Source organism: Frieseomelitta varia, unplaced genomic scaffold (assembly GCF_011392965.1).
Source record: "Frieseomelitta varia isolate USP_RPSP 00005682 unplaced genomic scaffold, Fvar_1.2 scaffold_220, whole genome shotgun sequence".
In the NCBI taxonomy this organism is placed as follows: Eukaryota; Metazoa; Arthropoda; class Insecta; order Hymenoptera; family Apidae; genus Frieseomelitta; species Frieseomelitta varia.
Window position 1 is genome coordinate 37357 of NW_025109947.1, and position 133345 is coordinate 170701.

Here is a 133345-nt window from a genome sequence, read left to right on the forward strand (position 1 = left end):
ATATAACATTCAATAGAATGAGATATATTCTAAAAATTTCAAGACAAATAGAAATTTTATTACACGGTTCAATAACAGAATTAGTCTTTTACGAATTCTATCCAATTCACTCAATGCGAATTAGTCTACAACACACTTGCGTACAACCACGTAACAACCACGAGCTCCGATTAATCCAACACACGACAATTTGCTACATCATCGTAGAAATAAGAAACCGAACGAACGAAACAATCCTCCATCGTCTTCAATCCCAGAGCGACAAAGTCACGCGCAAACTGTGCGTCCGACGAACCTTTCTCGATTCCCGGCGGAATCTTTTCGAGGACAGAAGGGATTAGAGTCAAACCAGTTCGTAACTTTCGTTTTATCGGTGGAACGGTGTAATCTGGAACGTTAAGAAGTCGCTGGCAAGAAAGATTGCGTTACGGCTAGTCCGGGACAATTCGCTTTACCCCCCTGTCCGATGAAAACGACGACGCGAGTCCCTCCTCCGCGTGGAGAGGACTCGCGAAAAACTTTCCGCTGTGGATAGCGTTTCCACGCCGAAGTTCCGGGAGTCGTAAGATTAGTCGTTCGACACTCTTCGAAACGCTTCGCGGATCGTTCGCCAAGCACTGCCACGGTCATAACGCGAAACTTCTCCAACTTGTTGCCCGCCGCGGGAACTTTTTCCCCGGGCACGGTACACACGCTGTAAAATTGCCGCCGTGTCCTTACACGGCGATAGTTTATTTTCAGCGGCGTTCGCCAACCGGTTCCAAGGCGTTCTAAACAACTTTCGCAACTTGTTGCCCCTGACTCTCTATCCTCGTGGCATTGGCTCCTAAAAATCGCTCGATCTCCCCGCTCTCTCGTCGTGTTTCCTTTTTTTTTTTTTTTTTTTTCTTCACAGCGGAAACGTCTCGCTAATTGACGTGATTGATCGAGTCATATGTCAGTCGATCTTTACTTTTCTTTGTGGGACGCGTTTTTTACATTGTAAAAGAACAATTGGATACAGGCTGGATATAACGGAATGTGGCGAGATTTTGACGATGTTTAATTTAATAGGAACAAGTGTAAGTTGCAGCTCTCTTGGGATTTGATGAAAATATCGAAAGCGGCGTAAACAAGTTTTCTTAGGCCACGTTTCCTTAATTCTGTTTGTAAAAATTTGAAATTGCACGAAAATCCGCATCTGTCATTTCTCCTCGGAACTTTGGTGTTCCCGCGCTAAATTTTAGATTTCTTCTCTTTTTTCTTTTTTTTTTTTTTTAATTTCTGCGTATGATCGATCGCTGTTTACTTGTCAAAATTTGACAAAAGAGGAAAGTTGCTTCGCCATCACTGGTACCTCGAAAATTTCCAAATATTCACCAAAATTCAAACGCCACGAACAAAGGACATCCGCCTACCGAAACTATATCGCGCATCTCGACTCAAAGACTCAAAATGGCGCGAATCACCGTGGCAGATTGAACGCATCGGTCCGGCTGAAAGTTAGAACGGGGGACGACGTGACTGCATAGCCGCGGGGACGCCATCCATCCTTCGGGGAGAAGAAGAAGAAGCTGCTGCTATCGACCTCGAACAAGCTCAAGGCTCTTTCCGTACGCCAGCCTGGAACACAACGACGGAGTGCACGGGTCTCCTTAAACTTTAAACTCAGGGCCCTCGGGAGAGACAGCAGGCGAGAAAGAGGGAAGAGAGTTGGCCGGAGACCTCGCCAGCGGGCTGAGGTGAATATTTCAGGTGACTCGAGTGTCCCCTAAAATACGCCGATGAATCCGTTGGTGGCTGTACGCGACAAGATACCGAGAATTTATCGCGCGGCTTAGCCCACTACCGTTCTGCAAGAAGCTGATAGAACACGCGGTAATGTCGGCTGTCTCGCTTGTTTTGCCAGGAATTTAAAAAAAAACTTATGCGCATAGAGCGCAGGTACCTGGCTTGAGAATATTCGTCGGCCGATCCTTCGGAATGATAATGTTCGACGATGATCTTCAATTATGTACATGTTTATTTCAACATAGAATTTTCGTCCACTTGTCGTTGAAATTTATGTTTGTAGGAAAGTTGGAAATTTGAGAACTATCACTAAGGATATTGGTATATCGTCACTGCGATTTATTCAAAATAATTACCATGACAAATCATTGTAATTCTTTCATTACTTTCAAGAATTTCCTAATTTAAAAAAAAAAAGGAAATTAAGGAACGAATAGAACAAAGTAACCAGAGTTCGTAGCATACTTGTGTTCGCATGAATTTGCAAGTTCCATCGATAAGAAACAATTAATCTTTCGACCGACAATTCCCATACCCTCTGTTTACTCATAAAGCCTAAGCTCAAATAAGAAAAACTCAGACGAAGAGCAAATTCCCCAGCGCTTAATATTTAAAATCCACTCGAGCGAGTATCAAATTAATTATCTCGAAACTCCAAACAGTTGGAGAAAGAGAGTCGAATCTTCCGTCTTGGAGAAAGGGGGGAAAAAATGGAAGAGAGCGGGAAACGTTCTCCTGGAATGGTTATGATTCGCGTTGGGGGTTCGTCGCTACAGACGGATCAAATAATTGCTGTAGCGATCGGCAGTGTAAACACTGGAGCGTTCGCGGCTCCAGAAGAAGAAAAAAGGAGAGAGGAACAGTTCGCGCGGAATCATCTTCGTGAGACTTTCAGATTCTTATCCGTACCAGATTTGCCCTCCGCTCTTTCTTTCTTTCTTTCTGTCTTCTCTTCTCCTATTTTTATTCCTCTCCATTTTATCCGGTCCCTTCTCTCGTCCCGACAAGGGCGGTAGAGTCTGCAAATTCAATCTTGCCAGCGACCTCTACCCACCTACACAGTTTGTTCCGCCTATTGATTCCGAGTTCGTAGTCGGGCTTACCTTGGCCGGACCCGAAGCCGGCTCGCCTTCGTGGAAACCGACTCCGCCGACCTCCCGAAATCCCCCACAAAAGCTCTGATTCTGGAAGCAACCCAATTTTTCACGGGAAGGAAACTTGTTCTGAATATAATCCTCTCTTTTTATCAATTTCTCTCGGACTGACCTGGCTCACCCCAACCGCCGTCGTTCCCAACGAATTTCCCCGTGATTTACGACAAACAATTAATCTGTTCGCCAGTGTACCGATGACGCGAGGTTCCCGTAAATACGCCACGATTCTTTCCGCCTCGAAAGAGCATTGTGCGACGAATGCGTGTATCGACGTTTTAACGGTTGGTTTTGAAAATTGGTAACAGAGCACAACTTGTTGATCGATGAGAATAAAAAATTGTCGATAATTTAGACTGATATAGTTTCACAAAAGAAATGATCACAGAACGATCCATTTGGTCTCATTTGGTGGCCTGTACTTTGTACAGTCGTGAATTTGTTCTTTTTTAGGATGATTTTTATGTCACGTGGCGGATGAGAAATTGGGGAGACATTTTTCTCGAAAATTGCAAAAATTCAAATGCGTGTAAGAACATTGAAAAGTTTTTCTTATGACTGTAATCTAGCATGGTCTTGAAGATTGGAATATTTTCTTTACAACTTCTTTAAACTCGCTGTACGATTTCTTTTTTTTTTTTTTTTTTACCATTCTATTGAATTTGGAACATTAGATAGAATGTTGGGATTTTCGAACTTTTGTCGTTTAACTCTAATGTTCAACATTCAATGAAACTGTGAAGAAAAAATTGTAAAACGAGTTTTAGGGAAACGTTGTAAGGTAGAAACTTCAATCTTCGAAATGATAGTGGATCTAGAAAAGATATTTTTACTATTTTTATACACGTTTGAATTTTTATAATTTTCGAAGAAAATATGTCCACGGTTTTCCACCCCCTCTAAATTCAGATCAAGTGAATTACTATATGATCTTTTTTTTTTACAAAGTTATAATTTTAAATTACTCACAATTTATGTTTTTACTTTTATTATTTATTATTAAGTTTAATTATCGATGCCTTTTCGTGGTAAACAGCAAAATACTTTGGGGAAACATGTAAAAGGTTCTTTCTTTATTTTACTATTCTTTGGATTTTAATTTTAATAGTAAATTGACTCTGTAAAGACTTCGTCTAGAGAAAAGAACGAAATTAAAAGTTCGTAGACGGAAAAGCGATGGAAGGAGTTTTCTGAAATTTCAATTTTCGTTACAGATGAAAGTATAAAGTTGGCTATCCATTTTTATACTTATTACATCGGGTCTGTTTTTTTCGGAGGAAATTAGTTTTAAAGCTTTATTGACGCGCGAAACAATAGTACGAAGCTTTTGAAATTGAAATTTTGTTTCGCGTACGGTTTTTTGCTTGTCAAATGCAATATGTGAAATTAGTTTGAACGTTGATTAAAAATTACACGTTGCACACGAGCTTCACTCTCGATAGAAACGTGTTTTCTGATGAATATCGAAACTAAAATTACAACAACGAAAGATTTTCCAATCGCACGGTCACGAATGTCACGTGTAAATAAAGCATTGGGATAATTAACGACGTTGCATGTTTTTCTCTGTAGAGAAAATACATTTTCCATATTAACAAAATACTTTCAGTCCCAAAGTGAAATAAGCATCGAGAATTCTGATTTACTTCACTGATCTACTACACTATATTTCTAGTTTAGTTTTAATTTTTTTCACCAAAATTTAACTAAACCACGTTACTACACTTTACTTGAATTGCCAACAAGTCGTTTATCACGTATGATGTGACAGTAAAGCACGAGTATCTTGCAGAACGCAACGATTACTCATCGATATCGTAAATTATCGTTATCAACGTTCAACACGATCGTCACGCGTCGCGACGATGCTGGCGAAAGCTCGAAATCCGGCATTAACGGCAAACAATGCTGACGTAATTCGGACACGACGCGAGAGGATGGTGGGCGGCTGTTATCAGCGTTTCCGCATCTTCGAGTTGAGGAACGTCTGAGAAGTAACCTAGCGGAAGTGCTTTTAGCATTTCACGAGGATCCAGCTCTACTGGAGCGTGAGTAACCACGAGATCAAAGACCGATTTGGAAATTCATGCTAGCAGGCTGGCATGGACGCGCGACGTGGCCCAGAGTGCAAATGCCATCGCTATGGATGCACATAAACGGTAATCCACGTGCAATGTGATTAATAATAATTTGCCGGTCGGCATAAGCGGAACCGATTAGTCGGCTTAGCCAAGCGTTATGGTAATTGGGAGCTATTACCTGCCGAGTGCTTCCTCTCTCTCTCTCTCTCTCTCGTCCTCTTCCCCTTTCTCTCTCGCATCTCTCACACCTTCCGTCTTTCTCCCTCGTTTATCATTACAACCTACTCTCTTCCTTTAGCCTCAGAACACTCTTTCGCACTCTTAGTCGTCTTTCTCCTCTCACGCTCTGAATTTCCTTCTATCCTGGCCATCCCTTGTTACCGCGTTTCTTTCTTTTTTCTCAATTAACTTCCCTTTCCCTTTCTCTGTCCACGTGTCTTTTTTTTTTTTTTTCTATGCCTTGCCCCTTTTATCCTTTAATACTGTATTTTCCTTTTTGCTCTCTTGGTTCTCTCTCTTTCTCTTTATTATATTTGTTCTTCACTTGTGTTCCTTTCATTGCTATTTGCTTTCCCGTCCCTTCCGATTCTCTTTCTCTTTGTATATTTGTTCTTGCCTTTCGGTTTCTCCATTTCATCTCTCCGCTAATGCTCTATCTTTCTCTTGCTCTTTTCTCCCTCTGTTTTCCTCGTGTCATTTTTCTTTCTCTTCTGTATTTATTCTTCTCTGTATTCTTCCTCTCTCTCTCTCTCTCTCTGTCTTTCTATCTTCCTCATTTCTCGCTATTCCTCGCATATTTTTCTTCCACAATCGTCACCATCTTTCTTTCGCATTTATACGAAATCTTGACTTTATCTTGGACCCCTTTTTTAATTGTCTCGGACTGCTATTTAACGTTCCGGATCTCTGCTGAGTCTAAGCGGCTCTCTCTCTCTCTCTCTCTCTCTCTCTCTCGGTCGTTCCATGCAATCCGCGCGATTCCCAACGTTGTCGGGAATTCCTGTCATCCATCCAACTCTCGTTCGATTTTCCGGCTCGTCGAGCAAATGCCTGAGACGACTCTGCGCGAAGACGGATCGTCTGGTCGGATCCGATCCCCGGGGCTCCGCGGCGTTTTTTAGATTTCCTCGAGAGGAATCTAACGAACGCGGCCTGCAACCCCACCGTCGTCTCTCGGTATCGATACGAATCGGCGGGGATAATAGCGGCACGAGGGAAGAAGGAGGGAGGGCGGGAGGGGGAGGAAATAAAAAAAATTGGAGCACTCACTCTGTTCGAATCCGAGTTCAGACATTCTTCCCGCTGATATCCAGCATTTTTAATTCTCTCGTTCCACTGTCTATCATCGTCGGAACGTCGCTCGAATCCTCCACTCTTTCAGAGATTGCTCCGAGATGCTTCCTCGCGATAAATTCCAGACGGTGATTTGCAGATTCGCAGATTTCTGCCAGTTGAAGATTTTTCGAGATTTCTTTCAGAATTGGAGATGAATTGATTCTATTGCAAGAAAGAAAACGCAGTTTGTCACTGCGTTGACGCGTCGATGAAGAAACAAAAATATGAAACGCACGAGGAGCATTATTTGAAATGATTTGTCAAGTTAGAAGATAAAGAAATTACAATTTGTAGAATTAACAAGGATTTAGAGTGATCTGCGCGCACATTTCATTTCGTCGCAGATGATAAAACTTTTTAACTCACGTGCGCTTCAATTTTTCGAACGTGAAAAATCGTAGAAGTGAAAAATTTGTTAATTCGCATTGATAAGAAGAGAAAACGCAGAAGCGTTGTTTGTCAGCGCGGTAAGTAGGAAAGAATGGAAGGCAAGTTAACAGGAGTGAACGTTACAGTCTGCTGGTGATAGCTTGGGATAATTTTCTTCGTGCTTCGTAAGGTCAAATGGCAAAAAGGGTTCGCGTTCTCCGCTCCCGGTTTACCAAGTGCTTCTGGTCTATTCGTAGCTCCTCGCGACCATGTAAACTGGCAGAAAAAGAACAACAGAACGCCGTTCCTCTCGATTTAAAGCGTCTTGCACGCGGCTGTTTCACAGCCGTTTCTCCTCAATTAAACGCAAACGTATCTCGCAACTCTCTCGTTAATTCGCATTTTAATCTCTCTCTCTCTCTCTCTACCGCGTGCGATAAAAATTCGCAAATAACTCCGTAATTACCCTACGCTGCAATTGGAAAATTTAGTCCTATATACAGGCTGGACTGTTGCGTTCTTAATTTGACGATAAAAAGAATGCTGGCCGTTATTATCGAACGATAATCATAAAACAGTAATTACGGCACGGTAATTAGGATTTTTAATAAATGTCCGGCGCGATATCGACGCTTCCTGCTCGAAGGCAAAAATCTGTTAAATCAGAATCATTGATTTTGAATAGCGAAAATTAATTGGAAGGCAATATATGTGTAACAGGTAGAACGGCAAGGATAATACAACTCTAGAATTTTAATTATTTGACATAGAATCGGAGCAATTTAATTAAAACGATTCTTAAAAGAAATTTAATTTTACTAAAATTCAATATTCAGACGATAATGATAAAACGATGACACGCTGGATAATTTCTTTCCTCCAATTTCAATTATACAATTTCAAATAACTGCAAATGTTGTAATTCTAGAGCAATGATCGTAATACATCGATTCTTTTTTTTTTTTTTATTACTTCCCCTAGCGAGAAGAACGAATCAAAGACTAATTCGTTTCGATTCAAAGCTAAAAAGCTTGGAATCTCGTTTAATATATGAGAATGAAATATTAATCGTTTCTGTTTCTAATGGTGGCTTTGTATTAATGTCGCAAAATGGTCTTTGAATATTGGTTATAATTATCATTTAAATTAAATCGTTGCACATCCGGCATATATATGCATATGTTCTATACCAATACGCGTGATATTTATTTCCTTTTCATACCTATTATTATAAAAATAGCTACATGCATATTATGGTAATGTGGGAATAGTTGTATAATATTGTCAGTCAGTGTAATTCATTTGCGTATTTAATTAATGTTTGTGAAAAGTAATGAAATTCAGCTTACGTCGATACCGCGATCAACTGATGAATGCAAATTGGCGAATTGCTGCGAATTACGAGAGTGCAATGATTAAAAATCGAAAACGGTCCGAGAGCGAATGTCAATCAAAGTGTTTTAAATATTTTACCATTTATTTACGAGTGAACGAGTATGAGTAAAAATCACCGGCAATTATTGTCCACAGGTTTTTCTTCAAAATAAAAGCATTCTACTGTAGTACTACTATTCTCACACGTTGCTCTTCTGTCTAACAATCAATTTTAAAATATCAAACTTTGCTGCAACGTAGGTAAAAGACGAGTGGAGCTCGAAAAGGAGCAAAACGTAAAAATACGAATGTTCTCGCAAAATTCTTATAGTAAAACGTTCCTCCTTGAGATCTCGTAAATTCGCCTATAATAAAATAAATGGTCATCATAGGAAAAGCGAGCTAACAATCGTTCCTTTTGAAATTTGTCTGTCGCCAAAATTGGTACGACATCGTATCCCCAGCGTTGACAACGAAATCTCGTAGAGAAGGACAACAGCAGTGAAAAACAAAAGGAAAGGAAGAAAGAAAAAGGAAAGGAAGGAAAACGCAGCACGTAATTTCGAGAAATTTCGCCACGGGGAATGGAACAATTTCGCCCGACGTTCACGTCCATCAAAGTCGAGATGTCCACGTTAATCGCGACGCTCGCGCGTGTATATATGTACGCGGGGAAAACGAACGAACCCCGTACGGGGGAAGGGTAAGGTGGCATGCGTGTAATTCAACGCGAAGCTGCCGGCCAACGAAATACTTGGCTGGAATTAGTAATTAAGTGCTCGAGACAATTCCGGAAGCGAGTCACCGTGACGGTCTGTAATTGCCGGACACTACGGGGATTTCAATTCGGCCGCGCGGCACCCGGGATTTGCATACTTTGTGTTTTGTACGCGACGCGCGTACCATCCTGCAACCGGTATTACGAAATTCGGTCGCGACTCGACTTTCCCTCCCTCCTCACCTCCTCTCTTTCTCTCTTTTTATGCCGTAATTTCCTATCTTTCTCGCCGTTATTGTCTGTATCGCTCGTTCTCCTCTCGAACGACTCGTTATAAACGAGTTACGGCCCCGCGTTTCCCTCGGACGTCGTTATGAGTTCCACGTTTCGCCCAACCGGGCGGCTCTTCACTCTTCACGGACACGACGCCAGAGAGATATGCAATATCGTTCCATCTCTCCTGGTTTTCGTGTACGAACAGCCGGCAGCGGTGCTCCTTTTTCAACAGCGGGGCATGCTCTTTCGCTTCGAAAATTACACCTTTATTAGACGAATTAATTCTGCATTATCCTTAGCGTTCCCCTTTCTGTTTTGTTTGTTGCTCCTGTTGCTCGTTCCTTCCGCTCCTCTTTCCTCCGCTCGCACGCTGCGCGTAGTTATAAATTTTTTAGACGTTTCCCTTTCTTTCTTTTTTCTTTTTTTTTTTTTTCAGACGATGCGCGTACTCTGTGTATGTGTGTGTGTGTGTGTGTGAGAGAGAGCGCAAGCACGACTGGCTCGTAGTCAGAGGAAATTGAATTTAAGATAAATGAATTTTTAATTAACACACGACCACACGGCCAGCGTGCCAGCGATCGATACGCAAATTTTAGAACGTGCGCGCTTTCTACGTGGCCGCGATGAAATCGTGATCTTCGTTAAACTCGTGCCAACGGGAAAATTCCGCTCCGGATATGGCACGAGGTTCCTTTTGATCGTCGTTATCGTCGTATCCTCGTCCATCAGCGCGCCCCATCGTGAACCGGGGAAATCGGTTCTTGGATAAACGTAACCTGCCTCTCTGCGCAGATTTTTGCGAAGTCTCGCGTAAAGTAATTCCCTCCCTTTCTGTGCGCGCGTGTGTGTATGACTGTGTGTGTATGTGTGTGACTATGCAATTTATCTTCGTTTTCGAATAACAACGGTTCGACGTGTCGATCCTTCGAGCCTTTGATTGCCATCCTGAAAATTCAGTCAATTTGAATCACATCCAAAGGTTAAAAGACTGTTTAAAAATGATCAAAATATATACAATAATTCAACGATATAATTATTAAACTTTTAATTCTTTGAATAGTAGATACACTGAGTAATTCGTTTCTCACAAACATGCGTCTCGTTAAGCCATTTTAAACTTCCAATGAAAATATTTGTCCGATTTAAACGGTTCTAAATTTCAAGAGCTTATTAAACTTTCGTTTCCAAACTGTTTATCAAATCAAATCATTTTAATCAAACTCACAGTTTAGATCGTTTTTTCAAGTTATTTTTAAAACACATATATCGCCCGTTTCAGATGAGTTTCGATCGTGCTAGATTGGTTTTCGCTGTGTTTGAAAAATTTCCCTCAAAAAGAAATACGCGCGAGAGTGTACGTGTACGACTTGCTTCAAATTGTTTCACATACACGGTGCTTCGAAAGCCGCCGAAACAAGTCTTTCTCTCGGTCATTGCTAAAACGAGATTGAATCGTGAATCGTTAAATAGTCAGAGTTAATTGTCAGTGTGTACAGAAACGGAAAATGCTCCGCTATCTTTACCGAAGGTAAACCTAGATCGATCCAGCCAGACACGCCGTGACGTCCGAATGCTCTCCGTTATCGGTGGAGCGTGGTTGCTCGCAACTTTCGGATCGTTTCGAACACACGACGGAGTAGGAGAAATGAAGATATTAGCTATCCCGGCCTCGGTGAAATTGAACTGCACTCGTAGTTTCTTTCAGCAGCGTACGAATACCGTCGACAATTAAACTGCACTCTCGAGTTGCGGGAACGGCCTGGCCAGAGTTATTAGCCTCAAGTGGCTTCTAACGATGCAAGAGCCCCGAGTACTTGCTGACTCGTGTTTTCGCGCCCCCGATCAAAGCATTATGTCGAAGCACCGCGCGTCTGATACACTTCGAGTAGGATAACTTACCCGGATAACCTGCTGGCCATCGTTCGTTCGACGATCGCGATAACCAGAGCGTTTAATCAATTCTGAACCGTGAGAGTAACCTGCAGACAACGCACGCCTGTTCCTCCGGTTCCTCCCTCTTTCCCCTTTCCCGCGAAAAGTTCTTTTCTCCGTGAAAAATTAAGGGGATATTCTGGCAATCCGGCTTCTCTGGGATTTTTTTCTAAGGAAACCATGATTGATTTTGGCATACAGTTTTCGCACATAGATTTATTCGTACTTGAAGAGTATTTACAATTTTTTTTTTTAACGAAATTAGTGGAAGTTGTGGAAATTGTATAGCCTTGGGTAAAGCATGTGTTTAAAAACGGATGGTCGAATGGATTCCTGACACGATTCTGGTCCATCTGGCTATTTGAAACGAAAAAACCAGAAAGCATCTTAATTAGCATAAATGTGGCTATAGCATGAACCACTGAAACAACGAAGTTTCGAAAATTAAAGAAATGGCAGCATTTTGAAGTTCAAATATCGATTTTCCTTGTGCTTTTCGTCCTTTGGGTGGTAAACAAAAATAGAAAAAGACGTCAGATTTTGAAATCCGTGGTTCATGCGATAAAGGTATATCCGGTGAAGATGTCCTCCAAATTTCAAGCTAATCGGTCAAGTAAAACGTGAGATATTCCGTCAGCCAGTTCAAAAAGTATGGATTTCAGAGAAACACGTTTAAAGTTTCTATTAGTCGTTGTACAAAAATATTCATACTTACAATCAATCGAGCAGTGCGAAAAATGAAATATTATAAAATAATAATAATACAAACATAAATAATACTATTATAAAACAAAATATTTTTTGAGAAAAACACAGTTCTTGAAGTTTTTGTTACTCGTTGTACAAAAATATTCGTACTTACGTTGCGAGCAGTACACCGTTTCCTTTAAACATCTATCACTTTGCTAATTTTACGAATTCAAACAAATCCTTTTACAGGGGCATTCTCGAAAGCATGTATTTTGGAAAAATGTAAAGAAAAATCGATTTTTTTCAGCCGGATTACCAGAATAGCCCTTTAACGAACGCTTGTAATATCCAAACGTTCCGCGAATAATGTCGTTCACGATTATTCCTCGCTTTGAATTTCTAAAAAAAAAATAGTGACCACTGGAATTCATGGTTAATTGATGGAAGAATTTGTAACGTTTGAAAGTCGTTTTCACTCTGAATTTCTTGTATAAAATTAGGCAGCAGCTAATCGAAAATTTCAAGTGACAAGAGATTCTCGTATATGAAATTCCTTTATATGATGTAATTTTCTTTATCGATAAAGAAATATGGAAGAAATCGTTCTTATCCTTTTAATACTTTCAATTTTGAAAATTCGAAGATCTCTTATAAAAATCAGTCGTGAAATTTTAACGCTTCTGCTGTTTCATCCAGAACCTGTTTCGAAATCAATACAAATAATTCGAATACTACATCGAGAAAAATTAATAAATATGTGCTTCAATATTGCAACTGGAACGAACGAAATGTTCATTTGTAGAGCTATTATATTCCAGTTTCGATATAACACACATGCAACGATCCTCGCGCGGCAAGAGAAAAACTTGTACGAAAACCTTCATAAACCATCGAGCCGTACGTCACGGTTTGTAATTACAGTTTATAACTACAGTTTTTAACTGTATAGTGAACCTGGAATTCCACGTGGAACAATATTTCGATTTAAAAGCTTCACTTGCAATTCTTTCGTCGTTTTCAATATTGAACTTAAGAACGTTTACAACAACAGCAAAAGTAACGATCATTTACTTGACTTGCCTTGCCTTCGATCGGATCGCGATTAACTTTCTATTACAGAAAATATCTATTACTAAAATTATTACTATCTCTTTTTATTATTAAAATTATGTCGCGAACATGATTCAAACGTGATAAATTGCATGCACGCGCTAATAGATTTACGCAATAGATGTTTTTAAACGCAATTCCACCAACACGAACACGAGCTTTCAATTGTTTCGCACATCTCTGCGCGTTCTGCCGTTAAAATTTTCCGCGCGAACATCCGCAGCCAGCTCTCGCTGAAAAACAAACTCACGTCGAAGCGAAGATTTACAATCGATTTACGGCGTGGACGGGAGTCTACCACCTCCCCCCTCTCCAAAAAAAAGAAAAAAAAAGAAAAATAAAAATATCAGCGCGAAGAAAGGGACTGGCCTGTAGACCAAACGAGCGAACAAGCGCGGCGCGCGAAGCGTTTTATTAGCAGCGTGGTTGGGGGCGGAGGGTGCGAGGCGGGAAATATGCAAAAATGGTGGAACGATGGGATTTACGCGGCAATTAAACTGTCGCGTGTCGGGTACGCGCGGTCAACGATTCGGCGGGAGCGGCGCCGCTTTTTCCACAATCAGCCCCGGCAGATTTATGCGAATTTTCGGATGCGTTGAACGGTTTTCCGTTTCGTTTTGTTTCGCAGGTGCAGCGGCGGCGGTGAGGTCCGCGGGTGGCCACGGTTTCGACGCGCATTTGCGCGGTCCAAGCTTCGTGATGGAGCCGCCGTCGAGGGTGGAATTTTCGAATTCGAGCGGCGCCTGGCTGGACTGCACCGCGACAGGAAGCCCTCCGCCCAACATCGATTGGTCGACCGCGGACGGACATCCGGTGAACGACGTACCGGGGGTGCGGAGGGTGCTGAGGAACGGCACGTTGGTCCTTTTACCATTTCCGGCGGCCGCGTTCCGGCAGGATGTGCACAGCGCGGCCTATAGATGCGTGGCCAGCAATTCCGTCGGCAGGGTGCTCAGCCGCGACGTCCAAGTCAGGGCAGGTAAGACAATTACTGGCAATCATGCAGCGAGAGGGGCAATTCGATCTGTTGCGGTTCTCTTCCGCAAAGTCGCCGATCAGAGAGATTAGAACCGATCAGGGAGATTAGATTTCTCCGACAATAGTTTTAGCCGACGACAGTATTAACCGACAATGATACTGACATTATTATGATATTTGTTCATCACTTTTCTAATGATAACGCAAAGTTTAGGTTAGATTTAGTTATATTTTATCTCTTTTTTAGTTCATTTTCTGGATATGGTCGAGATTACGATTTTTAATTAATTATTTTCACTAGCAGTAAGAATGGTTATAACTCTATTCGATATACTAGAAGCAACAAAGACCATAGTCGAACACAAACTGAGGCAATACGTCTGTGGCGATACGTAATTGTCTAATGCTGCTGTCGGTCAATGTCATTGTCGATGAAAACTATTGTCGGGCAAAGTCGCTGTCGGACAAATCTGCAGTCGATGAAATATTGTCGGTGAGAACAGTGTCGGAGAAATCTGTGTCGATGATTTCAATGAGACTTATTAGAACTGTAGAACTGTATTCCAGGTTTATTGCACTCTGATACTCTATTTATATATTTTTGTATTACGTGTTGTCGCAAAGTAAAGAGAACGCGTAGATCATTACGTCAGTATTCTTGTAATATTCATGGATGTGTGGTACATTGAATGTTATTACCGAGAAGCAAAATATCTCAGAGCTGCAAGAACGAAAATGTAAATAAACAAGTCGAATATTTACGCTCCACAGTCGTACGAGAGCTGTCGAGAGCGTAACATTCGTGTGAAATACAATCATTTAAGTGCGTGTTAAACATTTGTAAAAATCGATTGCGACAAAAAGTTGAATCCAGCTGAAATGCACACGAACGTTGAAGTTAAACGAGGAATATTATTCTGCCACAAAAATGGCCGAGACAGTTGATAAAAATCGTAAAATAATTATAAATTTACTGAAAGACTCCTTAAGATGATTATGAAAAAAGAAAAAGTTACGGACGACCGCAGTGTGTCTAGCAGCACACGTGCGTCAAATTCAAGCATGGCTGCGAGACAAATTGCAGAAGAAATTGGACTTGCGACAAATGTTTGGAACGTTCGACGTTTTTTTAAAGAATCGTGAACATGTGAAACGACGAAAATTGCAAGAGAAACGTTGATCAAAGCAAAAGTATAAGCTGTGCCGTTTGCAGTTTGCAAAGAAACGCGTTTGTTATACGAATACGAAATGGCGAGGAATTATACTTTCACCGAAAAGAGGTTCAATTTGGACGAACTTGGCAACCTCCACTGCTACTGTCACGATTTATGAAAGGAGCAACAATTTCCGAGTCGTCGACCCATGGGAGGCAGCAGTGTAATGATTTGGGGAAGTATTAATTACGGTAAGATGGAAATAAAATTTATTTATTACAGGAAAATTAAACGTAGAAAGTATATTGGAATGATTTACGAACAAACAAGTATATTTCTCAGTAAAACAATACTACGAATAAATATCGCGCGTTCTTACGCATTTTAAGTATTGAAAGTAGAGTCTAAACTCTGTGAAATATTACAATAAATGCTCCGTTATATCCAACTAATTCAATACTATTCGATAAATATTCATTTATCAAATGTGAGATACATTCAAAAGCAATTCGTTGATTATATTTTTATTTTAGTTACAGCGTAAATGTTTCTGTACGTTTACGAGAAATTTAAAAATGCGAGAACGTAGAGAATGTCGAAACAAAGTTCTATCTCGATCCTGTTTTTTTAAATTACAAACACAAACATCAACAGAGCGGACGAAATTTAATTTAGTGGAAATACATTAAGGAGAAGACGCAGCTTTTTACAAAAAACACCGGAAATAGCAAATCGCGGACAGACTTTAGAAATTAGCTCGTTAAATGTGAGCCAGTTGAATCGTAAACAAGTATAGCGTGTCAAATGTTACTTGAATTATCCTCAGTATGCGGCTAACGTCAGATTCTTGGAAGCGCAATTTTATAAAAAGATTTTTGTTTCTCCCCTTCAACTTTCCAACTTCCAACTTCTTTAGACATCTTTGACATTACTTTTCTCTCTTTTGTCCTGCTTGCTTCTTCTTGGAAAAGTCTTTCTTTCTCCTTTGCACAGCCTTTGCCGGAAGTACACATGTACCAGCTTGCGCAAGTACGAAGAGATCTTCTCTCTTTTGCTTTTTCTATACTTTCTACACTATTTCCTTCTTTTTTTTTTTAAACTTTTCTTCCTTTTTAAAACCCTACTTAAAGACGTTGACGGTCTCTTCTTACGAAACATTTTCTTCCTACCTTATATATTCTCCGAACCGAGATATTTTACTTCGCCGAGATAAAAAAATCTGCGCAAATTTTATAAAATGCGTCGATTGTAAATCTGAACAAGCAACTACAATTTACACCATAGACTAAGCAATTACAAAACACCTTCTATTGTACATTTCTATCGTAATCTATTGTCATTCTTTTTCAAAATCTTTTTCAAATACGCATCCTCAAATCCCAAATATTTTTTTTTCTAAAAAAATAAACACCGGCTAAGTTATTGGAAATACGGCGTTCAACATTAGCAGGAAAAAAAATCTAAAGAAACGGCGACAATTTATGCGGAGCGAAAGAGCAAAACGAAAGCAAACGAGCCACGAATCGTGTCCGGGGACGTTCGAAGGAATAGGAGAGGCAATTAAAAAATCATTAGGAGATGTGTCGGCGGTGTTTCTCGAAGGAAGGAAGAAGCGAAATCCAAGGGAAGACGAAGGATGTTTTAAACCCGGCCGGATGCAGATGAGACGCGGCCAGGCTTTCTCCGTGTGGAACTCGCTGTAATTACCTCTTTAAAAAAAAGAGAGAGAGAGATACACACACACACACACACACACAGAAAAAGAGAGAAAGAGAAGAAAAGAGAGAAGGAAAGGAAAAAGAGAGAAAGAGGGGGAAAAAAATGCAATCTGAATGCAAATCCGTGGCAGCTGCGAGGTCGACCCGACGCTTTCAGGATTGCCAACTACTCCCTCGCGGCTATAAAGTTCTGGCCGGGACGTGTGGCCGTTAATTAAAACTTTACTTCCTGCTTTCGGTTTAACGAAAGAAATTTCTATCCCGAACTGGCTCGACTGGTCCGAACCGGAAGTTTTCCCGGCCGGTCGTGGCGCGTCGTTCCGAAGTCGAAGGAAATCTGGAAACGGCCAGAGAGAACGCTGTGTCGATACTGTTTCACTTCCACTTTGGGTGGATAGCGTTTCTCGGGATGTGAAAAGAATTCCTCTCGGATTGAAAACCGGCGGTGGTAACGTGATGAAAAAAAGGCTTCTACGTTTTCTGCCGATGCGTGTTTTCATTGACCAATTGGACAAGTTCTCATTGCGTAATTAAGGAGAAGAAAAAGACAAGTGCGAAGGAAGAAAGACGTGCGTTTCGTTCTGGATTTACCGGTAGACTTGTTACTAAAGCTGCTTAGGCTTTCAGATGTCCGGATAGTGAGGGAAAAGTCAGGGTGGAATTTCGAGAATGGAGGTTTTTTGACGTTTATCCTCGCGAGGCAGTCATTAATGTGAGATTTGGTCTTTAAAATCGATAGCTTGTCAATTCTATGATTTTCAAATATAAAAAAACGATTCTGATATCACGCGACGGAAAATATCTTGATCACAGAAACGTTAAACACGCGGAGTCGTGAATTTTATGGTTCAATAGTAATCCAAACCCTCGAGAGTCTAACTCCAAAATCATAATGTTAGTCAAGAGTAACATTAAACGTGTAGCAATTTCCAATTTTAATTCCAAAAATCAGTTCAAAATCAAGAATTTGAAGTTCGCACATTTTAAACCAGCAACAATCACGATACAGTGATCTGAAGCATCAAAAGAGCAAAATATATCGATATCGATCATGAACACGAGAAGCCACAATTCTCAGCATCCGAGACCCGGGGAGAGAATCAAGATACGAAATCTCAGATTCGAGAAGTCAAGGTCTAAGCTCACGTACGCAGGAATCAGTGTTCGATATCAAGTTCTAACATTCGAAGCACATTCTACCACACGGTGATCAACGATCGTGATTTTACGATCACGGAGTTTGCTTCAACGAGTTTCGTGACTATCAGATTCGACTATCAAGTTCGAGAAGTTCTGAGATCTTTATTGCGAACAAAAAGTTCATAAGTCTTCCGTTCATGAAGTTTGAAATTCTATAACTTTGACAGAGAATTGATTCTGTGACTCATAAATTTCTATTTTTCGATGATATCCAACGAACAGATTTCTCGTTTTTCTATAAATTGTTTACACGCGAAACTTTATGTTCTCTTCTTTCTCTTTGGTATGAGTTAGAATGAAAAATGTTAACATCGTGTTAAAGAGATCTTGATATTTGTATCACACATTAGGCAAAATGCTACGTCTTGAACAAACGAGTGTAACGCAAAGACTGTTTGCTCAATTTGAATATGCAAATGGCCGGCAGAAAGACCAATATAAACAACAATGGTGCAATCTGTTTGACTATGGCTAGGCTATTAAGTGAACTAATCGTTCAATCTATCGTATTTCTCGCCGGAGAAATTCCACCACTGTTGCTGTACCGGATTACCATTTCCATTATCTCCAATTAAGAGCACATTTTAAAATTAACGCAAGGAACAATTCAAGAATCAAGAAACGAAGGGGAACTAACACATTAGATATTCCTTTTTTTGTCTTAATGTATTGTATTTTACTATTAATATAGAGTATTCAAAATTATCTTCAATCTTTGAAGATAATTATATAATTTAATTTTATAATTAATTTATTATTTATTTATTTATTTATAATTATAATTGATTTATAAGTTTAATTTATAATTATACAATTTATTCAAAATAATCTTCTAATCTTTGTCATTATATTATACGGATAATTTGTCAATCTATAAAGTAGACTCATTAATTACTTACACTTTTATCAATAAAATTATCACAATATAACGAGTGGACAAATTTTTCATCTATCTTACGATCACGAAATTACCTATACATTTATTTCGATTTCTTTCTGAATAGCAAAAATTACTTTTGTCAATAAAATTATCATAGCATAACGAATGGGCAAATTTTTCATCTATCTTACGATCACGAAATTACCTATACATTTATTTCGATTTCTTTCTCGAATAGCAAAAATTATGAACGATTCATAAATCACTTTACGATCCGCATCGTCGAAAGAGAATTCCAAATATAAGCAACATATTTTAAAATCGAACGTTAAAGCATAATTTAAACGAATAATTTTATTCAAAAATAAAAAAAAAAACCAATCGAAACTATTCAGTTTCCCTCGATAGAAAATTCAATCGGCTCGAACTTGCTATTTATTCACGCGAACCCGAATGTTCGCTCGTATTTCCTTCCACCGTTCCACGGAAACAACCGGGGAACAACGGATCGAGCCGGGAAAAAAGAATTCCGCTCTTCAATCGCGCGACAACCGCACACCGGGTTTTCTCTGTTGGAAATCCAGCGTATCTTTCGAATCGTTACAGCGAGATTCCAATTTCAACGATCGCGTTCGACGCCCGTCGCGTTTAAGTGTTTTCATTTCCAGAAGAATTTCCATCGGCGCGTGTTGGTTTGACGTGTGCGCTGCTCGATCAACGTGTTATTAACTTTCGTCCGAGCCGCGTGAAACATTCGAGGCGGTGACACGAAGACACCGGAGGGTGGGGAAAAAAAGAAATAAAGAAGAGAGGAGAAAGAGTTACGAGGGAATTGGAATTCTCGGAAAAATTAACCGAGATATCATTGCCACGGTACAACGTGACGGATGTTCTTGGGAACGGAATACCGAACAAGAATACGCCATAAGGGATGAAGACGGGACAAAAATTAGAGATGGGATCGAGTATCTCGCGAATAATTAACTGCATTGTAATCTGATGTTTATTTATTTTCCGTTTGTACAATTTTGCGATTGCAGTGAGACATTAGAAATTTTTCTTCTTCTACTTGTTGTTTGCAAAAGTATATTTAACCTCTTGCGCTGGAATGACGTGCCACGCACGTCGAGAATTTTTTGTCCCAAAATTGCAATAATTTTCTCAGTTTTCAATATGTTTAAGTATAACCCAGGCAAAACAAATAATAAATTTGTTAAATTACTTCTGAATAATTTCTATCCAGTGATATCATACCGACGAGTTCAAACAGAAAGCGACGAATTATTGTATACGGGTTTGGTCACTCGTTATGGTCCGCAATCAGTTGCCAGCGCAAGTGATTAACTTCTTGCGCTGGAATGACGTGCCACGCACGTCGAGAATTTTTTGCCCCAAAATTGCAACGTTTCCTCAGTTTTAAATATATTTAAGTAAAACAAAATAGGCAAAACAAATGATAAGTTTATTATTTCTTAATAATTTCTATTTAGTGATATCATGCCGAGTTCAAAAGAAAAAGGAAGCGACGAATTATTGTATACGGGTTTGGTCACTCGTTATGGTCCGCAATCAGTTGCCAGCGCAAGCGGTTAAACTTGGCCAAATGAAATAATTAATAACACTGAACGTCATCTTATTGGGGAGTATCTGAATGTAACGAGTGGTCGACGTTCAATGTGGTATTATTTTATTTTGACGAAGGATATCCATTTTTATTCTTCTACGCGCGATTTTCAAATATTGCAATAACAACATTTCAACTGAATCAAACGAATTTCAAATATTGTAACAACAGCGGCATATTTCATTGATCGGTACAAATGCCTCTGACAGATCAGACGTGTGAGAACCGAAAAGAAGCAACTCTCGTATTCATTGCATGCGTAAATAACCACGTTCGTTTAATTGCATTCGTCTGCTGCTTGCATAAATACATACAGGCACGCGTGAAACGTGGATATAATCATTGCAATATTTTCACTTGCGATTGAACTTGGCTCGAACTCGTCCCACGCGTGACAAAAAGTGAAAGAGTTGACGAAGACAGAGGGCGAGTGTGCAGCGACAAGAAACAGCGACGAGAAGAAGAAATTCAGGAACGTGTTACATACAGGAACGAAAGATAAGAAAGAAAGAAAGAAAGGGGGCGAGCGGCGTGTTCGTCGGCGTCGCGACGTCGGCGTGTCAGAGCCGGTTGCAGCGTCGCTGGCCGCCGCCCTTGGAATTTCCACGTAAATAAAATCTCCGGAAGAGTATAGTGCCTCTCGAGCGGCTGGGCGACGGTAGGAACAAAAAAGGAAAGGAGAAAAACGACCGGCAGACGTCGAGGACGAGGCGTTCGTTACGCTCGCGTCGCCTCACGCCTCGCCGCTTCCCTGACGTCGACGTCGACGTCGACGTCGAGATTCACCCGGTTGTCGACGACGAGTAACGACGTGACACCCTGTATCTAAGCCTATACGCGTGTGTACATCTACTCACGTGGCCGTGCACGGACACGCAAGTACATGGAAGGGTTACGCAAGTGAACGAGGGTAAAGGGTGGCGTGACGCGCCCTCGAATCGCGTGTAATGCGTTTTAATTACCATCCACGCGAACTATCTCTCTCTCTGACCGTTTCAGCGTGGACGTTGCACCGGATCGAATGTTTTCGAATGAATAAATATTTATACTAGCGATACGACAGTTTTAATTTAACCCCTTGGCTACTGAGCGGACTTTGAATCGGCTAAGAACGGCGAAATTTTTCGTCAGCGTGCATTTCTCGGAAAGTATATCGAAATATTATTTACTTATTCGTATCCCGAATTGTTAGTGCAAATACTAAAAATTTAACAGTAACTGTGAACTTTGTTTCAGAATATATCTAGTAAGGTACGAATACGAAACACGGGTCAACACATAATCCTACGTTTCACATTTCTTTTTACACTCGTAGTCTGTCTCCCTTGTCACGCTACATGTTTGTGTCCTTTCGTGATTAATTTATCACCACACTATTTTATTTCAAGAGTATATTAAAAGAAATAACCACGTAAAATAATCACGTTTGTGACTATAAGAAGATGTAATTGTTGAATTAGAATTCACCTATGTCCGATCCAGTATTGTTATTATATTATTGTTAATAAGCCAAGCGATAAGATAGTTTCATAGTTTCGTTGGAAATTGTAAAAATTAGAAGGAAACGTCGGTATAGATAATGCGAGTTTGCGTTATGATAATGGTTGGACCGCGTTTATGGGAATTTCGAAAATCTGCGAAACAAACGTAAAACGAGGTCTAGTAATGGTAATGCGAGCAACTTTGTGCTTATTTGTTCACAGTGGTAGCCCAGGCGTACAAAGTCGACGTGGAGGTGATCGGAGGTGCATCGAGGGGCTGCACGGCAGTGTTGCGATGCGTGGTTCCCAGCTTTGTGAAAGATCTGGTGCGCGTAGTGTCCTGGCTGCAGGAGCCATCGTTCTACATTTATCCTTCGCTGCAAGGAGGTAAGAGGCTCACGTTGTAATCGAAAGTTTCACTCTCGGTGTTAACGTTAATTCACCTCTGTCTGATCGATCGAATCGACAATTGAGCTAAATCCTTCTTTAACAACCGAGGAAGAATATGTGGGTAGAGCCAATATCCGAGTGGCTGCCACGCCGTTATTCTATACGAAAAGCGACGCGCTATCCTATAATCGATAATTTCGCCTATCTGGCAAAATGTAATATTCCGCAAAGCGAGCGGGCGACTGTGTGTGCGCGGGAGATGGCAATAAAAGCCCAAAGGGACATTCCACGGGCGCAGATGCAGCAACACAGGGCCAATAGGTGGGCGAAAGGCACGAGGCAAGAAGAATTATACGGCCGCCACGTTCGTGTGGTGGTACCGGCGTGGAAACAACCACGTAGAGGAGGATAGATGCAGAGATGGCTGAGGTTCCGGGGGTAGATTTTCACGTGGGTAGAGGTTAGCACGAAGTATTATGCTCGGGTGGTGGCATTGCTTACTGGGACTAAAATTTAATATCCGGCCACGGGCGTACAGCCGGCCGGTACAGTGAAATTTAATATCCACAATAATCTTGCATCACCTTCCCGCGTCGTTGCCGTAGGTCGTGGAGAGATCGTGGATCGAGGACATCGACCCCGTAACGGTCGAGCGGCCCGCTCATTAATAGTCGTAGAAATTAATTGGATTTAAGAACGTCGTCGGTCGGTCTTGCTTTTTTTCTTTGAACCTCTTTCCCTCTCTCTCTCTCTCTTTCTCTCTGTCTATCTCTCTCATTCTGTTACCCTCGTGCGACCGCGACGACACGGATTGAAAAAGATGATACCCGGTAATTAAAACGTAATATCACGTCGGTTCGCGCGCTATTAATTAGTAAGCTTAATTAGTAATCCTTTTAATTGGACGCGGCACGGCGTTGTTAATGCCGTTTGACGACCGATTTCGCGATCTTTTCGCGATTTACCTTACTCTCCTCGCCGATAATTATTTCCCTTCCCTTACTCGCTTCTGTTTCTGTCTCGTTTGTTCTTTGTCACTTCTATTTAGGATATCGTCGGATCCATATTTTGACAAACTGTCGTTCTGACATATAAAGCGAGTTTAACACACGTTACATGAAATTTAATAATCACTATATTCTTCGAGAACATGTTTTACGAAATAGATTTCTGTGTTTCTTATCGGACAGATTAACTTTCAGACTTATGTACATTAGAATTAGACAATTTGAATAATCTCCTTTTATTCCGAGTAATTTACAAAGTCTTACGTTCATCTTTCTTAAATAAATAAAAAACTGAATTATAATAAATTTAATATATTAAATTATAATAAATTTAATATATTAAATTATAATAAATTTAATATATTAAATTATAATAAATTTAATATATTAAATTATAATAAATTTATTATAACAAATTAATTAAAAAAGTAAATAAATAAATAGTAAATTCTTGCGAAAGTGATTACATCGCATTTTGGTCATCGGATGTTTTATTCATCAGTTTATTGGAACACCGATATCATCAACTCCATCAACAACTATTTCAAATTACATTACATTTCAAACTAAATTAATCGATTCGATTCGTCTAATTTCAACCTTCATGTTATTTTCCTGCGGTTTCTTTGAAAGAAGATCATCTTGAAATTGAACTTCTAAAATCCGCAACGACACAACGGTGGAACTGAGATTTCGTTCGTGATCGCGTTGCTCTTTCGATGCTTCGGCGAAATTTTATAATTGCACGGCGAAACAGCGGAGGGGAGGGGAAGCATATTCATCGGCGATAACAGAGTCGAAGAAAAAAAATACGGGGGCTGGCAGGTATCCAAGCAGCCATTGTCGTTCGGTTTTCGAGGGACAGCGTAACTTTTGTGCGACCGTGCAAGAAAAAAGAAAAAAAGAAAAAGCGGCCGTAAAAACACACGCCACCCTCAACAAGAAGATATTGGCGCGCCGTGAACCGTTCCTGTTATCGCGCGATACATAAAATTTCCCTGCATGTCGCTTTGTTTTTAACGAACCTCCTGATCTTTCTGCTCCGCTTTCCAACAGAAATTCCCCGCTCCCTATGGGAACTCTTCCTCCCTGTTGGAACTTCTTTCTACAATGCCGCGTGTGCTTTCAAAGTGCCATCTCTTTCAAATTTCAGTCTTCGTTAGAAACGAGACGTCGCTGTGCTACTTTTAACAGCAGCAACGACAATAACCATTCGCGATAATAGAGTAGAATGACTGAAATTTATCTTCAAATGGTGTTCATTTCGCAGTAAAAGAGAAAAATACCATCGTCTCTCCTGATAATCAGAACTTGTAGAACAGAAAAGAAGAGTGAAAAGAACTTGAATTTATTCGAAAATGAATATTCGTTTCTCTCTAGTAAGTTTACAGTGAACTGGCGATATTGAAACTAAGGAATATACAGATGTTCGGACGAAACTTATTGTTGGCGCAGCGCAGTTAAGTGAAGTTACTGAACGAAAGATTCTACTTGTAACTTATTCAAAAACACTCACGCAAGAGCAAGTAAAATAAACTCAAAGTGGACTGAAGATATTACGTAGAAGCCCGAATTAAACAAACAATTAATTGGGAAGATTGAAGACAATAAGCGATACCCGAGAAGTTGCGAAATTCCCGGCGCAGAACGTCGTAACACGCTTCGAGCATACCAATTTCCCACTCGTGATCCTTGGCACGTTTTGTCTATTATCCGTTAGCGAACTTGTCAGCGTAGCTATTTAGAAACCCATATCTTCGACGTGCAAGCATTTGGAGCGAATCGTTCATTTCACGGAATCGGAGACCATACAGCGGAGACCTTATGGGAATTGGGGGACTGATGGAAAGCACTCTGGGGTAAATGCACGAGGCACCGCCACAGATCAAGCCACTGTCAAGGATACTGTCTTCGTTCCCGTTGATCTACAACGTGCTTTAGCTATTAGATCGACCGTAGGGATTCGCCATCGCCTAGAAAGTCGTCTCAACCGCGAATGAAATTGGTTTAGTAACGTAGAAATTAATGGAAAAGTCGATATTTCGTTCATCGGATGAGCATGTTCCATAATAAGCATGTAGCCAGTCATTGAACTATCAGAGAAATGTTCGTTTGTCCGTATTTATAGGCAACGAAAGATCTAACTAGAGATGGAGAGATATTTTAAGATAGTTTACTGGTTCAAATATTGGTAATATTTGAAAAGAACTGGCTTTTGATAAAACTTTTTTTTTTAATGAATTCTTGATGTAATTTGTACTAAAATGTACTCAATTTGAAATAACGAGATGAAGATTTTGTTGGAAACATTACCGTGACCTCAAATTTGTGATATTTAACTAGCTACTTATTTTAGACACAGAAGTAAATGATGGAATATTTTTGAGAAAACCGAAAACTAGATAGTCGCAAGAATTCTGACGAAAAGCACCCTAAAAAAAAAAAAGAAAAAAAGGAAACCGATACAGATCAAAAAGTGTCGTTGTTTTCTACGCAAATTCGCCAATGGGGTGTCTATGAATCAGAGATAAAACATCTGACGTTAAAAATAGAATTTAATTGGATATCGACACTTCGAACTCACGAAAGTTATTTCTCATGAATTACAGTCGGACGTCATTCGTTTTTGGCATTACATTCGTATTTTTACTTTCTTGTCGTGAATATTTCACACGTCCAGTTAAATTTTCATTCATCTTCTTTTCTTAGTTCTTTCGTTCCCCTGTCCTGGACTTCCATAATATATAGCGCGAATATTGAGCACGGTGGACTGATCATTAATGTACGTGATAAAATGTGACGTGATAGTCGTCAACGACTTTCGTACAACGATCGATAGCGTAATCTCGAGAAAGCGGTCGCAAAATGTTTAGGTTCTCATCGGTTTGAAAAAGAAATTAAAGATTTTCTATTTGTGTTGATCAATTCGAGTCGCGAATACCAGCCACGTTTGGTCTCAGTAAACAGCGTGAAACGAAGAATGTAACAAATCCAGTACTAAGTCTACGATATCATTCGAACCGTGTACGTGTTCAGGGTTCCGGATGTTCTCGAGAAATTAAATTTCACCGAGCTCTTTTTTTGGTCTTTTTCTGTTCCGCTTTCGTCGCGTCGTTTGTCTAACCTCGCTAGAAGGAAATCCTCCCTTCTGACCAGAATCCCAATGCTCTCGATACAAATCGGAACAATATCGACAAATAAAAAATTAACTTCCATGATTAAGTTCGCTGAAAATTAATTTTCAACGCAGGTGTGCGTCAGTTTAGGATCAGTTTTAGTTGTTATATTTGCTCCAAGTTTAACGAAACTTGAGTCACATTAGGTTCTTTTTTCTTTTTTTTTCTTTAAAATAATCACGTTTCGTAATTCATAATTTATGAAATGTTCAAAGATCTTGATGGAACGTGCACATCCGATTCTATTTATTTTCAAACAGTGACACATTTCGATTAACGTTTTGCACCATGAATTGTCAACTTTCGTACGAAAAGATTTCTCGAATCGAACGTCGGTGAAATACGAGAAGCTTTATTTTGAAAGCGAAAACGTGACACAATGCACACGACATACAAAAATTTAAATCTAGAATCAATATCAGAATAGACGAAATCAATACCTGATCCAAAATCTCACCGTAAACGCGATTCCGCACAAATACACGCGTTACGAACTAAAAATCTTCGGATTCGAAGAATTCACGGAGACTCTAAGAACGCACCCGCCAAGGTGTTTTCCATCACGTCTTCTCCTTTAATTCTGAATAAGCCTATACACGTTCCTGCACACTCCCCCTCCCCCATCCCCATTAAATCTATCCCCCGTGCATCTATCAGGATCAGCCTGCAATTAATTCCACGTGCATATTTCACCCGCCTACACACGTGCGTGCGCAAATTACAACCACTGTCTACTGTCACGAGTTCCTTTGACAAGTCGACGATTCTTCCAAAGAGGATTGTCCAACGTTTACTCGGCCCAGGTACGGACGAAATTGTCGCGCGAAACGAGCGAGAAGTTTTAATTGCTTCGCGTGCGAGCGAACCCAATTCAATCGTCTTTGTGCCACGATATTGTTTAAAACACGCGGCTCTCTCGAAAAGAAGAAAAAAAAGAAAAAAATGGAAAAAAGGTTGCAAACGGCTCTCGCCAAGTTGACGCTCGCGACTCGTTAAAGGTGCGCGCGTTGCCTAGACAAAACGCGGTGTATCGGTACAATGCGGTTCTCCGTCCTCATTGTTTCCAACTCGCGGTTTCAAACTCGTTGTTAATTTCTTTTATTTGTCCCTGTCGATTTTTTTTTTTTGCATTTTCTTTTTTTTTTTTATCTTCTCCCCTTCTTTTATTTTTTTCCTGTTTCTCTTCTCTCTCTCTCTCTCTCTCTTTTTTTTTGTTTCTGTTTGCAATTTAATTCGTACGTTCGAGCAGAAAGCTCGCGCTCAGGTGAACAGGTCGGCGAGAAGTTTATAAATAGAGCGCGCAAATTTAACATCCGTCGATTAAACGAAAGCGTTCGTTCCGCTGGTTTTTTTTTCAGAGAAATCGACGGGAAATCGTGCAAATTAATTGCTTGCGTTCGAACGGCAGGTAATGTAAAAAAAAAAAAAAAAAAAAGATCAACGCGGTATATTAAAAGAGAGCGAGGAGGGGGGATTTCGATGTAATTCGTCGACGGAATGAATCGTCCGAGCTTCAATACCGGATATTTTGTCGTTTGTACGCTGGTATTGTTGTTTGCGTAATTCTTTTCAGTGTGGAAAATCATCATTTTTCGGATGACACGGTCGATTTGCTTGAAAAGTTTTGTTCTTGCTACCGAGCCGTTCGTATTGCAGATCACGAAAAAAAAAAAAAGAGAACTGAACATTGGTACACGTTACCGTATTACGAAAGTATCATTTTATACGCGATATTTAATAAATATCACGTCGTTCTACAAGTATCCTTTTACACGTCAAATAAACATCAAAATCATCTCTCCCGTTGCTCCATAATATTTCGTTTCATTATACAAAAGCTCCCTGTCAATTTAATTAATATCTAAGTTCCATCGTACGGTCGAAATCGATTCCAAACGAACAAATATTACACAAACGTGGCCTTGGTCTTTACACCTATCGAACATTGCAATTCCCCAAATCTGCAACGCGTTTGCCTCTCCTCTGAAGTTCGACGTCGAGCATCAGTGGAAGTTTCAACGGGGCGCCTCGTATTTCTTGCGGCCTGTACATAATATCACAAGGCTTTTGTTGCCCGTCTGTGGACGCTATATTTCTGCAAGCGTAACATATCCATCTTACTAATAGCGCCATGGTCAGACTGCGCGTAATTCGAGGTAGTGATCCCCTACTGTTGCGTACATAGTGCGCGTATGTACGGGCGGCGTACATGGCCGCGTATGTACGCGGCCTATCTACGTTGAATAGATCGGAGCGGGCAAGGCGCACAGGCAGTAGCATCGAGTGTGATACCGAAACTAACATAACCCATCCAAGCCGGCTGACTTGGCCGACAATCGCTATTTAGGAGGGCCGCTTATCTCAGCCGGTCTTAGCTGTGCTAATGTCTCGTGGCCGAATCTGTGCTCGTGCACGCACGCGCAATAATAACATACACAGAGTCTTGGATATCAAAACAGGAATGTCAAAACAGCGAGTGCTGTGCGTGGTTTGAAAAAATGTTAGGTGTTAATAAGATCATGCGGGGTAGTTACAGATTATATAAGTTACAGAGGTAGTTGTAAGATGAAAAGCGGAGTTTTATTTAAATGACATGTCAGAAGATTAGGTTTGCAAAGGTAGATTCCTGAAGTGTTCGATTTGTGGAAATACTGGGTCTTGAATATGGGATGTCAAACAACGTGTTCTGTGCGTGGATAAAGAATTTATTAGTAAGATCACACAGAAATGGAAAAGTAGCTGTAAGATGGGAATAGTTGTAGGTTATAAATTACAGGAGTAGTTATATGATGAAAAAAGGAGATTTATTTAAATAACATATCAAAAGATTAGATTTGCGCAGATATGGAAAATATTAGATTTCTGAAGTGTTCGATTTGTGGAAATGTTGGTGTTGAATATGGGATGTCAAACAGCGAGTACGTTTTCGTGGGTAAAAAGTTTATTAGTAAGATCACACAGAGATGGAAAAGTAGTAATTTTATTTAAATATATATATATATATATATATATATATAAAATAAAGTTTATAATATTAAAATAAATATATATAACAGTATAAAATATATATAAATATATATAACAATAAAAATATATATCATTATATATATAAAGATATCAAAAAAATGAGAGATGTTAGATTCGCGAAGTATTAGACACGAGAAGTGTTAGATTTTGTAAAAATGCCGGATTCGTAGAATAACGGATGAGATAGTTTAGAGATGAAGTGAGATAACCATGATTTAGCATTTAACTCACTTAGGCCACGATTGGTTGCCTTTCTTAGAATAATGTTTATTAGGTAAAGATAGAGGAAGAGGGAGAATATTGAAGAGAAAGTTAGCCGTTGAAGAGGATAGAGTCAGTCGAATAGAAAATAGCATAGAGTGGAATAGGACAGCGTAGATTACACGGTTTAGTATTGTTAATGTAAGTGTAATATTGTTTCACACTGATTTCGAACATGAAAACACACAGCTTTCCTTAACTAATCTTCTCATGAAACAATTATTTGAATTTATAAATATTCTCTTATTTACTCGCATTCTGTTGTAGACATGTCTGACACGATTCAGTGCTTATTCTACTTGGAGATGTACTGTTCCTCTTTTCATTTGCCTGTTCTACTGCAATTCTATTGACATTTGTAATTTTATCTAGAGATAATAAACCTCTTTCTTTCTTCGTCTGTGGCGAACGTGTAAACAACAAGTTTAATTTAATTTAATTTAATTTATTAATCATAATTGTGTCATGAAAAAAATGATTCGTATTATAATATAAATCCATCGGGATTGCATACATCCTCTTGATATCGTTTCCAGTCACTGAACGATAGTGGAAAAGATATAAGAAAGAAAGAAAAAGATATGGAGGAGTAGTGAGAGGCGAACGTGATAAGAATGAGTTAGAAAGTTATGGGGGATGTTGGAAGAAGTTTGTGGTTAGGGAGGGTGACAACGAGAAAAGAGAAAAGTGGCCAATAGAACAGGATGAGGATAAGGAAGTGTAGATTTAGAGGGGTTAGAATGAAAAACGGAGAATAAAGGGAAACTGTTGAAAGGTTAGAGTTTACAGTAAAAGTAAACGACAAAAAATGGAGAAGCAAACAGTGAACAGTAAACTGAGAATGAAAGACGGTAGAAACGAGTTAATGATAGAAATAAAGATTTGACAATAATTGACAAGATGATAGAATAATTGGGGATGAAATTGCAACAGATAAAAATTCACGTCGAGTGAAAACGACGAGAGAGATAAAAATCCATAAAAAAAAGTGAGCTGGAGGCAAAAGGATTCCATAAAAGGAGCGGTACGAAGGAAACACGGAAGAAACTCGATGCTACAAGTAGCTGAAATTTAAACTCACGTAGGAAAAGAAGCAGGAAGAAGTTAGCGAAACTGCAGACGAAAAAGAGAGAATTAAGACTGTTGAAACCAGCGAGAGTAAGAAACCAACAAGCAGCATGCTACGATAAAAAAAAGGGGGAGGGGGGAAAAGAAGTAACTACGTATAAAGAACAAACTTAAAAAGAAAAACGCGTACGATCGCGAGGAAGAAATCAAGCGAAGCGACAGGAAACGAAACAACGGACAGGGGAATGGAATAAATAAAGAATAAAGAAAGGAAGGAAACTAGCAGGAGGACGATCTCCTCCGCGAGAGATAATCACGTATTCGCGAGATTCGTGTTAAAGATTTTCCGCGCGTGGATCGAGGGATCCACGTTTTCGCGAAACGGCTGCGAATGTTTAGGATAACTACGGTCATTAACGTTGCTCGGGCTTATCTAAGGAACGAGCACGAGCTTAAGCCGTGCTGGGCAAGAACGGCGAGATGATATCTCCTCGCCAGTCATCCAGAACAGGCCGCTGAAAATCCCGGAATTAGCATAATTATCGTTACGGTAAAACCGTTCGCCTACTCGCCAACGGAAATATCACGAAACCCTGGGCCGTTAGCTCGTTCATCGATGGTGCGCGGTAGTTGTTGAACGTAATTCCGAATTCCCGTTCGTTTGAACATTTTGCATATTTTTTCGCCAGAGTGTGCGACGTAACCATTTTTTTTTTCTTTTTTTTTTTTTTTTAATAATTTAAACTTCGTTTATTCTGTTATTCGAAAAGCTAACGATTGGTTGAAACTAGGTAGATAAAACGATCATATTCTTAAAATAAGTTTCAACGTCCAGAATTTTCTTGAAAATAATATTAATCAAATTTAGAAAAGAATTCATTCTACTAGTCCTCGTGTTTCGAATCAGTTTCTCAATTTCTAGAATGTGTGAGAAAATTAAATACGGAAACATCGATTCTTATTGAAGAACGAATACATAATAATTACGAAAGGGAAATTAAACAGCAAAAGTTTAAAATTCCGGATTTCGCACATAATTTAGCCGACGAATATCATTGGCGCAGTTATTAAAGATAATCCCGAGTCCGCGTGCCATGTTTATTGAAAAACGTCGAGGCCAATTATCGTGGCGTCAGATATAAATCATAAGAATGAGAGAGAAAAAAAAAAGAAATTTCTCGTTATATTTCTGCTATGTATAAAAGCAGATACTTTTCTCTGCAGAGGATCTCTGCAATCCATTATCTATATCTCACTTTGAATAATTCACCGAACGTGCTATTTATCTTGGAGACGATATAATTAATTTAACGCCACGCGAGATAGTTTTCACAATTGAAAAACTTCGTGATGAAAGCTTTTGGATGCCGTCCACAGGGATCGTGACTTAGCCTCATCCTTCGTATCAGTAGTAGTAATTTGCAAACGATTGCGACAAAAATTACCACTGAAGTTAATCATTCGCGAAAACAAACTCGCCCGGTAAGCTAACAAAGAGATATAAATTACTCTTACGTCCCCGTTATTTAAATGTTTTGTATAAAATATCAACAGTCGGATTATCAAACATGTAGGACAGATGTGGAACGGCATGAGTTTCCAAGTTTTATTAATCGTGAAAATCAAATTCGTTCATCAGTAGAATTAAAATGACTGAGCAAATATGAGCATTCCAATATAAAAAACCAATAACTGTCAAACACTTAATAATTGAGTGTAAAAATCACGACAGTATTGAGAAAATTATTAAATTACCTACAAACAGTTTCGACGACTATTCATCCAATTTTGTTCAATTTTTAAGGATTACAAAATTGTATAAAATGTTTTATATAAGTTGCGTGTATAGTTGTATCAAACATTTTGGCACAGTAGTACAATTGTATTATGTATGTAATTGTATTATGTATGTAATTGTACGTTATTTAATTACATATTTAATAATATGTTAACATGTTATTAATTATGTATGTAATTGTCAGGCTAACAAACTGTGTTGTTGAAGCAAACGAATGGCAAACGGGTGAAAGATACGAAAGCATAAATCTGGTTTCTATTCTCATTCGCAGACGGGAAGTTCCACCTCCTGCCAACCGGTGAACTTCTGGTCCACAGTCTGGAATTCAGCGATCAAATACACGGTTACAGATGTCGAACGATGCATCGCCTCACTAGACAGGTGGTTGTGAGCTCAGTGGCCAACGTAAGGATAGCAGGTAGTAATTTTCACTCCGGCGGACATGTCGATTTTTCTTATCGCTCGGGAAATTGCTCGAGGTTTTTCTCAATTACCCGCCGCATTAATCGACCCTCCATCGACCGACATTTTTCTTCTCTTCTTTTTTTGCACAGATCACAGAGGGGTGATGCCACCGGTGATTCTTGAAAACTCCGGCGTTGTTCACGTCGCTCAAGATGAATCAACGTCGTTAGTCTGCGTGGCACAGGCTTGCCCTACTCCCGAGTATCGGTGAGTTTCTCTCTTATCTCGATGGATTAAATCCATCGTTGATGCGAAGAATTGCAACAGCGATTGTGAATTTTATTTTAAAAGAGTGTTTTCAATTACGTTGACCTCGCTGTGGACTTTGGAATTTTATTATTTCAACTTTGCTCTCGCGTTGACGAAATGACAAATTATTCGCAACAATAATAATTGTTTCGTGTTTGCCTGGAATGCTTTTTTAATTTGTAGATTTAGACAGAATAGGCCCTTTGTTTCAAACTGTCAGTAGCAGTAACCAGTCATTAACTTCTGGTTATTGAAAACTATTTTTATTTCAAAGTACTTTGTTTGCATAATAACAGAGATTTATATAATTGTCGATCTATATTTGTGCGTATGTACTTTAGCAGAAAATATTTTTAAAATTTAGAAAATACCTTTACTAAAGATCAGTTAATCAGTACCGTGTCTGACGCAAATGACCTATTCTACTAGCATGACACGTCGCTGAAGGAATGTTCTTTTTCTTTTGAAAAATACCACACAATTTTTTTACTTTTTCTACCATTAATTAAAAGATAATTCTCTTGAAAGACATTTTCTACTAGCTGGCGGATGAGTATCGATAAATATATCAGTTTTCGATACCTAACGTCCGTCTGAGGTAAATTAAATATTAAAAATTGTCGTTGGTAATAATATAACAATGGTGGCAATCAGTGGCATTTTAGAATGCTAAAAATTCTCAGACAATTGTTTGTCGGCTGTCTGTCATATCACGAAAGACGCGACTCAATTGATTAAGGTTATCAGTATTTTTTGCTTGCGGATGATTAACTGGTTGGCAAGTATAAATTAAACCGATCATAATACGTCCAAATAATCATGGGAATAATTACACGTAATCGAAAACCGATACCGTGCTTGTTGGTAAATTTAATGTTATTATTATTGCAAACGATGTAAACGAATTTAACGCTGTAATTACGGGGCACCGGTCGTTTGCGAGTTCAAAGCGGCGGAAACGAAGCGACCATGGAAACGGAAACGCGAATTCTCGCGTAAATTGAGTGTCCACGTAGCAATATGATTTCAGTTCCGATGCAAGATGTGGAAATTTATCGACCGTTTTGTTCGCTAAGACTTTTTAATTTCTATCTGGCACGTTCAATCTCTGTGTCTGTGGATTTCAAAGAGGAGGAAGAAGGGGAAAGAGGAAACAGGAAGAGAGGGACACAAAGGAAAGGAAAAGAAAGGAACAATAAAATGGACGAAGAGAAAGACAAATTTCCAATTAAATAATATTCTAATAAAATATAACCTAACTAATAAATAAAATAATAAATAAAATATTTTGATATTGAATTAATAATTACAAGGTATTTTCGATGTCGATGGAATTAAACATCTTTCGTGTGTTTCTTACGTACTTTCTATGCAAAAATTGGCACTGCAGTATAATTCAACCCTTTGAGAGCCACGTTCTGAGAGATGTGAAGAGAAGAGGATAAAAACCGTTGTTGGTAACTTTTACAAAATATATATTCGTCACGTCAAAAATATGAAAGTCTCCATATGCACCATACCGTCATATGATAAAACTTCCATGCGGTTGAAATCCTATTAATGATCTCAAAGAAACAATAAACCAACGTACGACGATACGAAACGCTGCGATTATTTGTACATTTGCCTTTCTCAAAGACAAGCGCAGAAACCTTAAAACTTTTGAAGCTCTCAACAAGCAAGGATTCTCCCACGCCGACACTCGTACGAGTCACGTCGACAAGACGACGAAAGCGAAACGCAAAGAGAAAAAAGGGCGAAGAGACAGCACACGCTGCTCTTTAGCCTAAAAGGAAATTACGAATGTCGTTTGTTGGCCTCGAACCTTCGGGGATCGAAACAAGAATGGACGAACAGACAGCGAGGAGGCAGGGAAAGAAGGATCGAAGTCAGGAATATTCGAGGGGGTAAGTAAAGGAATAAGGACTAGGCAGGACTTTGATCGAGGAAAAGTGGGAGCACTCGAACGTGAAGCCTCGCGAACGAAGCACAATCGGAAACTCTCCATGTCGCTCGCCGAGTCTTCGAGGAGTCTTTTGCTCTACAAGCTTTCCCTCCCCCCCTCCCTCTCTCTCTCTCTCTCTCGCTCTCTTTTTTTCTCCTGGATTTTCCTCGAACCCGAGCCCGTAGACAGATGCATGCACTGGACAAGAAACATCTGGAGAGATGAAAATTTATCGACGATATCGCTGGCCAGCACGGTGTGCCAAGATGTTTTGCGAAGGACGTGCTTGAACAGTACTCGCCGATACTAATCCATTCGACCGAAATAAGGAGCTTGTCCTGCCGCGTGATTTAGGCTCGAGTGGAATTAGCGTAAAGGGTTACGTTTTACATTATTGAGTTCCAATTTTATTTTATTTCGGTCATTTGTTTTATTAAGAATCACAGATACTGTTTGATTGAAATAACTTAGCTGGAGTCGTCCTGTCACGTGATTTAGATTTACGACTCTGTGTCAAGAATTATATTTTATCTTCTAACATAATGCGATTGTCACAATTGCAATTTTACTGCTGGTAATTTATTTAATTAACGATATTGACGACAATGCGTAACAGCAACGTGCTCGTAGATAGAAATAATGGACCAAATTTATTCTGCCGTCGTAATTTTCATTTAAGATTTATGAATATAATTACTTTTATTTGGGTAACATTGAGGCTAATGCTACGCGTAGTTAAATTAAGAATGAGACAATATGATCAAGATGAAAGAGAGAGTATGGGTATAAGAAATTTTGGAAATTTAAGTAATTTCATGTTTATTTCATTCCGTAAAATAATGTAATATGTAGTAAACTATATAAACTTGAACACGTGACCGACCATCACCTTATCTCTTAGATATCCACGAATGGGAAACGTGACTTAAGTAGGGGGCAATCGATCGAAACTAGAGACGCTCAGTTCCTAACAACAAACTTGCTCCAATTTACCAGCAGTCGCATACTATGTGCAAACGGAATTAGCACGTACGTACATACCATGAAACTGATACCACGTCGCATTACAACGTGATTCCCCTTTGCCTGAAGAAAGACACTTTGCACAAGAATCATCGCGTGCAAATAAACAAAGAACACCGTTTGATCTTAAGGAGGTATTTTGATAATTCGGCTTGAAAAAATCGACTTTTTGGGGATTTTTTTTCTAAGGAAACCATGATACATTTTGGTGTGCAATTTTCGCACACAGATTTATTCATACTTAAGGTGTATTTACGTATTAGAGTATTAATTTTATTTTGTAATATTATTATTTATTTTTATATTATTTTATATAAATTATATAGAATATATAAAATATATTATATATTATTTTATTATTTTATATATTATTTTATATTATTTTATTTATTTTTATATTATTACTATTATTATATAGAGTATTAATTTTTTTTAACAAAATTAATGAAAATTGTGAAAATTATATAGCCTTAGGTAAAGCTAAAAATAAAATATTATAAAATAATAATAATATAAAAATAAATAATAATATTACAAAATAAAATATTTTTTGAGAAAAACAAATTTTTGTTACCCGTTGTACAAAAATATTCATACTTACGTTGCGAGCAGTAAACCGTTTCCTTTAAACACTATCACTTTGATAATTTTCCGAATTCAAACAAATCCTTTTACATTTAGGCATTTTCGAAAGCATATACTTTGAGAAAATGTAAAAAAAATTGATTTTTTAAGCCGGATTGTCAGAATACCCCCTTAAACTCTCTCTCTCTCTCTCTCTCTCTCTCTCTCTCTCTCTCTCTCTCTCTCTCTCTCTCTCTCTCTCTCTCGGCTACCTTGTCGCTTTCGGAAGAAAGCGCAAAACCAATCTACTTCACGAGTCGAAACTCGTAACTTCGTATCTCCTCCTCTCCCGGATGACTTTTCCCAGGGACTGTCAACTAAAATTCTCGAGGAGAACCCAGCTCTGTTACTATTTTACTCGGAAATTCTAGAACCGACAAAGATACGAGACACCAAGTGTTCCATGATGATCTACAAAAAGAGGGGAGGTGGGGAGTGGAGAAACGAAGAAGAAAGAGAGGATGGAAGGGATCTGCCAGAGCGGTTCGATTCGACGAACGTGCCTCGATCGAAAACTGTCAAGAAGTTGGCGAGGAGGATGAAAGAAAGAGGAATCTCTGGGATAAATGCTCGCCGTGGATGCGACTGGTTGTCGTTTCTAGGTCGTCGTGCCCGAAAGCCAGCGAAATTGAAGCGCCCCGGTTCCCACCAGCCACCCTTTTGCTCCACGCGCGGCCCGCCTCGCCTTTCGATGAAAAATTATTCCTAGCTCTTGGGGAAAGAGGAAGTTCCGAAGGGAATCGAGGCGAGGACTGTTGCATTAACTGCGTTTGGTTTGGCGTCCGCCACCGTCTCTTCTCGGTCCCAAGATTGCTACGACTGATTATAAACTTTACGACTCCGCGAGCGAAAAGTATTTGGTGCTTTAAGTTGAGGGTCGGAGGCATGCCACGCAATATTCGTGGAGAATTTTATAAGAGTGGAGCTATCGGTTATTATAATAAGTATAATAACTATTGGATTGTTTCGCGTCCCTTTTTGTAACTAAAAGTGCTGAATATTTATTTGTCAATTGTTTTGTTACAAGAGGCAGATTATGCGTCAAATTATGCCGAGGTAAGGTCACGTCAAATTCAAGCGTACATTTTGTCTCAAACTCAAAATTTTCATCAAACGAACTAAAAGTTAATGCAAGTTACATCAAGAGAGCAGACAACCTGCCGTATGAAAAATACAGACGTGAAAAATGACCACAAAATTATCAACGATCCTCAGACATCAATGTGCAATAATTATGCAAAATTATTTTACCAGCAATCGAATTATGCACCGAATCGAAATTTGATTTCATATAATTTTCATCGTCACGCGGCGATAAGAGGTTGAAACTTTTACCATCAGTTTCGCAATTTCATCCGAAAATTCAGCCCTTGTGTTATTATTAAGAGAGGCAGTGAATGTCATATTCGAAAAAAAATGCCGGACAATCGATCGAGGGTTAATTCGCGTTAGTTTCGCGACGTTTGGAAACTTTTTTTTTTTTTTTTTGCTGGAATCCGCGAGACCGACGACGGGAACCGGGATCGGGAATGGAACGCTGCCAGGACCTATTTTCGTGCGGCTGTTACAAACGATTTTTCCGCGGCGAATTTTCAACGGAATGTACGAAGTTTCGCGGATTGTACGCCGGCCGAGAGATTTCAATGGATTCGGATAATGTAATTGGATGACATATTACGTCGCTGAGTGAGTGAAATGACGTTCGAATTAATTGAGATTACGTGCGGATTTATCGCTGGTGGAATTTTCGGTTGTTTACCGATCGGCAACAATCGACCCGACGGAAATTTTTAATTGGTGCTTTGAGGTAATTTCATGGGAAATATAAATTAGGGAATATATTATTACATTAATGATATTCCGGTATTGCCATCGATGGAGAAAATGATACGTGATAATGAAAGGAATGTGTCTAATAAACCGTGTGTGTGTGTGTTTGTTTCATTTCGTTGGTATTCGAATTTGTTTACCGTTGTAATGTCTGAAATTGTCTTTTGGGGATTCAAGTAATTTTCTGAGTAACAAATTTAGTAGTAGAAACACTGCATTTATTAAACTTTGTACAACGAAATGATCTGTAATAATCACAACTAAGATTATAATAATAATATAATTATTACAAGAAATTTTAAGATTATAAGAAGAAAGATTTATTGAGTATTAAGAGTACAACAGTAAAATTCATTCTATTATACGTACGAAGAACAAACGTTTGTACCAAATTCTATAATTTCACAATTTCAGTATTTAGCCAGAAATAGTGAATGAATAAAAGTACAATGTCAAGAACAATCTTAACGAGTCATAATTACAAGTAGAAACGGTTCTCAAGCTTTATAACCTGTAAATTTGGTTTAAATTTTACAGCTTTGTTCACAAGAATAAAATATCCTTTACACAAATAATAGTTTAAATGTAATTGAGATTTAACGTGCTAAGCTGTGACCTAATTTTCAGGTGGTATGCACAAACCGGTTCGGAGCCAATGCTGGTACTCTCTGGACCAAGAACCAGGTTGCTCGGGTCCGTTCTGGCCCTCGAAGCGGTAACGTTAGAAGATAGCGGTATTTATCGGTGTTCCGCGTCTAATCCTGGTGGTGAAGCCAGCGCAGAAGTTCGGTAATTAATAAATAATAAATTACATACAGATAGTAACAATTTAATGTAAAAATAGTAGTGATTAATTATGAAAATTTATGCTAGTTTAAAAGAGAGATTTTATTTTGAAACGTTTTGAGAGTCTGAGCGACATACATTTCGAGTATGTTTTTTTTACTAGTAATAAAATAAAATTAATTTTTACTACTAATAAAATAAAATAAAATTTGAACAATTAAAATTGGGTTGAAAATATCTAGAGACGGTTTTAATTATAAAAAGCGCGATGTGATATTCATAATACTTTTCGTTTCCTACATGTTTACATTAAATCGACGAATTTCTTTGTTCAACTAATTAAAGCTCCGCTTCTGCTAATTATGACCCAAAGCAAGCGTTAAACGTTCATGACTCGCTTCGGCAAAACTTCGAAATACTTGGTAATCTTTTTGTAAAGACTAAAAAACTTTCCAGAACCAGGTAATTAACAAAATCGTTAATTATACCCCTTTTCCAATAAATTTCTCAAACGCTTTTAGTCAGAAAAAAAAAAAATTCGCCTCGCAGAATTCCAGGTTTCCAAACCGCTGCGCCAATCAAATTTTCACGTGAAATTAAATTCACATCTCTTGCATCTTCGCACAAAGAAAATACTCAATGAGAAGATTAATAATTTTACTTAAGAAAAATGGGGTATAATTCCGAATTTATTATCCTCGATAAAATACTCAAAAATATCATTAGAAGTAAAGACGTTCCACGACTTTTCCTACGATTTATATTATTTATGTACGCGCAATGTTATTTGCATTTAACGTTAAATTCTTAATGAGAGGTTCAAAGAACCGACAGAGTTCAAAGAAAATTGTTCTTCAAGGCTCATCGTGACGGCCCCATTACACGTGGAAGTGACGCCACCCTTGTTGAGCGTCCATTTAGGAGGTAATGCCGAATTTAGATGCGAGGTCAGCACGCATCCACAAGCTGGACCACACTTTGTTACCTGGTACAAGGATGGTCGACAGTTGCCAGGCACCGGCAGACAATCAGAATTATTGAGGCTGAACGGTATCAGCAGGGAAGATCGTGGAATGTATCAGTGTATCGTCAGACGGGCGGAAGGCGACACTGCACAGGCCTCTGCAGAATTACAATTAGGCGGTAAGTAAGAAGCATTTATTTATTTGTGCCTCCGATGAAAGTCAATGCAATGGAAATGGCGGTTTCAAATAGAGTTATTTATACATTTCAAGGAAAGTTTAACAAATTAGAGTTAATTGAGTTAAGGAGATAAAATTGTGAAATTTAAAGTTTTTTTCACCGAAAACAATTTAATTCAGAAAAAAAAACTTCGATAATTAATTTCGCATAATCTTCCACTAACGAACAAAGTTATTAAGTCGTCGTGTATTAACAGCTAGCAATTATATTTTACTTGTCGAATTTAATTTTCTAAGAAATACAATCTTTCTATTCGGTTTTCCATTACTATATATATATATAAAATATGAAATACATATTATTTTTAAATATTTAAATATATAAATATATATATAAATATATATATATATTTTTTCAAAAATATATATATATATTTTTGAAAAACCGAATAGAAAGATTGTATTTCTTAGAAAATTAAATTCGACAAGTAAAATATAAAATACATATTATTTTTAAATATATATATATATATTTTTTAAAAATAATATGTATTTTATATTTTAGAATTGATTTGCATACTTTCAAAATCTCCTCGAAAATTACCTTCTTCCAATTACGCGCGTATGAATTTCGATTCTTATCGAATTTCGGTTTTTGAAATCTACCGAACAACACTCGAGGGAAGAAAAAGTTCCATCAAACGGCTGGTTAATGGGCAATTCGTGATTTTCGTACGCAGAAACGCATAAATGCTCAAGTATGCGCACATACGCGTATATGCGATATTCCATTCGATACGATTCGATTCGCTCGATCTCAATTACTGAATTCCACATACCCGGCGTCGTTTACAACTTGGCCCATACAAAGGAAAATTACATGGAAAGTTGCGGTGCAGTTTCGTTCGGAATTGCAAATGAGGGAGGCTTTCAATGGGTCTACACATACGTATAAATTCACTTTTCGACTACCCTCCGTCTCGGGCACAAAGCAAATTAGGTCATTCTCGAAGATTCATCTTCTGCATCTCGAAACTTTATCGCTTCCGTGAAAATTCACGGTGGTCCAATTAGCATAGAAATGCATCACGCCTGCCACCATACGGAACGGAGGAAGAAAGATGACACGAGATGATTTAGAATCCGCGGTCATCACACAAGTGCACGGAACGAGTATCAACTCCACTTCTTTCCGCGAGGAGTTACTCAATTAAAATATCAATTTCCGATCGGTTTGTGTTAATTTCAATTGTCGTATTTTTACGAAATTAATAAATCTAATTGTTTCCTGTCCGATTGCAGACACGATCGACATGATCGGTATGAAATTGAAGTTTACTAATTGTTTTTTTATTTCGGCAAGTATATTAATCAATTCAAATGCTATGTCAAACGATTGTTAATTGACAAAATCTAATTGGTAATAATTGGCAAGCGAACCTCTTGAACAATCTCTTTACTTCTCTAAGAAACTAGTTAAAAAGTAATCGATTCGCTTAATATATTTAATCGTTTACTTCTCTCGCAATCGCCAATTTAGTAATACGTATTTTACATTCAATGGCCAAAGTTTCAAGAGCCTGGAACTTTCTCCAACTTCCAGCCGAGCCACTTGAACCCCTCCCTCGATACCGTTACGACCGGTTACCTGATACAGTTTGCCCAATTTCTCAGTGCACGTCTCGCATTCCGTACTCTTCCACAAAATTGTCAAACGAATTTGCCAAACGACGTTATCAAGACTAAGCATTTGACAGGGCGGTAACATCGATGAATCCATCTCTTCGCACTTCGTTGAACGCCACATCGGTTGTAACATCCGCACAGATTGTCAGAGTCAAACCACGACACTGCACGATTGCGAGTCACCTTCGGGAGTTTCTGTTCATCGATCGCCGGAAATCGAGTCCCATTGCCCTCGAAATACTTTGGCCCGATCGATGATGGCCAGTGCGAATCGATGCGCCCCCCCCCCCCTTCGTTTCGAGGTTGGCGCTCCACCTTTTCGAGAAGGCGGGCCAGAAGTGACGCAAGTATAACACGACGCGGAAAGTAGGTTCTCGCGATCGGTAGTGAACGTCACCGATCGTATTACCGGCGTTATTCGATTAACGTGGAAGGAGCATGTAGACCACGTGGCCCGTTAGAACCCGGTAGAACAGAGAACCTCCGCTTTGAAGTGGAGAAGGCTTCTTTTACGCCGCTTTAAACTCCCCTCATCCCCTTCGTTAATTCCTTCATGCTCGCCACTGCTACCACTATCAACCCTCCTTTCCCCCGTTACTCTTTGGTAACCATCACGAAGCATTTCTCTGTCTCTTTCTCTTTCCTTTCTTCGACCCTTCTCTCTCTCTCTCTCTCTCTCTCTCTGTCTCTCTCTTTCTCTCTGAACCGTTTGCCCTATATCTGGACCGCCCACCTATGGATGAGGACTGGTGCATGAAAGAGGAACATCCCGTTGGCGAGGGACGCGGAGGAAACCAGCCAGAGGAGGGCCTTTGAAACAACAATGAAGTTAGCGTCTCTCGCTCGTCAGCGTCGGTAATGCACGGAATTTACGTCAAAGGGAATTCGAGCAAGCGGTACACCCGTGGTAAGGACGTACCGTGGCCTGGACACAGAGACAGCCACATATACATGCATATACATATTACGTACATATACATATGTACATAAACATGCATGCACACATGCAAAGGGGAGCTTTGGAAAGAGAGAGGATTACCGAGTTCGTTGCAATTTCACGACTAGGAAAAATGTGGGAATAAAAGGGAGAGAGAGAGAGAGAGAGAGAGAGGCTGATTTGCCAGTAGTGCCACGAGCCAAGGGGCTAGCGGAAAAAAAGTCGTTTCGTTGACGAGCTGAAACCAAATGGAGACGAATTGCGTTTCGATCGAATCGCCTCTGGTAATCCAGCGAGCCGATTTTCTCGACTTCGTCGTTCTCCTCTTCGCGGTGTCTCTAATTTGCCCCTCCTTTTGGCCCCACGTGAGAGAAAGCAAATGGAAACTAAAAAGCAAATCGAATTTGCGTTTATTAAAGGCACGATTGCCTTTAAAGGAGCGGCTGAACGTTGCGTTCCTCTGAACGAAATTACGTGCCACGATGCATTATGAAAGTTCGTCTCCTCTCCTTGTGTGGACGCCGGGCTGCCTCGTACTCTGTCGGATGCTGCGTGAATGAGGATTCACGGCCCCGTGAATACGCTCGGTATAACCTCGGTGGCTGGAACGTATCCATCCTCTAGGCTGAAATTTGTTCCTCGAGATTCTTTCGTACCAATTTCATGCGCGAAACTCTCGCGTACAGAGAGTATCCTGTTATTCAGCTGCGCGCCCGACGCTCGTAATTGAAACGGCGAAATAAAGGAGGAATGGATGTTTCTATGGACGTTGGATGTTGGAAACGGTTAATTAATGAAATAAACGCTGCTAAAGATTGCTACGAGATGAAGGTACAATTTATTTAAGCTTTTGCGTAATGTATACGTCGTAATTGGAGCGTGGATATATTTATATATACGTTTATGGGGAAAAATAGAGGAGATGTGGAACGCGCTCGGCGTGCAGTAACGCGAAATATGTCAATGTGAAATACTAAAAGAAGCGATGCATGCTCGTATAACGTCGATAGATATTAAAAAAAGTAAAAGTCATGATCACCAGAGGTTTCGGAACATTACGCGTCATTCCATCTCGTATCTCTTCATAATTTCAAACGTCGTACTCGCACTATGTTATTTATATATGCATACCTATACAGTGGGTGTAAAAAGTATTCGTATAGTAACTAATCACGACTGAAATGCTGAATAATAATATTTTTTAAACATGGTACATCTATTCTCAAAAGTCTGTGGTACTATATAATATCAAATAAACAAAAAAAATATATTTAAATTCATATTGTTTATATAAATACCAAGAAAAATGAATAAATGAAAAATGACAGAAATGAACGCGTAATAAGTATTCTTGCAGTTCTTTTGTCATTATCAAGTGTACAAGTAATTTAAACGTTTGTAATAAAAGCAACAAACAATTGTAAAATTAATATATTTATAATTATAGTATTTAGTAGGGTTTCCCATTGATTTTATTATTGCAGCTAGCATTCTAGGTATTTAATTAACCAAATTAGATGTGACTTTGTTAGTGATGTTATTCCATTCGTTAATTAAAGCATTTTTTAAGTCTGTTTTAGATGAAATTGTGTATTTTCGAATTACACGTTCCAGATAATCCCACAAATGTTCAATAGGGTTAATTAAACTCACAAACTGCTACGTTTGCGCAAAAAAAATATAATAATAATAATAATGATAATCAGATACTCCGTATTATAAATTGTCACAAACTTATCCCTCGTAGTAGAAAGACCATTTCTCAGAAGTTCTTCATCTTCCAAGTTTCGCTTCAATACTCGCAACTTGCCCGCTCTCCTTTCACGATTCTCCCGAGGCAAACAGACTGAATAAACATCAGGGGGGAGAAAAAAAAAAACGAAGAAATTCTGTTTTATCGAAGCCGGTGAACGAGATTTCGCGGTCTCGCGACTACGTATTGACGATCGCTCGGAGGCATCGAGACGAGATTCATCAATTTCCGCACGGATCCGCGAGCACCGTCTCTACTTGCTGTTCGTATTCATCCTAGACGAAGGTGTCCTAGCTCTCTCTCCCTCTCCCTCTCTCTCTCTCTCTCTCTCTCTCTCTGTCTCTCTATCTATCCATCTACCTATCTCCGCTTCTCTCGTCGTCTCTAGACGACGAAACTGTCCTTTGTAACGGGACGCTCGAGCATTTTTTAATGACGACGAAATCGACACTTTTAATTATGGAAAGTCCCCTCAACGTCGACCGAGAAACAGAGAAAGAGAGACAGAGAGAGAGAAAGAGAGAGAAACTCGACTTCGATCTCGGACTTTCTCCTTTGCCTTTCCACCAGCAGCCGCTTTCTCTACCCTCTACACTCCCTTCTTTCTTTCCACGGCCAGCCCCGTTTCATCCTCCCAAGAACCCCTCCCTCTGCCTACCACCCACCCACCCCCTTGTGCCCTGTCCCTCTGCCCCGCCGGTCGTCGTGTCGCCGAGATAGAAACATCGAGAGAGAAAAAATATTCCGGCGCGCTTCCGTCGCAGCGAGCCCATTGTCTTTCGTTTTCTATCGCGATGCACAGGGAAGCAGCCAGCCTCCCAGCCTCCCAGCCACCCAGCCACCCAGCCAGCCAGGCAGGCGTGGTGCCGGCTTTCAGAATCAAGAATCCGCCGTGGTCTTTCACGCTCTTGCCTCTTGTTCTTTCCTCTTCCCCGAGCAAACGGGGATTTCTACTTTCACCCGCTATCCTGCCATCCCGCCCTGTGAACCTTCTACCTACCTGGTTCGACTCTCTACCTAACCTCTGCCGCGTATCGTACTTACAACGAGATGAATTCGTCACGTTTGCGTCGCGGTCATCGTCGCGAGTCGGACGGCCGTCACTCTCCGCTCCTCAGCGCTCTCACTCGATTTCTCTTCTTGTTCTTCTCGCCCGTCTTCTCCCTTTTCTTCGTCTCTACCATCGAGAAACAGATTCCTATCCGATCCGTGTCGAGTAGCAACGAGTTAAAAAAAATCAGAGAAAAAATCAGAGAGAGGAGAGAAAGAATCTCTCTTGCCAGGTATTTCTTTCGATATTTTCCCTGACCGTTTCGTAACCGAAGCGCGTGCTTCAAATGTTTCTTTGAAGTCGTACAAAAACGAGTACGGCGCACAGACGGGATGAAAATGAAGGATACCGAGAAATCGTATGTATCGTGGTCTTGTTTTCTGGGTTTCGCAGACGCACCGCCGATGCTGCTCTATTCGTTCATCGAGCAAACGTTGCAGCCGGGGCCGGCTGTGTCCTTGAAGTGCTCCGCCGCTGGGAATCCAACACCGCAGGTCTCCTGGGCCTTGGACGGCTTTCCCCTGCCAACCAACGGAAGGTAGGCTTCATTTAATTTTCGTAACCTAATTCATTTAATTGTACGTAACCGGATGCCGGTACATTTACCGCGTTGCCCGGTATAATTGCTCGTTAATTGTTGCACGCATCGATCCGATCCGCTGCAACGCATCTCGGTAGGTTAATTAATTAATTCATTCCGAACTAACGTAATTATACACCGAGAAACGATCGTGCGAGAAACGAAATTACAAATTTTAATTTTGGTCTTTTTACACGCGAGCGTTTTTTGACGAACTAATTATTAATTGAGATATTGAGAGTGTAATTTTTATCAACTAGTAACATTAACAATTGTAGATCGTGGACTTTTTAATTGCGGACTTTTTTCCTCATAGTTTTGCAATTCTGTGTCCAATGGAACAATCTTTTTAAGATTTGATGATTGAAAATTACTTATTTATTAGGACTGGTATTTTATTTTGGAGAAGGGACTAAATATTTTCCACTGCTGGCGAAAATAAATTTACACAAACCAGACTAGTTAAACGAATTACAGGTGAATTTCCAAAAATAGTGACGGAAAATTCGTTTTCTGTACCGGTGTTGTTAATCATTCAACATTATACGACGAGACGTCCTGTCTCTTTATTTAATTTCTTCCAATTTTAAACCATCTCGCCTGCTCGGTGAGTTTTCTCGCGTGTTTATGCAATTCAACAGAAACAGCCGTTACTTTCGCACATGGCTAACAAAGCGCGCTGCCGCTCCTTCAGTCGTCGAGCAAAGCACGTGGTCGTAACTCCTGAACAATTGTTTTAACGCGTGCTTGATGCCTCGTAATTAAAATGCAATCTCCTGGCGGCGAGTAGTCGAGGGGGTCGCATCTGCAGCGAGGCCAATTTCAATCTCAAGTGCAATATCCCGGCAAGGAGCAGGCCGGGGAATATTTATTGCAACGACACGAAGTGCCGTCGACGCGGCGGATGGGAAAGGCACAAAGAGGGGGACACGAGGACGAGAGGACGGACACGAGAGGATATGACGCGCGAGACCCTCGTACGGTTTAATGACAGATCGACATATATAAAAGACTCTCTGTGATTCTTCCTCTCCCCTCCCACGTGTGATTTTATCGCGCACCTTTCTCGACCATTTTCTTGCCCTTCTCTGGCCAAAAAGCCATCAATCTCTCCCATACCGATCCTCGGCAATAGCTTGCAGACGAAACACGCGCAATTCGCTCGTCTCGTCGCACAAACTGCATTCCATGGTTCTCGGCGCGCACGTGAAATTAGCAATTTCATTGAAACCGGGGGCGCTTTGGCCGGAAACGCGCGTTGCGACGCGGTAATTGAAAAACGGTCTCTCTGCGCGCCGTGTCGGAGAGAGGTGGAAAGTCACCGTGTCCCTCCACTTCACCTCGTCGGCAAAGTTAATCGTTAATTGAGAAAGAAAAGGAGAAAGGGCAAAAAAGGAGAAAGAGAAGGAAGAAGTTCGTTCATTATCTTGGAGGATTTTTTCGTTGAAATTTCGCTGGTGAAATATAGTTTCAATTTGAAATTGTTCCGTGGAAATATATTCGCCTTTGTCCTTTCCGAAAATCCTGCTAAATGATAATATAAACCGGGCAAAAGGATTAACGAATACTCGTTGCCGCGAGTCTGTATGATTGATGATCATTGCGGCAAATGGGAATTTCAGGCGGAAGTTTTGTTTCACTGTCAGCGGTTGAATTTCAAGTGGAAATAGAAAGTGTGCGTGCGTGTGTGAATCGAGTGATCGAGGTTTCAGTGTGACGGAATAATGCACGAACGATCATTTAGTTGTAATCTTTGAAATGTACGTATAACGATATTTCGTTGCGTCGTGTTATGGCACTTTGGAATCGTTTTTGATACGTTATTCGAAATAATTAGAAGATCAGAACAGAAATAAAGATCAATCGATAGATAGGTAGATTGGCACACTGTTCGTGTAATTGCTTTTTTATTTACATAATTTTATAATCGAAATTCGAAGAATAATTTCAAAGCAAATTTATCAAAAAAAGAAAAAAAAGAGAGAGAACGACATCCTAATTACTGCAAGTACTGTGTATCTAATTATAGATTTATTTGAACACCACCAGTAAAAATTCTTATGTCATTGTGCGTCACGACGGCTCATTAAAAAAGGATTTTTTATCGATGTTCGAAGGTTTGTTATCGGTCAATACGTGACGGTCCACGGCGATGTTATATCGCACGTCAATATCAGCCACGTGATGGTGGAGGATGGAGGAGAATATTCTTGCACGGCTGAAAATCGAGCTGGGAAAGTCACTCACGCTGCCCGCCTCAACGTTTACGGTAAATTTCATGCTAAATCCGGCGACCGAAACTTCGTGAATAATGTTCAGTAAATTAATGTCCTGTTGGAGTTTGTCCAATTTATGGTTGACGTTTGAGCTTTGGTTCCTGGCTCCGTCGCGCTCTTCGTTCGCTGCAAATTGTTTAAATAAAATGGAAATAAGTTACAGCCGCGAGCGTGCGGCCATCGCTTCAGCAGGTAGGAGCGCGTAAGTAGTACTACCGCGTACGACGTCAGACCTCTTGCTCGAGCGTCCACTCGGATATTACTTCTATTCACGGTAACAAAATTTTGTAATTTTTGCTACATCGTGCTCGCACGCCGCGTGAAATTTACATTCGAATCGTAATTTTATGCTTTCGCGCGGAATTTTATTTGCCGACATACGATAATTTTATTCACCGACGGCACCTACAAGTAGTAGCACCGTGTAAGTAGTCAGACCAATGCTATTTCTTCGCCGTAATGGTGTAAAGAAATATCTTCAGGCGGTAATTAATTGTGAAATTTCGTATGTTCGGACAGCAAACGAAGCTCTCACTCTCATTTCACGGGACAAAATTTTCGAAAATATTGCAAATATTATAAATATTAAATTATTGACGAAAATATTATATAAATATTGAATTATTGACGAAAAAGCATTTTCAATTTATACTTCGATTCTTTCGTAAATTTCAATACCAACTAATGAATTTTCTGGCGCTTCAGGTCTTCCATACATCCGACTGATTCCAAAGGTAACCGCCGTCGCCGGTGAGACTCTCCGCTTGAAGTGTCCAGTGGCCGGCTACCCGATCGAGGAGATCAAGTGGGAACGAGCGAATCGCGAATTGCCGGACGATCTCCGGCAGAAGGTGCTTCCGGACGGCACCTTGGTGATTACGAGCGTGCAGAAAAAGGGCGACGCCGGCGTGTACACGTGTTCGGCGAGGAACAAGCAGGGGCACAGCGCGAGGAGATCCGGAGACGTCGCAGTGATCGGTAAGGCATTTCGTTCGTGTCGCTATTCCACGATTGTTGCAGGTGTTTCGATATGCCGTGGGGACAATGATACCAAGACCATAACCATTATCTCGTGGCAAAGACGAAGACAAAACCGAAAACGTTAATTTCGAGAAATTGTTGCTTCGATCGGTAACAGTAAGAACGATGAATTGAGAAAAAGAACGAAAATATCGAAAAAAAGAGAGAAGAAAAAAAAAATAGTTTATAGGATTCCAGGATGGACAGAGAGAAGAATTCCCGGGTCACACAACGTGTTTACCTTCGTCTATGCTTCACGAGTTCACGAGGTGTCGTTGTTGTTATTATTCCAGTTCCTCCCAAAATTAGCCCATTCACGGCAGATCGTGATCTTCATCTCGGCGAACGAATCACGTTGACTTGCTCGGTGACAAGAGGCGATCTGCCACTGTCGATCTCCTGGCTCAAGAACGGACGATCAATGGGACCGTCGGAGCGAGTCAGTGTGACCAATATGGACCAGTACAATAGCATACTGATGATTGAAAGTTTATCTCCAGATCACAACGGCAACTACTCGTGCGTGGCCCGTAATCTGGCCGCAGAGGTATCACACACGCAGCGGCTTGTGGTTCATGGTAATCCTCCTCTAGGCCCCCTTCATTTTTGCCCGACGACCGCCTGACCGCCCGAAAATCCGTGCGAGTGTCGAGATCGGTATGAGTGCGTACACACGGTTGCCCACACTTGCGAATGAACCGCGTGAGGATCTCAAAGTGCTGTTTTATTACTTTCACATCCTCCTCCGTGAAAGTCATAGCGAGCGTATCCATATCGTTTTTTTTTTCTCTTTCTCGCTCTCTTTCTCTCTCTTTATCTTTCTCTCTCTCTCTCTCTCTCTGTCTCGCAAGTCTCTGTACATTTCACACACGTTGTTTCCTTCGTTCTCGCTTCGTGTGGAAAAATCTCGATATGTGTGTGTTAGCGCTGTCTCTCACCGCTGTAAATAGCTTTCAACGTAAACCGATACGATGAAGACGCGTGATCGCACAGCTCGTTCAGTTCTTACGCGTTCATTCGAGAAGGAGTCTCTTTTTTTTATCTGATACAAAGCCATCGGAACGTCATTCAGGAACGTAGAGACCTGGTGACGCGTACTTGATGACGGCTCACGCTTAGCGTGGCTCATCCTCCTGCACGAGACCTGCCACTGTCATCTCCCACGTTTCTTCCTTGTTCCTCGTCTCGACTCTTCGAAGTGAAACTCAAACGTGGATGTGGACTCGTATGTACATGTGACGAAATGAACAGTTTGTTTTTTTTTTCAAAAATCAGCAACTCCTTGAATGAAGCAAATTTTCAAAGAGTCGACGCGAATGCTAGCTCTTGCGTTGGGAACGACCGTATGCAGAGTGAGTGTGCGATGCCAAGTTTAAGTGTACAAGGTGTTTTAGGGCGGCAGGGGCAGGTCCGCGGCGGGGCCACCCTCTCTCTCCTCTACATTGCTACGTTACTATACTGCCTCTATTGTACATATTCTACGTATATATATATACATATTATATTCTATATATATATCTATACATATACATGGACGTACTACTGTCTATATATATAATATATATAAACATACCGCTACTATATTTAAGAAAAAAAAAAAAAGAAAAAAAGAAGGAAACATATATATATATATATTTATACATATATATATAATGAACACATGTACCTGGTACAAAAAAAAAGGTTCTTGCGTTTTTTTGGTGCCATCTTTTTCTCGCTCTCACGTATGGTTCTCTCTTCTCTCTTGACCTTTTCCAGTACCCCCTATTATTGAGCCATTTACGTTCCAAGAGGGACTATCCGAGGGGATGCGGACGCGGACGGTGTGCGGGGTCGCGGCGGGTGATCCACCCCTAACGATATCCTGGCTGAAAGACGGCCAAAGCCCTTTCCCTTTGCCACCGAATCTCGCCTCCGTCGCAAACATCTCCCAACTGGATCCTTACTCCAGCCTCCTCAGTATAACGAACCTCGCGGCCGAGCACTCCGGCGACTATACCTGCGTCGCCGCGAACCCCGCCGCCGAGGTCAGGTACACGGCCAAGCTACAGGTAAAAGGTAACTAGATGATCGGCGACCCTTTTCCATCATCATCCCAGAACCACCGAAACTTTCACCTTTTCCATCGATCTCGACGGAAATCGCGGACGTAATAGTCTTTTGTCGTCCAATGTCGTGAAATTGCAATAAACTGCGTTCGTTGTTCCTATCTTGAGAAATTTTTGTTCGCTGAATTTTTTCGTTTCAGGTAATTGTCACTTGTTCCCCGTAAGCTGTACATGCTCCTCCTTGTGTTCCTCCTTTTTTTTTTTTTTTTTTACGTTTGTTAGGTTGTGGTACTTTTTAGCACGTGGTGATCGTAAATGGAATTTCTGCTCCTTGTTTTGCTTTTTCGTTAGTGAAACTTTTAGACGATTGAGTCCGTTCAGTAAGAATTTAGAGTATCCATTTAGAGTTCGTGTCTGCGAATTTGGTTTTTGGTAGCAATTTGAACAAAGCGAATCTCTCTGCACATTTGGTAGCACGTACGTTGAACATTTTTTTTTTTTCTTTTCTTTCTTTTTGTCAATCGGAAATCGTTACGCCCATTTTGAGATCAATGACGAGAGAAAACTTGAAGTATCTGATTAAACGCGAGTATAATAATCGTGAAAGAACTCTGCAATAATATAATACGTATTTTGTCAAAGGAAATTACGTCGAGGTCGAGAATCTACCACTACTCTGCCCCGTTCCCAACTGTATCATCCTGAGAAATTCATCGAATCCATCCCCGTCCGAACTGCCATAATCTAACATCCATCGAATCACGTCATGACGCTTTACTAATTCGACTCCTGCATTACCATCGTTAATCGTCGTAGTGTTCTCGCACGGATCACAGACGAGCTATCAAATAACGAATGACCCTGAGATTATACATAGGAACATGCACATGCCAGTTTTCAATTGACGAAGAATAGCGGAGGTCTGTTCGTAGCGAGATCACGCACGTTTCATCATTGAACCCTCTTGAATCATCGTGTCCCGTGTCCAGAAATCCAGAGAATTCTCCTCGTTCCCTCAGACACAGTGTGTATTACATTTACGTTGCTTTGGCTCTCTGGGAATGCGTCGGTATCTCGTGGACCCCCGAGGTTTGCTTGACTTGACCGAATAATAAAGGTAACAGTTTGCACCTTTCCTTATTTTTTACTCGTTTTTTGAAAAACGGAGCAACCAACCAACCAAGCAAAAACTATATATATATAAAAAAAAAAAACAAATGATAATGACAATGATAATGGCGATGTGTACGAACAATAAACTGAAACTCTCTTCTGGCCTGCGTGCGTGCGTGTATGTGAGCATCATACACACTTTATCTGCATGCACTCTTTTTTACTATATATATTGACGTAGCTGTCGTTTTTTCTGTCTGTTTGTCTACATATTATTATTATTATTATTATTATTATTATTATTACTTCTATATATTTACATATATATACATATATATATATTTTAAGTGTTTTTTGATCAAACCGAGTACGAGCACGTGCCACTCTGCTCACGACCAAATAATCTTCACAGAACCTATGCGCTGTGGCTCTCCTTTGGGCTCGTTGGAAGGCAACCTTTTTTCATTACACTTCTGCATGCTTTTCTCGCTGTCTTTTCTATCTTTCTCTCCTTCTCTCTCTCTCTATCTCTTTCTGTCTGTCTCTCTGTCTCTGTCTCTCTCTCTCTCTCTCTCTCTCTCTCTCTCACTCTGTCACGCTCTTTTTTATCTTTCCTTCGCGGCCGCGAAATACACGGGGCGCCAGTCGGAACGAACTTTTTCCATTTTGGTCGAACGGCGAGCCGGCAAATGAAAATAGACAACAAGGGCGAAGTATATACGTGCATAGACGGGTCGCGTCGGTGCACGCGTGTGTGAAAATGAAACGTCAATCCAGGTGAGGGGATGCAATATCGGGCGGTGAAGGAACACGTGGCCCGCCCCGTGTGTTTCTAACGCGAAACTTTCCGGTAATGTAGGCTAGTAGTACGTATTTATGATTAATCAAACTCGTATTCGTCGAACTAGTCGTTAGAAGCGGGTACTTGATATATATCTATATATACATATATATATTATTATTCGCCTATCCACGATATATATATACTATCTTTCGGTCTTCCGCCGACATGCTCTCATCCAGATAACCCCAACACATCCCGCCCAATTTTGCCGCCTTTTCTTCTTCCGAGAGTTCTACTTGTTTCACGCCACGATTGAACGAGTATCTTATATATATATATATTTAATGACACGTTATACACACACACACACACACACAAACACACACAGATTTTTTCACATTACACTTGGTCTACGTACACATACACACACTCACACATATATATATATCTATATATATATTATATTGTCGCACGCGTTAAATGCGTGGCCGGTATTTGCCGTCTTGTAAAACGTTGGAAATCCCACTCACAGTATCTCGCTTGTGCAGCGTTTTTCACCACCGTAAGAAGTAGAACCCGCCAAACAGTAACACCCATGAAAGACAGATATCAACCTCATCAACTCTCGAACACTGGTCGATGCGCGACGGCACCGTGTCCGCCAGATTAACGTTCATAACCTTTTCTCTCTTTTTTTTTTTTTTTTTTTTTTTTTTTTTTTCTTCCGAGGACTCACTCGTACTGTATATCCGGTGTTTGTCGCAATTTAGACGATGCACACGTTTTAGTGGCGATTTCGTTTGAGCCGTAGCTAGACATACAGTGATCTCAGATAGATGCTTCGTACTGCACTGTGTACCTCCATTCTCTTTATCTTTTTTTTTTTTCTTTCTTTTTCTTCTTTGGTCTATGATCATTCTTTTTTTCCTCTTTTTTTCTCTCTTTCTCTCTCTCTCTCTCTCTCTCTCTCTCTCTTCTTTTCGTCTGTCTCCTCTTTGGGCTACCTATGTACATTTATGGTGCATCGATCGAACCGCTTTTACGATTGACGATCCTTGAGTAGAGGCAGATAAACAAGTGATTTTTATTTCTTGCAAGCGATCCACGAGAATCGGTCGAGGGCTTGTAACCTTGTCGCGGACGTCTCGCATCGACAGTTATAATATACCCCATACTTCCATACTGAACCTCACCCCCACGAACCTTCATTCACTTTGTCTCTTAATGTCTCTGTCACTTTTCTCATTATGTAAATTTACCATTCTCTCCGCCACGGTGTTACGGAAACATTTGTCAAAATTTCTAGTTCGCGAGGCTCTGGAGTTTTTTCTCCGCCGGTCGGTATGTCTCATCGATGATAAGTCGATTGTTTCGGATAAAGAAAGATTAGAAAAAGAGTTCCTCGTCGACGACAGGCGATCCTACGTCACTCTACGTTCTCCCTCGTACTTTTACTTTTGTACAGTGTGTATTTCTCGTTTTGTACATACGTATCACGAGGCTGTATATGCGACGACGACGTAGCGCCACACCGTCGACGAGCTCGTCCTTTTGACCGCGCTTTTCACGACTCACTCACGATGTACCTGTCTCTAAATCGCTAACGACCAGTAAAAAAAAAACAAAATAACGTAGACGAGAGTCTACGCGACGGGCTTGTCTAAAGCTGTCCGCTCTGGTTTTCAGTACCGCCGCGATGGATCGTCGAGCCGACGGACGTCAGCGTCGAAAGAAACAAGCACGTCGCTTTGCACTGCCAAGCGCAGGGCGTGCCTACGCCTACTATCGTTTGGAAAAAGGCCACGGGTAAGAAGGAACCGTTTGTTTCGAGAAATCAACGTTGAAATTTCATTTTTCTCAAGTTAGATTTTTCTCAAGATTTCTTCTCGAATTAATTCGCATAATTGAACTCTATCGTTTGAACGTCGCGGCGACAAGAGGAAATTCCAAGCGTTATGACAAATTATTATTTTCCAACTGGATGGAAAATCTGCTGCAAGAAATAGAAACAGCAAAGGAAAACTTTTTTGTAAAATTTAATGCAAGTAGGTTGCCGGAAGGTGAAAGCAAAGAACAATTTCTATTTCTATCTCTCCTCGTTAGTTTCAAAGATTGTCGAAGGTACCTGTTCTTTGAGTAAAAATTTCTCATTAAAGGCATCACCAGCTCGAAGCAAACTCTTCGAAAGGAAAAACGCGGCATTGGTGGCTTTGATTCTCTCTAGAAATGCCTCCTGTCGCCGCGAGATTGCGAAGCTATCGCGCGAGTTCAAAGCGAATTTAATCCCTTACTCGTCGAATTTAATTTCCTTACGTGTTCTTTCACATTCTCTGGAAAACGTAGGGAAACACATTCTCTTTTTTAGTTTTAATTCTCTGTTTATCTCGCCGTTCGATATATATATCTCGTTATCTCAACGAAATAGGGAGCAAATCCGGTGAATACGAGGAGTTGCGGGAAAGAGCGTACACGAAAATCCTCAGTAATGGTACGCTGCTGTTGCAACACGTGAAAGAAGACAGAGAGGGATTTTACCTCTGTCAAGCGAGCAACGGCATTGGCAGCGGTATCGGCAAAGTAGTCCAGCTGAAAGTAAACTGTAAGTAACAGCGTACATATCCATCGATCATACATACAAATCGGGTAGAATCAATTTTTCGAGACGATGAACTCCTCGATAAGTAATATGATCAACGTGACAGCGTAAAACGTTTCGTTCTATCTACTGAAGAATTTCTCGTTTCGATCTCTCCGTTTAGCTTCGCCGTATTTCGCGGCACCGTCGAGGCTTGTCACCGTGAAGAAAGGCGACACGGCAACTTTGCATTGCGAGGTACACGGCGACACACCGGTCACCGTCACCTGGCTGAAAGGCGGAAAAATTGAGTTAAATCCCTCGACGAACTATCGGTAAAACTGGGATTAGCTTGAATACTGTCGAATGAGGCTCTTTGATACATCGCTAGATACTCGTATACTGTCTCTTCTTTCCTTTTTTCTTTTTTTTTTTTTTCAAACGCTCGATGGAAAAAGTCGTTTCAACGTTTTATTAACTTTTCGATTAAATTTTCATCAGTTTGTTTCCACTTTTTTTTTTCTTTTCTTTTCTAACGCTCGTTGTGTATACGCTATTTTGAAAAATCGCACACGTGCATTTTACAAATAAAATTCTTAACAGATTAATTGCGGATTCTTTGTTGCAAATTGACATTTCTAACGGAAAGTATTTAAGTTTTGCAAAACTTGGCTAGGTATTAGGTATTACAAAGTGTAGGATTGTGATTAATTTTCTTTCACGATTACGCGTGAAGAGTTACAGTGAAACGAGAGGTAACACCGGACGGTGTGATAGCACAATTGCAAATCTCTTCGGCGGAAGCGTCCGACAGTGGCGCGTATTTTTGTCAAGCAAGCAATCTGTATGGACGTGATCAACAGTTGGTGCAACTCCTCGTGCAAGGTATAATCTCATCAGTATAAAATAAATCCAGTTGAAAAGAAAAATATTCGTTTGAGGAATGAACGACTTTCTCTCGTAATTTAGAGCCACCACAGCCGCCAAGTTCTTTAGAGACTGCCATGGTTGCCAGCCGGAGCATTAACGTTAAATGGCAACACAAGTCACAAGACACCAGCGAAGTGACCAAGTATATCCTTCAATATAAAGAAGGCGATGGTGATTGCTTTTTATCTTTTATTTACTTTTAAAAGGATGATACAACTGTGTGGGGAGATTTGAAATTATCATATTAATTCAATAACGTGCAAACTGCTGATGTTTATGCATTTGTAGGATATTTGAAAATAGAATATTCAAAGGTATACAGTGACGATAAAACAACTAAAGTATTCACTCGGATTCCACAGATTTCTTCAGTAGAGAAATGAGTTTGCATAAACATTGCAGTCGAATAACACGCGCATTGATATTTATTGAGTCCATCGTATTAAAAATAGCTGGACTGTGGCAACAACAAGAATTCACCGGACCGCCCCTTCCGTACGCTGCTCTAATAGACGAGTTAAAACCGGCAACCAGATACACTATACGCGTAATAGCCGAAGGACCAGCGGGTAGATCAGTGCCCTCGGCAGAACTGATTGTCAGAACCGAGCCACAAAGACCGGCTGGACCCCCGATTAATCTTGAAGCTAGGGCTCTGTCCTCCTCTGAAATTTTAATCACTTGGTCGCCACCACTGCCTGAACTCCGACACGGTGACATTCAGGGATTCAATGTTGGCTACAGGGAAACAAGGTAGGAACGTCGAAGCAGAGTAATCTCTCTCCTGTATAGTCGTGCTTCGAGCGAAACTCGTCGACGAAAGATGCGTCGCCCTAAAGAAACATTCAGCGCTATTAAATTTCATAACGAGTTCAAGAGTATATGGCTTGAGTTAAGTTTCGAAGTTGCGAGAAATAATTTGCATGGAATGAAAATTAACCGGTTATTCTACGAACAACTTTCTCGCGAGGTTCGTAGTTTCGTGACTTGATTAAACGTAACGTTCGTGCAATGTAACTAGCAGATATTTTATTTAATAATTTTTTTATCTCTCTAGAAAGGGACGAATAATAATAAACATCCGGTTTTAAACAAAGAAAAGAAAAGTGCGATAACGAAGAACTCGCGTAACGCTGTGTATATATACCATAATTTAATTACACAGATGTTTCGGAGCACGTTGAACTATTCAAGTTCAGAACTCCATTACGCTTGCAATTTTCTTTCAGCTCGGCGAATCCCTCGTATAACTTTAGCTCGGTGTCCGGAGACGGTGAAGAAGGGGGCGCAGAACTTCGGTTAACAGGCCTTCGACCCTACACAAAGTACACTTTGGTGGTTCAAGCGTATAATCAAGTTGGATCCGGTCCACTTTCTGAACCTTTGCTCACGCAGACAATGGAAGATGGTAAGGTATATTCTGAAAAAAAAAAAAAAAGAAAAAAGAAACACCAAACAACTGTAAATTTCGATAGGTATGTTTAATTGCAAGATCGGTTTATTATCTAGTGCCAAGTATGCCACCAGAGGACGTAAGATGCGCTGCGTTAACCTCGCAATCGCTTCAAGTATCCTGGCAGCCGCCACCCAACACGCACAGCAACGGTATTATTCAGGGATATAAGTTACATTACGAGCCTATCCTGGCGGATATGTGGCGCAGCGTCGACGAAATGGAAGTGAGCACAACGTATTTCTTTTTATTCGGAGAAAGGTCTTGAGTGAGCTTCTTCAACGTTGCCTTGTTTTAGGTACGAAAGACTAGCGCTTTAACCACTGTCCTCACCGGTCTGAGAAAATATACGAACTACACGATTCAAGTGTTAGCATTCACAAGAGTCGGCGACGGAGTAGCTACGACGGTAACTTACTGCCAAACGGAGGAAGATGGTAAAATTTTTCGGATTTCGTATTGAAAATTGAAAACCATGCAGTAAGAACAATTTGACTGATAATCCTGAAGATGGAAATTTAATAGTATTTTTAATTTTGTCCACAGTGCCAGGTAGTCCAGCAGACATAAAAGTGGTGGTCAGCTCGCCACAGGCACTTTTCATCTCTTGGCTCCCGCCCTTAGAGCCAAACGGGATTATCACGAAATACAATCTGTACACGAGGTAAAACTAACTGTTATTAGTATAGTAAAATTACTGATTGATCCTGTATAATCACTCTGTGAATCGTATAATGCAATTTTAAATCTTGCAGGGTCGTGGATGGCCGAGAGGAACTTAATCACGGTAAAAGAACACTGTCAGCGGCGAGTACTTATTTCGAAGCGACTGATTTACAGCAACACGTAGAATATCAATTTTGGGTGACCGGTAGCACCCGCGTAGGCGAGGGTCAAAGTTCCAGAGTAGCTGCACAAGTACCAACGAATCGGGTACCAGCGAAAATCACGTCTTTTGGGGGCCACGTAGTGAAACCGTGGAGAGGAACTGTCACCCTGGCTTGCAACGCAGTTGGAGATCCTACCAGAGAATGGTACAAGGGACAAGCCGAGCAAATTCGTACCGACACAACGAGAAATGTACAAATTTTGCCATCTGGAGAGCTCGTATTGTCGAATTTACAATCACAAGATGGCGGGAACTATACTTGCCAGGTGGAGAATGCTCAAGGCAGCGACAAGCTGCATTATACTTTGACTGTACAGGGTAAGTTATTGACAATTGAAGCGAGGTTCTCCCGTAGTGAAGAGACTATCAGTTTGCAATCTTCTTCTGTTCGTAGTTCCACCTAATGCACCTGTTCTCTACGTGACGAGTTCTACGTCGAGTAGCATTTTGTTGCACTGGAAGCCTGGACACAGTGGTGGCGCGCCACTCACAGGGTACACGTTACATTATCGAACAACGCACGGGAATCTAGACGAGTTACAACTATCTCGTCACGCCACAAGTCACGAATTAAAGGTATGCAATAGATAATAAAAATGTTAAAAATAAATGTCAATATAAAAACATATAAAATACGTTAACGTCGTATTACTAACGTTAAATGAAATGATTGATTATGATTAGGGTCTGCTGTGCGGTAATACATATCAATTGTATTTAACGTCTCACAACAAAATCGGAAGCAGCCCATCGTCACCGGTGCTCTCAGTGCGAACTCAAGGACAGGCGCCAGGAATACCACCAGCGGCAGCTTTCCTCAGTCCAAACTCGACCACGTTAGTCCTCCGACTTCACGTGTGGCCAGATAACGGTTGCCCGATCCTCTACTTCGTAATTCAGTACAGACCCATTAACGAATTTCACTGGACACTAGTCTCGAACAGCGTGAAAATGCAACGACGGTTTGTCGTGACGAATTTACAACCGAGCTCGGTTTACCAGCTGAAAGTTGAGGCCCACAACGTAGCCGGTAGCAATCACGCGGAGTTCACCTTCGTGACGTTGACAAAGGAAGGCGGTAAGCACGATGATATGGCCATTCTTTGTCCAACATCAATTAAAAACGAAACTCCACACATCGAACTTGTCACTTCTGAGTTTAAAGAGTAGAAAATTGAAGTAAGAACACGGTACGGTTCGTCAAGAGCAGTTAATTTATAGTGGACAAAGGATAGACGAAAATTTCGCAACCATTAAAGATTCGAAATGACGATAAATAAAGACGATTCGGTCGGTCTGGTGACAGTATTCAAGTTGAAATAGTCATATCCAAAAGCACTGTGTTCCTGAAACCTTGCAGAACCGCCTCCTCCAGAACTGTCGAAACGTGGTATTACCTCGGCCGTGCCATTCTACGCTGACGTGAAAGTAATGCTGCCTCTGATCGTGGCCACCGTTGCCTTAGTTGTCGCTGTGGTGATCGTAGCTCTTCGCTGGCGAAGCAGTAAGTCGTTTATTCTGAATATCCGCCGATTGTCCAAAGATGATTCAATGATTTTTAAATTGTTAGATTTAGAAAAATTAATGTACCGTAAGGGAACATTTTTGTTTCTATTTATATATCAGGATATCTCGGAGACAGAATGCAACGTCCGATGAAAGAGACCCAGGAGAATCAACAAAACGCCGAAACGCAAAGAGAACGTTACTACGCGACGATTCACAAGGTGGCTTTGCAACAAGCGGCGAATACGGGTGGAGGGCCCGACAAGATTCCAGGTGAACCTTTGTTACGATACGGACGACAGCCAGGTTTGGTACTATAATTGTTGTTCAGGTAAAAGAAAGTCGCACGCGTAGCGCTGTCCAACCGAAAGTGGACAGACCCGTTAGCGTTCGATTGCAGATATTCACGAAAGCAAAGGTGGATTATTTTATACATCTTCCTTCCATCATCGTAGATCATCGTCTTGTTTCTTTCTGCCTTTTATGCGACCGACATTGAATGTATCACTCGTGTATCAGCTCCATCACACACATTTCATCACGACGTTTCATCACGCATCGCTTCCGCCTTCATCGAACATCCTTCGCAATTCTTTAGAAGTATTATTCCTTAGGATGTCACGTAAATTTTTGAATGATTAATCTGACGAAGTTAGACGATTTTTAGTACAATGTACACGCCGATCAATCTTACTCTTGAAGAAAATACTACTAAAATTCTATTCGTAAATATTATCCACTCGACAAGCGAGAGAGAGCATTTGTGAAAATTCTTTTAAGCAACCTAAAGTGATATTCTCCTCAAGAGGCAAGTTCTTATCAAGATTCATAGTTCACAGTTGGAAGTTAGAAGAGAGAGAGAGATGTGAAGTAAAGTAAAGTCGTTCGACGAGGTAGCATGGAGAGAAAAAAGAAAAAGTCGATTGCCACATAAAAAATTCATTCCGACGCGATTTGAAAGGTAGGCAATGCCTCTGGTGGGTTACAGAGACAGCGGAGGACATCTCGCCGTACGCTACGTTCCAGCTTTCGGAGGGTGGCGGGGGAAGCCTGGCAGGGCTGGGAGGGTTGGGAGGACTGGGAGGCGCGGCGGAAGCTTCAGCAGCCGGCCTCCACCCGAACAACACTCTTCTACACAGTTTCATGTATCACGAGCACGCCATGACCGAAGGATGCGCAAGCCCTCCACCTGCCGCGACGGTACGTTCAAGAAAATTTACCTAACGTTTGATATATTTTCATTAGATCAACCCCTTGTGGTCCACTAGTTTTACTAGACTCGGGTTAGTTTCGAAAATAACATGAATAAATCTGAATAAATAGGGTCATAATTAGACGAAAAGATCTGGACAGTGGAGCACAAAGGGTTGATATTTTATTAATTCAATACCTACGTTCTACCGTATCGTATTCACAGAGTATGAAGAGCGTTTCGTCGAGGAGACGGCAGCAGAGAAAGCAACAAACTCCGGGCGATGTCGAGAGCGACGAGAGCGAGTCTGACCCGGATCAGTTGACGAGCTCTCGCACAGAGTCTTCCAACCAGCTCGACGCTGGCAAACTCAAACACAGTAAGCATAATTACTCAATTCGCTGCCTTGTCGTTGAGAAATTCATAAACGAGAAATTCCGTTTCTGTAGTTCGGGCCGTTTCCGATTTCATTTACCACGGTACGTCGAGCACTTCTTCGGACATTTCACCCATGTCAGAGCAGAAGTCACTCCCTCGAAGAGGACGATCTAGGTAATCCGTCTTTTATCAAACTCTACGAGTATCTTCGACATTTAAATAGATAGGTTCGTTGGTCAAATTGTCATTCATCTCATCCATTATTCAGAACACATCGCACAGAACGTTTCTGCAACAACTAATTTCATATTTTATGAACAATATTTTCAGATTTATTGCAATACACGTTCACCGACGTTTACCAATGTTTAACAAAAGTTTGCGATCATTATTTTGTACCATAAAATTCAGGCATTAATGAAACTTATCTTGCAACCAGTGTACAATATATATAAAATAATGATTCAAACTCTTGAGAACACGTTTCCAACACTCGGCATTCATAAAACACTCTGTACGGCCAAACTGGGCTGACAAAAAAACAAAGAAACAAAAAAACAAACTCACGTATATCATATTTTCACCCGTAGTAAGTTCATTTCTTTGGCTGTCCCGTAAGATGGCATGTTCCCAGCAGGAGCTCTCTACGCACGCTACTGCCGCCGATATCGGTCGCGGAGACCACGTTCGTCGGAGGCAATCAGGGAAACGTAGTGCCAGGGAATGGCGATCGTTCCGACAGGCCGGAGCTCAGCGAAGCCGAGTGCGACATCGACTCTTTGAAAAAGCTGAAACTCGGCCTGAGGAGCTCCCTGTGGTCAAGGCCGAGCACTCAAAACAACCCCTCCTCCGACTACTCTATCGCCGTTTAATTCACTATCCGCTCTCTTCCTCCGTGTGCCTCCCCCCCCTCTCGCCCCCCCCCTACTTCCCGTTACTTGCCAATGGTAGGCCAATGATATCTCTCTGTTCTTCCCACTCTCTTGATCCCATGGTCCAAAGAGTTAGATAAATGAAACGAAAAAGAAAAAGAAAAAGAAAAAGAAAAAAAAAAAAGATCCTTCTATCTGGTGTCTCGTCGGGTGTTTCGACGTGGTTAGATTTAAAGTTTAAAAAGTGAGAAGCAGAAAACGAGAAAAAAAAGAAGAAGAAAAAAAAAAAGGAAAAGAAATCGAAAGATAGGACTTGCCGACGCGCGGGTACGCGCGTCCGTTTCCCTTTTTCTCTCTGTCGATTATAGATGAAAATTAAATTATATTCGTTGCTATACGGAAGTATATATCGGCAGATGAATCGCTCGTAGATAACGAAGAGAAGTATTTGACATGCACTTGGGACACGTGTATTTCTTAGCAAGGATAATTCGATCGTTAAATTGTTAATCAAAAGTTCTCCCGTCGAACGAAACGTCGGAAAACAAACGCTGCCACATCGTTTCGCCTTTCTCTTCTTTATCTATGGCGCAACGAGATATTATATCCGTGCGTGCGTGTGCGTAACGTGTGTGAATGACACCAACCGAGGTTGAATGAGTTGATCGCTTGTAGGAGTGCGTGCCAAACGACAATTTGCTCAGACCGCTGCGACTCGTTTGCCGGCGGGCGACCCATTCGAGACCAAAGACTTAATCGTACCGAGCAGAGCACGGGAAAGTCCTTGGAGCACCAGCGAATCGCGGAGAACGACGTCGTCCTGTATTCGTAAGGGTATGTCTCGCGTCTCTCGAGTGAAAGAGAACGTTTCGAACGATGGACAGTCGGCTTTGAACGTTCGCGCGATTGACAGACATTGATGTACGTTGCACACGAATCTCGAAACGATAATTACTCGCGTTAATAACGACAACGATAACGAAGCGATGGCACACAAACCAGACTCTAAATCGATCATTGTGTAACCAGTAATTGCCACGATCTAATCAACGTGCGTCTCTCCTCGAGAGTATTTATTTTGGTCACACACTGGCCTGCGCTAATTCGTTCTTTGATTCTAGAACCGTGTTCGTTGTTATTTTTCGCAACAACGTTCCGCATTCGTTCATCTATCGGGTTCCCCGGCACCGCCGATTCGATCATTGCACGCACACTGAATGCCGATTGAGTAACATTTTATTTCACAACTCACGAGCACATGATACCGTGTTACGTTATATGTACAGACTGTTCATAAAGCCCCTTTACAATTTCGAAAATTTTGTCACAAAGGCAAATGAAGAGACAGACAAGTGGAAATTATTACAAAATGAGACGTACATGTTTAAGTTTTTTTTTTTTTTTTGCCTCATTTAATAAGATTTAATTCTTCGTGCAACTAATGGTGCCCACGTAGAGGTATATTAAATGAAGCGAAGAAAAATTTAAATATATACGTTTCATTTTATAATAACTTCCACTTATCTGTCTTTTCATTTGCCTTTGTGACAAATTTTCGAAATTGTAAAGGGACTTTACGGTCACCCTGTATTTCTGCGTCTTCTGAAATATCATTTTTGACCAAGACTATCGCGAAATAGACAGTATCGATTGACCAATACTTCTAAATATTAATATCTGCAAACGATAGTTAATCTTAAGTCAGACGGTTGTCCTATCTTATTTTACCTTGTTACTTTTTTTTACCAATCGCGTTAACTATTCCTCTCGATCGTAGCGGATCATTGCACAAACTTTCACCGAGTAAACGCGCTCCTCAAGCAACAACGAAGTCTCAACTGAAATGGTTCGAAGCTCGTGTAACGGTTCGTCGCCGAAAGAACGAAGATTCTTTCAATTCGTAAGACTGATTTTCTTACTCTCCGTTCGATCGCGATTGTTCACGTTTGCCCGATCTAATTTCAACTGGCCAGAAACGAATCGCCGGAAGCGTCGTTCTCCCGCGTTCTCGATCCGTGCTCGCCTGTGTCCAGTTACGTGCGCGTGGTATTAGAATCGGGGACGAGAGTTATTAAAAGTTGAAGAGCCGAGAAGAAAAGCCGAGATAGAGAGTTTTGAGAAAAGAAAGAAAGAGAAAACAGAAAATGGCGACAATGAGAAGGCGTTCGTCCGTCCGGAGGGACGGACGCGTCGACAAGGTTGGGCTCTGTTGCATTGTAAAGTTTATACGTACGTCTAAACACCGTTGATTACTTTAAGCCCGTTATTAAATTCTATAGTAAGGCATTATTTCCGCGTGCGGGCGGACCGCGCGCTCCTCTCCCGCTCTGTAAATTTGTTCGAAGTCGAAACGTCGAGCAGACGTCTTGTCTCGACGCCGATCGAACGGTTCGTTCGTCGATACAGATCAACGCATTGACATCTCTCTTCGAATGTCGCGCACTACGACCGTAAGAATTCGCGAGCCGTACGATCACGGTCATTATTTTCTAATTAAGCGATCTGGTTAACCCGTTAATGGCCGATTGAAGCCATCGAGAGATCAAGAAACGCGATGATTTATATCCTTTGTCCTTTGCAGACGAAAGATTTTAAAGTTGCTCGATATCCTTAGCCAATTTATAATATATATTATAGAGTCTTTTGAACGAGTGTTCTATTTGAAAATTCAATACTTTGTTGCTCATCGTGGAATTATTTATACTCTTGGCTTGTTAAAATATCGCATTTTCTGGATTTATTGTCGCGAACGTGACACAATGATTATAAAAAGTATTGTAGATGGTAGATGGCATAGTTTCCAATGAATTCTCTTTTATCAAGTTCAAAGTAATCTTTGTAACATTACGGTCGTTAACGGGTTAAACGCGTGTGCTGAACGTTGACGTTCTTTCCCGTGTGTGTTTCACCGAGCGATCTTAAGAACCTGTTTTTTTCCGCGATTGAACTTTCACCATCGTCGAAATAAAGTAATTTCGAGGTCTTCTCGGTAATGTTCGAAATAGAAGAAAAAAAAAAAAAGAAGAAAAGCAGAAGCACAAGAAGAAATCAAAAGAAGAAAGAAAAAAAGAAAGAACGTGGCGAGGCTGCGCGAGCCGCGACAGATTCGTACGTTCCCCCATCAGACTGATTTGAAAGTAAAAATAACGTGGTTTAGCGGTGTAGCGCGCGCGTTTTTTTACACGTACCGTGTTCAACGAGTTCCAAACACTACCATGACACTGCCATTCCGCAGACTAATGCTCGACGCGCACTGCCAAATTGCTGGCCAATTTCCTACTTCCGGGCAACGATAATTTTACGACGGCGATTTTTTATCACTACCCAGGTAGCCGAATTTTCGAGGTCTTTAGAGTTCGAAGGAAAAACCGCGAAAAAGAAAAAAAAGTAGAAAATAAAACAGGCGTTCTTTTCGACGAGAACTTTATATACAGTGAAGTCTACGATCGTTTATCTAATACAATGTACAACCGAAATTGCAAACACCTGAGTTCCATGAGTGTGCGCGACACTGCGAAGACGAGGGCACATAGGTATACGTATATATATAAAAATTTATATAAATATACATATATATATATGTACTTAAAAAAAAAAAGCGCGTTCAAGCGCGATGCATTACATGATTCAACGTACATACGAATGTATATATTGAGAAGCACGTCAATCAAACTCGTAGAGTTCGATTAATTTGTTAGATAATCGTTTCTTCCGGGAGGCGGTAATCATTTATCGCGACGATAAATAACGATCTTTTGTACGATTTTTTTTTTTTTTTTTTTTTCACCGACCGACTGACGGTCCGCTCAACGAGGACCCCTGTGTACAATTTGTCGATGATTTGTCCAGTTTCTTTTCACAATCCATTTGTCTCTCGCTCTCCTGGAAGTTTCTGGCTCCGGGCAGGAGACATCTTTAAAAATGGTCTCAAGAGCTTATCTAAACGCTTATCTCTCACTTTTATTCGGGTAACTGAATTATTTCGTGTGTATCGATCTAAGGGAGTGAACTTAAGAACTCTGGCCTATTTTCAGAGCTGTCGAGCTGTTCAAGAGACTTGTTGATAAAATCGTGCGCGTACGTTCGACTTTATTAGTCGGTCGATTTTATTATCGCTCGAGATAGAGGAGAGAGAGCCAGAAATTCCTCGAATTCGCGCGAGTCGTTTCCTCCGCGTTGATCGTACGAGGCCGCACGAACGATGGCTTCCGACCGTACGTTTTATTTTTTTTCTTTTTTTTTAGTTGAAGCGGTGACGTTAACTTGGAACACCACGAAACGCGATGAACGCATCGGGGTTGCACGCGGACACGCGTTACCAAAGATAAATAGAGAAATCCAGAAAGCGGAAATAGCGATGGTCCATCGGATCGATGCTAAAATACACACAAATGTAAGATTTTACGTCCTTCTGAGAAATCCAAGCTAGTCGTGTACAATTATAGTCGTAAGTGCTGTACTCTCAACAAATAAAGTGTAAAACTAAAGATGAACGTAGCGGAAGAGACTTTTTAGCGAAACGTGTCGACGATTAACGGTAAGCTTTGCGAGAAATCTAAAGAGAAAAGGAAAGAAAGAAAGAAAGAAAGAAAGAAAGAAACCGATCGACGATGGACTTCGTAATCGCTATAGTAGTTGTCTAGATCTTTCGTGTATCTCTAGAGAAATTTACGAAACTTCCCCCCTGGTCGCGATTCCATTCTTTTCTTTTTTTTTTTTTTTTTTTTTTATCCCCCCGTTTCTAATTCAGTATTTCAGTATTACGTCACCGGTTTGACCGCGTTCGCGAATAAACGAAGGCGTGGGGAGTGAGCAAATCAAACGAACAATTATTACTGTAACTATACTACTAGCATCGTTGTAAATTAACAAATAAAAAGAAAAATAACAATAATAATAAAGAACTGAAGGAGAAGAGGTAGAGAGAGAGAGAGAGAGAGAGAGAAGAGGCGCGAATGTGAGGGTGTGTCTGCGATATCGAAGTTCTATTCTTGAGTGGCACGGCCACGTGCGGAGCGACATCGAGGACTCGGTCGAGAAAGCCGCGATTTTCTTCCTGCGTGACTCTGTGTGTGTGTGTGTGTTTGTGTGTGTTTGTGTGTGTGTCAAACGATCGCGTTAGCAAACGAAGCGACGCTGGCCGCTGGTACCACTGCTGAAATTGTACTCGAGTCGGTGGTATGGCATTTCGAAGCATTGTGTCGATCGTAGAATCGATTAAAAAGAAATAAATTGATATCCTGTAAAGTACTGTACGAAGAAAAAACATCGTCTTTGTTAGTTCTTTGTTGTCATCCCTTGAAAATGGAACATTCGTCTCGCAATGTTTCATTTAGACAAAGGAACGTTAATACGGAGACGAAGCGAATTAATTTAATCGTCAAGCTCTTTCTCTCCTTTTTTTTCTTTTTTTAAGTAGTAAATTATAAAGGTATCACGCGAAGAAAGGTGAAAGATAAAATTGATCTAATTAAAGCTGAGTTTCATTAACGACTCGGTTAATCAATTGGCAAGGATTGTTTCATGTTTTCATCTTGTAATTAATCCTCTGGAATCCTTTAGATTCTGATTAGTTGAATTAAACGAAGCAAGAATAAGTAAGTTGGAGCGTGGTTTTTTAATAGAAAAGAAACAATACGGATACACTGACATGGAAAATGGCCGATGTTCGATGTTACAAGAGTTCGACTAATATCCAGTGAGTTCGGCGAACGTAGAGTCCATGTCGTCGCAGATGTATTTGTACTTCTCCTTTTCTCTGAATAGAAAGTCTGGAATAGAAACAAAAACACGGCCGTAAATATGAGAAATGGAGATGGCCGCTAGACAGCGTATAAAAAAAGGAATGGTAAAAATGGTACCTTCTCTCGCGTCCAACTCTTTCGAGAACACTTTGACCATCTTCTCGGCGATGACGGCTCTTTTCTCAGCAGCCTTCAACTTTACCTTCAGATCTTTCAGTTGTGCTTTAAATTCCTCCACCCTTTGGTTAGCCTAGAAAAATTCCCAAATCTATCGCTTCGAATCATGATCCATTTCAGACGATTCAAACGATTCAGAATTTTCGACTTTCATAATTTATTTATCAAACAATTTGTCATTTAATTGCAACTTAAAAATACTTCAAAGATTACCTTCTCCTCGGACACTTCTAAAGACTTCAGTATGTTGCCAACAATGAACAATTCGTCCTCCCGTTCCATTATCTTTCTGCGACATTATATATATATATAATTATCATTATACGACAATCGGCGGTAACGTACGAGACTAAAATTTGCAAGAAACTGTGATTCGTTCTACGCACGCCTCGCTCGACTTTACTCTTTCTTCAGCCGCTTCTAATTCGTCCTCGACGAAAGCCAATTTCCTCGAGATCTCGTCCGATTTCGTATCGGCGTCCTCGGCGATCAGCCTCGCCTCTTTCAGCTGCGCCATCAACTGATCCATCCTCTCCTCGTCCTGTTTGCTTCTGTTCTCCAAAACTTTGCAGATACTGAAAGCAACGATTTACTACGAACAAAATCTCGGACGTCAATCGAATTCTTCTCGCCTTGTTTCACACCGGACAAACCGTTTCGCATCCTCCGCCGTCTCCGTCGCCTGTGCCAGCTTGGTTTGCGCCGTCAAACGACGCTCCTCCGATTTCTCCAAGTTCTGCAGGCATTGCTGCATCTTTCTGTTCAGAACCGCCAGCTCCGACTGCGTCTGTTGCCATTCGCGAAAAATCCTTTTTTCAATTATTCTTCCATATCGCGAGAATTACCGGGGAATTATTTCAACGATTTGAAATGTTTACTTAGTCTCGTGCCTCGCTACGAAAGTTGGCCGTTGCTAAAAATTAATTCTGACTACGAGTCGAGACTTTTTGACTTTCGTAAATAAAAATTTTTTTCAAAACAATATGTAATAACTTCCGACAGCTTGTATTACGAGAAAAGAGAACGTTGTACATCTGTAAATCACCAACCACGATGTAGACCCTCTCCTTCTGTTCGAGATCACGGTTCGACTTTTCCAACTGAGCTTTGCTCAGTTCCAAGTCGCGTTCCATTTGCGCCAGTTTCTTCGCCAGTTCCCGGACCTCGTCCTTCAGCTTCTCCTCTCGCTGATTCGCCTCCTTCGCCTGCTGGTCGCACAGATCGGCCCTGTCCATCGCCAGGTCCTTCTCGATCTTCAGCGTTTGCAAACGTTTCTTAATCGCGTTCATCGCGACGACCGAGCTTCCGACGGTGAACCTACGTAGAAAATTCGACCAATAAATCTTCCATCGACGAGACTCTACTTTCATTTTGATAAAATCGTTGACACGAACGCCAATATTCTGCAACGAGTCGTTTGAATTTAATTGAAAAACTTTGAAAGGTGCTCCCACTTTTTACCGTGAACTTTCTTCTTTGATATCTTATAAATAGAGAAGAACTCGAGTTTCCTTTTTTAAGAAAATCGGAAATATTCGACGCGTGACGTGAATATTCTAAAGAAGGATTAAAACATCGAAAGTTGAAGAATTTTCTTGTGTCAAAAATTCACTCTTTCGTTAACACCGATATTACACCGATTCTAAGGGTATCGTTACTCGATTTAAAACACTTTCACACTTCAATATTGAAACGTCGAAGCAAGATATTAATAATGATCTTACGTATTAATGTGTTAGAAGGAGAATTCGTAGAGATGAAATAACTGTATGGTCTCTTAAAGGAAAGCTCGTGGGTTACTGCACTCGGTGACCGACGAGGACAATGCTTTATAGACTCAAAGAAATGCAAAAGAACCTAATAGTCTGTTTCTTTAGTTAGACGCAAACGGATTCCTCGACTTCTCTAGACGCTTGTGCACTTGCAACAGCTTGATATTGACGTAAAGCTGCGAATTCGAGCATTAACAAATTTTCAACAAGTAACGTTTCTGAAACGAATGAACATTTCTACGTAAGAGAAAATATCTAAAATGGAACTATTAAAAGATACAGAAGGGAAAGAAGAATATAAAGATAGGAAAGTGAAACGTTTTTCTATTCAAAACATTTTTTAACTTACAAAAATATCTAATTTAAAAATTATCAGCGTAATCTATTTTTATTTTTCTCAGTTACAAATCGTAAAAGGAAAATTTCCTCTTCTTCATTTTCGCATAATTTTCATCTGATTTAACAAGGTATTGAATTCATCGTTGGTGTTCTGTTTCTTTTTTTTTTCAAGTATCATTTATTGAAAATACAGATTTGGCATACAATGATAAAAAGGGGATTGCAGTATCGTGCTTGCTTTCATATTCACCGAATCCTCTTCAACGTCTCTGAAAGAAAAATAGGTGATGCGGTTACTATCAAAAAAAAAAAAAAAGAAGAAAACCGATTCTTTCTAAAGCAATTACAACACCATCAGTTCAACCATCTCCGCGAAGCGTTGGCAAAGCGTCAAGCTTGAAGCAATGATATTACATTAAGCGAAAGAAACTAGCAGTGTGTGCTCTTTAATTTCCACGTTAATTGCGCAATTTCGCAAGTTAGCTTAGTTAACGTTCGAAGCTTCGAAATCGATTCGTTCCCTTTAACACGGCACACTATATAAAATTAGCGCTATATAAGGTCAGCGTAGCTGAACACAGCCGACCGATGTCCATTATTAAATATAGCGGTTAAGCGGAAGAAGCTCAGAGTAGCAAAATAAAAGAAACTCCATCCGTCTCTGAGGCTTTAGTATCCTGTCATTTCTGCGAACGTGGCGTCCATGTCGTCGCAAACCGCCTTGTATTTCTCCTTCTCTTCTCTCAGCTCGTCTGAAACACCGCGATCATTGAGAAAATCATCGTCCTCGGAAAAAGAAAAAGAAGAGAAACCAAGTCCTCGTCCACTAAACATCCTACCTTCCTTCATGTCGACCTCCTTCAGCAACTTCTTCACCGTTCTTTCGGCCTGAATCGCGCGCTTCTCGGCTTCTCTCAGCTTTTTCTTCAGCTCTTTTAGTTGTATTTTGAATTCTTCCACCCGTTGATTAGCCTAGATAAATCACACGCGAGAGTGAGTTTTTAATAGAAAATACAACACTGCACAACGTAAAAAAATTCGTTGTTAATTTCGCAAAGAAAGTGGCTAACCTTCTCCTCGGATACTTCTAAAGATTTCACGATGTTCTGCACGATGAAAAGCTCGTCCTCTCGCTCGATGATTTTCCTGCAAATACGTCACGAGCGTGTAAGAAAGGAATGGCGAAACTCGCAAGGGAAACGTAAGAGTAACGTAATTATACAAACGCCTCGCTGGTCTTCACTCTCTCCTCAGCGCCTTCCAGCTCTTCCTCAACGAACTGCAGTTTCTTCGATATTTCGTCGGACTTGGCGTCCGCGTCCTCGGCGATTAATCTCGCGTCTTTCAATTCTTGCATCAATTTTCCCGTACGTTCTTCGTCCAATCGACTTCTGTCTTCCAGTACTTTGCACATTCTATCACAAAAGAAGAAAAAAAAAAGGAAATTCATTTATTACCAGTGCAAACGGCGTGACTTTTATAATCTGTAAAGTTATTATTCATCAAGCTTATCCGTGATATTTATAAGATTTTACTTGTAATAGCATTCTAAAGAAAATTCTAATAAAGTCGTCTAATGTTATCACACAAGTGTCTTCAATTGTAGGACAAAATATTACATCTATCGTGTGAAACTGGAAAGCAAGATATCGTCGATACCTCTGAGCGTCATCGGCAAGCTCCGTGGCACGGCCGAGTTTCAACTGAGCCGTAAGTCGCAGTTCCTCCTTTTTCGTCAACGTTGCCTCAATTTCCTGCACCTTCTTCGTCAACGTGGTTCGATCTTGCTCCGCCTGTTGATCAATTGCACATTGTCATCGTCCATCCAGTTGCACAGTGTCAACTTCGTAAATTGATCTAGCAATAAGTGTGTCTTTACGCACCTTGGACCAGGATTTTTCACATTGTTCCAAGTCAGCGGTGGATTGCTCCAAATTCGCCTTGGCGATCTCGTAGTCACGCTCGAGCTGAACCAGCTTCTTCTCCAGATCCCTTAGATCGTCATTCAACTTATCCGCTCGAAAGTTCTCCGATCTTGCCTTCGCATCGTTCGCCTCGACTTTCTCATTGGCGGCGTCCATCTCCTGCTTCAGCGCCGCAATTTTCTTCTTAATCGCCTCCATGGTGAGAACAATCTGTGTTTCTCTCCCCTTTTATCCTCTGTTATCCTCTGTCTGCGGTTACAACAATTATTATTTGCATGTAATTCATCATATATTATATAATTTATTTGTGTGTTGGTCTAATTTGACTATCATTCATCAAACTGGCATGGAAAACTTTACGAGCTTGTGAATTATTGTTCTAGCAAATTTCCTGTTCTTCCATTTTAATCTTTAATTTCAGTTTTCGATATTACCAATAATACTTCGTTCGTTTTGATCGGATCGAAATTAAAGCGTTACTCCGCGTTAGTCCGACTATAGTCGCATCGTATCTACTATGCCGCATCTGTAACTTTGGCTAACGCTACCATAAAAATCGGCGCCATGGAAAAAAGTGTGAATGAAACAGTTTCTTTTTAAATAGAAAAAAAAAGGACAGTGGAGTAAACTCGATTGAATTCGATGCAATATACGAAACGAAGTGAAGTAGAACCTCTTACGACGCGGAAGATACGTTATTGACGAACTCCATTCTATAATAGTAATGAAGGTTACAGTCACAAAATTTAACGAGTAATTCTCAATTTTCAGATCTTAGTCTAAAAAAAACATTTCGGTGTCACGAACAAGTCGCGAAGCCTGCACGAAGCAGCAAGCGTAAATCAAATCAAATGTTAAAATTCCTGCTCTCGTTTGTTTACTTCGTTTAACGCACCGAAATGTATACTTCCGCACCTCCAGAATTCGCTGTCACGCGTACACGTAGAATGTAAAATCTGTTCGAGCAATTTCGCAAACGCGTTAGCACCAGTGCTACCGTGCTTAATTCAGCGAGTATCGTTCGTTACGAAAATCAGATCTGAGCGCTATCCAACTCTCACGCGATACCGAAGCGGTTATTGCTACTCGTCACTCACAGTAGGCAACATTTAATAACAAGCAGCGCGGTGAGAAAAGAGAGGTTGCGGTTAAAAAGGGGGACAACACTCACTGTAATCGTGGCGATGATCCGCGATGAGAATGCACAACCGGATGCCTTCGAAAGCAAAGCTAAAATAAAACGAAACCGGTGTCGCAGGCCTCCTCGAACTTCTCGATCCAATCCAATTCTATAATTGCTTGTCGCCTTGTTGGCCGTCGTCCCGATTTTATCTCGGCTCTTTACTGGCTGATTGCTGCTCGCCGCACTGACTACCAACGAAACGCGATCTCCACCTCCCTTATGCTATTCTCGGCTCGAAGGAATCCCGTTCCTGTTTCTTGTCGGCTACGTAACCTAGTCCGCATAAATACCATACTGAGGCAACCATTCTCCCGTTTCGTTTTATCTTGGAAAATCTGCAATTTCGCGCCGTATCGCGTGCAACGTTACGCCTTCCTAATATTTAAATTTCCCCGCTTTCAACAGCGACACCCCAATCGATCCATCGAATCAACGTCGGCCGCGTTAATTTCAAACGCGGTAATTTTATCGTTTGAAATTTCGATAATTATGCTGATCCTTTCACGCATAAATTCTTCTTAGTAGATTGTTTCAATTGACGTGTATTGTCAATCGATGTGCTCTGTATTAACGTTTCATTCTATTCAAAGTTAAAAACTTCGCTTCCTCACGAGCGGGTTAATAGTCTTGTGATAAATTGAAATTCATCTACGAAGCAACATGGTTTTATTGACATCTCTCTCTCTAGTATAAAAGGAATAGTTACACATCTCGTTTAGCTAATGTATTTCTTATCGTTTGTCGTTACAAATAAATGCGCAGCATACAGGTTTCATTTATTCAGAATTCATATTTGCTTCTACCACTATCGAGTGTTTTTACAAAGGTGCGGATAAGAAATATAAGTACGTTCTATCAAGTCACTACACGACGAACAAAATTGAACGCAACATTTCGACAGTTTGCAATAGTTAAGTCGAAAGTGTCTTCCTTCATCGCGGGTAATCCATACAGTGCAGTGTAAAAATTTTCAGAGCTACTTTATATTACAATAATTTCTTTCTCTCTTTCTCTCTCTCTCTCTCTCTCTCTCTCTCTCTCTCTCTCTCTCTCTCTCTCTCTCTCTTTCTATTAAATTAAGAATTGTTCTAGGACACTGACATTTATTATTCCGCACTAATTTTGATTGTTGAAGCTTGAAGAATACAATCTCTTTTCACTGTAGATATCATCGAGTTAAATGTGATTTATTTTAACGTTCAAGCGAATTTACAGGCAAGATTTAAAAAGAACAATCTTCGGTCAAACACCGAAGTTATTATAAAAACTAGAAAATTGTAAATATTATTAGTTTCAACAAAATCAATATCGCTATATTTCTATTTTTTTACAAAGTGTAAATAAAGACCTATCGTAGTTGCATTTCTCACATCTCTCAATTTCCTATTCTGCAAAATGTCCTTGTTGCGCATAATCTCATATCGTTAAATTTAATCTTAACTACAACTATAACTATAACTTTAACAAACTTTGTATAATACTAAGCGAGAACAACAAACACAAATGCTAAAGCGTATCTTCAAAGTTAATCGTAACGCTGACTTTCTTTCCTAAACAAACATATACGTGCGTTGTATAATTGATCAACAATACTGAACAATAAAAAAGACTTTTGAAAGCAAACATTCATCTATAATTCAACATACGCATTGCGAAAACACAATTCCTCGTAGATGTACAACATTAAAATATTCAATATTTCAAATTGTCGACGGGTAAATGCAAGATGAACACAGTGCGTAAAAAATTGAGACCATAAATTTCAAAAGATGATTCAGTACCGAGAACTTCGACAATTCGTGTAAGTACATTCTAATCACGCATTCATAGTAAATTCTCATTGTATAATAAATACATATGCAAAGGACACAGATAACAAAAGTATCTTAGATACATTTTACAAGAGCAAATTAGAGTTAACTTTTTAGATATTTTATAATTAGAGACAACATTTTGTCTTGTTCCTATATTAGTATCATGTTCAATTAGTCTTTTGAGATTTTCTTGAGAGTCATATCAAATGATATAAGATGGAAAAACAATATTTTAACACGTTATAAGCAATGTTCATTAGCTAGAGTTAATACATAATATATATGTTCAAAGAATAAGTTTTCCATGAACAGCAAATTTCATTTATCTTTTTTTTTTTTGATATCCATGCGCGTTGCACATAAACAGTGCATCTTGTATAGTATTTGCGTGCCTATAAAACAATGAATAATTTTGTCAAAATCTTATGTTGTAACTATTTGCGATCGTTTCGAACAGTGATCCTTTGTCTTATATAAGCTTTAAGTTGTTGATAAGAAAGTGCATTATATTTCCACAAACGGTAACAAAAGGATCGATTTAGAAATTTTTAGAGAAACGTTTTAACCTTTTTATAGATGAGCAAGTCTCGTTTATGGCACATAATAAATATTTTAGGAATGTTGATTCAGTAAAAATGTCCGTATAAGAAAGCTTCCATAAATGTACCAAAAGCAAAGAATTGTGCGAACTGTTTCGCTCTTTTTTTTTTCGCGTAAATATCATAGAAAGCAGCGTATATTGACACTGAGTTTTGGCAAGATATAGTATATATGCATATCAAGAAAAGCTTTCAAAACAATATTAGTATCAAATACGGTAATACGTGTTATATAATGTGTAAATGTGTTTTACGAGTCACGCGCGTGCATACACAATATTTAGAATTATTCTGTCTAATACAAATTTACATAAGAAACTCGATTAGAAATGTAATCAATCGTACAATGTATCACAATACAAACACTTACAAATATTTCGCAAATAGAAAGAAACTCTAAATAAAATTAAAATTTCGTTTTATATAGATCTTCTTAAGTAAATATTTTGAAACCTAACAAAAACATAAAATTATAAATATATTTACTAATAAATATACTTAAATTCTTTTTTTTTAGAATTATAAGAGCTCGTAACAAAAGACAGCAAATTATGCAATTTATGCAATTTTTTAACTATATATATATGTATGTATGTGTGTATATATATGTATATATTAAAAAGAATATATTAAAAAAATTTTGTGCCGCTTAAAATGTGCTTTAATATTTTGATATAAAAGTACACATCAGTGCGTGTGCATTTCAACATACTTCTAAAGAAGTACATAAAGAATGTACTTAGCTTAAAGAGCAATGCACAATTTATGTTGGGCGGAAGCGGTGACGTAATAGGTCTATTAAACCCATAATAAGGAAAAAAGTTCCCTTCAGAAATCCATCTTTCACAAAGTATTAATGCACCATTGATAAATGCAACATTGTCATCTAGAAAGATTAGATCCTGTTTCAGAGTCAGTAGCCGTTGACAATATATATGTCGGTGTATAAGAGAGCAAAAGATGTACAGCATCTTCTCGATCAAGAGCTCGTAATTGTTGTATTAGAGATCCTACGGTGCAATCAACACCAGCCGTGTTAAGTAATCTATCGAACAATAAATTTCATGAAATATGAATATATATGTATAATTAATCCAGGATTATAATTAATAATTACATATTGTCTCACCTTAACGTTGGACTGTCTACTGTACTGTCTAATTGAGCGACTCGATCTCCCAAACCTAGTCTTACAGCAAGTAAACACCAATCTCTGCCGTGACGATCAGGAGGATCGAGCATCTGCGCTAATCTTCTTTGTACAGCAGACTTGATTTGCTTTACTGGTTGCCTTGGTCCAGGAAGACAGTTCTCTACTAATGGTAGTCCACAACTTATTATTTCCCATACAGTTTCTTCTCGACCATTCAAAGGATTTTTGAGTGTTGCTTCTTCGAGACCTTTATCAATTAAAGCTGATATAACTGGTGCTGGTTCCCAAGAATGTATAATCTATAAAATTTCATGATAAACATTAAGTATATTTTAATTACATTAGATTATTCTCTCATTCAGATTATTGTCAGATAACTAACTTCATTATATTCCCGAAGTTGACTAGGACTTAACCAGTATCTTTCAAGTAACATGCCTGGTGCGACTAATTCGATTGTTGTCTCAATAGCATCAAGAATAATGCTGAAAAGTGCAAAGCATTGAGCACTTGTACCTCGTGGTCCACGTACTCTTATCTCTATGCAACTCTGTTCTTTCTCTTCAAAAGTAATAATACTTTCACAAGGACCGATACATAATTTTGATCCCCTCCACCATTGATATAAATCTGAATTTGATGGATCCCATGTTTGAGTGATTTTTCTCAATTGTGCCTATTTAACATCATACCGTCATCAAAGATCTGCTTGCAATTATAAAAAAAAAAATATATAATTAAAATTACATAAATGTTTACTACATACTTGTAAATGCGGAAACACCGCGATCAAATGATATAAAGGTGCTTCGGATGGAGAAAGGCGAAGACCAGTATGAGGCAAAGCATTAGAGCATGATTTCCATGGTTCCCATAACCCTGGTAAACGCTCGACAAGATTTAAACATGGAATTTCATATTCTACTTCATCATCATCCACCTCGCACTGAAATAAACTTACGTGATTTTATTGTACAAACAAAATACAGACACTTAAGTACATACCGGCACACATAAATTTACAGCTTGTAGAGCTTGTAAAGCCTGACCCGCGGGACACGGACAACGAGCCTGAAAATCTTCTAAAGCATAAACCCCTGTAGTACGACCACCAAGACGTCCTCGTTGTTCTAGACTTAATTGCCAATTTATTACATCCTGCCAGAACCATTCTGGACTTAAAACTATTAAATTCCCAGGAAGAAGCATACATTCCCCTAAATTCTAAAGATAAATTTTAATTAATAACACCAAGAATGAAAGCTAAATTAAAAGAATGTAATGGCAGAAATAGGTACCTGTAATTGTAAGCCAAGGTGTCGACAATGCTCTAAAGAAACTAATGGATTAATTTTTCTCACTTCCTTCAAAAATTCCTCCTGCGTTAGCATAACTGGAGGTACCTCTAAAGATTGAACATATGATCTCCAAGATTCAGCAAGACCAGTCCACACTAGTGCACTCTATAATAAAATTATGAAGTCTTTAATGATAAAATACAAAGGGGAAATATTAAATAATACACTGATGCAGAAAATATATACAAGAGTAGTTTCTTAATTGCATTGGACAGTAGTGCACGTATGTATTAATGGGTTAAAGCATTAGAGTAATTATTAAATAAATTACAGCTTCATTATACGCATCACTTTTATCAAAGGAATTGAGAAATAGTTCGACCTGTTTATCAAGATTCGCCAAGGGCACGTACGAGGCCGCAGCCCGCGGCGTGTCACGTCGGAGAATACTTTCTGCAACTTCCGGTCCTTCCTACATCATGCATTGCATGCAGTAAGGCTGATGTTAATAAACGTTAATGACCAAATAATCAGCAACTAAAATATATGTTGTTAGTAAATTGATTATGTGATAGAGTGATAGCAGATTTAAGAAACTTTACTTATATCTGTTTTTTTTTTTTTTTTTAAGAAGTGCTTGATTAAATGTCGCAAATAATTATTTTAATCGAAAATTATGAATAATAATACAAAGTATTATATTTGGTGAGCTTAATTACTTGTACATATATATTAAATCAACCATGCATCATGAAATGACCATGGATTACTGAACAATAACTTCAACAAAAAGGATTGCATCATATTTAGGAATGAATGCTTTGATTAACATAGTATTAACATTGTGGGATTTGAAATCAAAGAGACGTGAATCGTTTAAATGTAATTGGCACTATGCAAATGAAATGACTTGATTCTAATCAGAATCGTTTTGAAAATGTTAATGCACACATTTATTGCATGCTGTACAAACACTGGCGATATCCCTGTAAAAAATGTGGAAGTATAATTATGTACACAAATATATTAAGCTGAACCTAAATCTTTTGATATTTTATATATTTGGCATCAATTCTTTAATAATATATCATATGACTTCTCTTTTTACTAAACGAGTCGCTCGTGCAATCAAGCATGAAATGATTGCAGATTTTGAACTGAGATTTTTGAATGTAAATCACAGATATTCAAATGTATTTACATCCTTAAATATCTTTTTTTACCTTACAATTGTTACTCATGCTAAAGCAATAATATATTTACATATGATTTACATCCTATATTCTCAATTTAAGTTAAGTGATCTTGATACAATGATCTTAATTTGATATTTTGTATGACAACATGCAATAGTTTAATTTATTTGATATATCATAAAAATTTTATTCAGAATTTTAAATTTCTAAATCCATTAATTTGATTCGGTAAAGAATTAATTTTAATAATTACGAGTTATTATAAAAAACTGAGAGACTCGTAATAATGTTTGTTTTTTAAGAAATGTTGTTATATGTGTAAAAGATGTATGACAATTTTTATAAATCGTTCAATCACTTCACCTCTAAAAATTCCATCCTTGCATTATTCAAGTAAGATCTTAGAAGTTTCAGACCAGGACTAGAAGGATTAGTTGCATCCACCGCGACCATTTGGGGTTCATCTCCCAAAATTAGTGTAAATTCTTTCAAAAAAGGTAAAAGTGGGGCAAGAAGGCTTGCACTATTTGTGTTTGGAGCAAGAGGTTCTGGAGCATAAGTACCAACTAAAATTACTTTTACATCATTATATTTGCCACCAAAACCTGTTATAGAAAAACGGATTTAAAAAATCTATAATTTGCTAATAAATATAATTATATTCTTCTTTACAAGAAACTTACCGAAATTAATTGATGCAATACGATCTGAAATAAATCGTAGCCAAAATTTTACTTGTTGAAGTTGTATAGTGAGTGGCTCTCTAAGACTGACTGTAATAAGGTGTACAGCAGGTTGTTGAAAAGTAAGTACATAGTGATAAGATGCTAAAAATTCCTCCCGGCCGCATAATTCCCAAAAAATACATTCTCCACCTTATTAAATTTATAAATACATGTAACTTTGTATAATCATAAATAAAAATGTTTAAAATTACATTTCTCACCTACGTTACCGCGACTCCATTCTACTCCTTGTGTACCTTCATATTCACTGTCACTGTATTCAAAACTAAGTGAGCCATGCTTGCTAGTTACGTCTAATTCAATACTTGGTTCCCTCTATAAAATTATTCCCGATAAAACTAATTTGTTTCAATACGTCAAAATAAATATAAAATAATAATTACCTTTGTAGTATAATTCTGACTTCTTGATCTTCTAAAAAACCCAAAACTAAAAATGCCCGATTTTAGAGAATTTATTAAAGATGATTTTCCTGATGCACAATGTCCTAAAAGTCTTATGTGTAAACGATCTATTGGTCTATGTGTTGGTTGCAACTGTTTAATATAATTTTCACGTTGAATGGGCTATAAATTTAGATTCGTTAGTGTAAAACAATACTAAATATAGTAAAAATAAATCATTTAATAACATACATTCCGAAGTTTATCCAACAATGATGCAATATCAGGATGTCCATATTTGATTGCTGTTACATCCGCTCTAATTCCACGATTTGTTTTATCAACGTCACAACCAGCAAGGCACAAATGTCTAACGAGATTAATGAAACCATGTCTAGCAGCCACATGAAGTGGTGTTAAGCCCTTCTTGTTTGGTGTATCCAAATCTATTCCATTTTCTATTAAAAAAGTTACCATTCCTTCATCTCCCGCTTCACAAGCTATATGCAAAAGCGTATCTTCTTTCTGTTAAAAAAAAATAGTAATAATAAAGTTATTTATATTTTATTTATATTACATTTGACTTAAGAAAACAATCTTGTATCTTTTTTTCGTATATCGAAAGAATCTTACAAAATCTTTCACATTCAATGGTGCTCCTTGCAGAAGTAACTGAGACACAGCCTCAACACAGCCTCGTTTAACGGCACTAATCATTGCTCCACCAAGACCTTGAGAGGCTTCTGATTCCTACAGAAGAACAAATAAGTTATTTTGATCAGTATTATATTATTATATTATTTTATATTATGATCAATTATACTACAATACACAATTACAAAATTATATATTTATATATAAATCCTCATAAAAATTTTTTCTCAAAAATGAATTATCAATGCATGAATAATATTTCTATATTGTATAATGCTATGTAAAAAAATTGTATTTTTTAAAACATAATTAAGGTACATATATTCAATAAAAAATTAGTTACATTCAACTTATGTATATTCTGTAAAAATAATGTGTACGTATGATGTATAACAGATATGTAACTGTACAAATGATACTAACATTAGTCACGCGATGTACATAAATAAATGTTACTTTATAAGAAATCAAAAGAAATAATATGAATAATTAAAAACAAAAATTATAGTCAGCCTGGCAATTACAAAGGAAAATTATAATATTGCATTCAGGAACAGACCGTGAGGATCCAAGGATGTTTAAGGCACGATTCTGCAGTTCCTCTTTCTCTGAAAATCAAATCATGCCATTTTAGATTTCACAATAAAATTTTTTAATAAGTTACTTCTAAATTTACTTACTTTGGATCCTTGATCAACAAGGATCTTATGAAATCTTTGGCAATTTCAGATACTGTACTGAAATATTCATTGTCAAACTGATATTGGCAAGCAGCAACATTCGCATAAGTTTCTTGTTTATCTTCACCTAGAAATGGTGACGCACCACTTAAGAGAATGTATGTTAAAACACCTACTGCCCAAAGATCAGTTCCCAAACTGAGCGGTTCATAATTTACGATTTCAGGAGCAACAAACTCAGGTGTACCAAATAATGCTCTGTGTTCAGATCCAGGTACTAGTCGATGTGAAAGACCTAGATCTTTACAAAAAATTGATATACGTAAATTTTTATTACATGTTTTAAATGATACATTTACATATAAACTTAAATACCAAATTACTAACGCTTATAACTTACCTATTAATTTTATATTTGGCATAGGTGGTGGGGTTGATAATAGAATATTTTCAGGTTTGATATCTAAATGAGCAACTTGATGAGAATGTAAATGGCTTAAAGCCATTAAAACTTGACGAACCTATATATTTAGATTGTTGAATTATTGTTAAATATATTAGTTATTTTAAACTACATCTGCTAGTGAAAGATTACAAACCACATGTGCAGCCTCTAATTCACCAGACGGTACCCAATGAAAAAGTTCTCCTCCTGAAATTAATTCTAAAAGTAAAACAACTGTTGTGCCTGTGTCAACGACTTTGTGCAATGAAACAATATTTGGATGTCTTAGTCGTGCTAATAAACCTGCTTCTCGAGCTAAAACAAAAATTCAACAATTATTTATGAGCAGAAAATATTATGAAATATTTGTAAAAATACCTACCAATGTCTTCAGCTGCCACACCTCTAGCAACTCTTCTTTTTCTCATAATTTTGGCAGCATAAAACTCTCCAGTTTTCATTTCCATACATTTTCGTACTATTGCAAATTGTCCTCTGTAAATTACAAATATATTGACATTCATAATTTCATACATTTATTATAAGTGTATAATGTACACATTAATACATTACATGGTGACTTACTTCCCAATTTCTTCCAACAATTTATAGTTTTTTTCAATTGGTTCATGATGAACCTCCATTAAAGTGTCCCACTCAGAGCCTATTTGATAAATAAAAATTTTTACATGTAAAAAGAATATATATCTTGCTTATATCATTTTACCAATATAGAAAACTCTGTGTTATTCTTACAACAAAATAAAGCACTTGATAGATATTAAAGTAAAATTATCAACTAACAAAAAACAAGATTTTTCATAAACTCATAATGCTATTCAAAAAATATACATATGTGCATATAAAAAAGAAATACAAATGTTTACAAAATAATAAACATTTTATTTCTACTACATGAACACCTTAAGGAATATTATTTACAAATAATGTCTATCAATACAAATAGAAAAGAAACAGTAAAATGAATGTTTCTTAATCTCTTAAAATCAATACATGATACTGTACAATAATAATCATTTATTAATAGTCGTTGTTCAAAACTAACAGAACATAGACACCTGTCAATCCAGTAGTAAACAGATATGAAAATCACTTCCATACACACGTAGCCACGTGGATGTACTTTCATTAAGATCAGAATAATCGTGTATTAAAAACGTTGTTGCACTTTGCATCTCTTGATCGTATCGAATCGCGGAGAAATATTAAACATCTGCCAGCCTTGACAGAAACATCGACATCGATATCGTGTAGAATGTAGAATGATTAAAAACAATTGAAAAGAAGTCGGTTTTTACCACCGTTCGAAGTTCCCAATTTGCGAGACGTGCCTGGCATCATCTCATATTCATGCTCATCGTTCAGTTTATCCGAACAGTTTTGAGTTTCGCAAAGAGCCGTTACAAAAATTATGTCCCATTCGTCGGCCTTCACTCATGCCGGCCACCCTACACACACAATCGATATACCTGTGTCGCGTGAAACGCCACCTTTCTCGAAATGCATCACAATCTCCTCAGAAATTTTTCTGTTTTTTTCTTTTTTTTAGAAACAAAATTGCTAGTACAATTGCTCGACTCATGTCCCAGTTGATCATTAATTACTAGTGATTTAAAAATTATGAGAAATAGAGATAGGATAGACTATATTTTCTTATCGTTTTAAAATAATTGAGACTTCACACTTTATAGAAAATTAGATTTATAATTATTTGATTACTTGTAGCAAATCAAGTAAATGAATAAAAGTAAAATGTAAATTGTAAATTTTACTATGGTATATTAGATATGCACTGGGACAGTTTATAATGCATTGTTGATACAAGTATCAGATAGAAAAGCAAAAATAAAATAAGGACGTAACATCCATCAATTGATCAGTTTCTCCATCAATATTCCATAACATTTCTTCGATGACGTGTTTTGCACGTAATACAGTTAAGGTTCTAATATTTGTATTGAGTTTTAATACCTTATTGAAGTATTTTTATTATTATGAAAATGCGTACAGTGTTTCATAAACATGTATTAAGTTTCAATAAAATTATCATGAATTATGAAATATTAACAAATAAAAGCATTACAAGTACAATATAAATATTAATATTTCTAATCTTTCATAGATTCTTCTGAGACTTGTGCAGGTTGGGCAGGTTCATTTTCTGACTTTTTCTTCTTACTTCCTGATACAATATCATCAATTCTTAGCAATAAAATAGCAGTTTCAATAGCCGTTTTATATGTCTGCAATTTCACAGATAGAGGCTCCCAAATACCACGTTCCTTCATATCCACCAATTGACCTGTTTCTCCATCAATACCCCATGTCATTCCTTCGGTGGCGTGTTTTGCACGTAATGCAGTTAAAGTTCTAATAGTATTTGCCCCGCAATTTTGTGCAAGCGTTCTTGGAATTATTTCTAGCGCTTGTGCCACAGCTTTGTAAGGCCATTGCTCTACACCTGCAAGTCTTGCTGCTTTTTCTGTTAAAAGTCTTGATACTGCCATTTCCACAGCTCCTCCACCTTTAAAAATAAAAATATAATATAATAATATATATTTTATAAGCCTGTGTAGTGTGCTATTACAATAATAAACATTACCTGGTACTAATTTAGGTTCAATGAGAAGATTTCTTGCAACATGAAGTGCATCCTGTAAGTTTCTTTCAGTTTCATTTAATACATCTTTGCTAGCACCTCTCAAAATTATGGTGCATGCTTTAGGATCTTTACATTCTGTAATAAAGCAAAAGTATTCATCCCCAAGTTTTTTAATTTCGAAAAGACCAGCTCTGGTACCAACATCTTCCTCTCTCAATTCTTCCGTACGATTAACAACAGTTGCACCGCAAGCTCTTGCAATTCTGTTAATGTCGCTTTTCCTCAATCTACGGATAGCAGAAATACCAGCTTTGACAAGATAATGTTGTGCCAAATCTGATACTCCTTTTTCAGTGATTACCACATCAGGTTTTACAGATATAATATCTTCACACATTTTCTTAACAAACTCCTCTTCCAATTCCAAAATTCTGGTGAAATCTGTATCTTTCATTATTTCTATATTGGTTTGAGATTCTCCCTTTTTATATTCTAAGGAGCAATCCAACAAAACTATTCTTGGATTCTTAATATGTCTTCTCATTTTTGGGTGAGTGACATCTTTGTTGAACATCACTCCCTTAAGGACAGTGCTGTCCTCAATAGTGCCACCAGGGATTTTTTCCATCTTTGCATAACGTTTTATATCTATTTCTCTTCTGCCATTCTCCTCAAGCATAACGGTGTAAACTGCATCTAAAGCAATCTGACATGCTAACTCACACCAACGTCCAATAAATTTAGTACCCACACAGGAATTAATAACCTGAATCAATTTACTTCTGTCATTGCTGTCCAGATCTATGCTAACTTGTTCATTAAGAATAGCCACCATATCTTCCAAAGCTTGACGAAATGCTCTTATTATAATTGTAGGATGCATATTCTGTTCAAGAAACGGTTCAGCAGTGGCTAAAATTTCTCCAGCCAACACAATAACTGATGTAGTACCATCTCCAACTTCTTCATCTTGGGTTCTAGCTATTTCTATCATAGATTTCCCAGCAGGATGTTGTACTGTTATCTCACGTAATATGGCATTTCCGTCGTTGGTCATGACTATACCTCCCATTGGATCCATCAACATTTTCAACATTGCTTGTGGTCCCAAACATGTTCTAATAACATCTGCAATTGCCTTTATAGGAACATACAATATTAAAAAATTTGAAAGTTCATCTTAAATGTACAAATATGTTTTAATGCACTTCAGGAAACATCTATGAACATTTTACTGATATTACTTAGGTACAAAAATATTAAAAATATTATTACACTATTTATATTATTTATATTATTTATACTATTTATATTATTTATATTATTAAACATTATGAATGAGTTATTCTTAGAGAAATACACGTGGGCGTACGTATTCAATGAAGGCCATAAAAGGAAAATATGAACGCGTCGTAGAGACTTACCTTTCCGGCTTGTATATTCTCTCTCTGAACTTTTCGACCAGTATCTCGTTTCGTATTTTGACCTGCAATAATCAAAGCACACGACATAACGGAATGGATTTTTCTTGATCTCACTACTGAAATAAATGAAAATCGAAATTATCATTGTATTACATACTTAATACCACAATCGGAGCAGCCCCTGGTCCGAACATTTTTCTTCAATTACTGTAGCGGTAAAATATTATGTTAAAGGAAAAAACAATTAAATATACGCCTAACTTTTCCAAAAGAAAACGAAAGACGGGAATTCGTGAGAATTTGTTAAAGATACGAATAATGATTCGAAGAGCAATCCACTCTTAGGATGAAATATACTTTAGTAAAATGGACATTGCCAATATAAATATGAAATGTCCCTATGATTACTTTTGGTTTTTATTATAATTTTTTGAATGCACAATAATATAAAATCAAGATTGTTTGTTCTTTAATCCTGCCATACTACATGTAGTTCTATAACAAATATTTGTAATAAAATATTAAACGTTATACAATATAATTGAGTAATAATTGTATTTTATAATTTTATTGTAATACTTTAATATTTAATAAAGGTGGGAGAACTTGTTTACTGCTGTTAAATTAAATACATATATAAGTAAGAAAGTAAAATTGAAAAGAATGCTTTGTTCAAAACACAAGTTATTTGAACATAATTTACATAAGACTACAACCATTGCTACTGTTGCTACAACTTTATCTAAGAATGATAAGTTACCTACTGACAGTAATAGCCATACAAACAAAGTAGTTTCTCAATTCATCGTTCTTTAAATGCAGAGTGCGCTAAAAACCGATGATTTTTTTACCATGTCGGTATTTCAGATCGTGAGACACAAAGTCCCATAAGATGCAAAGTCTTTTCATATATCTCGTCTGTGATGTGCAACTGCAGCAATGTATTTAGATACAATAGTATAATAGACAGAAAATGCGAAATAGAGAAACGTGTGAACTTTATGATGTGTAAAATAATTTTATAAAATGATGGAGGATATTAATGATAAGTTTTTCTACGTGTACAGTTCTTCGTTAGACACGAAGATACAAATTAAAATGTAAGATTTCATTGCATGTGTGTGAAATGTAATAAGTGTCAGTATCAGCTGGTATCAGGTTACCATAATAATTGCTTCAGTGTGTCTCACTTATTAGAAACAGATGACTACTACTACTGGCAGTAAATATGAAATAATCCGATTGCGATATTTAATTTATATGTAGAACAGATAATCAAATATTTCATTGCAGATTATCCGATTTCATTGGCTCTTTTAATTAAAATGCCATATAGACACACGTGAATTTTAATGTAATTCCACGATAATTTATACATTCTAATATCATACATTTTGTTTTTCATAGAGGAACCTTAGAAGGTAAAAGACAACGACCAGAATATGACAAATTACTTATTGACCCTATGTTAAAATACTCTGGTCTGTATGGATCCAATGGAGGACGAGGGGATTTGGGAGCTTCCTTACAAGTGTGGGCTGGTGGTAGACCACTCGCCTTACCTGTTCACACAGCATATAAACATTTCACATCACGTTGGAAGTACGTATCATTTTTCTGGAAGTACATTGAAATCATAGCTCTAAAATACATGTACTATATATTTGAATTTCATTGATTTTCTTAGTTGGAATCAATGGGTAACACTTCCTATTTCTTATTCTGATCTACCACGGGATGCTCAATTATGTATAAGTTTATATGATTGTGCTGGACCTGGTAGACAATTGCCAGTTGGTGGTACAACAATATCTTTATTTGGAAAACATGGAGTGTTTCGTCAAGGAATGTTGGATCTTAGAGTGTGGCCTGGAGTAGAAGCAGATGGTAGTATACTATCTAGCACACCAGGGAAAACTAAAGATCATGGAAAGGAACAAATGCAAAGATTAGCAAAACTTGTTAAAAAGCACAGGAATGGTCAAATGAATAAAGTTGACTGGCTAGACAGACTAACATTTAGAGAAATTGAGTTAATTAACGAAAGGGAGAAAAGAGCATCTGAATATTTGTACTTAATGATTGAATTTCCAGAAGTTACTATGGATGGAATACAGGTATAAAAATTTTTAAATTTGAATGCTATAAACTATTATTCTATAGTCTTATTTTTAATATTTTATATATATTTCTAGTATTCTATAGTTTATTATGAAAAAGATGGAGATGAAGTTGTTCAACATAGATCACAACCAGATGTTGTAACTCTGCCTGATTATGAAATTTTACAAGTATGGTTATAAATTTTTATATAAAATATATAAATACATTTGATCTTTATTTATAAGTTTAATTATCGAAATACTATAAAAAATTTTGCAAGTAGAGAAAAAAGGATAAAAATATTAGTTTCCATTATTTAATATACGTATAATTCCTATATTTATTTATTTTATTATTAGGAAAATCTTGTAGAAATAAAACATCACAAATTAGCTCGAAGTTTACGAAGCGGTGGTCATACTCGAGAACTAAAACCAACTTCAAATGTTCGTGATGCTTTAAATATAATAATAAGTTATCCACCAACAACAGCTCTTTCTACAGAAGAACAAGATCTTATTTGGAAATATAGATTTTATTTGTCAAATCAAAAGAAAGCTTTGACGAAATTCGTGAAATGTGTAAATTGGAAAGTTGCTGGAGAAGAACGACAAGCGTTAGAAATGTTAGCATTGTGGGCACCACCTGATCCTGAAGATGCATTAGAATTACTTGGTCCAGCATTTACGCATCCAGCTGTTAGAAGATATGCTATTACTAGACTTAATCAAGCGCCTGATGATGATTTAATGTTGTACTTATTACAATTAGTACAAGCTTTAAAATACGAAGACTTCGAAAATATCAAAAGAGCAAATCAAGCATTAATAAAAGAAAAGGAATCTGAAAAAATTGAAAAGTTAGACCGAGATGTACAAATTAACGATTCTTCATCTGCAGCTGTAACGACGGTAAGTATCTTCATAGTATAAACATTGAATTTTTAATTTATTATGAATAATACACAGGATATACAGTCTAGCGAATCTGAAAGTGCACATTTCTCAAGAAGTCAAGATTCTCTTATGGATTTAGCATCTTTTTTGATTACTCGTGCATGCCAAAATACTACATTGGCTAATTATTTTTATTGGTACCTCTCTATTGAATGTGAGGATCAAAGTGATCCATCCATAAGTGCAAAACAAGATACTCGCGTCAAAGAAATGTATAATACTGTAATGTCAATGTTTTCAATGACACTGGCACAAGGAAATACTGTTTGGCAAAAAAGAAGAGCATTTCTTTTACGTCAAAAAGTATTTATTGATCAATTAGTCGCATTGGTCAAAGCAGTGGCACGAGAAAGTGGAAATCGTAAAAAGAAAACTGATCGACTCAGAATGTTATTGACAGATCCAGACCCAGCGTTTAAGATCAATTTTTCTAATTTTGAACAAATACCTTTTCCTTTGGATCCAGAAATTTGTATCAAAGGAATTATACCCGGAAAGTATGCATAACTTTTTTATATATATTACATAATAATGATATACTTCAGTAATTTAAATCATTTTTTTAGAGCCAGTCTTTTTAAATCAGCTCTTATGCCTTCTAAATTAACATTTTTAACAACGGATAACAGCGAATACATTGCGATTTTTAAAAATGGTGATGATCTTAGACAAGATCAGCTAATTTTACAAACAATTGCACTTATGGACAAGTTATTAAGAAGAGAAAACTTGGATTTAAAACTCACTCCTTATAGGTAAAAGTTCTTAGAACAATTTTTCGATGTATAGTATTATTTAAAATATAAATTGTTTCATTTTCAGGGTACTTGCAACAAGTACTAGACATGGTTTTTTACAATTTATTGAGTCTACAACAGTTGCAGAAGTTTTAGCTAGTGAAGGTTCCATTTTAAGTTTTTTCCGGAAACATCACCCATCTGAAAATGGTCCTTACGGTGTTGTACCTGAAGTTATGGATACTTATGTTCGAAGTTGTGGTAAGAATTATATTAATAAATAATTTATATTTAATAAATTCATATATTGATAAAATCGTGAAATTTTAGCTGGTTACTGTATTATTACGTATGTACTCGGTGTCGGTGATCGACATTTGGATAATTTACTTTTAACAACATCAGGTAATTTCTCTTATAAATTCTTTGATTACATATAGACTGTCGAGATATGTAAAAATAAATTTTTCATGAAATTAAATGATATTGATATTTCAGGCAAACTTTTTCATATAGATTTCGGTTATATTTTGGGTAGAGATCCAAAGCCATTACCTCCACCAATGAAATTAAGCAAAGAAATGGTTGAAGCTATGGGAGGAGTGGGTTCAGAACATTATCATGAATTTCGAAAACAGTGTTATACTGCATTTCTACATTTGCGCAGACATGCTAATTTAATTTTAAATTTGTTTTCGTTAATGGTTGACGCTAGTGTACCAGACATTGCATTGGAACCAGATAAAGCTGTTAAAAAGGTTCAAGATAAACTACGATTGGATTTAAGTGATGAAGAAGCAGTACATTATGTACATAATCTTTTGGACTTATCAATAACGGCTGTAATGGCAGTATTAGTGGAACAATTACACAAATTTGCACAATACTGGCGAAAATGAAACCAAATCAATTAAGATAATGATTATAAAGACTGTGTTCCTTTATAACTATTACAAATATTACTATATTGTATATAAATGGCCATACGTCTATAAATGTAACATAATTTATTGTATTTTGGGATTACTTTAGGTAATAAATCTTTGATAATAATAACAAAGAATAGAACTTTTTATACGTTTGTAAATTGCATACAAAAATTTTTAATAATTAACATGTCATGCGATCACAATAATAAAAAAATTGTTTACTGTATATGTCACATATGTAAAAACTACACGTATAAATTATACATGTCAACGATAATTTTTAACAATTTCCGTAAAATACAGTTTAAAGTACAATAAAAATATTACTTGCTAATTTTTTTATAAAGATATATTAAACAAAAGAGTAAATATATTTTTTTACAGGCAAAAATTTATTGTAATGGGATAATTTTAAATAATAAAACAACAAAAACATTTATTGCATATATAATTTGTTACGTAAATATTCATGTATTTATTTTATCTCTTAGTTACAATCGTGTATGTGGTGCACACTGTAGAAATAAAAAGATAATATTGTTAGTGATGAAAATATCAAATTGTTATCCATATAAGAACGCATTAATGCTATTTTAATCACTGTCATTTTATGTCACTTAAATTTGATTACTTCAATGAAGCAATATATGCCAACTTACGATTGTACCAAAAAATTTTAATAGAAAATGTAATTATATTTTCCCCATTTCACAGTATTATATTCTATTTTTAGGTACAGAAATTTTTATTATACTTCTTTGAGTGGAAAATATATGTACATATATATTTATGTATATATTGATTGAATTCAAAAAGCAATTTAATAATATTAACATTTCAGTCCATCTTTGAAAACTGATCTGGCTAAATTTTTTTTTTCCTTCAAGTCCAATGTAGTTAATAACTTCTTTCCCGTAATAGTAACATAATATATACATGCGTGATCACGATTGAAAACGCCGCGAAAAAAACAATTTTTTTTGATAACATGAGTTATAAAGAATATAATATAACCGTTTTTATATTAGAATATGTTGGAAAATCTGTCTTGTTTGAGATTTGCTCCAGTTTTTAAAAAGAATTATTTATTTCAAACTACACGAGGAAAACGATTAAAATATTTGTATATTATATGTATGTAAAAATCTATTTATTTATAAAATTATTGCAAATATTTTACAGGAATAAAATAATTTTGTTTACAATAAATCGATTATTTCTATCAATATGAATATTTATTTTAAAATTACTCCTCTATAAATATTAATAACTCATATCAAACATGACAGATCTTCTATTAAATTTTTTTATGCTTTACATTTCATCAGCACACGGATTATACATTATAATTGAAATAATAGGCTTTTTTATTTCTCATAAATGTAAACTATTACCTACAAATAAACAATGTATATGTAATAATTCAATCCTTGAGTCTTTCAATTATCTACACTTCTGATTATACATAAAGACTTCTCTATCAGCAGGTAGGTTCATAAGTGGTGAGAAAGAATAGTGAAAAACTTATCTGAAAAATTAAGTCTTTAAACAATAATTCAAGAAACTATTTACTTGAATTTTACAAATATCTTAAGATGTACTGATATTTATTGAAGATATATTGTGCATTTATTTTTTATTCATTCATTAGGACTTGCCATTATGGGGTAGTAGTTTCACCGAATTACTTTTTTGGTTCTTATTTGACTTTGTCTATCTTCCATAAGAATCCGTGATAATGTACAAATATTTTACAATCGTTTTATGTTTGTCCACGTAGTGCGTAATTTCGCTTGCAAAACTAGCAATAATTAACAGTTGTTACTACTACTCCAATGACATTTTACAAAATTTTACAATATACACATTACATGTACATTGTATTCAAAAACGTATAGATAATTTATTATATAATAAAGTATTGTGTTCAGTTAAAAGAAAGGAAAAAGAAGTTATGAACGATTATCTAATTTAATAGATTGAAATTTTTACATTATTTCAATGTATTAAATGAGATGAATATATAAGATAATATTTTTGCAATGAAATCATAGTTTTCTTCTGTAATTACACTGCTCACGTAGCAAATTCTATGTACGGATTATATCCGCAATTACGAATATGTGTATATATATATGTACATATACATACACATATGCACGCACAGCAGCAAACGAGCACCGCGTTTTGTGATAACGTGTATGTATACATATATACATACATGCATACACACACATATATATATATACATACATACACATACATTTAGACATATATATTTATTTATATAGATATAAATTATAGTATAAGAATCTAATTTTAATCTTAAATTTAATCACTTATCGTCTTAATGTTATATTTACATTTGAAAATAGACGAGTTTATCTATCAATGGCTGTAATGTTCATTAGTCTATGAAAACAAGGGTTCTTTCTATAGCACAACGCTATTTTTCATCATAATATATTACCTCTCTGTAGGCCTAGTGGCTGGTACAGAACTTTCTACAAGATCGTGTCTTTCTATTGGTGAATTCTCCAATGTGTAATCAACTGGATATCTTTCCGTATATGTCGGTGTAGCTTCTCCTTGTTGGGATAATTTTAGTTCATCAGACTGTTCTTGATAAAAACTTTGTGATGCCTCAATATTTTGTGAGGAAGACTGCTCTGACTTTTCTATATCATCTGCAGAATAATAACTTTGACTTGCTTCACTTTCTGGTCTGTGATCATAATAACTGGGAGAGACATTATGACTGGAATAGCTTGGCGTGGCTTCTTCTGGATTAAAATAACTTTGACTTGCTTCTTGTGGATTACTACCATAATAGCTGGGAGTAACTTCCTCTTGTGGATCTTCATCCAATCTCGAATTTGTTTCTTGCCCTACAGATTCATAATAACTTGCTGTTACTTCTTGATGATGAGTATAATAACTAGATGGTTCATTTCTATGATCTGTACTTTCTGTAACAAAATTTTGAGATGGAGTTTCCTCTAAGCCAGGCATTGAAATTGGCACTTCATAAGAAGTTGATACATTTTGTTCTTCGTAACTAGAAGTTGGTACAGAATCCACATGTGTTGAAGTAATGTCTGGATTCAAATTATATGAAGATGTAGGTATTTCAGGTACTCCATTGTCATGGATACTTGTATGTTCTGCACTAGATGATGCAATATTCAACTCAGCACAAGGTGGAATTTCACAAGATGATGTACTTATTGCACTTTCCTGATCTGGATCTCTTTCTTGATTCTCAGGCGTTTCTGGAACATAAGACGAACTAGCAGTTTCGTCTTCGTTAAGACCAGAATTATTTGTAGAAACCGAGGATGTGCCAATCCCATCTGTACCAATATCGTTCGATTGAGACGGCATGTTTCCTTCCTGACTAATTTCACCATCTGTTTCTAAATTTTCTGGAATATTTTCTGCTTTACCAACTTCATAACTCTGTGTTGGGAACGTTTGATCATCAATCGCATCATCGATAGTCGATCTTTCGTCTTGACTTTGCATTAGTTCGTTAAAAGATTGGGTAGGTGCATTTGTACTTGCTTCTGCAGATGCTTCATATGATTGAGAAGCTTCGTTTATCTTCGAATGTTCAAATGATTGTGTCGGTGGTTCTGTTGCAACAGCTTCTTCATCTGTTTCCATAGGTTCATATGTTATTGATTGCGAGGGTTCTCTAGAATTTTCAGATTTTGTAGCAGATTGACTAGGTAAATCAGTGGAATCGCTAGTCATTGCTATTCCAAACTGTTCATATGATTGTGATGGTGTTTCATGGCTTGCCTCTGCATTTGTTTCTTCAAAATGTAATTCTAAATTTCTTTGGACCAAATCTGATTCACCTTGAGATGATGGTTCATCTCTTTGAGAATCTTCTGATTCTTTCATTGCACTTGTAGCATAAATCTTTGATTCAATAGTCTCATCTATATCCATACTGTGTTCATCTAAACGATTCAGTGATTCTGCTGGTAAAATTTGTGCTGCTTCTTGAGCAATTTCTACTTCATTAGATGTTGCTGCTTGTTCTTCACATATGGGAGAATGGGGTTTATCATCAGATTGTTCGTTAAAACTCAATTCTTTAAATCTTTTTATATTCTCTGTTTCTTGTGAGCTATTTGTATCGATTTCATTTGAATCTGAAACTTCAAAACTTGCGTGTTCTCTAGGTGAAATTTTTACATTAGACTCAGAGGTAACTAAAGTATTTTCATCCATTATCGACATACTACTTGTCATTGCATCATCTGACTGTTCAACAATTTGTACGTGTACTACATTATCATTATTACTAACTTCTTCATTTTGGCTACCAGTTGCCACATTATTCTCTTTAGTAACTGTTTGTTCCAAGAGTATCTCCTCTGACTTAATAGAAATTTCTTGAGAAGAGTATACTTCCTGTAAAGGTATTGTATTTTGTTCTTCATTTAATAAAGAAGATTCATTTGTTGATACAATAGATTCCTGGGAAGATACCGGAATACTATGAGATACAACCATTTCTGATGTTACAGCAACATCTTCTGATTTTATATTTTCCTTGGAATCAACTGGTTTTGAAACAAGCATTTCAGAAACAGGCACATCTACAAAAGTCTGTTCCGTTGCTATTGATGGTTCTATAGTTGAAGTGAATTGCACATTTTCAACATAGGTATCATCTATTATCGGCATTGAAGGAGTAGTTTGAACTTGTGAATTTTGTAAAACTATATTATTTGGTATTGAAACTGAATATGAAACGTTAGGCATTGAAATAGTATTACTCTGCTCATTTGAAGTTTCTACAGTAATATTATCCTCTAAATTTGGTAATACTAAATATTGAGTACTTGCAGGGATTTCCGTTTGAGTGATTTCAGTAGTATTTGAATTTTCCATGATTTCTCCAATATCTGGCATAGAATTACCAGGAATTTGTATTTGTGCTTCTCCCGCTGAAATGTATGAAATATTAGGACTTGTGATTGTTATCGGTAATTCGAGAGAAGACGGGATGGTTGCCACAGCAGAAGTTGGAGTTGATTCTGATTGTATTGGTAAATTACTAGGTACTTCTAAAGGCGTCATTATGGGTTGATTTAAAGTCAATGAAGTTTCAAGCACAGAGGGAGAAGATATTGGTTCTGTAGGAGGTATAATAGTTGACTGTAAAATAGTTTGATTGATTAAACTTGTTTGAGTCAAACCAGTGGTCATTACATTTCCTGCAAGATTCTCTGTTAAACTAATTTCTTGTTGAAAATCTGTATTTGCCAAAGCAGCAGCTAAAATATCTTGATTTGATGTGTGTATTACTTCTGAAGTAGAAAGACTTTCTGATATAATTGCTTGATTGGATTCTGTAGTATTGGTTTGTATGTTTGGTAATACAGCATTATCAAACTGTAGAACAATATTGTCTATGGTGCCTGCTTCTCCTAATGAACTAGGATCTATGTATAATGTTCTTGTGCCATCTGGATTTTGTGTAGTACCTTCTAATGACATAAGAGTATTATTATCAAGAGGTTGTATTTGTCCTTGTTCATCAATAGTTACTAAAACATAAGTTTGTGTTCCATCACTGCTTTCTGTTGGCAGAGCCATTATTTGTGGTTGTGTTGTTATTTTTGGTTCTTCTATTTTTTCTATCTCACCACTTTTTTCAACATTGAAATTTTCTAATTTAGGCTGATCTTTCTGAATAGGTTCAACAATTACATTTTCTATTTTTGATTTCCTTTCAGATTCAATAGGTTCTAACGGCGGAAGAGATAAAGATGTAGAAGGAGTTGCAGTTACTGAATTCATTGCAATGTTCACCAAATTTTTTTGCTGTTGTGTAATAGACTTATTTGCTACTTGGCTTTTTGCAGTAAGTTTTGTAGTTGTTGTAATATTAGCTGCCTGTTTTTGTTGACTCGTTGTTTTAGATACATTTGACAAAGTAGTTAATGGTACTGTGCCTGTTTGTTTTGACTGCATATTTTGTACAGTCGTAATTATAGGTTCTTGTACTTTTTGAACAACTATTTTTTGTTGTGTTTTTTGTTGTCGACTACCTCGGGGTATAATAACTTTTTGTACAGTTGATGTAGGTGCAGATTTTCCTTTCTGTTGAACTTGTGAACTCATCCCAATTGTCTGTTGACTACCTTGAGATGGAATATTTTGAATAGCGGAACCTTGCTGTACAACTGTCTGTTTAATTACTTTCTTTCCTTGTTGTATAGTTTTCTGTGGCGGAATGGTATTTTGCATTACTACTGTACTGTTGCCACCAGTTTTTACTTGTCCAGATCTTCCTTGTGAAGTACCAGACACTGGAACTTTCTGTGACTTGTGTAACATTGGTAGTTGCACTTTCTGTTGCACTGACTGATATTGTACTTTATTTCCTTTAGATGGACTTTTCGCTGCAATAGCTTTCACTTGCTGTCCTGTTATTGGTGTCAAAACTGTTGCTTTGCTGCTTACTATACCTTGAGTACTCAAAATAGTTTTGCCACTAATAGTTTGAGATATGGGAGTCAAAATAGCTTTAGAAGTACCTAAATTCTGTGAAGATAAAATGGTTGTACCTTTTGTAACCAAAGCTTTTGAACCAATAATAGTTTTTCCACCTAAAGTAGAAGTGCTTATTGGCGTATAGATTCCACCTTTTGTGATAATTCCTTGAGACAATGTTCCTAATAGGGCAGTTTTTCCAATTGCTCCTGAAATAGGAGTTAGAACTCCTTTTGAAGCTATGATACCTTGTGTGTTAATTATCTTATGTCCAGCAGGAAGCTTAGATGTTGTTGCTGAAACACCATCTCCCTTTGGGGCAATAAGTGTTTTTGAATTTATGATACCCTGAGGACTGATGGGACAATATACTTGACCTTTACTTGTCATAATTCTTTGAACTTTGCCACTTAGTGTTTTAGAGATATTTAAAGGCAGCATTTTAGTTTGACCTGATTGTGCTGATGTTAATATAACTACTTTACTGCCTTGGTGAACCACTTGTGCATTTCCAGCACTTTTACCAGGTATAGCAATTTTTTGTTGCATACCTGTTTTTCCTTGAACACCATATCGCAATTGTTGTCCTCCAGAAGTTTGTACCACTACGTACTTTCCTGATGAGCCTTTCTGTGTTAAAAGTGGTGGTACTTTATTTGTTGCTGGTGCATTTTGAAATTTTATACCTTTCACACCACCTGTAAGTGGTGGTACCAGCGTTTTTATACTTGTAATTGTAGGTTTTGCTTTAGTTTTATTTTTCAAAATTGCTGGTGTACCACTCTTTTTCTTTGTAGGTGATACTTCATTTGTATTTTCATTCAATTTAAATTGAGTTTGAGTGGGAGATACTATTTGTGTAGTTGGTGTAAAAGATAATGTTGCTGGAATTGTACTGGATGCAGGTATAATAGAAGATATAACAACAGGCATTTGTTCAATGCTTTCTGGAGTTAGAACATCTTCACTTAAAACAAATGGCATTGAATTTATATCTAGTTCCATGTCTGCTAAGCTCTGTGAACTTTGTTGAATATATCTTTCAGTTGTAGTAGTTGTAGCAGGAGTTTTTGAAGTTTTTACATTTAACTGTTCATTTTGTGCCTCTATCATTGCAGCTGTTTCTGCTTCTTCTGCTTTTAAAACTTGTAACTTTTTAGTCAAAGATAAATGTGGAGATGTAACCTTTGAACCAGTTTTAGTTTTGGTATTTGAAGATTCAATTTTCATCATTTTTGTTTTTGGAGAACCCTTTTGGTCAGACTTTTTTGTACTATCTGTTTCTAGTTTATGTTTTACTCCTTTTTGTGGTAATTTATCTAATAATTTTGACTTTAGAATTTGCATAGGTTCCGTTAATGTTACATTTTCAATTATTCGTGGCATTTCACGTTTTTTTACCGGCACATTAACGTCAGATGATGGAGAAGGTGTAGAAGTAGATGTTCTTGAAGATTCATCTAACTTCTGCACATCTACACTGATAGATTTAGTACTCTCTTCAGTAGGTGATTGTATTAATGATTTAGACATAATATTAAATTCATTTGATGGTGATGATGATGATGTAAGTTGATCAACATTTTGAAAAATAGTCCCATCAACTTTAGTGTCGATTTCAGGATTTTGATCAACTACTACTTCCATACCTTCAAAATTGCTCATAACCGTAACTTGAGAAAGAATAGGAAAATTTTCTGGTGTATTTGAACCTTCAGTTGTCACAGTCTGAGTTATCTCTGAAGACATATTCGTACTTATTTCTTCTTCAGGCTTTTTCTTCATTAACTTTTTACTTTTCTTTCCTTTTCCAATTGTATCAGAGTCATTCAATGTGCCTTTTTTCTTGTCCATATGCAAAGTTTTTAAGAAAGCTTCTTGGAATGTATTTGTTGATTTTTCTTCAGAAAATAATTCTTTATCTCTTTTTAATCTAGTGCACGTGTCCGGTGTAAATTTTCCTTTGTATCTTGTTTGTATAGATGTTTTATTTTGAACTTGTTGCTCACTTAATATATTTGTTAAATCTGTAGATGATTGTTGTTTAACGTTTTCTAATTCAATTTTTTGTTCTTCTTTTTCTGATGTTCCCATTTCTGTATGCTCAATTTTTTGATTTATCGATACAGTTGTGTCTTCAACTTGAATTTTATTTTCTTCTTCTATTTGATTTGAATCTTTTATAATTTCGATATTATTTGTATCTGTTTCAAATTTTTCTGGAACATCTTCTTTCTGTTTTGAAGAATCAATTGTCACTAAATCTGTACTAGTTTCAATTATTTCACTCATATTTAAATTTTTCTTTTTTTCTTCTTCACTATTTAATCCAGAATCTATAGTAAGTTTTTGAGTAGAGACATCAGTATCAAAAAAATCAATTTGTGATAATTCAAATTTCTTTATTTGAGACTTTTTAGGCGGAAGCATGTCTACAGTTTTTGAGGTATCTATTTGTTGATGAGATGATTCTTTCTCTGACAATAGTTCCAGTTGAAGTGAATTAGAAGATTCTAGATCTTTTAAACTTTCTTGTGAAAGATTACTTGGAGTATTTTCAGTGTCATTATCTTTTATTTTCTCATGTTCAAGAATTGTACTTTCAAATTTAACAGTATTATCTTCTGTAACTGAAGAGCTTGTATCTTCAAGAACAGGTGTATCAGATTCTTTTACTGAAACTTTTTCCTCAGTTGATACTTGTAATTTTTTAGGACTCTCAATGGGAGTTTGATTGTCGGCAGATTTCGTATCTAATTCTACAAGCATTTGGTTTTTGGATGTATTCTCAAATAAATCATCTTTCAATTCTATATTTGAAGAATTAACATTATTTTCTGTTGTATCCACTGTACAGGAAATTTCTATTTCTTTTTCTTCTTTGAGATCAATGTCATCATTTATTTTTTTAATAATTTCTATAAATTTCTTATTTCTTTTTGATTTGACTTTTATTTTTTCAGAAGATTTTTCTTCATTTTCAGATTGACTTTCATCAGTCTTATATATCTTTTGATCTATATCTTGTACATATATATCGGATTCTAAATATTTTTTATTTGGTTTTCGTTTTCTTCGACTGTATGAACGTTCACTATCAGATTCTGATGTTCTTCTTTCCATTTCAAATTTTTCAAATACTTTTGAATTGCTTTTGCTATCTCTTATTTTTGGGCTCTCACTACCACTGGGACTTCCACTAGTGCTAGTACGAATAGATCCTGATCTTCTTGATCTACCTCTATGCTTACGAGCTTGCGGAATATTTAACTGATCGCCGTCTGATAAAACATTTGTAGAATTTGAATTAGGCACTTGATCTTGATCTAGCATATCCGCATCTGAATTTTCACTTTGCTCTGGAAATGTTTCAGCCGATTCAGAAACAGTTTCATCTTCTGTTTCTATTGTAAATCGTTCAGACAAAGTTTCTTCAGTTTGCTTTAAATGATCATGTTTTACATTTTCTGTATTTTCACTGATAATCGCATCTTTAATATCTGTTTGTTTATCATCAATATTTTGTACATCCAAATTTTTGTTTTCTGTTAATTTCTTATTGATATTTGACATTGCAGAATTTTCTACATCAATATTTTTTGAGGCATTTATAACATTTCCATTTCCGGCTTCAACTTTTTCAACTTCAAATATTTCTACAATTTCTAATTGTGTTTCACAAGTTTTAGATTTTTGTGTTGTTACTGATTCTTTTTCAGATTTAATATTTTTCTGTGTTTGTTCAAGTTTAGTACTTGTCTCTTTATCATCAATTGTAACTTTATCATTATTTTCACTTTTTTCTAATTTTTGTTCACTTAAAGATGTTTGTGTATCTAATCTTTCATATTCATTTGAACTAGTATTGTTATCTTCACCTTCTGGTTTATTATGTTCAATTTCCTTTTCTTGTTCAGTTTTCAAAGCTTGACTCATTTCAAATTCTTTTATTATTTCTTTTTTCTGATGAAATGCGCGTGATTTTTTCCTTACTGGAGGTATAGATGGTTCCTCTTCGTGGAAATCAAAACACGATAACAATGACTTTTTATCTTCTTTATTTGATGCAACAGATTTACTTTCATTCTCAATATTAAAAGTTTCTTTTTCCATCTGTGATTTGTTAGTAGTTTCATTACTCTCAACATCAGATATTCTAGCATCTTTTGTTAATTCAGATTGTTTATCAAAAAGATTTGATTTCAGATTTTTTGCAGTATTAGTACTATCAGATGAAGAATCTTCTGTTATGTTAATTGCTGTAAGCTTTTCAGTTTCTTTAAGTAATTTTTCAGTTTCTGCAATAATTTCATTGGCTTCTGGTAGTGTACTGTTCTTTTCATTAGGTTCGTCTGACTTTTCAAAATCAAATTGATTTTTTGGCGATGAATTGTTCATGGATGTTAAATCAGTACTCTGATTTAAATTAAGGTCTTCGTCTGACTCATCTTCCCAATCTGCTAATATAGTATCACGAATTTTAGGATCTGAAATCTTTTTCTTTTTAGGAGCTTTCTCATTTTGTTTAATTTGTTTTCTTTTGCCAGAGTCACTATTATTTTTATTTTTATTTGACTGGCCTTTTTCTTTTTTTGCGTATTTTCTTTTTGGAGTGTCCACGTCAGAGTATCTACTTCTATGTTGAGAATAAGTTTTTACTTTAGATTTTGATATTGGTGAATTTCCAGATCTGTGGCTTTTTATGTGACAAATGATAACATTAACTCGTGAAGAAGTAAAATTACATAAATGACAGGGATATTGCGGAGAACCACTATTATTCGGTGTAGATGGTAAGCTGCTAGGTTGTTGACGTATTCGAATTTCATGATCACTTTCTTTCAAAAATCTTGGATGCGTAATTTTTCGTACAACCTCCATACCATCACTTTTTCTACGACTTTCATCACGATCTCGTTTCTTTTTAGGTATTTTCTTGTCCCCAAATAAGGCCGATATATTTGGCTTCTCCTCTGGACAAAACTTATCAAGACTTAATATATCAGGATCTCCTCCTGTTAACTTTTCAGCCATTTCAACATCTCCGGGAAATTTGTCCATGTATCTGGATCCATCTTTGCTTTTACTTCTATACTTGTCTACAAATAAAATTGCATAATTATATAAAATATGCTAGTACATGTGGTACACCTAAATAAGAGATTGTTCAACATGCAAAAATAAATAAAGACCAATTATGTCTGAAAATTTATATTGCATGTATATATATATAACTGTTTTAAATATAAAAACATTACCTAATCCTTTCCTGATAAATTCATCTTTCTGGGTACAGTTGTATTTATAAATCTGTTGGTAATTCTTCACAAATTCACTGAAAAAGTAAACAATACATATGAAAGATTTCAATTTATTTATAAAACGAACATATGGAAATATATCAACTAAAAATAATACTGAATGTGAATAAATTTAATACGTAAGTAATGTCATAAGTTAAAGATATAAGGTTCCTTACTATGTATCCTCTTGAAAAAACTTTACAGCAGCTATTAATGGCTTCTTTTGAAATTCATGCTGAATATCTTCTGGTAAATTGTGAAACCCAGTAACTTGTCCAGGCCACCAGCATCCTCCAAGTTTCACCCAAACAACATCTCCATCCAAATAATCAATTTCTGTTTGCTCACACATTTTACAAAGCTATTTAATATTATTCTTTCACAAAATCGGCATGGATTTTCAACATAAATATCTCGTATATTATATATTTGTGGATGAAGCACAATAAATTGTTCGCATATATAACAATAAGAAAGAATTATTCTATTGATTGAAATCTAACCTTAATATGTAACAACAATAAGTAGTTTTATTTCATTTAAGAAAAAACATGATAAATATGTATGCAAAATCATATAAACAAATACAATATACAATTGCCAAATGATTGGAGGATTCCTTTAAGTTTATGAACACTTTGCGATTATATTATATTTCTTTCATTTTCTCTCATTTTGTAAGTTTTCAAACACGTTTATAGATTGATCAAAAGATCTTTGATTTTTTTTTCTATGTAACATTACACATTAGGCATAAATATGAGAGTAAATAATAGAGTAAATCCCCCGAAAAAAACATTTACTGAGCTTTAATTAGTATGTCCCTTCTCGTAGATCTATAAATTGCACCATAAACATTCGTTCCAAAATCACGTATATTTTTATTAGAGATACATGAGAAAAAGAAAGAAAAAAAAAAAGAACGAACATATAATACGTTAGAAAATCGTCGTTGTTTTCATGTTATATTATCTTGAATAAAGTATAGCAATTATCCGTGGTACGTAAAGTTACAGATATTTCCTTTCCTCGAAACAGTCAGACAATTTACAAGCACTATCCGATTATTTCAAAATACGAAAAATTGTTCAGCCATATGCGCGGGCATAAGTAAAAATGGAATCGGAGGTATTCGCGGGAAACCAGGAGCGAGCGTCGCTCCTCTCGTCGTCCGCCGCTTCGTTGATCTTGATCTCGATGCCGACGTTGTCCGCAGGAGCCACGTCGGGCATTTTAGCCCGCGAATTCCCCGATTGGATGTATTCCACACACAGATACACAGCAGCGCGAAACCTTTACGTGTTCCCCCGACTGTTTGTTAGAACGACGCCGCAATAGAATCTTACAGCTCGGAAATTGGCGAGCGTCCCAAGAAAAGAAATTTCTCTTTTCACCTCACCTCTTATCACTCGGTCACTGTAAACTGGAAGGGTTCGCGAACACCTTGATAACCGACCACGCGATGTTGCTGCGCGCACATACAGCCGCGAAAAGTGCAAGCCAACCCCGAACACAATCGACACATTCAACGCTCTACGTTGTTCGTACGACATACGTACATATTCAGTTTCCCGACGTGCAACGGGGGCTCTGTACGGTGGATGGATGGATGTGTGATGGATACTTCCTTCTCTCTCGTTGTTCGAGATTCTCGATTCAGCAATGCCGCCAACTGTCGCGTCTTTTATTCACCATCTGACTTGTGTATATTTTGTTTTAATAATTTAATTATTTCAGAATTATTGCTATAATTGATAATTCATGAAGTTAGAATATTATTCTTACAGATAAATAAATAAACATTGCTGATGTTAAAAAAACTTTATTTCGTATATAACGAAGAAATTGCACGAAATGAAAGGTTATGAGAATTTAAATGCTACATACCACACATTTCTCGCGGTTAATCATTTTAACATAATTAATAGCTGCGTATTACGCACATAACTACGTTTTGTGTCTAAATTTTTTATATCGATTCAATTTTATACTTTTAGTATTATCTGAAATGCATCTTTTGCTGCAACTGTTATGTGAACTGAATATATTACTATAATAAGATATTTAATATAACCTTCATATACGTTTTTTATATCATTTATATATATTGTATAATTACTTAATGCATGTGAGATTTAAAGAATTTAGATTTAATATGTAATAAAAAGATAGAAAGAAACATTTTAATTGCTGTTATACTGTTACGAGAATACTTATTACAATAACACGATATAAAACAATAATTATAATGCAAAATAAATTCAAATATTAAAACAAATCAATTGATATTTAATTGATATCTAAATTTTCTATAAATAATTTACATATCTTTTACAAACGAAGACTGGAAGTATATGTTACAATACGTAAAGGTATAAAAACATAATATAAAATACCATACTGAAATTACAAAATCGCATATAACATTACGTACATACGAATCGAAGTGATATGATAAATATGTTAATTGCCTAAAAAAATAAATTACAAACCATTCAACTTCAATACTGCTTCTTAATTGATAAAGTCGTTACGCTGCTATACTGTAGTAAACAACAGTAATAAACAACATGAAATATTAATACAAATTAGAAGAAAAAAAAAATAATTATATAAAGCAATTTAAACGTAATATTTCCACAGTTGGTCTGACTGTGTCGCCGGGCGGGTAATTGTAATCTCCATAATATTTTCCGCTAGAGGCGCTGAAGGTCTGTAATAACGTCTATAGCTCATTTCCGGTTTATGTGATAGCTTAACATCGTTCTTCATTTTTCGTTATACATCCGTTTGTATACGATAAGTATAGACACGTAAGTCGTTTGTAATAGGTTATATCATTTTCTACATCATACACGATGTAATAATACAGGAATCAATGAACATTAGAAGTTTTACGACTATAATGATACCGGAAGTTCTGTATTTTTTGTTATCAATACGTATATTCAGAGTTCACAGAAATGGCGACCGCCGTGCCATCGAGATTCGCAGTTCTCAGCATTGATGATGATGATTGTAAGCCGAAGAAAACTCAGAAGAATGTTGCTACCGGTAAGACGAATCAAAAAGCTAAAACCGACAAATCAAAACAGCAGCAGCAACCAAAAAAGGATGACAAGAAAAAACAAAATAAGGTATGATACATGTAATCTTTATTGTTTTTCTCCTGTTTTTGATTAGCCGGTAAACGTTATAGTATTTGTAAACCGTGGCGGGACTTTGTACTTTGAAATGAATTTGAATATTGGTTTTGACGTTCAATGATATACGTATAGTGTAACGAACTTGAATGTGTTTTAAAATATAAAAAACAAATCAGTTTATAATTGATAATATAATTTATACCAGGCCGTCGAACTGGCGGCTCGCGAGCCAACCGTGCCCCAACTGTGCCCCAACTCGTACCCCTTTTTTTCGAGTCATAGGGGAAGAGCCCGCCCCCTCCCCTTATCATATTACTCTGTTGTTTCCTTCTCCTCCGGATTGTGCATAAGCCACATCATTATTCGGTTTTTGTAACCAAAATTAAAAAGACTTTTATATCGATTTTATTAAATAAAATATGATGAAGTAATATAGGAATATGTAATAATAATTAATTCCGATCCAGTCACAAATTACGGAATACTGAATTATGGGTTATAAAAATGAATCACCACTAACACATGAAAAAGATTGAAAGGTATGAAAAGAGGTTGTAGAAAAGCACCTTTTTCCATAAATTGACAAAGTTAAAAGTTAAATCAAATATGTGTAATAGTGACTGGCACATGATGGGAGAATCGATTATAGGGCCTGGAAGAAAACAAGAGGAGGAAGTGGCTCATCAAGCTCTAAATTCGTGAGGCGTGTGGAGGGGAATATAAGTTTGATAGGCCTGATTTGATTCTGTCAATAGCAGAAAATATTGATCATAATAAAACATAGAAATTTATATAATAAATCTTTTGTTTTCTTTATGTATTTTTTTTTTTTGTTGCAGGGAAAAAAGAAAAAGACTAGTAGTAATGAAAATCAACAATGGGAACAATGGAAACAAAAAGACACAATGGTAATGTATAAATTATTTATAATATATTTTATTTGTTTGTTATTAGCTCAATGAAATTTTTTAAGAATGAGTTTTTATCTGGACATTGATACAATGACAACCAACGAATTGTGTGTAATAAGGACAGGCACAGGCTTCACTAATATGTGTGAAAATTATAGTTTAGCTTTAGATACAAATTGTTAAAGCTAAGATTTTGTTTCAGTAGAGACATATTTATAACTGTTGTGTGTTATCACGTCCAATTGTGATTTCCTTAAGGCTGTCGAGGAAACGTTTGAACAAGAATTACATCAAGCCATCTTGCTGTCAAAGTTGGCTTATGAAGAGCAGCTAGTAAGTGCAGCCAAGTCAGAAAAAGAGCCTGAGTCAAATAAGAAATCAGGGAAAAAATCAAAAAAGGCTACTATGTCATTGGAGCAATTCAACAATATGGGATCAGATACTACTACAACAACAACAACAACTACTACTACTACTGCTACTACTACTACTGCTACTACTACTACTCAAAATACAGTATCACTACCAGAAAATAGTGATACTAAATCAAAAGGTAATGTAACTTCGCATTTTAAATCTTAAATAGATATAAGATTATTTATTTATTTACAGAATTAGATACAGAATTTTTTGAAAGAGTTGAGAAGGAAACAAAAGAAGAAATTACAAAGGAAAAAGAAAAAGACATGTTGAAAGCAAGATTAAATAAAATCGATGATGATATTACATCTGCTCAGTTAAGGGTAGAAGTGGAGAAACGCGATGAGATTATTAATAAATTAAAAAATCAAGTAGAAAATTTAAAAGAAGAATTAACACAAGTTAAAGAAAGAAATAAAAAGCTTTATCAAATACTATCTCATGGAGAAAGTAGGTTAATCATTCTTTATTGATTATAATTCGGTGTTATTGCAAATGTGGTTAATTATCTCTATTTTTTTTCTTTCTTATCAGTGAAAGATAAGGCGTCAGTTTTAGCCGAAGTAGCAAAGTTGCAAGAAATAAGAGATGAGTTGACATCCGAAGTAGCATCTTTACATGCACAATTAGAACAAGAGAGGTCCAAAACACGTACTTCTAGTACAGATACTAAACCATCTAAACAAACTGTAAGGTTTATTTTAGAATAACATTATATTTAATGTAATTAATTACATACAAGTGTACTCTCTCAATAAACAAAATATGTTTATTTTTTAGAATAAGAAGAGGCCCGCTAGTGAAAATGCCTAAACTACAGAGTATTTTTGTTGAATATAAAATACTAAACCATTGTGATCTATAAAGCTTATTTTACTGCTAATGATTAACCAGCTAACAGTCTCAAGACTGATACGTAATCATTAAAACCTAAGATCTCATGAAAATGTATCACGTATTTGACTTTAAAGCACATAAAGCAATCTTTTAAGTAAATATTTTTCGAATATATAGAAGTTCGCTCGACGAAAATGTGGTCATATTTTTCTAAACTGCATACATTCGTTTATAATTCAAGTTTCATTTTTTTCGTAGTACGAAAACATTTTCCTTATACAGATTTTCTTATATACATAGTAAGTAAACATAATTTTGCAGTCAAGTTTAAACGGGAAACCAGTATAACACTATTTCCAATATTCAAACTTGACAACATAAACAAATATTATCTTCCAAATTTTGTGCGAACGTAATATCACTGATATTATCTGAAATATTTTGTAATAAATATGTATATTCTACAGCATTCTTGTTGATGTTAATAATTTCCTTAATATTTTGTTAAAACTATCAGTGGAATTAAGATATTTTCATATTGTACATTTTAGAACTGATATTTATTTAACTGATATTTTATTCAGTGGACAAAAGATTTAGAAAGAATAATCGAATCTTTTCTTCTATGAGACTGAAATAGCAGAATTATACATAAAAGAAAAATTTCAGGTCCTAAATGTAAGCCATATTTATATACAAACTATCATAAATGTATCGAAATAAATAATGAAAATATATTTTTTTCACAAAATTAATTCGACATTTAAAATTTATTTAATAGACTAATGAATATTTATTTTTTAACATGATAATTCACACGTATTTTAATTTACACTAATGTCATTATGTATAATACATTAGATCTTATTGAAAATAATTTTTTAGCGTGTTAATAGATTCAAATTTCCAAATTTACAAGACCATTTTTTTCAAATGAATTCACATGAATTTTTATAATGAAGTATATTAATAGAGGATGATGTATATTTATTCTTTTCTTATTAAGAAGAAAAATACTATATATCTTTATATGCCACGATATTTTCTTCATGTGCCCCTTACAATCTTCGATTAGCGACATTTCCATGTACCAGTCTATGTTTTTTCCGCCATTTCCACCAGTGACATAGCCATTCTCACAATGCTAAGCTTTATCCGGATTATATGTACGGGTGCATTTTTATGGAAATTTTTTGTTCACTTTTTCTGCCTGGAGTTATTCCAGGCAAAATTTTTTTCGACTCGCTCTCTCACTGGCTTCAACATTCAGTTCGATATGTTACACCTCACGTTCCAATTCTTTTTTCCGGCTTTGCTCCATTCGTTTCCGAGTTCACGTAAAAAAAAAGAAGTCGGAAAGAAAAAAATGGAAAAGGATTTGCATGTACCATGATAAATTTAAATACGCATTATGCTTTTGATTTAAAAAAGCCATCAGCTTTGTTTAATCATAAGCGGATAAACAAATGAATTTTTTTCTTTTTTTTAATATGTAAAACATAAACGAAAATGAAATATTAATCATGTTTAAGCGAAGTGAAATTGAAAGCACAGGGAACAGTTACAAATAATATAATCAATCGAAAGCGTAAAAATATCTGCTTAAATGAGAAAATTATATTTTTATCTATTGAAATCCATTGAAATGTTCTTCAAAGTAAGTTAATCTGTGTATAGAAGTTGTATACATTGTCAAATGAAGTTTTGAAAAGCGGAATATAATATTTACGACCAGGTATAATCAATGGTTCGTTTAATTTTTAGAGGAAACCGAGTTGGAGGTACGACCCGAGCGTCTATTCAGCTTTTGACTGGAATCTTGACCAATAAAAGGGGCATTAGCGCTAAGTGGACGCCTCGCCTACTCGGTCATAGTCCTGTTTGCTACAAGAGTAGAGGGTGGAAAGTATAAGGGGTACAGTTAGTGAGAGATACAACTGGAATCTAAGTAAAAGTTACATTACATCGTTTATTAATTCATGTAACAATGCAACTATTTTTATCCAGAATGATTCTATTATGGTAGAAATAAAAATAAAAGGGGAAAACACTAATGAAAAATAGGCATTGCATACTAAAATAAAATTATTAATTGTACGTAGGAAAATCAGCCCGACGTAACAACAATATTGCACTGCCTGTTTCTTTAAAATAAAGGAGAACCTTGGATGATTATTTTCATATTTTATATAAATTTGAAATAAACGAAAATAAAGTTTCATTTAATTTCCTCATCGTCTAAACCATCTGTATTATCAAACAGATAGAATTAATAATTAGCCTGGCAAATATTATTTCGCGATCGATTCGATCAAGTCTAATTTATATATCGTGATTTAGATATCGATGTCGTGAAAAAAAAATTTGTTCCCCGATGAGTAAAAGTTGATGGTTTCGAAGCTGTCGCTGCCGAGAGAAAGGGACGCGCAGAGAAAGAGAGAGCGTAGCAGAGGGTGGGTTTTAGGACGTGGGATGGTAAAGGGGGTGACAGTGGGGATTCATTATCTGACAGTCTATTGTCATTCCTGCGGACTGAGATTTTGCTCGGGCCAAGAGCAGCATCTCTGGTGTACGTCTGTGTACATATTATACGTGTATGCGTGTAGTGATACACGATATCTGCCATCAGAAACGCGTTTGAAAAGTCAGACATCTCTTACAGTCTCTTTTTCGCCTCGTATCATTAGATACGTTCCGGTCAAAGATCTTTCACTGAACCAATAAAGTTCTTAATTTCCACCGACGTGAATATTGGTTTGCGTATTTCTTATTTTCGCACATTATGCAATGAACGTTTATCTTTAACATTTCTTATTAAAAAACTTGGAACTTTGCGGGAAACATTAATAAAGAGAGTCGCGAAGAAACGGAAAATATTGCCGCGTGACCTACCCCTGTTGATTAGCATTTGAAAGTTAAAAATATTAAAATTATTCCAAAGTTAATACCATCTTTGCACAAATTCATCTGGTAGAAATAAGACGCGCGATCGAATATACAAACGAGCAGAGCACTTTACGCTTTTTCTCCGGAAAGCAGAAGCAACAAAATGATGTCCTAAATCAATGACGATGAACATTTGGGTAACATATTGAATATTTCGAGGGTAACGACATTCTACTAGAATAAAATTATTATAGACATATATGTTACAGTATTAATTGTGGCTCGCCGGAAGCTGTATACCATGCATATTATATGTATACACAGAGGGAATTTGTGACGGTACAGCTGCAAAAGGAATTTTCATATTCAGATAGGAGACAGCGGCCTACATTCTTTGTTTTATTTCAACAAAAGTAAATACGCGGCGCGCGAAAAAGACGAACGGAAAATTAATCCAAACATTAGGCAGGAAAATTAAGGGGTACGTTGCGAACAACGGTTGGCACTCGTTATTACGATCTTATTCATCGCGTGTATTCCACGGTGTCATTAACGCTCCCACGGATGTACTGTCGTTCGCGATATGAAGTGTCGTCGCCTATGTCGGGCCGCGAGAGAAAATTAAGACTAACGAGGAAAGCGTTTCTGTATCGTGAAACGGGAGGTCCTCCTTCCTTCCAGGCGAAAAAGAAGTTCCACGGAGACGATCTCGTCTTTCCACGCTGGATAATGAGATCCCAGCGACGCCAGCTCGATCGCGCCCTATCATTTTTCACCACTGATCCAGGAAAATATCTATCTCTCGGCGATATCGCAATCCTCCGTTTATCTTCTGTGTTCTCCCCGTTCCCCCCTTTTTTTTTCGCTGAAATACACAGAGTCAACAATTTCTTATCGGTTTGTTTGTTTATCGATGTTTGATTCGCTCTGATAAGCACGATCGGAAATTTTTTTTAATTGTCACGCGCCGTGGTTAGCTTTGTTTCGACTAAATATTCTTCATTTCTGTCCGTCTGAAGTGATATCGAATATTTTTTTAAAATTTGGAGATTGGAAGGACTTGAGTATGTCCTGATAAATTAACAAACGCGCTCGTAGCTCTAATAGATTTTGATATTCGTTGAAATTTAAATTTATTTATTAGTATGTCATTAGAACTTAGATCAGATTTACACATTAAGTTTTCAATATCGTATAATAATTTTGGGATATTAATGTTTCAATATCAAATTCAATTTTAATAAATTGTTGGATCTTAGATTGTCAAAATCGCTGGGAATTGTCATCATCTTTCTGACGTCCCAAAGTTCGGCTCGAAAATCCTCCTTCATTGTACATTCATCCTAAAAAAAAAAAAAAAAGAAAAACAAAGGAGAAGAAAGAAAATTTGGTACACTTAGCCAAACCAATCATCGTATCGTCGAAACCGAGACTTTCCCCTAACTAAAACAGATTTCCGCCTCGTCCCGTCGTGATCATAACCGATTCAGATGAAAGAAAAATCATCGACACGAATCGCACCCTTCTCGACACCTTCTCGATCTCGACTCTCTCCCCTGGCGGCCTCCTCGGTGCGAGCGGTCGGCCGCGGACCTCAAATATTTTCACATGGCGGCTTAGCGCGAAAGCATGTCACTCATACGCGAAACGATTAAAGTTTTAGAAGTATCGATTTCGTTGGCGTTACCGTTGACAGACAGAGGGATCGTCAAAGAGCATAATAATTACTGCGCCCGCAGAGAAGAGGCTCAACCCTTTGTTCTATAGTCACTTTGCGAAAGGGGCTGGTGCGCCAGGAGCGCGGGGACGCTTCGGGTGTGGGACGGGGCTAAGGGGGCTCGGGGCGGTGGTTGAAGAGCATCCGTTTCAGTCGCGCCATTATGTAATTGATCTGGGCTTTCCGTACGCGATGATCGTGTAATGCGTTCCACGTACTCGACGCGCGCGATTCCGCATGGATCTCTCCTCTCTCCTCCTTTTTTCCCTTTTCCACCGCTCGTTTTTTTCCCCCTGCCTGCCTCTCGCTCTTCTTTTTTCCTTTTTCTTTCTTTCTTCCTTCTTCCATTGCTATCCGAAAGCCCCCGGAGGCAGAGGAACGTTACGCCACGCGGATAGATTAAAAGGAACGCACGCTGGCAAAGGTGAGAGAGCCGGTGGACGGTCAAAGTCGATACTCGTTTTCGTATCAATGGCGCTTTCCGACTGGATCGTTGCGCCCGCTCCCTCGAACCGTCGATAATTTTCCCTAAAGAGAGGGATTTTTCGTTTCCGGCTCAGCCCACGCGCTCTCTCAGCCAAGATCGGAATGATTCGAGAAATGACTCGAGGTCGAGGTGATGGTGAATGTTGATCGCGAAGGTCCTTTACCTAGTCGGCGTTAATGCGATTATCGTGAATAGATTGTGGCTGTTTATGCAGTCGTGGAAAATTTGAAAGGCGTAGAATAGAAAAATTTGCGTAAACGTTCAAACAATCTAGTCTGAAGCGCTAGTTTCGTTGTTAAGAAACGTGTCGATTGATTTTTACTAAATCGCTCTTATTTTTTTATAGTATCAGTACAAATGGCTCCAAATGAATACATTTAAGATATTTTGCAAATATATTTATATTAGCGTAACACCTGATCATATAGATTATATTTATATTGATTAATGAAAACTGCACAAATATATTAGAGCGAAATAGTAAATTAAAAACAATTTAATCTCTTGGACATGTTGATTAGACGGTGATGTCACTGTTATACAGTGTTATATCTTTCATATTTTAGCTTAATTATTCAAATGTCGATTAATTAGTCAACACAACAAACATCTAATTCCAATATTTTACTATGGTGCAATGTTTGCCACGTATACAATTAATCAAATCGACACGCCACATAGGCAAACAAATGTCTGTATCTTATCTGACTGTTTTCAAAAAGATTCAAGATTTAAAGGGCCATGTACGAGTCACATTCCCCACAGCCGAGGGAAATTAGCGTGGAAAGTCTCTCGTTACGTTTCATTAAAACGCGCTTCCAATATCAGTAATCTGTCGGTTACAGAAATCAGTGTTCCCCTCCCCGGTTACAGAAACGTGTCGGTAATCCGATTCCGCGGAACAAAAATGACCATTCTCGTATTTACCCTAATACACACGTCGCTGGGACTCGCGATTCATTATAATTAACGAAAACCGCGATATGCCAATACGATGATGGACGCAATTAGAAAATGGCGTGGCTGCGGATGGTCGTGCATCATCGAGTGTATGGTATGATTATCTACCCTGTCCATTATTCATTTTCGTTTGTGCATATATACACTCGATCAACCGCGATTCCGGCTCTCGTAAAAAGAACCAACCTAGGATTATATTGCTAGTGTTCGCGTTTAACTCTCTCGTTTTTCTCCTCCTCCCCCCCCCCCCCGTTTCAACCGATTCAATTAATTCGCAAATCTTTCGTCTTTTCATCCTTATCCTCTCGTCCTCGTCTCCTCCTCTGTTCCTAGTCATTTACATTCATTCGCTCGTCGATCGTCTCTTTCCATTTGTCTCTTTCCAGCTTCTCCCTTCTTCTTCTTCGTGTCGGTGGTTCATCGACGATGAAACACACGCAGGCATCGCTGGTAGATATTTAATTAAAGTTGTTTGCGCGGCCAAGTTCGGAAACTTTGGGAATAAGTTACCAGAGGAGGGAACCACCGAACGGGCCATTTAATTGTCCTCGCGCTTAATACGTCCAAAGAGTTATGCTCGTCATCGTGTCACCGGAAGTCGTCGAACTGGGGGGAGGGGGGGGCAGGGGAGGAGGGAAGGGTTTGGGTAAAATGGTAAATGTCGTCAAACGGGTTTCCGTGCGAGAAAAGAACTGCCGGAGTGTGTCGCGATGCCGCGTAAAATATCTCCCGTCCTTAACCCATTTGCATCGACTGCTCTTTTGTAGTGTAACGTTTCGCAAGGCGTTACAAGCGAAACGTTAATTTACTCTGCCGCCCGTCTACGTACGTACGAACACACGTGCACACGAGCACACGCGTAGAATGTACTTTTATCGCAATTACACAGAGGAAGAATTTTGCACGCCGCCGCTTTTCATATCCCTCGAAGTCAGCGGCGATATTACAATGCGACCCTCTTGCATTTTATTTTTAATTTGCGCTACCGATACTGAAAGCCGAATCCGCGACGCGTCCGTCGTCGCGTTGTGCTTTCGTCGTCGCTCGTAATTACACGAAAGCAGGCTGCGCACTTTCATTCAAATCGTTGATTTCGAAACGACGGAATCGATACCGGCCGTATTAACAATGACGGACGTTGGTCGTGAGAGAGAGAGAGAGAGAGAGAGAGAGAGAGAGCGCGTCTTGACGATTTTACATACGTACGAGGTAAGAAAAGAGCGGGGAAGCGTATCCACAAAGAGTACGCATTCGCGACATCGACACGGGCGAGTCGCGATTTAATTGACGCTGCTCGCGAATTAATTACACGTTAGTGGTCGGGGGAGATTCCAGCATATCCGATTAAGCCGAACGAAGCTTTGGAACGTGTCTGCGATTACGTAGATTACCGGCGTCCTCGATGAGGAGAGAATTCGTTTCTTTCAAGTTGCTCCATTTCACGCGCTAATAGGTTCGCGGTGTTTCGCGCACTCGTGTTACGCGACGCCGCGTTTACAGACGCGATTCACTTGAAAAACCGAGCTCTGTCGTCAGCGGATTTCATTCTCTCTCTCTTTCTCTCTCTCCTTCTTCTTCTTTTTGTTTTATTTCACCGCGAAGCGACACGATTATACCAACCGACTAAAGCTTGATATCAAAAGCATTATAGATTCAGACGTATCCAGGTAAACGCGAGTGGAAACGAAAGAGAGAGAGAGAGAGAGAGATAGGAGGAAGAGAAGAAAAGAGAAATGAAATTTCGCGACACGGCTGAAATATCCCTTTAGAATATCAGCCGGTGCAAGATCTTTCTCCCTGATTTGCGGCTGAGGAAAAACTCGACGACGCGTTCTCCCTGAAATAAAATACCGATAAGTGATCCGCGTCGGTGTGGACAGAGCCTTAACGTGAGAAACGAGAGGCCAAGTGATCGCATAAACGTATTCGTGTCAAAAGCAGCTCCGGTCGAGACCCGAGTTATCCTCTGACCCCACTCTGTCATCTCGAACTTACTTCGCCTCCACTCCGTATCACCGAACCGTTATTTTCGGCCACGGTTTTCCATTTTCTTCCGGATCTTCTTCCGGCCGAACGATTCCACCCGTTTGTACGCACTTTTTGAGACAAGCATATATACTCAGTCGGACGATAAAGAGAAGGAAAAGATATTACTGTACGATATGAAGTTTTATTATTATTATTATTATTTTTTTGGTATTTATTCTCTTTTAGAAGTATTAATGAAATTGAGATGACGAGGAATTTTAATTATTTTCTGATTTTCTTCCACTTACTTCTGAAACAATGTCTTGACGACAACTTTAATTCAGCTGACCCCGGAATTCAAAAATCAACAAACTGTCAGTGAGAATTTTGCGATCTTTCGACAAATTAATCGAACAAAATAAAGCAATATAGTTACAGATATAGTTTTCTTTTTGCAAGATAATTTCAAGTCTGACAATACTAAATCCAAACTGATCTATTCTCTGTTAAATACTCAGAAATTTGCGTTCTCCAACCGCTGAAGATGGAGGAACGTTCGATGAAATAGTGCGACGCGCGGTTGGCACACGGTATTCTTTAGTATCGAATGCTTATGCAATAATACGTCGCCGCGTCTACTTCTACACGAACGTAGAACGTGCGCGTTCTATTTTCCAACGGAAATTCTCGAGTGCGGTGCATCGGTGCACTTTAAAGCTCGCGGTTGCATATTTCGCCGGATGCGCCGAACACCTCGCACTTGAGCCCTGTCACAATAAAACATCGGCCGCGCTTCCGCGGCGTTGCTCGCTCACTGTCGCGAAACAAAAATGTTTCACCGCGGTACGTCGTGCAATTAAGGGCACAGAATCCCCTGCAAAGATAAACTTTGTAACGTAAGCCCCGGCTAAGTCGTTTAATCGCTCGCTCGTCATCGCTTCCACGCCTCGAAAGTTCTATTTCAAATGATTTAACGTGTTTCGTGTTACCTTATTCGAGACTTTGCTCTATACGAAAAGTTTTACATATACGCGCGTACATACGTCAATTGACAATTGAGCTACTTGAAAGAGATGCAAGAATCATCTCTGTCTAATGTGTATTTCGTCCAAGTAAGAATTATACGGAGAGATTTAGAATTAATCGTGAAAGACAAAATGATGAAATTGAAATGATTCGATATGTTTTTCGTTCTTTCGAAAACCGCTGAATTCAAACGATTAATTAAACTGCAAGGATGCGTTAAAGATATTAATTCAAAAGTAAGAGGTACAGAGGGAAATGTGTGCCAAAGCTCGGTTCAATCGATTCGATATTTTGTGATATATAGTGCGTCGCTGTCGTTAGTCTGAAGAATATTCCGTGAAAAATCCATGCAAATTTTTATGTAGATTTATGTGATACATGTAGACAATGTATCTCTGATATGTCTATAAAATATTTTAAAAACACGACTCTGCGCATGTAAAAATTTAAAGAAAGAAAAGTAAAAAGCCGTATGAAAGCTGTATAAAAGGATCTACACAACATTCGTCACGCTACATTCCTTTCTTATAAAAATATTTATCAAAAATATCTTTGTCCGTCGGAATGAGAATTTGCTTACTGTCATAGATTCACATTGTTTCACGCTCGACGTGAAACCTCTTGCCAGCCTGATATTCAGCGTTATTTATCAATCATAAAGAGATCCGATAAAAGAACGAAGCAAGACAACGTTTAACGCGGGAGATTTATGGAAAATTTATGTGTTTATCTATCGTGCGTTCTACGTGAACACGTGCATCCTCAACATAGAACGCAAATATTGTTAACGCGAAATAGGAATTAATAGATAGGATCTGAAATACCGAAGAGACAAATACAGATGCGACGTATCTCCTGTTCTGCGTGCAAACAGCCATATTGACAATAAACTTCCGATAAGCGAAGCATTTGCGTGTATGCATACATTCAATCATTGATGATTGCTAAAAGAGCAAACGAATGCAATAACGATTTTACGTAATAATCAGTTTGACAGCACGTGTTCGTCTCTGTCATGCTTGTCAGAAAAATTGCTGGATGAAATCCCATTATTTTACGTTTATGGACCGGTGTACGAATTCACGTGGGCAGGACGTCTGATCAGTTAGTGAAAGAACTATACGTACACTCGGACATCGGTAGAAGTATCCCGCGATGAAGAGACGCGTTGTTACTATGGAAAAGCAGTGTTCGTAAAAATGTGTTTCTTTGGTTCGCTTGTTTTTAGTAATTTATAATGCAAGTTTGCTACGTGGTAGTATTTATTTTTATTTTTTGAAACGAATCAAAAAGAAGTCAAGATGAAGTACTAAAAACACTATAGAAAAGATAGGATTGTACCATGTGAGAGTGTGAAAGATATCATACAATGTTCAATTAATTCGTATAAAAGTTGAAATGTAAGAATAATAAATTGTATATCAACTTTTATACATTGTATCGCGTGTTTGTCACGTGTTATTTAATAGTCTTCACGGATGTATGAATAATATGTTAATTTGCGGATTCTATATGATTTCAAGCCTGTTCAAAATTTTTTTCGCCAAAGGGATATCAATAACCTTCTAATTAACGTTAATGCGAAAATCCGTTGATTCGATAACTCGCTGAACGAAATACCAACTCGTGTCGGAAGCAAATCTGAAATTGCTCAACGTTCCCTTTCATCCCCGTATCCATCTTTTTCTCTCCTCTGCACGTCTCGTTCTTACGACCCCGCAACATTCACCCAAGTCTGATCCAATAGTACACGTACGACAGTAGAGACGATTATCCCCAAAACGTCGTGTACGTCAAACGTGTGTATAGCTAGCCCCGATATATCTGATACACATACACACCCGAAACCTATACACGCGCGTGTGCATGCAACACATGTACAACGGTGCGTTACTCGCGGGCAAAGCAAAGCGGAGTAGAGCAGAAGAGCGGAGCAGAGAAGAGTAGAGAGATCCGTAGGTGGATGTGCATCCGGCAACCTGCTGACAACAAGGCCTCAATACATCGGAGCCAGCCGGCAGTAGAAATTTACGTGCACGTATCGACGCTCGTATATGTACGTACGTTCATCCATGTAACATATGTACGCATGGGTCGCGTTAAGTGTAGCGTACCTCTGTGATTCTCACCCGGTACCCAGCTCAGTTCTCCCACCCTCTCATCGCGTTCTCTTCCTCTCATCCTCGCGGTCGCGCACCACCGTCGACTCTCTCGCTCTCTCTCTCTCTCTCTCTCTCTCGCTCTCTCGCTCTTTTTCGCTTTCTCTCTCTTTCTCTTTCTCTCTCTTTCTCTTTCTCGTTCTGCTGCCGCCTCCAACGCTCGCGACCCACCCTCTCGCGTGATCCCTTTCCTCTACGAACCACCCCCGCCGCCCGTCACCGCTGTCACCAGGCTGGCAGTCGCATCGTATCGCAAACAAAAGACGAGCGAGCGCGCGCCACTCATCGCTCGCGCTCGATGCGACAGCGAGTGACGTCCCTCCGCTTCCTCCTCTCCTTCGCCAACCCTCATACCCGTCTACACACCCTTCGACTGCTCCCCCCGCGTCGCCCGCCGTATCGTCCGCTTTCCTCGGACCACCACTGTACCTTCGCGGTAGCTTTTCTCTTTTCCACCTTCGCCCTTCCACCCTCTTTCCACCGTCTCTATGTTCTTCTCGCTTTCTCGTTCCTCCGTCAGGCTGACTCGTTTCAGTCCTTTCTCTCTTCTGCTCTTCGTTCCTCCATTTCCCTCGCATTATCCGCACTCTCTCTCTCTCTCTCTCTCTCTCTCTCTTTTTCTCTCTCTCCTCGTCTTTCTACTCTATTTCCACCCTCTGTCCCCCACATCCGACAGAGAGACCAACCCGCTCTCCCCATCTCTCTACCTTCTACTCGGTTTCTGTTGTCACCCCTCCTCCTTCTCTCCACCACCACCGCCACCTCTTACTCCCCCTCTAGCCTGCCTCACAACCGAAGCCATCTCTTCTCTGACTCTCGCTACTCTACGATTTCTGCCGGCCTCTTCACTCCCACCGACCACCACCCCCTGTGTGTACTCTCTTCATCTTCCATCGTCGCTCGTCCTCGTTCCCCGCGATCTCTCTTTCGTGTTGCGCGTCTCTCTCGCCCACCCACCCCCACCCCCACCCTGCACCGCGCTCTTTTCCTCGATCTCCCTTCGTCCCCGAAACCTAAACCGCCACCGCGTAGTGGTACACCGACACAGATATAGAGTCAGCCGTACCGGCAGAGCTATCTGTTGTTATCACCAGTTATTTGCATCCCTTCTCGTAGTTGGTGGGGTGGCTGCTACTGCCTGCTGCGAGCAGGAGTATACGTTCGCACGGCGGAGAGGGAGTTGGAGGCAGGGGGCCGTAGAAAGGAAGGATGAGGGTTTGGGGGTGGTTGTAGAGGGGCCACAGGGAGACGGACACGGGGGGGTTGACGGTGGGGGAGGGGTCTTGAAATTCTCGGGAGCTTTACTTCCCGGGAATATTACACGCCCCGCCGTGAGCTCCCGCCGATTCGAGTGATTCCTCATCTCTCGCCCTTTTCCTAACCGTTCCGTTCTTTCGCCAAAGCAGATGCGCAACAACGCGGCTGTATTTTTTTATGCTCTTCTCCCCCGTTTGATGAATTTCGATTTGATGGAATGTCGGCCGTGTTTCGGATTTAACCGGCCGCTACCTCCGTTGTTCCACCACCGATATCGTCGATGCTCTTCTTACGTTCTCCCTTTGCCTCTGTCCCCTTCGTTCATTTTTTTTTCTTTCTTTTTTTTTTTTTTTTTTGGTTTCTTCTCCTTTCGCTCGTTCCTTCCTTTCTTTCTTCACATTGGTTTTGTATTTGAAGGACGAAGGCTGAAAAGGACTCGGCAATCTTTAAAGTTTCTTGTTTGACAATTAATTAGGACAGAATCATTTTGATCTCTATTTCATAACTCTTGGTTAAAACAGATTATCGATTGCAACGAAAGTGGCATTGAAATTGTAAATAATCGAAATTATTTAGTGAAACGAAATGAATACGATACTCCGTCATTTGCATGCGATGGGAATAGATAGCGTGCGAAAGTGAGAGTCGCGTCGAACGCGGTTAAATAACTAAATATTATATCATAATATTATACAGTTGATATTTTTAAGGTGGCGAGAAACAACTGATGAAATTTTCAAACTCCCAAGTTCTGCGTCGACGTGGCTGGCAATTATAATGTTCTGAATTTCATCAGTGAAATTTCATCCTCTGTCGAGGAGCCAAGAATTAAAAATTCACGGTCGAAATATCGATTGACGACGATGTGTCAGTTACCATTGAAAGACCCCCATGGCCAATCCTAACCAACGGATTAATTCACAGGCCACGTTCGTTATAAGATTACCAGTGCGTAAGTACCCCGTTGAAGAACCCTTAGACCCTGTCAGAAGGGGCGCGTTAACGTCGAAGCGGTCCCCTACCTACAAAGACAACATCATCGTCGCCCCGCTTGCTCCGGCTGCGATTTTCGCGTGTCAAGGAAGAAAGGCTCCGCGAGATTCGAATGTTTCCGCATTGTCGCCATGGGAAGCGTACGGAGTGTCTCGCAGTGACGACGATGGCTCCTCGTAGTCTGTGTGGAGAAGCATTTCGGTCGTGGCACATGGGAAGGAGAAAGCCATCTGACAGAAGAAACGAGTGAAGATGGGAAAAGAAGTCGAAGAAAGAAGGAAGAAAAAAAGAAAAAAAGAAGGGAAGGAGAAAGAAAAAAAAAAAAAAAGAGAAATACGTTGCATGAGAGTAGGTGTGCGAGAATGCGCGTAAGAGGGAAAGAGATGGTAGAAATGCTAAAGAACACCGACGAATCACCGGTGTTTAAAATTCCCGTGAGGCTTCGCGGTTTCGCGCTTCGCGAGAAGAGGTGGGAAACAGAGAAGAATGGGGTTGGTGGGGATCGAGGTTGAAGGGGTTGCTTGGAAAAGGAGGTGGAGGACCAAGAGGAAGCGAGGAGAAGGGGTTGAGCGTTCGGAGTCGACAGATTGCCGAGGGGACAAATAAGAGTGTATCCAGTCGCCAAACGCGACGAGGCGAATTTCGGGTAAATTGTTTCCCCCGGAGCCCTCCCTCTCGTTCCCTCTTTTCACCCTGCCTCTTCGGATTCTCTCGCCATCGCCCAGAGGAGATTCACTGGTGTCGTCGTGGAAGCGACGATTTAAATTTGGGGTACTTGCCCGCGAGGCGAAGCACCCTTCTGGACTTTGGGCTGCCCTTCACCTCTCTCTCTCTCTCTCTGTCTTTCTTTCTTTCTCTCTCTCTCTCTCTCTCTCTCTCTCTCTCTCTCTCTCTCTCTTAGTTGAAGATCATCGATTTGAAATCGTTATACTTTAATCCTACAGACGATTCTCTTCGAATCTTATTCCGTCAAGCCAAGCGTTGTTGAACATCAATGGCCTCGAATTAGGGGTGTATTATTTACGCTTTTTCAAAAGAAAATTCGTTCCGTTTAACGCGTTACAATAAGTGAGATTTGCTTGAGGAAAATTTGAATTCACGCGAGTCAATGTGAAGATAAGTTGAAACAGTCGTAAGAAGCAAGAGGGAGAGACGTTCGTCAATGAGATAGTACGTTCGCTCGAAGCACGGAAGGATTATCGCTATTTGGGAATTTCGAGCATCTGGTTGGAATCGTTGTACTTTAACCTGGTCCATTATATGGCTGAGTCTTATGGCATAAGTTGACTTTATTCTTCGCGGCATCGCAAAATCGAGCAACATTTGAAACTCTATGTTTTGTATCCCGTTGAAACAAATTGTACAATAAATATTTTACAAGAATTAGCACTTATTCAATTGGAATCAAATTAAGGATCATTCATAATGATTTTCCAAATAAACTTTATAACGTACCGTCATATTTTGGTAGAAAAATACGTGGCACACAAATATCGCGAAAATAATGTGAACAATGCAACCAACTTAATCTTTCCCTTTAAATACATCGAAGCAAAACCGGAAGCAAGCCTGGTTTAAGGCAGTGTGAGGAGTACTACGAGTGCTTTCGCACATTACCCCTTGCAACAGGCCAATTAGCACCGTTTCAGAGTCTGATGTGAACGGTCATTTAACTTCCACATGCAGCGGAATCTGTTACCAAAGACAATCCATACACCGTGCGAAAAGTCTCTGAGTTGAATAACAAATATTCAAACCGATCGTATACGGCCGATCAATTTTTTCCAACATTATTTAGTTTGCAATAACCTGAGACCTGTAAATAACGAAATGTCTACTCGTAAATGAAATTGAGCATACTGCGGAATGTCTATCTTCTATCTAACTATGCTGCATAATTTTCACAACAATGAATTTAAAAATACATTTCTAGATTCTTTTTGCTTCAAGTGATGACTTTGAACTGAATCAAGTGAATAAGCTCGACGCAAGAACTTTCCATACTTATATCCTCGTTATCGTTGAAACACGTTAACAACATATTAATATTCCGTAAGAGATTTTTGTTTGGAACGGCCAGCTCCTGGCTATTTTGTTTAACTTTTTCCACGATCGGTGGGTTGAAATAATGCGGAAATTAGGCACGCACTATGCGTACCTATGCAAGCGTGGATTGATCCCTGGTGCATTGAAAGCTGCATCGTACATCGTATACCGTCGTTCACGGCTTAACAAAACGGGCTCGTTGCGCTCGAGGTAGCAAGGGATCCCTCGAAATCCTTTAAATTCTGAATCGAAATCATCGCACGGATCCCATCGCCATTTATCTTATCACGCGGAATTCAGCTTGTCGAAGAAAATTCGTTCGCCCGTGGCTGCTATACATTTCCTGGCAAAATAGCTAGCTACCTTCCCTTTACATGTATTCTGTATACACAATAATTATTTCTACTAGAGCTGATGAAAAGCTTTCGTTAAAACGTATAATTCTTTCGTGTATTATTCCTTTAAACTCTTTGACTGAATAATTCTTCTCGTTTCTACATAAAATTCACGAAGAATTGTAGAAGATGGTAGAATTACTTAATAATTAAAAAGTTATTCGAAACTAAAACCTTATAGCGTTGCAATAATATAGAACGGCTACGAAAAGTATATCTTTAATTTTGCAATGAAATCACGCGGAAATAGACTATAATGGATTTATTAATTAATACGTAAATGATGGAATAAACAAATGATCGAAACAATCACCGAATAACGTGAAGTTCAAAGAAACGATTGAATTATTTGTATGGTCGTTGTTCCACCGCGTCCCGTCGTCTTCACCCTTGTGCCATTATCCGCGTAATTTCGGCAGGAACATCCACCTCAAGCGTCTCGTCTTAAGACAAACTAACAAAGGCAGGCACGTTTCAATTCCGCGGTGCATTTAAAGATCGATATCCCCAGTCGTATCGTTGAGCGGAGATTTCTCTCCGGTAGTGTAAACATATCCTCGATACGTCCGTGGAACGCAGCAAAGAGACGCGAAGAGACAGCCGGAGAGCAAGGGAGGGTGAGGAGGAGCTACCGGGTACGGGAGAGAAAGATTCTCTTTTGCCTATATCTGTTTTCCACTTTTTTCATCCCCCCGGTAGCAGGGCTACGCTTGTATTTCTCTCTCTGGTTCCTCTCTCCCTCTCCCTCTCTCTCTCTCTCTCTCTCTATTTCTCTCTCATCTTTTTGCTCCCTCTTTCTTTAATGCCGCCCTCTTGCTCTCTTTCTCTCCGTTCCTTTTTCCTTGCTCTGCCCTTCGTCCTTGTCGGTCGCCCGCGCACGGCCCTCCCGTCCCTTTCTTTTCCATCCTCGCCTCAAAATGTGGCATTCAACAGGGCTTCTACGGTGCTTGCGGTGGTGCGGAATCCGCGCCGGTTTGCCGCGACGCGGGGTGCATCGGGGAAATGATGCGCAGATTGGCCGGATCATCTCAAAAACCACCACCCTCTGCCTCCAGCCCTCCTCCCACTGCCTGCTCGTCCCCTCTGATTTCTCTTTCACCCTCTTTCTCGCACTCGGCATCACGTGCCTCGTTTCGCTCGCTCGCCCCCGTATCGCTGGCCCCTTGTTCCATCTCTGTCGTTCTTGCTCGTGCTCGTGCTATCGTCGCCGACGGTCGCCAGGGATGGAATACAACCCCCACTTTCGGCACCGCCGCCGAACAACCACCCTGCCACCGCTGCCTGCCACCGTGCCCGACGACGAGTGACTGAGTCCTCCGATTATTATCTCATTTGCTGGCACGAGCAGCACGCGACGCTACTGCCGCTTTCCCGCACGATCCCGTAGATCGCTCGCCTCTGGATCACCGCCTGAGGAGGAACCGCAACTCCGGGACCACGCTACCTGTCGCCGCGTGTACAGGTGAGTCGAGCGAGTCTCAACTTTCACCGATTCTTCTTCTCCGTCCCCGTTGCAATCGCCGATCCGTGAATTTCCTTTTATATTCGTCGTGGATTCGTCTTTTTTATTTTCAATGTTTTCTTTCGCTTCTTTGGCACTTCTCTCTTCTCCTTTGCCTTTTCACTCTCTTCGTCTCTTCTCTCCTTGTGCCTTTGAAATTGTGCAAAACTAACAGTCAACATGTTAACGTAACACGCATGAGACATTGTGTTCTCGGGGAACGAGGGTGTCGGTTGGACATTTCGCCAGTGTTCACGATTTCGGGATGATCGTCGGTTTTGGAAGTTTATCCGTGATCTTGCGGAGGAAGGTACACGTGGGAGAATTTGATTTGTCGCGTAACGATGACGGTTGTGGATTTTCGTGGTAAACTGTAGTGAGAAGAAGTTGATTCATCGATAAATTGCGAAACCATTGATCTTACTTATGCTGAAGATTGCTCCTGTGAAGTGTAAATAAATTGTCGGGTAAGTTTTTCTCGTTTTCGGTCATTATTTCCAACGAAATAAGAATTAAAAAGTCAAATGTATGATTTACGATCGTGAGCACAATGATTTATTCCACATGTCATGGCTGGATGATAAAGTAAATAGAAAAGAACGATGGTGGATATAGAGGATCAATTGGAAATTAGCATGTTACGCGAGAATGCTACGAGTATCATGTGTCCAGTAATAATTCAACTCTCAATCCTAGATCAGCACCTATATCTTCCTTTGTACTGCTTTCCTCAATGTGATAATATTGATTATACATAATGAGTCTATCATATTTTTGTTTAATCAAATAAAAAATTATGAAAATCAGTTTGCAAATTCACATTCATAATAAGAACAAAGAAGTCATGCTTATTTATAAATAATTTACTCGCCATTGACTCATGTCGATATTTATTAGTCACGTCGATCGCCGATATCAATTATCAAGAAATTGTAATTTTTATATAATTTTCTCTGTCTGTATAATTGTCTTTTAAATATGCTTCGTTTCTTAAAGACGCGTATAATTTAATTACTTCGAGCATTCATTGCATTCGTTCCGATATGTTCTATCTCCGCGTGTGCAAAGTCTCACTCGTAGGTTCGAGAATTAAAATTCTAAACTGAGTGCTGCAATTTACCATTCAAATATGCCGAATAACATCAATTCTAAACCAAGTAAAGACTGAAAATTCAAAAGGCAGGCAGAATATCAAAGGATTCAATACGAATGTCCCATCTATCTTCCCCGACGAACAATTTCTCACCAGAGGAATCTCGACTGGCATCTCATCGAACCAATTAATCCTCCCTTTCTTCCATAATCTTTCGCGGTTATCGATTGTACCGCAATTTGTGCACCCTCGAAAGCATTCAAATCCCCTGGCCGTTCCTTTAGACCACGATACGCCATCGCGACTAATCTTCAGCGCTAACGAAAGAGTTAGTATCGGTGGGGCCTGCTTTATTTATCGTATCGGTGGTTCTCTCCGTTTTTCGTCTTTCGTTCCGTGCACGTTTCTTTTTTGTTCTTTTCTTTTTCTCTCTCTTTTTTTTACGAGCCCATGCACAGAGCACACACAGAGACGAAGAGAGGACCGTTCGAATTACGCAGAGAGTTCAACCGTGAAAAAAGCCGAGTTCTGTCGCGACTGACATTCTTTTCTTTTTTTTTTCTTTCTTTTCTCCCCGTGCAAGTGAAATCGTTTCGCGTCTGATCGCAATAAAAATGTTTATGCTGATCGTCGTAAAGGGGCCGTCGTTGCACGAAGGTAGAACGAAGACGTGAAAGTCGACGGAGTAAAACTGAATCGGTCGAAATACCCGTCACGAATAATTCGCTTCTCGCTTCGTAATTGACAGTGTCTCTTTCGACTCGTCGTACTCGCGGTTTTCTCGTGTACGGACGCGACCTTTTATTGCTCTCATTGTCCATTATCGCACATGGATCTCTTATCTAGGATTTTTCTACTTAATCACGCGAACAGAGTCGGAGACACGCTGAGCGAAGCTAATCGACTGTAAATGAAAACGATACATTAATTGCGGCAGATGCATTGGTAACGATTCGAGTGATTCGAATTGCTTGTAATTAGGTGGAATTTAGTACTAGATGCTTGCGGTGTCGAATGTATTACGTGGGTCGTGGTATATCGAGGGAAACGAAGACATACGAAAGAAATGTTCCGTGAAATTTCGAATTATTTTTCAACTATTCATAAAACGTGGTTAAAACAATATTGCACAAAATTATTGGCGAAACTCATGCAAGAACGTGGACAGGAAAGTAACGTACGAAGATGAAATAAAAAAGAAATAAGAACGGAGAAAAATCATACTAAACACGAAGAACGTAATGAAACTAAAGAAAAGAAAAGGAAAAAAATTTTTTGAAACAAATGCGAAACAGAGAGAGACGAGGATGAAGAAATAGAAACGACCAAATCACCCTTTCGTGTGAAGACGAATGACAGACAAAGGAGCAATATGCGATAGAATAGATGCGAAAAAAATAGATGCGAAACAGGACAGAGAAAGGAGCAATATGCGATAGAATAGACGCGATAAGAAATAGATGCGAAAAAAGAAACGACCAAATCACCCTTTCGTGTGAAGACGAATGACAGACAAAGGAGCAATATGCGATGCACGATAGAAAGGGGTAGAACGAGGCAGAGAAAGGTGGGGGGAGTAAGGCCGAAGATATACAAGCTGAGGCAAAGTACATAAGGAAGAAAGAAAACGAGAAATTAAGATGTGGCGTGGGGTGGGTTGGGAGTTGAAAGGGAAATCGTTGCGCGTGGAAAGGGTAGAAGGGAATGAATTAGGAGAAGAGAGGAGCCGCACGTCGGCGAACAGTTGCGGGGAAAGAGATGAAAGAGATAGAAACGGAGGGATGGGTAGGGCGAAACGAGAGGAGCAGCAATGCAAATATTCGCGGCGACAGAGATTGAAACAATCCGCCAATTAGAATCGTCGACGTGAACGGGATTATGCAGATTCGCGGTGGGTGCGCGGACAGAGCCAGGAACGGACTGGCAGCTGCCGCACCGCTCGCTTAATTCAATCCACCGAGTTGTCTTATGAATCGTAAACCGGCCTTCCCCAGCCGCGTGAAACTGAAACTACGTCGCGAGGAAGACGGCAAGGATAAACGTCGGATGCCGCCGTCGTCATCGCGGAGCGACGCTTCGACATCCGCAAACGATTCGCCTCGGATGGAATGATAATGCAGCCTCGTAAAGTTCGAGGGGTTAGGGCGGGCGCGACTCATTGCTTTGCCTGCAGAGAAGTTCCAAGGAGAACAAAAATTTGGCTAAAATATAGTCCGAAGACGGAGATTAAAAAGTATATTCTGAAGAATAGTTGGAGATTTTCTATCTTTTTTGGTACTCGTTGCTTCGTCATCATCTTGCAGAGAGATTGCTAGAAAGAAGAATTTGGTTGAAATATACTCCGAGGATTGAAATACATATTATTTTATGTGTTTCGAAACTAGTTTAGGAGACTTTTAATCTTATACTTTTTTCTATATAAAATTTTTCCAATCAGAAGATCGAGAAATCAGCGTTTATAAAGGAAAAGCGTTGTTTAGAAGATGGTTGAGATTTTATATCTTGTTTGTGCTTTATAGAATGTTTCACGATGAGAAATAATCGCTAACAGGGTCAAGGTAGAAAAGATATTAAATACATTGACCTTTGATTATTGCCCCGTGTTTCGCTGGTGATGGCTGTATTTCGAAATACATTAAAATGCTTATTAATCATTAGGTTCGTGTCACACTGCTGCTTATATATCGGCGAAATATCTGATTGAAGAAAGCGCATTTTCAAAATAATTGTACACGTATTCTCTAATTGCAAAGAATTATACAACAGTATCATTTGTTATAGAAGCGATGTAGAAGATGAAAGTCGGAGGTTGACTACAGGGTGATAGAGGGGAGAATGTATAGAGGGGAATGTATATTGCAATTTTTAAAGGACACTTAAATAGAATATTACGAGGGTTGCCGGTGAAAATGTGTTACCATTGACTTTTAGGAGCGAGAGAGCCCGGCAGGGAATAAATTGTTTCGTGCCAGAGAATCTCAAGTAAATACTCGCGGTGGAGACTTTCCGCGGAGGCTTTCTTTATATTGCGCCCGGTAATAGAATAAAGAACGCAACCACGCAATGGAAATTCTCACTTTTTGCATAATTGACGTATCCTCAGGAGCACGTTGGATTATTTTATCTCGTGGATAATGTGATTTAAATACGAGGGACCGAGAGAAGATGCTGTAGCTGTTTCCATAAAGTATAGGGGGATGTAAATTTTGCTGCAGTTCCTTCGCTTCTTTCTCCGTGTGAATTTTTACAACGTTATGGAAGGATGAGAGAGAGAGAGAAAAAAAAAAGGAGAGGAAAGAAAGAAAAAGCGAGAGAATGAGAGGAGGAGATAAAAGAGCGGACCGAGGGGGGGAAAAAGAGGGAGGGATTGTGTAAAGTGGCTACAACGCGATCTCGCGATTAATGTTCTAGAAATGTAAGATCTCTTGCGCGCTCGATGTAATTCAAGCTTGGTTAAAACAGCGCGACCGGTGAATTTCATGACGCGGCTTTAAAATTTCCTGTTTAAGAAGACCACGGTGTAAGCAATGGAAACGCGTCGCTATTGTCTTTCAGCGCAGCCATCGCCGAGGGGAAAAAAAAAAATCGTTTCACGTCTCCGGGGATTCTTCAGGAGCTCCGCGTACCCGCGAGCTTCTCGTTTCGCATTATCTTCTCTCCGCGCAATCTCTGTCGACGTTTTGTCATTCAAATGATCAAGTAAATAAAAGATCAATCGCAATATGAGATTTTTCTTTACAAAGAAGATAGCAATGTTAATCTTGTTGTATAAAGAACAAGTGGAAAACTTTATGTAACAATTTGGTTTCCCTCCAATATTTCTGCTTGTCAAGATTTTGCAGAAAGATTTTCATCGTTCGTTAAATTCGCGCAGAAATTTTTCTTTTTTTTTTTGTCTTTTTTTTTTCTATCACCAATCAAAATGTTCTTCTCAACGTTCGATTCAGAAGTGTTTCATCATAAATCGTTTCTTCATTCTCTCTGTCGCATAGTTCTGCTCTCGAGCATCAGAAAAGGATTCCCACTGTCTGCTAAATTCGCGCAAAATTTTTTTTCTCAATAATCAAAAAACTCCTCGGTGCATACACTCTCTTCTCCATCAACGGATTTCTATTACTTATTCCTCTTCGTTTCGTGAGGAACGCGCGAATAATAATATTCAGTAAAATACGCGAGAAAAAAGCGTAACCGTTCGTACCATTTCACCCTCGCTTCTGACAGGAATCAAAAGATTTTCACCGTTCGATGTTCAGCGGCGATAGAGACGGCGCGGGAATTATGAGCGCGCTGTAATGAGAACCGACGACGAGAGCCTGTATTTATCACGAAGAGTAAAACTGACAGCAGTCCATTTCCTGTTCGTCCTGCCTGTCTGGCTGAACATATCTCCTGACGAAACAACGTGGACGCCGTTTGTTTGGGAAACAATGGACCGAAACAATACCCAATCCCTCCTCGGTGCGCGGACATGGATACAGACCACCATTCTGCTTTCCACGCCCCGTTACACTCTTCTCTCTTTCCATCGACGAAAGAATATCGCCAGGGACCTGCCAAGACTTCGCCGATTCTACGCGAATCGACAGCAAAGATCTTTCCTCTCGCTCGTATTAACGGTTGTCTGCTTCGTTCCTGGTTTATTCCCGACACCCGAAACGTTTTGCAAAAAGTCACCCTACGATTCCTCCGTGTCGCGATGAAAAAGTTTTTTTTTTTTCGTTTCTCAGCGACTCGAGAATACCAAGCCATGGGAGAGAATGTTTCTCGAATCTGCCCCTTTCTTTTCCAGAAATTGCTTACCAATATATCCCGTTTTTGCGAGTGAAAAACGCGTAACGAGGAAAACACACTCTGCACGTTTTTGCGTTTGTGACGTGGTACTGTACGCACGGAATGTTTCGGAGAATCTGGACGACAGAGAAGATGCTTTTTGATTAAAAGGCGACTATATTCCGATTTACTTTTACTACAGAAGATTGAAAGTATTGGTTTCGAAAGTCTATTGATCAGCAATCTGTTACACAGTTTTAAAAATGAAATTGAATAGAGAAAGATAAACAAGGTGAACGAAATGAATGAAAGAAAAATGAACAATTGCTTACGATATTTTTAAAATAATTGACAGCAATAATTAGCATTGGAATTTAAGCGTAAAGATAAAGTAATATA

The 133345-nt window shown here is 38.4% G+C and overlaps 9 protein-coding genes and 1 long non-coding RNA gene across 24 annotated transcripts in view; 5 read left to right on the plus strand and 5 right to left on the minus strand.

Annotated features, from left to right (window-relative positions):
• Positions 1–13439: 13439 nt before the first annotated feature.
• LOC122527461 (Down syndrome cell adhesion molecule-like protein Dscam2) lies at positions 13440–68934 on the plus strand. 7 transcript variants are annotated; one of them, XM_043651678.1, is made up of 30 exons: positions 13441–13785; positions 22064–22228; positions 32840–32986; positions 33123–33240; positions 39332–39493; positions 40350–40633; positions 46453–46597; positions 48757–48908; positions 49621–49893; positions 51694–51993; positions 55567–55686; positions 56306–56479; positions 56640–56790; positions 57192–57340; positions 57425–57556; positions 57838–58138; positions 58615–58793; positions 58895–59064; positions 59137–59275; positions 59385–59502; positions 59594–60045; positions 60122–60303; positions 60412–60805; positions 61088–61231; positions 61354–61539; positions 62222–62433; positions 62651–62804; positions 62875–62977; positions 63441–63474; positions 65788–68934. In XM_043651678.1, exons 1-30 carry the CDS (start codon positions 13506–13508, stop codon positions 65791–65793), a joined length of 5526 nt encoding a protein of 1841 aa, XP_043507613.1. In that variant the 5' UTR covers positions 13441–13505; the 3' UTR covers positions 65794–68934. The 7 variants fall into 7 exon arrangements, 6 of the variants coding, with proteins under 6 accessions (XP_043507614.1, XP_043507613.1, XP_043507611.1 ...); XM_043651679.1 differs by lacking the exons at positions 51694–51993; positions 65788–68934 and adding an exon at positions 50229–50513 and having other exon boundaries at positions 13440–13785; positions 61103–61231; positions 61354–61506; positions 63438–64156; XM_043651676.1 differs by lacking the exon at positions 65788–68934 and having other exon boundaries at positions 63438–64156.
• A 339-nt stretch (positions 68935–69273) lies between these two features.
• Positions 69274–71374, minus strand: LOC122527464 (tropomyosin-2-like). Of its 2 annotated transcripts, XM_043651683.1 has the most exons (7): positions 71321–71374; positions 70646–70913; positions 70250–70383; positions 69983–70171; positions 69810–69885; positions 69537–69669; positions 69274–69446 (listed from the first exon to the last, which is right to left on the minus strand). In XM_043651683.1, the coding sequence occupies exons 2-7, from the start codon at positions 70883–70885 to the stop codon at positions 69364–69366; spliced, it is 855 nt and encodes a 284-aa protein (XP_043507618.1). In that variant the 5' UTR covers positions 70886–70913; positions 71321–71374; the 3' UTR covers positions 69274–69363. The 2 variants fall into 2 exon arrangements, with proteins under 2 accessions (XP_043507618.1, XP_043507617.1); XM_043651682.1 differs by lacking the exon at positions 71321–71374 and having other exon boundaries at positions 70646–70974.
• A 489-nt stretch (positions 71375–71863) lies between these two features.
• Positions 71864–74966, minus strand: LOC122527465 (tropomyosin-2-like). Of its 3 annotated transcripts, none has more exons than XM_043651686.1 (7): positions 74804–74966; positions 73591–73881; positions 73367–73500; positions 72934–73122; positions 72778–72853; positions 72547–72679; positions 71864–72459 (listed from the first exon to the last, which is right to left on the minus strand). In XM_043651686.1, exons 2-7 carry the CDS (start codon positions 73828–73830, stop codon positions 72377–72379), a joined length of 855 nt encoding a protein of 284 aa, XP_043507621.1. In that variant the 5' UTR covers positions 73831–73881; positions 74804–74966; the 3' UTR covers positions 71864–72376. The 3 variants fall into 3 exon arrangements, with proteins under 3 accessions (XP_043507621.1, XP_043507619.1, XP_043507620.1); XM_043651684.1 differs by having other exon boundaries at positions 73591–73894; positions 74803–74965; XM_043651685.1 differs by lacking the exon at positions 74804–74966 and adding an exon at positions 74495–74674 and having other exon boundaries at positions 73591–73890.
• Positions 74967–77760: 2794 nt separating this feature from the next.
• Positions 77761–85378, minus strand: LOC122527466 (death-associated protein kinase 1-like). Of its 5 annotated transcripts, XM_043651689.1 has the most exons (21): positions 85103–85378; positions 84850–85025; positions 84369–84447; positions 84166–84278; positions 83938–84098; positions 83739–83859; positions 83339–83639; positions 83218–83266; positions 82638–82754; positions 82257–82529; positions 82005–82187; positions 81822–81936; positions 81559–81750; positions 81239–81480; positions 80062–80151; positions 79680–79844; positions 79387–79605; positions 79148–79327; positions 78764–79057; positions 78358–78680; positions 77761–78273 (listed from the first exon to the last, which is right to left on the minus strand). In XM_043651689.1, the coding sequence occupies exons 2-21, from the start codon at positions 84854–84856 to the stop codon at positions 78111–78113; spliced, it is 3387 nt and encodes a 1128-aa protein (XP_043507624.1). In that variant the 5' UTR covers positions 84857–85025; positions 85103–85378; the 3' UTR covers positions 77761–78110. The 5 variants fall into 5 exon arrangements, with proteins under 5 accessions (XP_043507624.1, XP_043507622.1, XP_043507625.1 ...); XM_043651687.1 differs by lacking the exon at positions 84850–85025; XM_043651690.1 differs by having other exon boundaries at positions 84863–85378.
• LOC122527468 lies at positions 81551–82847 on the plus strand. The gene is made up of 2 exons (XR_006306347.1): positions 81551–81680; positions 82671–82847. It is a non-coding gene; the product is annotated as an uncharacterized LOC122527468 (long non-coding RNA).
• A 397-nt stretch (positions 85379–85775) lies between the features above and the next one.
• LOC122527467 (T-complex protein 1 subunit gamma) lies at positions 85776–88213 on the minus strand. Its single transcript, XM_043651693.1, has 4 exons — positions 87988–88213; positions 87831–87892; positions 86407–87544; positions 85776–86328 (listed from the first exon to the last, which is right to left on the minus strand). The coding sequence occupies exons 1-4, from the start codon at positions 88022–88024 to the stop codon at positions 85913–85915; spliced, it is 1653 nt and encodes a 550-aa protein (XP_043507628.1). The 5' UTR covers positions 88025–88213; the 3' UTR covers positions 85776–85912.
• A 474-nt stretch (positions 88214–88687) lies between these two features.
• On the plus strand, positions 88688–92686 carry LOC122527475 (phosphatidylinositol 3-kinase catalytic subunit type 3). Of its 2 annotated transcripts, none has more exons than XM_043651699.1 (10): positions 88688–88930; positions 89238–89432; positions 89518–89947; positions 90026–90121; positions 90293–90844; positions 90911–91386; positions 91456–91644; positions 91712–91887; positions 91957–92031; positions 92125–92686. In XM_043651699.1, the coding sequence occupies exons 1-10, from the start codon at positions 88857–88859 to the stop codon at positions 92523–92525; spliced, it is 2664 nt and encodes an 887-aa protein (XP_043507634.1). In that variant the 5' UTR covers positions 88688–88856; the 3' UTR covers positions 92526–92686. The 2 variants fall into 2 exon arrangements, with proteins under 2 accessions (XP_043507634.1, XP_043507633.1); XM_043651698.1 differs by lacking the exon at positions 88688–88930 and adding an exon at positions 88937–89052 and having other exon boundaries at positions 90902–91386.
• A 315-nt stretch (positions 92687–93001) lies between these two features.
• LOC122527474 (mucin-17-like) lies at positions 93002–106029 on the minus strand. Its single transcript, XM_043651697.1, has 3 exons — positions 104551–106029; positions 104330–104406; positions 93002–104170 (listed from the first exon to the last, which is right to left on the minus strand). The coding sequence occupies exons 1-3, from the start codon at positions 104724–104726 to the stop codon at positions 95022–95024; spliced, it is 9402 nt and encodes a 3133-aa protein (XP_043507632.1). The 5' UTR covers positions 104727–106029; the 3' UTR covers positions 93002–95021.
• Positions 106030–107038: 1009 nt separating this feature from the next.
• Positions 107039–110157, plus strand: LOC122527476 (G kinase-anchoring protein 1-like). The gene is made up of 7 exons (XM_043651700.1): positions 107039–107187; positions 107327–107511; positions 108360–108428; positions 108690–108984; positions 109044–109301; positions 109386–109540; positions 109632–110157. Exons 2-7 carry the CDS (start codon positions 107338–107340, stop codon positions 109662–109664), a joined length of 984 nt encoding a protein of 327 aa, XP_043507635.1. The 5' UTR covers positions 107039–107187; positions 107327–107337; the 3' UTR covers positions 109665–110157.
• Positions 110158–126800: 16643 nt separating this feature from the next.
• The window catches only part of LOC122527469, a 10842-nt gene continuing 4297 nt past the window's right edge, over positions 126801–133345 (plus strand). Inside the window, exon 1 of the mRNA XM_043651694.1 lies at positions 126801–127044. The gene's annotated coding sequence lies outside the window, so the exon portion shown is untranslated. The remainder of the gene's footprint in view (positions 127045–133345) is intronic.

Bases quoted from the DNA above. Each gene is read 5' to 3' on its own strand.
- LOC122527461 (XM_043651676.1), top strand. From the start codon at position 13,506: ATGGAGCCGCCGTCGAGGGTGGAATTTTCGAATTCGAGCGGCGCCTGG. The intron at 59,276-59,384 runs GTAAAATTTTTC...TTTTGTCCACAG, and splicing joins CTGCCAAACGGAGGAAGATG to TGCCAGGTAGTCCAGCAGAC. The intron at 60,304-60,411 runs GTATGCAATAGA...GATTATGATTAG, and splicing joins CCACAAGTCACGAATTAAAG to GGTCTGCTGTGCGGTAATAC.
- LOC122527464 (XM_043651682.1), bottom strand. From the start codon at position 70,966: ATGAAAGTAGAGTCTCGTCGATGGAAGATTTATTGGTCGAATTTTCTA. The intron at 69,886-69,982 runs GTGCGTAGAACG...ATAATGTCGCAG, and splicing joins AGAGTAAAGTCGAGCGAGGC to AAAGATAATGGAACGGGAGG. The intron at 69,447-69,536 runs GTACCATTTTTA...TTTCTATTCCAG, and splicing joins AGAGTTGGACGCGAGAGAAG to ACTTTCTATTCAGAGAAAAG.
- LOC122527465 (XM_043651686.1), bottom strand. From the start codon at position 73,830: ATGGAGGCGATTAAGAAGAAAATTGCGGCGCTGAAGCAGGAGATGGAC. The intron at 72,854-72,933 runs GTTTGTATAATT...ACGTATTTGCAG, and splicing joins AGAGTGAAGACCAGCGAGGC to GAAAATCATCGAGCGAGAGG. The intron at 72,460-72,546 runs GTAGGATGTTTA...GCGGTGTTTCAG, and splicing joins GGAGGTCGACATGAAGGAAG to ACGAGCTGAGAGAAGAGAAG.
- LOC122527466 (XM_043651687.1), bottom strand. From the start codon at position 85,145: ATGATGCCAGGCACGTCTCGCAAATTGGGAACTTCGAACGGTG. The intron at 84,448-85,102 runs GTAAAAACCGAC...TTTATCAAATAG, and splicing joins ATTGGGAACTTCGAACGGTG to GCTCTGAGTGGGACACTTTA. The intron at 81,937-82,004 runs GTAATTATTATT...ATAATTTTATAG, and splicing joins GTCAGAATTATACTACAAAG to AGGGAACCAAGTATTGAATT.
- LOC122527467 (XM_043651693.1), bottom strand. From the start codon at position 88,024: ATGTTCGGACCAGGGGCTGCTCCGATTGTGGTATTAA. The intron at 87,893-87,987 runs GTATGTAATACA...TGATTATTGCAG, and splicing joins TGCTCCGATTGTGGTATTAA to GTCAAAATACGAAACGAGAT. The intron at 86,329-86,406 runs GTAATGTTTATT...TTATTTTTAAAG, and splicing joins TGAACCTAAATTAGTACCAG to GTGGAGGAGCTGTGGAAATG.
- LOC122527475 (XM_043651698.1), top strand. From the start codon at position 88,946: ATGTGTGTGAAATGTAATAAGTGTCAGTATCAGCTGGTATCAGGTTAC. The intron at 91,888-91,956 runs GTAAGAATTATA...GTGAAATTTTAG, and splicing joins TACTTATGTTCGAAGTTGTG to CTGGTTACTGTATTATTACG. The intron at 92,032-92,124 runs GTAATTTCTCTT...TTGATATTTCAG, and splicing joins TTTACTTTTAACAACATCAG to GCAAACTTTTTCATATAGAT.
- LOC122527474 (XM_043651697.1), bottom strand. From the start codon at position 104,726: ATGTGTGAGCAAACAGAAATTGATTATTTGGATGGAGATGTTGTTTGG. The intron at 104,407-104,550 runs GTAAGGAACCTT...TTACTTTTTCAG, and splicing joins TTTTTTCAAGAGGATACATA to TGAATTTGTGAAGAATTACC. The intron at 104,171-104,329 runs GTAATGTTTTTA...TTTTATTTGTAG, and splicing joins ATTTATCAGGAAAGGATTAG to ACAAGTATAGAAGTAAAAGC.
- LOC122527476 (XM_043651700.1), top strand. From the start codon at position 107,338: ATGGCGACCGCCGTGCCATCGAGATTCGCAGTTCTCAGCATTGATGAT. The intron at 107,512-108,359 runs GTATGATACATG...TTTTTGTTGCAG, and splicing joins ACAAGAAAAAACAAAATAAG to GGAAAAAAGAAAAAGACTAG. The intron at 109,541-109,631 runs GTAAGGTTTATT...TTTATTTTTTAG, and splicing joins CTAAACCATCTAAACAAACT to AATAAGAAGAGGCCCGCTAG.